Source organism: Dipodomys merriami, unplaced genomic scaffold (genome assembly GCF_024711535.1).
Source record: "Dipodomys merriami isolate MVZ:Mamm:240054 unplaced genomic scaffold, mDipMer1.0.p SCAF_7, whole genome shotgun sequence".
Taxonomy (NCBI): domain Eukaryota; kingdom Metazoa; phylum Chordata; class Mammalia; order Rodentia; family Heteromyidae; genus Dipodomys; species Dipodomys merriami.
The window spans coordinates 33,279,300-33,405,000 of record NW_027206290.1 but is presented as its reverse complement, the minus strand read 5'-3'; the positions used below and the strand labels follow the sequence as shown (position 1 = coordinate 33,405,000).

At 42.2% G+C, this 125,701-nt stretch overlaps 4 protein-coding genes, 1 long non-coding RNA gene and 1 other non-coding gene across 11 annotated transcripts in view; 2 read left to right on the top strand and 4 right to left on the bottom strand.

Annotated features, from left to right (window-relative positions):
* Ovgp1 (oviductal glycoprotein 1) overlaps window positions 1–2,671 on the top strand; it is a 19,866-nt gene extending 17,195 nt beyond the window's left edge. Inside the window, exons 11-12 of the mRNA XM_070007495.1 lie at window positions 1,060–1,557; window positions 2,508–2,671. Coding sequence (XP_069863596.1) covers window positions 1,060–1,557; window positions 2,508–2,671 — 662 coding nt within the window. The remainder of the gene's footprint in view (window positions 1–1,059; window positions 1,558–2,507) is intronic.
* Window positions 2,672–26,063: 23,392 nt separating this feature from the next.
* Window positions 26,064–39,659, bottom strand: Cimap3 (ciliary microtubule associated protein 3). 3 transcript variants are annotated; one of them, XM_070006283.1, is made up of 6 exons: window positions 39,473–39,659; window positions 30,891–31,033; window positions 30,415–30,510; window positions 29,649–29,779; window positions 27,764–27,881; window positions 26,064–26,298 (listed from the first exon to the last, which is right to left on the bottom strand). In XM_070006283.1, the coding sequence occupies exons 1-6, from the start codon at window positions 39,630–39,632 to the stop codon at window positions 26,230–26,232; spliced, it is 717 nt and encodes a 238-aa protein (XP_069862384.1). In that variant the 5' UTR covers window positions 39,633–39,659; the 3' UTR covers window positions 26,064–26,229. The 3 variants fall into 3 exon arrangements, with proteins under 3 accessions (XP_069862384.1, XP_069862385.1, XP_069862386.1); XM_070006284.1 differs by lacking the exon at window positions 39,473–39,659 and adding an exon at window positions 31,184–31,426; XM_070006285.1 differs by lacking the exon at window positions 39,473–39,659 and adding an exon at window positions 31,240–31,426.
* Window positions 31,334–57,073, top strand: LOC138816503 (uncharacterized). Its single transcript, XR_011368675.1, has 3 exons — window positions 31,334–31,463; window positions 53,937–54,023; window positions 56,471–57,073. It is a non-coding gene; the product is annotated as an uncharacterized lncRNA (long non-coding RNA).
* Chia (chitinase acidic) lies at window positions 43,617–72,498 on the bottom strand. Of its 2 annotated transcripts, none has more exons than XM_070006282.1 (11): window positions 72,370–72,498; window positions 55,039–55,068; window positions 53,926–54,127; window positions 51,296–51,352; window positions 50,555–50,720; window positions 46,584–46,708; window positions 46,282–46,405; window positions 45,836–46,021; window positions 45,021–45,140; window positions 44,792–44,933; window positions 43,617–43,955 (listed from the first exon to the last, which is right to left on the bottom strand). In XM_070006282.1, the coding sequence occupies exons 1-11, from the start codon at window positions 72,380–72,382 to the stop codon at window positions 43,711–43,713; spliced, it is 1,410 nt and encodes a 469-aa protein (XP_069862383.1). In that variant the 5' UTR covers window positions 72,383–72,498; the 3' UTR covers window positions 43,617–43,710. The 2 variants fall into 2 exon arrangements, with proteins under 2 accessions (XP_069862383.1, XP_069862382.1); XM_070006281.1 differs by lacking the exon at window positions 72,370–72,498 and adding an exon at window positions 56,670–56,931.
* A 7,454-nt stretch (window positions 72,499–79,952) lies between these two features.
* On the bottom strand, window positions 79,953–80,059 carry LOC138817425 (U6 spliceosomal RNA). The gene has a single exon (XR_011368870.1). It is a non-coding gene; the product is annotated as a U6 spliceosomal RNA (small nuclear RNA).
* Window positions 80,060–88,279: 8,220 nt separating this feature from the next.
* On the bottom strand, window positions 88,280–118,631 carry Chi3l2 (chitinase 3 like 2). Of its 3 annotated transcripts, none has more exons than XM_070007427.1 (11): window positions 118,559–118,631; window positions 99,352–99,381; window positions 98,507–98,708; window positions 98,121–98,177; window positions 95,015–95,165; window positions 94,131–94,255; window positions 93,427–93,556; window positions 91,643–91,825; window positions 90,904–91,020; window positions 89,609–89,791; window positions 88,280–88,402 (listed from the first exon to the last, which is right to left on the bottom strand). In XM_070007427.1, the coding sequence occupies exons 2-10, from the start codon at window positions 99,365–99,367 to the stop codon at window positions 89,633–89,635; spliced, it is 1,140 nt and encodes a 379-aa protein (XP_069863528.1). In that variant the 5' UTR covers window positions 99,368–99,381; window positions 118,559–118,631; the 3' UTR covers window positions 88,280–88,402; window positions 89,609–89,632. The 3 variants fall into 3 exon arrangements, with proteins under 3 accessions (XP_069863528.1, XP_069863529.1, XP_069863527.1); XM_070007428.1 differs by lacking the exon at window positions 118,559–118,631 and adding an exon at window positions 111,641–111,713; XM_070007426.1 differs by lacking the exon at window positions 118,559–118,631 and adding an exon at window positions 100,271–100,338.
* Between the last annotated feature and the right edge of the window lie 7,070 nt (window positions 118,632–125,701).

Sequence of the window (125,701 nt, the reverse complement as noted above, 5' to 3'; positions counted from 1 at the left end):
CCCAGAGTTCAGGCCCCATGACCAGACCCCCCCCCAAAAAATTTATCACGTCCCAGTGTATTTTAGATCTGCATATGAGAGAAAACATGCACTGATTGTCTCTCTAAGCTTGGCTTACTTCATGTAACATGATTTCTTCTCTAATCTTTCTTTTCTTTTTTTTCTTTCTTTTCCCTCCCTCCCTCCCTCCCTCCCTCCCACCCTCCCTCCCTCCCTCCCTCCCTTCCTTCCTTCCTTCCTTCCTTCCTTCCTTCCTTCCTTCCTTCCTTCCTTCCTGTCTTCCTTCCTGTCTTCCTTCCTCTCTTCTATCATGGGCTTGAATTCAGGGCCTGGGGGCTGTCCCTGAGCTTGTATTTTTTTCAAGGCTAGTGCTCTATAACTTTGAGCCACAGCTCCACTTCCAGTTTTCTAGTAGTTAATTGGAGATAAGAGTCTCTCAGAATTTCCTGCCTGGTCTGGTGTTGAACCACAATCCTCAGATCTCAGCCTCTTCAGTAGCAAGGATTACAGAGGTGAGCCACCAGCACCCAGCCTGATAATTTATTTTGATACTAGAGGCCAAACCAGCAGTTAGAAGATGGAAATTAGTGTGTAAGAACTGAAAGATACTTAGATTGTTTATAATCCTCATTTTATACACAGGACTTGAACTCAGCTAGGTAACCTGCCATCTAGAGCCTCCTTGGCCTCAGCTTTGTTCCTGGTGTTTCGAAGAATGTGGAGACACAAGAACCTTCTCCTTGCAATTGGTGGTTCAGTCAGAGAGGTCACAATGAGGGCTTAAGCACAGGATACAGCTCCTTTTGCTGTCACTCACAGGAAATGCAGCAAATCCCTTGAGGACCCATGGCTTGGCACTGCTACTGTGATGGGGTTGGGAAACAGGGCTTCAATGTGCTGGGATTTTTGTCTGTGCTTTCAAGCACATAAACGATGAAAATCTCCAGTTACACAGTATTCGATTAGGTACATCAGCCCCAGAGTGGTTCTAGTCCTGCCAATAGTTAACAAGACAGAGAGAGAAATCTCATCTCTTTTTCTGTTGATTTTTTTTTCTAGACTTGAGCACAACTTCTTTACCACAATTTCAGAACTCATCTGCTATGACTGTTTCAAGATCAAGCTCTGAAAAGCTGGCTGTGACAAAGGCACCAACCACTGACACTATGAAGATTTTGCCTCCAGGAGGAGAGGCTGAGGCTATGGAGGGCCATGGAAAGAACAAAAATACGACTCCAGTCCCTGGGGATAGAAGTGTGACCCCTGGAAGGGATACAACACTCCTTGGAAAGCACACTGTCATGGTCAGAGGGAAGACAGAGACTCCTAGGGCAAAAACTGTGACCCCCGTGGCTCATGTATCCGGGACCAGTGCAGGCACCATGGTGGCCCGTGTGCATCCTCAGACAGAGACCCCTGCTGAGAACAGTTATCAGTCTGTGAGCTCTGGAGGGATGAGTGTAGTTCCTGTGACTCTTCAGGTGAAAACCCGTAGCCAGAAGACAATGGCTCCTAAAACGTCCTTGTCTCCTCCCAGAGAGATGTCAGTCACCCCTGGTGAGCAGAGCACCCTCCAAAGTGGTCATTTTGTCTTTGAAAGTGAAAACTAATGCCAAGGTTGGATGAAATTGGTGTTCAGAAAGAAGCTGAGACAGGAAACTGGACTCCAGCTAGGCCTGTCATCCCACTGCCAGAATGTAGTTCTCTTGCTTCTGAAAATCCCTTTCTCCCCACAGACAACAACTATCTCCATTAACACAACGGCTCTTCCTCAAGTCCTCGTTCTCAAACTAGAAAACCTAGAAGACTCTGTTGTGAATCAAGCAATATGGACCCTGTTGGTGGCAGACTAGGGGAAAGCTCTTGTGTTTGCTTTTATCTGCTAGAATAACAGATGCCTGGTTGATGAGGTAAAGTAGGCATCAAAGCCAATCTGGTCAATTTCCTTTCTGTTGAATAAACTAGATTTAAAAACCATCTGAGCTCTTTGAGATTCTTTTCTGAAAATGCCCTGGGAAGGCCAGGTGCCAATGATTCCCCCTTGTAATCCTTAGCTACACAGAAGACTGAGATCTGATGATCACTGTTTAAAGCCAGCCAGATCAAAAAAGTCTGTGGACTCTAAGTCTCCAATGAGCCAGTAAAAAGTTGGGAAGTGGAAGTGTTGGCTGAGGGGGTACAGCACCAGTCTTAAGCAAAAAATAGCAAGCAAGAGTGAGAGGTCTTGAGTTCAAGCCCCAGTACTGACCACACACACACACACACATACACACACACACAATGCCTGTTTCTTTCAAGGTCATTTCCCCCTTATTTTACTGCTGTTTTTTTTTGTTTTTTTTTGTTTTGTTTATTTGGAAAGGAGTTTGTGTCTAGTATACAGTGATGAATTCCAGTGTAGATTATAAACTTCCTTCTGCCATTAACTTCTCTCTTCATGATTGGTGAAGGAGACCCTTTGGAGAAGCCTATTGTGAGCTATTGGTTTGTTACTCCTCCTGTTAAAGCATTTCCCATAACCCTTAAGGAGATTGAGGAGGAGAAAGAGGAGGAGGAAGAGGAGGAGGAGGAGGAGGAGGAGGAGGAGGGGGAGGAGGAGGAGGAGGGGGAGGAGGAGGAGGGGGAGGAGGAGGAGGAGAAGGAGGAGGAAGAAGAAGAAGAAGTTGAGTGACCAATGATATGCTTGACAGAGTTGTCTCTGAAAAGAAACAACAACAACAAAAACCCTATTTATCCTGTGCTCAGGAAGTGGCTGAAAAGCTAAAATGGTATCTTACTATAATATTACTGGCATACTTCTAGAAAGTCTCCTCCAGAAATACCAGTTTGTATACACTGCACACTGCAATCTACCTGGGCAGCATTTTCCTAGATGTGGTTCACCCTGGCAGTTGCCACAAACACGGATCAGATCCCAGCTTTCTGCTTCTAGGAAGCAGTTTTCACACAGTTTTCACCTCCAAAGCCAAATTCTCTCCTTGTGGAGGCGTATTCTGCCCATTAGGGATGACTAGCATCTCACTAACTTTATGTGTACACCCATTTTCTGTTACTAGTAACACATTAGTGCAGACTGGGTAAGGGGTCAAGAAAAGAGATTTCTTTTGGCTCGTAGTCCTAATCCAAGGCTGAGACATCACATCTGATGATGGCCTTGCTGCTGATAGAGTGCCAGAGTAGAACAGGGCAGGTATTATGACCTAATGTGAGACAGGAAACATTTGTCTGGGTATATGTTTATTCTCAGGTTTCTGTCACTGATAAACCCACCAGTGTTAGGTTCTCAGGGCTTTACTCTGATGAGCTTATCAAATGCTAAGAGGCCCCACCTGTAAACACAAAATCAGACAAAGCTTCCATCCTCTTACTATTTCCCAATGGGGTTTACATTCCAACATCCATTTCAGAGGAGAAAAAAAAACTTTAAAAATATACTTGATAAGAAAATAGAATAACTTGCCCAGAGCAAGTTTAAAACCCAGTAGGGCACTGGGTATCTGCAGGGGATTGAGGTGGGGTAATCAAGGCCTCAAGTAGAAAAACTCCCATCATGCCTGTGGCAGGTGGCAGGTGGTGTGACTGCTCTGTAGTTCCTGTGAAAGACTGGCATGGCCCTTGGATGATGCTTTTCCTTTCCAAGGTCCCTATTGAGGCTTCACTCCCACAGCTCTACTCCTATCATTTTACCAGGAGTTTTCCCAGGAGAGAATCTCTGCAGGGGATCCCATCCTGTGGCACACTTTCACCTGGCTTCCCGGACCAGTGGATCACGGCTCCACAATAGTTGGATTCTGCAAGCCTACAAACCCAGCACCACATGGGCCTAAAGGTAAACTTAAGCATGCACACATTTTCTTCTTTAGGGGTAGCATGCCCACTGTTTGTGCATGACAAGTTACCAGGAAGTATGTGTAGCCCCCAAATTAGGAAAGAGTGGAAGAAATTGAATCTCTCTGGTGAAGGTTTCGTTTCCTGAGCTTCTAGCATTTTAAGAAAAGCAGGAACAGTTGGGCCAGGTCTATTTGGATTCACATCTTTTATTCTCATTGAAAATTGTGGAGCCATCTCCTTATCTTCTTCCTAGATAATGTGAAAAGCTAGTTGTGGATGAGATTGTGGGAACTCTTAATGAATGTGAGCAGGCAAGATATGTGTATTTGAAAAGGAGACACTGCAATCCTACCACCCTCAACTCCCTAATGCTTGGCTCTGCTACTTGCTCGCCCGTTGATGGAGGTCACCAAAAGCTGGAAGATACAATGCAACTTTCAGGACTTAGTCCATATGTTTACTTTGTGTGTATGTGTGCAGATGCTACATGGAAGCCCCTACGATGGACAATGGTGGTCTTTTCAGAACTAGGCTCATTGAAGACTTTAAAAGAGAAGTGAGCGCTAAGGTAAGTACTGAAATGATGCATGTGAAGGGCCTCAGGGTGCTCAGCCCTTTCCATGCATTTGCTTCATTTAATGCCAAGGAAACTGACTTAGAATTTGTGTACTCACACTGCAAAGAACACTTTCAAAGTGCATTGAAAAAGCCCGGAGTAGGAAAAGAGAACAGAGAATAGAGACAAAAGGAGAAAATGTATTTAAAAATACTGGGCAGGGGGTGGGGGGTGGGGGTGGGGGTGTGTGGGGGGGGTGTGGCTGGGAATGTGGCTTAGTGCTGGACTGCTTACCTAGCATACATGAAGCCCTGGGTTCAATTCCTCAGTACCACATAAGCAGAAAAAAGCCAGAAGTGGTGCTGTGGCTCTAGTGGTAGAGAGCTAGCCTTGAGCAAAAGAAGTTCAGGGCCTGGAGTTCAAGCCCCAGGACTGGCAAAAAAAAAAAAAAAAAAGACTGGGAAGGTGATAATTTGATTGTTTCCACATAGATGGGAAGGAGGGCAGGGAATAGGTTTAAACAGATATGAGGAATGATAGATGCAAGTTGTTTCTGCCTAAGAAAGGGTCAAGGAGAGGGTGCTATCATCAACAACTGCATGTTTTTTTTTTTTTTTGCCAGAACAGGGGCTTAACTTGAATTTAGGGTCTGGCGATGTCCCTGAGATTTTTACTCAAGACTAGCTCATAGGTGTGAGCCACCAATGCCAGGCTATTGTCACTTTCTAACTTGAATTTTCAAATGTCTAATAAAAGATTACTCTCAATTTTCAAGAACCTCTTGTTGTAAATTGGGAATTATGCCACGAGGTGGCAGCAGGGGGCAGGGTTACTTTTTTTTTTTTTTTTTGTTTTTTGATAGGCAAGATAACTAGGAGAGTATGACAAAGGCAATAGCGCCCATAAAAAGGAAATCAAATCAAATAGAAATCTGTTTCTTACTACTATTAAATTTGGCCTCTTCATGCACATGGAAACAAAAACAGCACAAAGGAATCACACCAGACTGCGTTAGACAGAGGTTCTGGTTCAGACACATTCCAGTTTGTCCTGTTATCACTGTATGATCTTGGGGAAGGAAAGCTGGGTTCATAAAGGTATTAGTACTCAGCAAGAAAGCTACATATCTTCAGTATGGTTTTTTCTTATGAACTTTTTCTTTAGAAACTTCTTTCATTCACAGGAAGCCAGGACTTTGCAGAGTTTCAGAGAAGATCCATAGCAAAGTTTCATGGCAGCTGCATCTTCACCTGGGAAATCATTTTGGTAGTTGGCCTCTTACTTGAAGCATCTAAAAAGTTCCGATCTAAAAATCTATCTATCTATCTATCTATCTATCTATCTATCTATCTATCTATCTATCTATCTATCTATACATATATATATGATATTTACAAGGATTTGAATGTCATTTGACAGATCATGCCATACGCGCACACACACACACACACACACACACACACACACACACACACACACACACACACACACACACACACACACACACACACACACACCCTTTCATCCCGGTGCCAGTGGCTCACAGCTGTAGTTCTAGCTACTCTTGATGCTGAGATCATACTTTAAAGCCAGCCCTGGCAGGAAAGTCCATGAGACCCTAATCTCTAACTACCAGAAAGTTGGAAGTGGAGCTATGGCTCAAGTAGTACAGTGGCAGCTTTGAGTGAAAAAGCTAAGAGACAGTGCCTAGACTCTGAGTTCAAGCCCTAGTACCAACACACACACACACACACACACACACACACACCACACAAACATACACACACCATACACAAACACACGAACAAAATGCTTCAATGAATATAGAATTAAGTCAATACTAAGAAGCTGGGCACAGAGGGTTATAAGATTATAATGTTATTAGATTATAATAATGTAAATCTTGTTCATGTAGATCTATCCACAACACACTACACTACGCTACACTACACTGCATTTCAATATGCACTATCGTGGTCTCAGGGCTCAATACTCATATACTAGCCTCATATGTCTATCCATAGGGCTTTGTTGAGTTGCAATTGGTGATTAGGCATGTCATAAATCGCTTGATAGAGTAACAGTTAAAATTCTAAATGCGTTGAATGTGTGTCTTTAATATAGTATTGTAGCTTAAGAGTATTCCCATCATAGTATTTTAGGTGCTTTTGTTATTGTCTTGTTTTTTACATTTCAAATGGTTTAAGTAAAAAAACATTTTTCAAGCTTTTGTGCTGGGACTCAACTCTGTAATTCTAGCTACTAAGAAGGATGAAATTTGAGTATTGCAGCCTGGTCAGACAAATTCATGAGACTCTTATCTTCATGTAACCAGCAAAAAGCTGGAAGTAGAGATGTAGATCAGGTGGTAGAGCAGCACCCAGCAGTCAAAAAGCCAAGTGAGAGCATGAGGGTCTGAGTTCAAGCCCAAGTACAGGCACACCCACAACATACTCACACAAACTCCCTGTTGTTCAGAGCTATAATTAGCACAGTGGGAACTGGGCAATTCAATCAAGTCTTTTAGAAGTATTTTGGGCTGGTGAGAAAGCACGCTGGCTTTTGCTCTTCTGGTTATGTTGGCACAGTGTTCCCAAACTCACCACACAACCTGACTCACTTGTGCCATTGCTCAAGTTTTCTTCTACCTCCAATGGCTTTCCAGTTCTCTTCTTCATATAACATCTTAAAAGATGCTACAAGAAAAACTTTTTTAAAAGATCAAAATGGGTGGATTTTTTCTTGGGTCCGGTCATGGGGCCTGAACTCTGGGCCTGGGCGCTGTCCCTCAGCTCTTCAGCTCAAGGCTAGAGCCCTACCACTTGAGCCACAGCGCCACTTCCGGCTTAAAAAATTTTTTTTTTCTGCTTATGTGGTGCTGAGGAATTGAACCCAGGGCCTCATGCATGCAAGGCAAGCACTCTACCACTGAGCCACCTTCCCAGCCCATGGGTAGATTTTTTCTATCCAAGTGGGTTGCTTAAAAGTTCCTGCGTTGGCCTGGTGACTTGGCTCTTGTTGGTTATTCTGTTAAGATCAAATCATCAAGTATAGAAAGGAAAAGAAGAACTGCTTTGGGATAAGGATTTCTGAAATGCAAGGTTGTGTCTTCCCTTGTTTATTTTTTTCTTTCCCAAGATGGAATTAAGACACACCTCAGAAGACATACCTCTTAAACACAAGAACTAGTAGAAGGTGTGGGTATGTTTTGAAATTACATACTGTTAATCTTATTTCAAAGTCCAGTAATGGTCACCTAATGTAAATATGTTTTACCCTATTCAAACTAGCCAGTTGTGACCAGATTGTGAACCTGAACTCTACCAATCTGAGAAGAGGGGCGGGGCCTTCTGCATTAGGGATAAATAGGAGAGCAGCCTGCATGTTCTGTGTGCTTGCTTGCTGGATTTTTGTCTGTTGGCTCATCCTTCTGCAGAAGTAAATTTTGCCTTGCTGAGAGAGTTCTTTATTTTGGTATCTATTGATGATTGATGTGACTCCAGTAGTGTTTGAAGAGCATATTTATAACAATCTTTATGCAAACATTACATCCTCCATGAAGCCTTTTCTATTTCACTCAAAACTGCCCTTCCCTTTATCTGTCTTCTTTATGAATGCTATTGTTATCACTCTCAATCAGCAAACACTGAATGTCCAGATGGACTGCACCCCTGCACAGTTTGTCACTCATTCCCATAGGAATACAAGCATTTGCAGGCAAAGACAATATCTTGGTTATCTTCTCAATTTTACAGCTTAGTGTAGGGGTAAATGCAAAGTCATTTACTAAGTGACAACTAATACATAAACAAAAAAGGAAGAATAAAGAGAAAAGGGTTCCATGGGCTATGCAATTATGTATGGAAGATTGTGATGAGAGGAGAGATTGGAAGAGAGGAGAGAAGAGGAGAGAAGTAGAGAGGAGAGGAGTAGAGAGTAGCCTGTGAATCTCAAAAAAAATTCCTATGGAGAAAAATTTTACTCTAGTCCATCTATAGGCTCAAACATCAGGATCTCTTGTTCCCAAGACATTTCATATTTATTTTCAGACTGTAATTGCTAGTTCCATCAAGAAATGGCTAGTTGCTTTATAAATTTATTACAAAGTGGATATAGAAGTCTTTGATGCTTGCCCATGGTGGTGGCTCTTACCTGTAATCAAGGCTTGCCAGGTGTTGGTGGCTCATGCCTATAATCCTACTCAGGAGCCCAAGATCTAAGGATCGTGGTTCCAAGCCAGCCCGGACAAGAAAAACTGTGAGAACTCATCTCCAATTAACCACCAAAAGCTGCAAATGCAGGTGTGGTTCAACTTATACAGTGTTAGCCTTGAGAAAAAAAAATGCTAAGGGACAGTGCCAAGACATTGATTGCACGCTCCCCCCCAACTCATCTTTGTTGCTTGCCAGAGGGGAAATCAGATTCTATGGGTGTGTAGGGTACAAGTTGGAACAAATGTCAGTAAACTCAAAGTTAGAGACAAAAGTTCAGGTACCTTCAGGATGTAAAAAAGAGAGTCAACCTTCCTCCTTCTATTTGTTTCAACACTTGTGTCTGTTGTCATATCCTGTGTCATGGAGGGTGCTTGACTATCAGTACCATAAAGATCTGGCTTTGCTCCTGATTTGTCTCCAGCTAGCAAAAGGTGCAAAAATGTGAACTGGGATTCAGCTTTGTTGAGAATGCCGGTGCTTGGGAGCCTTACAAGTCAGGAAGAGCAGAACATTCCTTGGTGGGCCGCCTGGATGTAGCATATGTGTGTGTGAGTGTTTGCTTTGAAACTAAAATCAGATGGGGTATTTTGTTAAGAAGGAGAGATGCAGGAGAAAATGAGGGAGAGAATGACACTGTTCAAAAAGAAATGTATTCATTACCTGACTTCTGTAAATGTAGCCCTTCTGTACATCACCTTTACAATAAAATTGTTTTTTAGAAAAAGAAGGAAAGACCACAATCTCTGTCCCATGCTTATACAAGGACTGGGGAAGAAACAGACATTCTCTGGAATCAATGTGTAAACACAAAAATCCAACTAGATGACTATGGAACAAATGCTGAAGTGACTTCAGTGGTCAATACTTACTAAAACCTGGGAAGGTTTCCCAGAAAAGTTTTTTGTCAAATAGAGTATTGAAAAGACAAGGAACACCACACACTCTTTCACAAGTTCACCCTCAGTTTATGATTGGCATATTCACTACCTAACTTATCTGAATAGTATTGTCTCTGTCACAATGAAGGTTAATGGAAGTGGCTTATGATTCTAAACTCTACTGAGGAACACTGATTTTATCCAGATGTATTTGGCCTCCCAAACTCATCAGATTTAGTGTGTTTTGGGGTGCAGTGCTGCTGTAGGTTAGCTTTTCTCATTCCTGCTAATGCATTCACACATACCAGGAACACGAGTTTGCCTTTGCATTCAACAACAAAGAAATCATCATTTGTCTTTTGCTCTTGGAAAGATTGACACTATATACTATACATCAATTTTCCTTGATTGTAGTTGCCATTTGTAGAATGTCACTACACTTTTCTTGTTGATTTTGCTTTATTGTTTTATGGTGCTAGTGCTGAGGCCTTGTTCAAGGTTAGCACTTTACCCTTAAGCTTCACTCCTGGCTTTTTAAAAAAGTGGCTAATTGGAGAGAAGAGTCTCAATAGACTTTCCTGTCTAGGCTGGCTTTGAATGGTGATTCTCAGATCTCAGCCTCCCGAGTGGCCAGGATTACAGGCATGAGCTGCCAGTGCCCAGAAAAGTCTTTAAAAAGTCTTAAAAAGTACGTGACTTGATTATTTTGCATCAATCTATCAGTCTATTCCTACATGTTACATTTGGACTATGTTCAAGGTTTGTATCATTGGCTCTTTGAGGTCTTTTCTGTGTGCTGTAGTTTCTTGCATCTTTATCTGAAATTCAGCTTTGTGAGGATAGTTGGTCATGAATATGTGGATTGAGTTTGGGTTGGAGTCACTCTCTGCCATTACTCAGAAATTGTAACCAAGATTCTGAGGATGATGCCCTTTCTCAGCCTTGGTGCAGTAATTTCAAACCATTGAAGATAAATTGCCTCCAAATGAATGACGCTGATATTCCACATTTGCCTTCTGATCTGTCTACATCCAGTCACAACAGGTTCAACGCCAGCCTGTTCTCAACTTTAAGAAACAATAGACAATCCCATCATCTGTCCCTAGACTCATAGACTGAGTATACTTTGGGTTATAACCTGGGATGAGAATAGTGCTCTCTTGGTCACCGAGGGTTGGTGGTTTTGCCCTGGTTTTTCTGAGCCTCAGGCTGACAGAAGTCTATACTTATTAATTAGGTACAGCTTCCCAGATGTTGAGAGATGAAAGGGACATCAAAGCCTATAATTCAAACTTCTTCACAAGGTTGGCATTGCTTCCCCAGTAGCTTAGTGGAGGGAAGTTTTTATGTTGTGCTTACATTGTGTCTTTTTGTGACTTTAACTCTCTCTGGAACTATACAAAATGAATCTCTTTCTTCCACCACAGACTGATTGTACTTTGACTACCAGAAGACATACCATCTTGCTATTATTTTCCTTTAGGTCAAACACCCAGAGTGCCTATAGTCTTCCACTTCCTATGAAACTGAAAATTATACTTTCATAAATCAGTGTCCTTCCCCTCTCCAAACCCTACACCTTTTATTCTACATATGTGGCTCTGTTGTCCTTTCAACTGTCTGGGCCTGAAATTATTTGAGTCTAAACCTTACTCTTGTTTTACATAGGAATAAACTGAGGCATGGAGAGATACTCATATGGTTAGGGGTAAAATCAGATTCAGATTTAACATAAGAAAGATTTTAATACCTTTCTATGTGACATTTTCACTATGTCATGCAGAAGGCCAAATACAAATGTGGCATATTTTTTTGTTTTTGTTTTGTTTTTTGTTGGTCCAGGCATGACTTTGGTTCTAGAAAGTTTTATTCAAGTAGAATATCTTTTTTTCTTGAGCATTTTCCCTGATTGCAATAGCCCAGTAGTTGAATTTACATTTTTTTGGGGGGGGTCTGGTCGTGGGGCCTGAATGCTGTCCCTCAGCTCTTCAGCTCAAGGCTAGTGCTCTACCACTTGAGCCCCAGTGCCACTTCTGGCTTTTTTCTTTTTGCTTATGTGGTGCTGAGGAATCGAACCCAGGGCCTCAAGCATTCAAGGCAAGCGCTCTACCACTGAGCCACCTTCCCAGCCCCTTGAATTTACATTTTTGTGCTCCATCACCTTGCTCCAAATGCACAAAGCTGCCTCCAGGAAATTACCTTTTGGCATCTGAGGTCTTGGGACCTCAAAACTGCTTCAGTCATGTCCATCCATAGATTAATTACATGTAATTTTGATCAAGCCTGGCAAAAAAGCAATAAATAAGGAAATAGGGAGGGGATGGTAGGGGGAAAACAATGGAGGGGGTAAAAAAAAAATTTATTGTAAAGATATTGAACAGAGGGGTTACAGTTACACGAGTAAGGTAATGAGTACATTTCCTATCAAGCATTGTTACTCTCCTTTGTTTTTTTCCCCCGTACCATCCCTTCCCTCCCCGCGGCCCCCCCCCCCCAAGTTGTAAAGTTCATTTTCAACATAGTGTCTTGTATGTCTCATTGTTACAATGGGTCAGCCTGTATCCTTATTTCATCATTTTGTTATTTCCCTTCCCCTCCCCAAATTAGAAAAATGTATATACAAGGGGCTGGGAAGGTAGCTCAGTGGTAGAGTGCATGCCTTGCAAGCATGAGGCCCTGGGTTCGATTTCTCAGCACCACATAAACAGAAAAAGCTGGAAGTGGCGCTGTGGCTCCAGTGGTAGAGCGCTAGCCTTGAGCTGAAGTGCTGAGGGACAGTGCCCAGACCCAGAGTTCAGGCCCCATGATCAGCAAAACAAACAAACAAACAAACAAACAAAAAACACTCAACTTTCAGGCTGGGAAGGTGGCTCAGAGGTAGAGAGCTTGCCTTGCATGCTCGAGGCCCTGGGTTCGATTCCTCAGCACCACATAAGCAAAAAGAAAAAAGCCGGAAGTGGCGCTGTGGCTCACGTGGTAGAGCGCTAGCCCTGAGCTGAAGAGCTGAGGGACAATGCCCAGGCCTAGAGTTCAGGCCCCACGACTGGACCCCCCCCCCAAAAAAAAAAGAAAAGAAAAATGTATATACAAGATGCAGGGCACTGGAATCAAATACAGTGACAACAGGGGAAACATACAAAAGAAACACAAAAATCACATAGCACATTAAAAACAACAGCAACAAAGATAAAACTTCTTGGTGGGCTGGGAAGGTGGCTCAGTGGTAGAGTACTTGTCTTGCATTCCTCAGCACCACATAAGCAAAAAGAAAAAAGCCGGAAGTGGTGCTGTGGCTCAAGTGATAGAGTGCTAGCCTTGAGCTGAAGAGCTGAGGGACAGCGCCCAGGCCCAGAGTTCAGGCCCATGACCAGACCCCCAAACAAACAAACAAACAAAAAAACTTCTTCGGTCCCTATCTTGGGGTTCATTTTGCTTAGCATCATCTTATATGGTCATATGTACATAGCTTTTGACCGTTTTTGCTTGTCTGATAAGATTATCCTAGATGTATACTAGTCATTGCAAATAAGAGAAACCATGGGACCTATGTTTCTTTGCGTCTGGCTTGCTTACTTAATTTAACTTTTTCCAAGTCTTTCCATTTCCTAACAAATGGGGCAGTGTCATTGTTTCTTATGGAGACATAGAATTCATATAAATGTATATATTTTTGGGGGGGGAATCTGGTCGTAGGGGCTGAACTCTGGGCCTGGGCGCTGTCCCTCAGCTCTTCAGCTCAAGGCTAGCGCTCGACCACTTGAGCCACAGCGCCACTTCCGGCTTTTTTCTTTTTGCTTATGTGGTGCTGAGGAATCGAAAATCGAACCCAGGGCCTTATGCATGCAAGGCAAGCGCTGTACCACTGAGCCACCTTCCCAGCCCATATATATATATATATATATATATATATATATATATATATATATATATATATATATATATATATATATAATATTTTCTTGATCCATTCATCTACTGAGGGGCACCTGGGTTGGTTCCATATCTTAGCTATGGTGAATCATGCTGCAATAAACATAGTTGTGTTGGTAACTTTAGTATGGCTTTGTTTGTGATCGTTTGGGTAAATGCCTAAAAGTGGGCTTGCTGGGTCATAGGGGAGCTCTATGTGTGTTCTTTTGAGGACCCACCATACTGCTTTCCAAAGTGGTTGAACAAGTTTACACTCCCACCAACAATTCAGTAGGGATCCGTTTTGGCCACATCCCCTCCAGCATCTGTTACTAGATTTCTTGATTATAGCCATTCTAACTGAGGTGAGGTGGAATCTCAATGTGGTCTTGATCTGCATTTGTTTTGTGGCTAGAGAAGTTGAGCATTTCTTCATGTGTCTATTGGCCATTCTTATTTCCTCTTCAGAGAAGTCTCTCTTTAAGTCTTTAGCCTTAAAGCCTTAGGTGGTTGTTTCTTTGTTGTTGGGGGATTTAATTTTTTTAGTTCTAAGTGTATTTTAGATATGAGGCCCTTGTCTGTTATATGGCTAGTGAAGATCTTCTCCCAACCCATGGGCTTTCTATTAAAAAAAAGAAAAATTTTAATTCTCAAATAGGTTTTGCAGCCCAGTTGAAGAAGAGAAAATCTCCATCAGTTCATTTAATCATGTTGTGTTTATTCTATGACTTGTTGAGTGTATGAGTAATTTTAAAGTGCTGAATTCTGTATCCTGAGCAGTCACAGTTTTCCCTCCACAACCGTTTCTTTCAAACCATGCCTGTGGATATCAAGGTTCTACTGTAAATATGGTATAATCAGAAAGATGTACTTGGGGCTGGGAAGGTGGCTCAGTGCTTAGAGTGCTTGCCTCACATGCATGAGGCCCTGGGTTTGATTCTTCAGCACCACATAAGTAGAAAAAGCCGGAAGTGACGCTGTGTAGAGTGCTAGTCTTGAGCTGAAGAGCTGAGGGACAGCGCCCAGGCCCAGAGTTTGGGCCCCACGACCCACCAAAAAAAGAGAAAAAGAAGAAAAAAGAAAGATGTACTTTGGGGCAAAAAGGAGACAAAACAGGTTCAGCCAACTTCTGTGGGGGAGCCTAGTGATACAGACATGCGCGTTTCTTGATATTTCATTAGATGACAGTAGTCACATATCGTGGAGTTGATCTTAGTGTTTAGTGTTGTGCTCCTCTTGTAGGATAAATAGATTCGATTTGCCTTCTGAGTTGTGTGTTTCACTTAATATGATGGTCTCTAGTTCTGTTCATTTTCCTGTAAACATGATTCTGTCCTGCTTTATTGCTTAAGTTTTAAATTCATACTCCTAACAATAAACTTTGCTTTTAGAACTGCCTTTGCTGTATCCCAAACATTATGGCAAGTTGAATTTCCATGTCATTTGATTCTAGGAATTTAAATTTTCCCTAATGACTTTTTTGTGGGTACTGAGTTTGAAATCAGGGATTTATGCTTGTTAGGTAGGCACTGTACCACTTTAGCCACACCTCTAGCTCCTTCCCTACTGAATTTTTAAGTAACTCATTGAATATTAAAAAGTTCATTGTCAGCCAGGCACTGGTGGCTCATGACTATAATCCTAGCTACTCAGGAGGCTGAGATCTGAGGATTGCAGTTCAAAGCCAGCCTGGGAAGGAAACTCTGTGAGACTCTATCTCCAAGTGGTGCTGTGGCTCAAGCGGTAGAGTGCTCACCTTGAGCTGAATAGCTCAGGGACAAGACGTAGGCCCAGAGTTCAAGACCCATGACTGACCAAAAAAAAAAAAGTTCATTGTCCAATCTCCATGTTTCTATATTTTCTGTAGTTTCTCTTGATATGTCTCTAATTATATTCCATTAGAGCCTGATAAAATATGAGATTATTTCATTTTTTCATATTTGTTGAGACTGACTTGGTGGCTTATCATGTCATTTGTTTTGGAGAAGTGCCATGAACTACTTAGAAGACTATGTGTTCTGCAACTGTTGGATGGGCTATTCTGTAGCTGTCTGTTGAGTCTATTTGATCTATGGTGCTGTTTAATTCTAAATTTCTTAAAACATCTTTGTGTGGTTGATCTATCTGTTGATAAGAGTGGGATATTAAAGTCACAATTATTATTGTATCTGAATCTGTCCCTTTATGTGAATTAGATTGTGTGTGTGTATGTGTGTGTGTTTAGTTTTAAGTGCATCAACATTTGGTGTATGTGTACTTATATCTTCTTAATGGATTGTTCCTTAATATGCAGTGACCTTGTTTACCTCATGACTAATTTAGACTAAAAGTCATCTTTTATCACATAGGAATAGAGCTACTTTTTCTTGCTTTCACCTTCTGTTTGCTTAGAATACTTTTTTAATTGTGAAAATACTGTACAGAGGGGTTACAATTACATGGGCAAGGTAATGAGTACATTTCTTATCAAGCATTGTTGCCTCCTCCTTTGTTTCCCCTTCCTGTCCCTTCCCATCTCCCCTCCCCAGAATACCTTTTTCAATCCTTTCACTTTGTCTCCATGTGATTTTGACAGTGAGGTTTCTTGCAGCCTGCAAACAGTTGGACCTTATTTTTGTTTTTTAAATGTGTAAAGGCTTATTGATTGTTAATGGTTTTTGATTCTTTCCCATATCTATTTATGTACTCTTCTTGTGAGGTTTATTCTTTCCTGTGCTTTTATGTTTGAGTTTATGTTTCTCCTTCTTCTTTTGTGTGTAGTACTCCTTTGAGTGACCATCTACAATGCCAGCATAGTTGTCATGAATTGCTTTGGTTTACATTTATCATGGAAAATCTTTACTTCTATGAGGGTAATTTTTCTGGATATAGAATATTTGATTGAAAATTATTGTCTTTCAGGCCTTGAAATATATCATTTCATGTTCTTCTGGCCTTTGGGCTTTCTGCTGAGAAATGTACAATCATTCTGATAGGTTTGCCTTAGTAGGTAAAAAAAAAATGTCATGTGGCCTCCTGGCTGAGCTTTTGATTGTGGCCTTAACCACCTTCCCCTCCTCACAGGAGTTGAGGTTAGTGCTTAGAGCTTCGGACAGTTTCATAAGTTTTCTATGCATATTTTTTGTTTATTTCTTTAAAGTTGTCCTGTTATCTCTTACTACCAAATGTTCTTCCTCACCTCAGAACATAGTCTCTTCCTTTATTACTCTGACCCTTTTTATTCTCAAAGTCACATGGATGAAACTTCTAATCTCCCATTTTCCCCTAAAAATAACTAGCCTTTATTATTATTATGTCAGTTATGGGTTTGAACTCAGGGCCTGGGCACTATCCCTGAGCTCTCTTGCTCAAGGCTAGCACTCTACCACTTTGAGCCACAGCTCCACTTCTGGTTTTTGAGTGGTTAATTGGAGATAACAGTCTCAAAGCCTGGACTGGCTTTGAAGAGAGATGATGCTCAGATCTCAGTCTCCCGGGCAGTTAGGATTACAGGCATGAGCCACCAGTGCCTGGCTTATTTTTAAATTTATTTTCTTAGATTTTTTTTTTTTGTCAGTCCTATAGCTTGAACTTAGGGACTAGGATCTGTGCCTGAGCTTTTAATTTTCTCAAGGCTAGAGCTCTACTATTTGAGCCACAGAGCCATATCTGTCTTTTTGTTGGTTAGTTAGAGACAAGACTCTCATTGACTTTTCTGCTTGAGCTGGCTTTGAACCACCAGTTCCCAGCTCACTTTTTAAAAAAAATTTTATGTTGTTGTTTTTGAGAAAGGTTGTTACTACATAGCTCAAGTTGCTCTTGAACTCACTATATAGTTCAGGCTGGCCTAAAACATACAATTTTCCTGTCTTAGTCTTCTTATTTAAAAAATATTGTCGATTCTGAGGGGGGGGGACCAAGATGGCGACAGGGCAGTAGGGAAACGCCACAGCTCTCTCCAACCAAAAAGAGAGTTCGAGTTCCAACGCTTAATCTCCCCAAGAGACCGACAACAACAAAAAGACGAACACTCAGAGAAAAACCAGAGGCGGAAAATAACAAAAAAAGAAAGAGAGGAAAAGAAGAATTTCAGAACAGAGAAAAGCGAAGACCCCTCCCCCAACCTTTACTGGCCGCGCGGCAGTGCGCCAAGCCGCCGGCCAGCTGGCACGGCGGGGGCTGCCGGAGCCCCAGAGACACAGGGGGCCGCTTGCAGATCACCAGGTACCGGTTTGCAGAACAGCGGATCGCCAGGAACAGAGAAACCTACCAGCTGGGAGTCTCTACGAGGATCCCACCCCCACCCCTCACTCTCCACCGGAGCAGAGAGGCTCCATCCTGCCAAAGCTGCTCGGCACCAGCAGCGCGACAAAGGGACCTGTTGGCAGACAAAGGGACCTGTCGGCAGACCACCAGCCCAGGCAAACCACCAGCCCGATCGCGATCGCAACGATCCGGCGGGGCCGCCCCGGCCCCAGAGGCACCGCGAAGAAGCTGCCTGAGCGTGGACACTTTTGACCCGACAGCTTCGACAGAGGCAGAGACAGAAAAGAATCACACAGAGCCACCACCGCCCAACCCAGCCTGCAACCACCCCACTGAACTCGGATTGCAACAACAATTGACGACCTACACCACACAGAAACAACCAGCTCCAGGGTGAGTACCCCACAGGGGACAGTGTATCGCTCAAGGGAGAGCAGAGCTGGAGGGAATCCCCAGACCCTGACCCAGACTCCCTACCCCAACACCCGGACCACAGGACCCACTAAAACTGGGAACTGTTTGAGAGCTCCACCAGCCAGTGGAGCACACTCCGCTGGCCAGGCTAGAGCAAGAGCACCCCTGGAAGGGAGCTTAAATTCCCAAGCCAGGAACAGCGCCCCTGGGTCAAGACTACCAACAGTAGAAGAAATTTGAACTGTGTCCCCCAGGCTGTATAACCTAGGTGGTATACACATCAGCACAGGCCTAACGAGCGTGCTCCAGGCTGCATAACCTAGGTGGTATACACATCAGCACAGGCCTAATGAGCGCGCTCCAGGCTGGGGCCGGAACCAGGCCCGGGGATCCGGCCCCAGAACAACACGACCAACTCCTCCCAACTGAAGTAAAAAGCTGAGCATACACCTCAACAGAGGGGAGAAAACCAGGAAACAGCACTCCCCGGGAAGCACGCCTGTGACAACAAAAGACCTGGAGGCCCAGGACAAGAGAAGCCAAAACCCCACCAAAACTCCACCCATATACCCTAGACTGGGAATTGGGCAACACAGGCTGCCAGCACCTGATAGTAAGCAGGAGCTCAGACTGTTAAGGTGGCTCAGCAATAGAGTGATAGTCTTGGATGTATGAGGCCCTGGATCTGATTCCTCAGCATCACAAAAGCAAAAAGGGTCAGAAGTGGTGCTGTGGCTCAAATGGTAGGGTGCCAGCCTTGAGCTGAAGAGTGGAGGGACAGCACCCATACCTAGAGTTCAAGCCCACAACCAGCCCAAAACAAACAAACAAAAACACATCAGGAGCCCATAGCAGACTCCAGTATTTGGGAGAGTGCATCCAGAGCATCTGTTCTTCACAAGAGCACTCGTAGGAAGAAACACAAGCAGTCTAGGCTGCTCAACCCTTCCAAAGGCGGGAACTGCCAGCAATCTACAGCAGAGAGCTGAGAATCCTAAGTAAGTCAGAATAGCAGCTGGAAATAGGCTCCCAACAGAACCCAGATCAGGCACAGACTCTCTCTACCAATACAGAATCAGCAACCAAGCAAAGACAGACACACCAAAACAAAATTGAAGAGCAGTCTCCTGAACCTCCATGCGAAAATCACAGAGAAAAATCACAAGGTTTACCACCACGCAGGACAGCAAGCTCACCTCAAAAGCCAGGAGCCACGCAGGGGAGAGCCCCAGTGGGAGCAAAGCAGGAATGGAAGACAAAAGCTACATCCAACGGTTGCTGGAGGCAATGACTCAAGAAATAAAGCGAGAAATTGATCAGAAATTGAAAGAGCACAAGGATGAACTATCAAAAGAGATACAGGGTATCAAACAAGAGATGCATGCAAAAATAGAAGCTGCACAAACCTCAGTAAGAAGTGAGATAAATGCCAAATTAGAGATAATGCATACCTCATTGAGAGGTGAGATCAGTACTCTGAGAACCAACATTGAATCCATAAAGGGATCCATTTCCTCCATGCAAACCACAATAGAAGCCACTGTCAACAGAGTGAATGAAATGGAAGGTAGAGTGTCAGATACAGAAGACAGAGTACACCAACTGGACCAAAAAGTGACAGATATGGAAAAATCACTCAAACCAAAGGGAAATTCAAGAGCAAGCAGATAATGCTAAAAAAAATTTAACCTTCGTATAATCGGAGTGGACGAAGGTGAGGAATTCCAGAGCAAGGGAATGCAACACCTATTTAACAAGATAATCAATGAAAATTTTTCCCACCTCAAAAACGACCATCTTAACTACATCACAAAAGCTTATCGAACACCCAACAAGCAAGACCCCAGGAGAAACACTTCTAGACACATTATAGTAAAAATGATAGATCTGAATAATAAGGAAACAATCCTGCATGCAGCAAAAATGAAGAAGGAGCTACAACGGGAAAAAAATTAGAATCACTGCAGATCTCTCCACACAAACAATGAATGCAAGAAAAGCCTGGGAAAGCACCATACGAGCCCTGAGAGCCAATAACTGCCAACCCAGACTAATATACCCGGCAAAGCTAGCATTCATATTCGATGGAGAACTGAAAACTTTCAATAGCAAAGAAAAACTAAATGAATACATAAACATTAAGTCAGCATTACAAAGAATTCTAAGAGGGGGGGACACAACCTGAAGAAAGCAACCAGGAACTGGGGCCTGCCCCAAACAGGCGTTACTCAAAGTCTAACTGAGCAAGCACAGGAGGAAAGGAAAGAAGAAAAACTTAGGAAAACGGAATGGCAGGGACAACAATGCATCTCTCTATACTTTCTCTTAATATAAATGGGCTGAATTCGCCAATTAAAAGAAAATGAACTGAGGACTGGATCAGAAAAGAAGACCCATCCATCTGTTGCCTTCAGGAGACCCACCTCTCAGCCAAACATACAAACAAACTCAGAGTGAAGGGGTGGGAAAGGATCTACTAATCAAACGCCCCCAGTAAGAAAGCAGGTGTAGCTATCCTGATATCTGACAAAATAAACTTTTCATTAAAATCAGTACAGAAAGACAAGGATGGACACTACATATTAATAAAGGGAACAATCCAAGAGGAGAATATAACCATCATCAACTTATATGCCCCAAATATTGGTGCACCCAGATATGTCAAACAAATGCTCTCAAACTTACAGAATAAAATAGATCCCAATACGATAATACTAGGAGACTTTAACACACCACTCTCAACAAAGGACAGGTCTACCAACCAGAGGATTGGCAAAGAAGCTACCGAATTAAGAGAGGCCATACTCCAAGCAGAATTAACTGACATCTACCGAGTATTTCACCCTAAAACAACACAGTACACATTCTTCTCAGCAGCTCACAGAACTTTCTCCAAAATAGACCATATCATAGTTCATGCAAGGAACTTAAGCAAATACAAAGGGATCGACATAATCCCCTGTATCCTATCTGACCACAGTGGAATCAAGCTAGCTCTCAATTACAAAGCATACTGCAGAAATTTCTCTAATACATGGAAATTGAACAGCACACTCCTTAACAATGCCTGGATAACAGAAGAGATCAGAGAAGAAATAAAGCATTTCCTACAACTCAATGAAAATGAAAACACCTCACAAAGAAACTTGTGGGACACAGCAAAAGCAGTCCTGAGGGGCAAATTTATTGCCCTCAGTGCCCACATCAAGAGAATGGAGACAGACCAAGTAAATAATCTCATGTTGCAATTAAAACAGCTAGAAAAACAAGAAAAAATGGGACCTAAAGCTACTAGACGAAGCCAGATAACCAAATTAAAAGCAGAGATTAACCAATTAGAAAATCAGAAAACCATAACCAAAATAAACCAAACAAAAAGCTGGTTCTTTGAAAAAATAAACAAAATTGATGGCCCATTGGCTAGATTAATTAAAAAAAGAAGAGAGGAAACCCATATTAATAGGATTAGGGATGCCATGGGAAACATCACAACCCGTACCCAAGATATCCAAACAATTCTAACAGACTACTTTCAAAAGCTATACTCTCTAAAGGAAGAAAATCGGGCAGAAATGGATGCATTTTTAGAGAAATACAAGTTGCCCAAACTGAGCAAAGAAGAAGTTAACCAATTAAATAAGCCAATATCCTATAATGAGATACAGGAAGCTATCAAAAGTCTTCCAACAAAAAAAAGCCCAGGACCAGATGGATTCACAGCAGAATTCTATAAGACCTTTAAACAAGAACTAATACCCATACTCCTCAAGCTCTTCCGAGAAACAGAGAAGGAGGGAGCTATCCCAAACTCATTCTACGAAGCCAATATCACACTCATCCCCAAACCAGGCAAAGACCCAACCAAAAAGGAGAATTACAGGCCAATCTCCTTGATGAACACAGATGCAAAGATCCTTAACAAGATTCTAGCTAACAGAATCCAGAAACACATAAAAAAGAATAATTCACTATGACCAGGTAGGCTTCAACCCAGAGACACAGGGATGGTTTAACATACGTAAGTCAATAAAAGTAATCCAACATATCAACAGAGCCAAGGTCAAGAATCACATGATTATTGCCACAGATGCAGAAAAGGCCTTTGACAAAATTCAACATTCATTCATGCTAAAAGCTCTGGAGAAAATAGGAATAGAAGGAACATTTCTAAAAACAATAAAAGCCATTTATGACAGACCAATAGCCAATATTATACTTAATGGGGAAAAGCTACAACCAATTCTCCTAAAATCAGGAACAAGGCAAGGATGCCCACTGTCTCCACTCCTCTTCAATATAGTCCTAGAACCCTTAGCCAGGGCAATAAGGCAAGAAAAAGACATTAAAGGGATCCGCATAGGGAAAGAAGAAGGTAATCATGATACTATATCTCCACGATCCCAAAAACTCCATCCCCAAACTCTTAGAAATCATAAATCACTTCGGCAAAATAGCAGGATACAAAATAAACCCACAAAAATCAGTTGCCTTCCTATACACTGATAATTACAGGAAGAGAGGGAAATAAAGGGAGCAACCCCATTCACAATAACCTCCCAAAAAATAAAATATTTAGGAATTAACTTAACCAAAGATGTAAAAGAACTATTTAATGAGAACTATAAAAAGTTAAAGAAAGAAATTGCAGAAGACACTAGGAAATGGAAAGACCTCCCATGCTCCTGGATAGGCCGACTTAATATAGTAAAGATGGTAATACTTCCAAAACTAATATACAAATTCAATGCAATTCCTATTAAAAACCCAATGACGTACATCATGGAAATACAGAAAACAGTCCAAAAATTCATATGGAACAACAAAAGACCTAGAATAACCAAAACAATTCTAGGGGATAAAGACAATATGGGAGGGCTATCCATGCCGAACTTCAAACTCTACTACAGAGCTATAATAACAAAGACAGCATGGTACTGGCACAAAACCAGACCTGAAGACCAATGGAACAGAATAGAAGATCCAGAAGTAAATCCACAGGCCTACAGCCAGCTGATATTCAACAAAGGAGCCAAAGACATACAATGGAAGAAACACAGCCTCTTCAACCGCTGGTGCTGGGAAAACTGGGCAGCCACATGCAGAAAACTAAAAGTGGACCCCAGCCTATCACCATGCACCAACAGCAACTCAAAATGGATTAAAGACCTTAACATTAAACCTGAATCTCTGAAACTACTGCAGGACAGAGTAGGAGAGACATTTGAACTAATAGGCACAGGAAGGAACTTCCTGAACAGAGTCCCAGGGTCACAACAAGTTGGAGAGAGACTTGACAAATGGGACTACCTTAAAATAAAAAGCTTCTGCACAGATAAAGCTATCGCAACCAAGCTAGAAAGACAACCAACTAATTGGGAAAAAATATTACCAGCAATATATCAGACAAGGGGTTGACATCTTGTATATACAGGGAACTCAAGAAACTAATCCCTCCCAAACCTAACAAACCAATTACTAAATGGGCAAGGGAACTAAAGAGGGACTTCTCAAATGAAGAAATAAAAATGGCAAAGAAACACATGAGGAAATGTTCATCATCCCTGGTGGTGAAGGAAATGCAAATAAAGACAACCCTGAGATACCACCTTACCCCAGTCAGAATGTCCCACATCCACAAATCAGCCAACGACAAATGCTGGAGGGGATGTAGAGAATGAGGAATGCTATTACACTGCTGGTGGGAATGTACACTTATACAACCACTTTGGAAAGCAGTCTGGAGGGTCCTTAGAAAGCTAAAGATTGACCTGCCTTACGACCCAGTCATACCACTTCTAGGCATCTACCCTGAACAACAGGAACCAATATACAAGGACACGTGCACCTCCATGTTTATTGCAGCCCTGTTCGCAATAGCTAGGATATGGAAACAACCTAGATGCCCCACCACAGATGAATGGATCCAAAAATTGTGGTATCTATACACAATGGAATATTATGCAGCCATTAGAAATGACAAAATAATGGCATTTACAGGGAAATGGATGGAGGTAGAAAGAATCATGCTGAGCGAGGTAAGCCAAGAACGAAGAGACAAACAGTACATGGTCTCCCTGATAAGTGGCTGCTAAATCCAAAATGTTAGGTGAAATGACAAAACTAACAGGACTTAAGAACCAAAGAACTCCCACTCATCTGGTTGAACCACTACCAAATATCCCCATGCTGCTGATCACATATATGGTATATAACATGTGAGCACCGTTATATATTACAGACTATGATAGACAATTTGCTCCAGGAAAGTTAGAATGAACTTGTGACTTTAAATGAGCATCATTATTCCACAATACTGTGAATTTCCAGAAATTATGTAATCACTTAATCACAATCAAAAAAAAAAAAAAAAAAAAGAACCTCGGGGAAGGGAGGGAGAGAGGGGATGGTAGGGGGAAAACAATGGAGGGGGTAACAATGTTCAAGAGGAAGTGTACTCATTACCTCACTCATGTAACTGTAACCCTCTGTATAGTATCTTTACAATAAAAAAATTTAAAAAAATATTGTCAAGGTGATGTACAGAGGGGTTACAGTTACATAATGTAGTGAGTACAGTTCTTGTCGAAATTGTTACCCTCTCCCTCATTTTTCTCCCACTTCCCCTCCCCTCAACATCCCCCAAGTTGTACAGATCATTTTTAACATATTGTCTTGTGAGTATCACTGTTGCATGGCCTGTCTTAATCTTCTAAGTGCTGAGATTACAGGCAGGCATCACTATGATTAGCTCAATCAAGTCATAGACACTTGATGACAATGGAAGATAATCATGAAATCATCAGCTTAAAAAAAGCCTATATAACTGGGCAAATTTTTAGCTTTGAGTAGCATTATTATTACCTTAATATTCCAAGTTGGTTTCCAATATTTCTCATCATTTTCCAATATGATTTCAGAAAATCAGTTCGTGGGCTGAAGGTGGCTCAGTGGTAGAGTGCTTGCCTTGCATGCATGAGGCCCTGGGTTTGATTCCTCAGCACCACATAAGCAGAAAAAAAAAGCCGGAAGTGGTGCTGTGGCTCAAGTGGTAGGGTGCTAGCCTTGAGCTAAAGAGCTGAGGGACAGTGCCTAGGCCCAGAGTTCAGGCCCCAGGACCGGACCCCCTCCCCCCCAAAAAAAATCAGTTTGCTCCATAAGTCTTATGCAAAGGCTATCTCTGAATGTTCCTTTCAAAGTAAACATTTACCATGTACAGTCCTCTGGATTATGATGGTCTGGAGCTTTTCTATGGCCCTTGGCATTTCCCACTCTTTATCCATTCAGACTTAATACCTTTCACAATTACTAATAGGCCTAAGTGCTCACTAGAGGACCTTCCCACTAAAAGGTAGCCACACGTAATGCTAATCCTACATTATTATGCTTGACTTACTTTAAGTCATGTTGGAAAGAAAGGACCTGACTCCCCAGACCAGACTATCTCTATATATGTGAAATGTGAATGCAGTAGATTCAAATTCTTACACTCATAACACTCATTTCTATGGCTTTGGTGTTCATTCAGATTGAGGGGCAGATACCATCCACTACCTGCCCTGGGAGGTTCTCTGACTTCAGGCCAGACTAAAGCAGATGAGATTATGTTGATCTCCAGTGCTTACCACCTTTCCTGAAACGGAGGCACAAATCATTATATTGATTGACTAAACAGATTATATAATATGAAAGAGCGTCTTTTTGGTTCTTCAAGTTTTGAGGCTATTTGGGAAGATTTCCAAATCAGGGCCTTCACATTCCTGATCAGGGAACTCCAAAGCTTGGAAGAGCTCCTAACACATATGCATTTTAACCTGCTGTTTAATTATCCTCTGTATCTAACAAACCCAAATGCCATTTAAGTCCTTGACATGTATAGGCCAAAAGCCATCTAGTACCAGAGATAGGTACCAGCACCTGGAAATAGAGGTAAAGGGAAGAGATGCACAGATAATTCACACAAAATGAAATCACCCAACGGCAGACCACAAACCAGAAGATGGGCATATAATACTTGACAAGTCTTTTATGTTTGTATACAGTAGGTATGAGACCTTGCTCCTCTCCCTTGGCCCCACCCTGGCAGACAAGAGGGCCACATTAATGAAGAAGTAGAAGAAGGCCTCTCTCCTCAGTCCTGGAGATCCCCTGGTCAAGAAGAGCACATGAAGATAGTGACTACTTCTCAATTGTAATATAGGCTGAAGTAAGCCATACGGTTCCGATGCTCTCTGAAGTCTTTGTCTGTTGACAGCTGCAATGAAACAATATTGTCTAGATCAATATTCTAATGTTAAGCCTCTGTCTGCAGTCTTCCTGACTGTGCATTATAGCAATGTGGCTCAGCAGAACCCCAACTCCATAGCAATCTAACCCTATTGGTTCAATATTTGTGCAAATCTACTCTTCATCTTACTATGGTATACATCATGCAACAAATTATTTACTATTTGGTACACATTCTAGTATTTGATAGGCTCCTTGAAGAGAAGGATTATATATCCTTGAACACTATCACAGGGTAGAGCACAATGGTATTAATACATTAGGCATTTAACACATATTTCTGGAGTTAATTCTAAATTCCACTAGGAAAATACTGCTAAAATTATAGTAGCTAACCAATCAAAGATATGTTATTTGATCAGGTACTGTGTGAAATACTTTTCTATATTATTTTAATAGTTAAATTTAGCAGGGTGCCAGTAGCTCATATCTGTAATCCTAGCCATTCAGGACACTGAGATCTAGATCTCAGTTCAAAGCCAGTCTGGGCAGGAAAGTCTGTGAGACTCTTATCTCCAATTAACCACCAAAAAGAAGTGGAACTATAGCTCAAGTGGTAGAGGGATAGCCCTGAGTAAAAAGCTTAGGGACAGTACACTGGCCCTAGGTCTTGAGCTCAGGGACAGTGTACTGTCTCTGAGTTCAAGACCTAGGACTGCACACACACACAAAATTTAAGATTAATTGTGTCATTAGATCAATTGTATTATCATACTCATTTTATAAATAAGAAAATTAGAGCTTAGAAATTAAAGGATTTGCTTAACATCATACAGCAAGTCAATACTAGAGCTAGTATTGGAACCCAGGTAATATTTTTCCTAGAATTGTGCTCTTATCTACAGCTCTCTAATGATGTAACATGCAAGTGATATATTGGAAGAAGTACTTCATTAGGAGTCATAAGATCTGGATTCCAGCTGTACAATCTGTACAAATCATGCTATTCCCAGTATCTATCCCTATCTGTCATCCTAGGGATTACTTGAAGATCATATATGTAAGTATGAGTTTTGGTTATACATATATACACATTTCAAAATTGTATGAAGTTATGTATGTCTCTAAAAATTCCTTATTCTTTTTTTGGGGGGGGGGTCTGGTCGTGGAGCCTGAACTCTGGGTTTGGGTGCTGTCCCTCAGCTCTTCAGCTCAAGGCTAGCGCTCTACCACTTGAGCCACATTCCACTTCGGCTTTTTTTTCTTTTTGCTTATGTGGTGCTGAGGAATCGAACTCAGGGCTTCAGGCATGCAAGGCAAGCCCTCTACCACTGAGCCACCTTCCCAGCCCAAAATTCCTTATTCTTATATACACACAACCTTGTGCACATAATTTCAGGGAACCATGAACTCCCTGAAGTTTTATTCTTTACAGACACCTGGTTTATGACATAACTAGACAGAGCAGCTCACAGAAGTTCAAATCCTATTACCTCAGTTTTAAGGGTTCTTTTCTCTAGACAAGGAACCTGATCCCAGTCTGGAGCTCCAAATACCATTGGCCAAGTAACTTTGAAGGGTGGCTTTTTCTCTGGGTTGTATGTGCCAGGACTAGAAATAAAAATACAAACATGTATAATGAGTTAGTTACCACACATGAACTCTATCAGTAGCACATCCACCCCTGAACTCCTTGGGGAAAGATAACAGACTGACTAACCTCTTGATGTCAGGCACATACACTTGTTAATGTATTTCTAATTAGATATCTGTGTTAGAGATAGTCACTCCCAACACATAGTTAGGGTAAAGATTAAAAAGCTTAAAAAGTATTTCTACAGGGGGCTGGGAAGGTGGCTCAGTGGTAGAGTGCTTGCCTTGCATGCATGAGGCCCTGGGTTCGATTCCTCAGCACCACATAAGCAAAAAGGAAAAAAAAGCCAGAAGTGGCGCTGTGGCTCAAGTGGTAGAGCACTAGCCTTGAGCTGAAGAGCTGAGGTACAGCGCCCAGGCTCAGAGTTCAGGCCCCATGACTGGACCCGAAAAAAAAAAAGTATTTCTGCAGCTGCACTGGACATAGAAGAAAAAGAACTAAGCAACCCAAAGAGCGATGGGAAGGGAGGGGTGAGAGGGAGAGAGGGAACAGTCTACACTAAACAAAAGGAAAGAAATGTAAACATCACCTGATGTGGAAGAAATAATTTGTATTGCCAAAGCTCATAGAATTCACAAACTTTATAGACCATGATAATGACAATTTGCCTTGTGAAGGTTAAAATGTTTTTGTGACTTTAACTAAGTGTCACTATTCCACAATACTGTGAAATATGTGAAATTTATGTAATCACCTAATCTCAATTTTTAAAAAAAAGTGAGAGAAGGGATGGGTTAGGAGCGATGGGTGACAATGTTGTCAGACACCTTGTACTCATATTGTACTCATATACTGTTTTGTAGAATGGAAACTTCTTTGTACAACTACTTAAAGATATAATAATAAAATTGGAAATAAATATATATGCATAAAATGCCAAGTCCAAAAAAAAAGTATTTCTGCCACTCAATGTCCTTAGTTAAGAGATAGAAGATCCCTGGAAAGGTGAGTGATGAGCTGGTACTGCCCACAATTTGAAGTTGATGATTAACATGCACCGACAATCTTTTTGTAATCTAGGGACAGCAGAGCAGCATCAATTACATTTTCTTAACTGTTGTATTTTTTCAGAACACTTTACATCTTGATATAGACTTTATTGTGTGGAAATGATAATTAGGGTAGACATGGCAGGGTGGAGGGGGGTATCAAGATTCAATTCCTAAACCTAAATGCAATCTTGGAAAGTTGCTCTTTGATCCTTGGATTTCTCATGACTAAACACCTGGAGCATTTACTCATATATTCTGAGTTCCTAAAGCATTTAGAATAAGCCTCTTAACTCACAAAGCCTTTGTAAACCCTAGACCACCCCTCTCATTCTCTTTTCTCTTTATATCCTTGTTCACTATACTCTAGTTTTTTTTTTAACTCCACCACCAATTCTTTCCCAACTATACTGAATATTAGACCTAGAAAACCAAGATTACGGGTATTTGATTCTTACCTGTGTGGACTCCAACATGTAAGCTCCAAGAAATATCAGGAACATTGTGTGATGGGTACACTGCAAGATATGTGGAACCTATAAAACTACCTGGCACAAAATACAGGCTATTTCATGAATAACAGATTCTATAGTGCCAGGGATCTGAAGGGCAAGAGGTTAAACATTTAAAGGTAAGTTGTTTCTTTAACTGGGATGGTTTGTATGTAATCCTGATTCAAGGACTGCTTTTCCTACTTGATATTCCCTTAAGAGCACCCAAAAAGAGGAGACATACCCAGGATAAGAAGGTTCCTTTGAATAGCTCCCAAATTGAGGCATCAAGGTATTAAATGGAGCAAAATTTTGCTTGACTTTCTTTTCACCAGTGTTTACTTTCTGGTACATGCCTGGGTAAGGTGTTATATCCTGTTACCAAGAAAAAGACCAATGTGTTAGAGAATCATGTGTGTGTATGTGTGTGTGTGTTGTGTGCATGTGTGCACATGCATCTGTGTGTGCATCTATCATCTATCTCCTTATGGTTAAAAAAAGAGTCATTTTTTCTTTCTATAAATCAACTATGTTTCAGTCATTTTAAGACATAGAAATAGGCCTTTCTGGATGCCAAAAAAATCAAGATATGGGAGTAGATTGTCTAAGGACAAATAATACAGAGGTTGTAAACATAAACAAGGATGGGTAGAAAACCAAGGTCATTTGTCACAGTCCATAACCTCATCATTTGAACCCAATCCCACAAAAGGCTGGAAAATTCAGAATCTGTTTTTTTAAACTGGCAAGATAATATATATAATACATTAATAAATATCACACATACACACACACACACACACACACACATACACACACACACACATACACACACACACCTTCCCGTATTTCAACAGTAGGCACCTCAGCATTGAAGCCCATGTCTGGGGATCATTTATTTTCAGTGGATTGTTTCCTATTCTCTCCAGGACCCTTACACACATTTGCAATGAGAATGCTCAAGTGTTTGATGGAACAACTTAGATCATCCTGCAACCCCAGCACATTACCTTGATTGTCTTAAATCTTGCAGCTGTTCTGGCTCCGAGAGTATATCCTTTTGCACTGGTGGGAATCTTAGATAGGTTGTATGCTAAGCTATTCCACTTTGAGTGGGAGAGGGAATGCGAGAGAAAGGAAATGTCAGTAACACAGAGAACATCTTTCAAAATGCTGTGAACTTAGAATGTTCCTCTCTGAACCTTCTTTGCAAAACATTTCTCTTTCTTACTTGATTTGACTCCTTTGAGGTCAACACCATCTAAACAATTATATACATAACACGTATGGTTTTTTACCAAGGGGTATGGCTGGATAGGTCAGATAAACGACATTTTTGAATTCCCGCAAGAGCTGAACTCACTCTTAATACAACAGTTACCCTGAGGACTGAACTAAAGGGAGAGAAACTGGTATAAGATACCTTAAAGTTTATCCTTCCATAGCCAGGGAACCGAGACCCACCTAAAGGCAGGCGAATACTCACATCTGTGTCTGTGTACCGTCCAGGCCCACGGTGGGGCGCCCCCCTAATAGGGAGAAACTTGTTCCCCAATCTGTTTGGGGGATGGTAGTAAGGAAAGAGCTTCCTTGATTGACATGTTCCAAAGAAGTAGTTATCAGGCAAACCTAAAGATCAACAAAGAGGCGAAACTCCAGGTGAGGGAAGGCTCCTTGCTCTGTGGCAGCCTACTGACAGCCTAGTGGAAGGAGGGAAAGGTCGAGAGGACCCGGCTCTTACAAAAACCAAACACAGCTCGGTGGAGAGAGGGAACTGACCTTCCTCCCACTTAACCTTTCTTGGCTTCCCCATGTTCTCTTGCTCTCTGATCTACCTGCCGCAGATCTGGATCTGCTTAAGCACATCTCCAGCGTGCTCAGTCTCTCAATGTGTACTGCGTTGCCAAGGAAACGGAGGCGGGTCACTAAGCTAGAGGGACGCTCCCAACGCGACTGCGCAGCAGGGGGTAGGCCTCTTTCCAGCTACTACTATTCGGGTGGGAACCGGCAGGAGGGAGCCTACAGCCCAGGCAACCGTGAAGTCAGCTGATCAGATCAGGTGAGAGGGTCTGCTAGATTCGCGGCTGGAGGAGCTGCGCGGGTGAGGGGGTGGCAAAGGTCCACAAGCTGTGCACGATTGCAGAGGCGTCGTGAAAGTAGACAATCATCACCACAGCTGCAAAGTTGGCATAGAAGGGTGAGCACCCTAGGCAACAACCAGAGCGGAGAAGTGGGACGGGCTGCTACTCTAGTAGGTCTCTCGGTGACCTGTGGTTTTACTTTTCTTTTTCCTTAAGTCCTTCCAATCTGGTTGCCCCACACTATCTTAGAGGGATAGAGACAGGATCAGGGACAGGCTTGAAGCTTTAATAGACACATGGCTTTGAGTGGCCCAGTCTAGTGGAATCATAGATGTGTTTTAATATTTGGTAAATATCTTTAGTTGTAAAAAGGGGTTTCAATTCAACATGATCAATTTTGTTTTGTTTTGGTTCCAGTACTGGGGCTTGAACTGAGGGCCTAGACACCATCTCTTAGTTTTCTTTTGCTCAGGACTGGCTCTGTACCACTTGAGCCATACCTCTACATTCTGCTTTTTGGTGAGTCATTGGAGGTTAAGATGTTTGCAGACTTTTCTGCCTGGGCTGACCTTGAACTGTGACCTATAGACCTCAGCCTCCTGAGTAACAAGAATTACAAGTGTGACCCACTGGTGCCCAGCTTAACATGTCAGCTTTTTTAGTACAGTGCATCTTGATTAATATTTTTAAAAAATGACAATCCTTTAATTTTAAGTCTGTTTCCTTGTCTCTAAATTGGATATAGTCATTCCTGTTTATAAAGAATCTGAGAGGACTAGGAGATAAAGTCAAAACCATGCAGTGTCTGCATTAGGTTTGAATATGGTTTTAGAAATTGTCCAGGTATGAAAGGTTAAAAAGACATACTGTAACTGACCTGTACTGTCCTATTCTTAAAGATCACTCTGGGAATGGCACTATCCTGAGTTAATACTGTCTTCAGTGATGATCTTATAGATTTAACAGAAGTTGTCCAAAAGGTGATAATTGAATCCTTACATAGAGGATATTTTGTGGTAACTTGTGGATGTATATTTTTGCCTTCAAAATTGTTTTTATGTTTATCCGGGCACTGGTGGCTCATGCTTGTGATCAGAGCTACTGACAAGGCTGGAATCTGAGGGTCACAGTTGGATTGGCTGCCAGATCAGGCAAGAAAGTCCATTTAGACACCAAAAACCCCAAAGTGAAGCTGTGGCTCAAGTGGCAGAGCACCAACCTCAAGTGAAAAAGCTAAGGATTCCTGCCCAGGTGATGTGTTCAAGCTCCAGTGCTAGGGAAAAAAATCTTTAATTGTACACAACTGTATCTATTTATGGGGTACTATTTAATGTTTCACCACATGTGTATATTGTGTAATAGTCAAACAAAGGTAAAATAAGACTGTGTGTCTCCTCAAACATCACCTCTTTGTGATGAGAACATTCACATTCCCTCTTTTTAGTGGGGAAAAGCTTCTTTTCTTTCTTTTTTTTTTAAAATTATGATGATGCTTCTGGTCAATAGTCTAGAAAGACTAAATACACCTTGCAGTATGCTCTGTTTAGCAACACAGTGAATACCCAATGTTCCACAGGGCATTCAAATGTCTTGATGTAGTGTGCAAAGATAGCTAGCTGGTAGTGCCTAATGTTGTATATTAGCACTGAAGTATTTTTTTTCCACATGTGATAATATAGAAAGCTCAGTAATCAAAAAGGCCCCTATGAGAAGTCAAGCTTGGATGGAATGAAAATAGGGATTCAAAGTGTAATTTACTCTAAGTATTTTGGCTATACAATATGATCTTGGTAATACGGTGGAAAAGAAAATGTTAAGAGGTGTTGGTACTATTTTGATAATTTTATTTCTCTTTGTATTCTTAAGTAATATTAGTATTTATAGGTTCTGGGTATTTTTTGAAAATAATACACACTATCAGTATAGCAGACACATGTCACAAAGTACCTTGAAAATATGGTAACTATTCCTACATTGGTAGGCTTGTTTGCTTCAGACTACTCCTCTGAGAATAGGTAGAAGAGCTAGACTAAATAAAATATTATGTTTGGGGATGGCAAGCAAGAAAGAAAACACTGGACCAAAATTCCAGAAAGAAGAGAAGCCTAAAGTGTTGAAGCCAACTGTTGCTTTTGCTGTTCTCTTTGGACACTGGTTAACGAAAAAGTTGGTTCAGAAATAGACAATTTGAGCACAGATTTGAACAGACAGTCTGAGAATTGGAGGGAAAAGTAGGCTGCCCATGAAAAAGAGGAAGCTGGAAAATACCTTGGAATTTTGTTTGGGAATCTGAAAAGATAAAATTGAAGAATTAAGGATAAACTCAAAATAGATCAGCTCTTAAAACCCCCTGAAATCCAGCTTTGCACCAGTCAACCTCCAATTGCATTAAGGCCATCTGCTTCTACTCATTTTCTGCAAAAGGCAAAAATAAATCATCTTTGAAGGGAACAACATCCAGACCCTCAGCTGCATTTTTTTCATAGAAAATATTTGACATAAAAAGTATTTCTCTTCTTTGTTGCTTTGTATGTCCCTCCCCCACGGTATAACCCCTGCTTTCACTGTATTTGATGTTGGTATAATTTGTGGAGGGGAAGAGAAAAACAAATCATTTAAATAGGGATACAGGTAGACCCATTGCAACAATGAGACATACAAGTCATTATGTCAAAAACGAACTTTACAACTTTGGGGGGGGGGGGAGGTTGGGCCGGGGGTAGGGGGAGGATGGGATGGGAAGGGGAAACAAAGGAGGAGGCTACAATGCTTGATAAGAAATGTACTTATTATCTTGCTCATGTAATTGTAACCCCTCTGTACAGTATTTTCACAATAAAAAAAATAGAAAAAAAAGTATTTCTCAGCTGGGCGCGCCGGTAGCTCATGCCTGTAATCCTAGCTACTCAGGAGGCTGAGATCTGAGGATCGTGGTTCAAAGCCATCCTGGGCAGGAAAGTCCGTGAGACTCTTATCTCCAATAAACCACTTGAAAACCAAAAGTGACGCTGTGGCTCAAGTGGTATAGCGCTTGCCTTGAGCTGAAAAGCACAGGGACAGCTCCCAAGCCTAGAGTTCAAGCCCTACGACCGACCCCCCCCAAAAAAAAAAAGTATTTCTCATACTGAGAAGGAAAAAAAAAAGAAACATAGAGATCCCAAGGAATCCAGAGACTGTGGTCATCAAACATGGGCCTTAAGGTAACAACACTTGGCTTGAGATTTTAGAGGATGCTTCAGGATATCAGAATGGTAACGGGAAGAAGCAAGTACCTATGTCTCCCCAAAGCAAAGGCATGACTTCTAAAGAGGCTAATAGAGGAATATTATACCCAGCAAGGAGCCATGGCTCACTCCTAGCTACTCAGGAGGCTGAGACCTGGAAGATTGCTATTCTAAGCCAGCCTGTATAGAAAAGCCTGTGAGACTCTGTCTCCAATTAAGCCGCAACATGCTAGGATGAAAACATATCTCTAACGATAGAGCAACAGCTGAGCAAGCAAACCAAGCAACTGTGGAGCCCTAAGTTCAAACTTCATACTGCAGGGAAAGGAAAGCAAAAGAAAAGGTGAGATCCTAAAAACAAAATAAAGCCAGTAAAGATTTCAATATACTCAAGAAAGGAGAAATACAAATATAATATGGTATTGGGCCCACTTATATCCAGACTGTTGCCAAATTCATTTAGTTAATTATTTTGATGGTACTGGGGATTGAACTAAGGGCCTGTGATTTCTAGACAGGCATTCCACTTGCCACATCTCCAGCCCACTTTTGCATTAGTTATTTTCATGTTGGCTTATTCCCAGGGCTGTCCTGGGCTGAAATTTTTGTGGTTGTGCTTTTTTACTGCAAATGATAGTCATGTGTCATTGTGCCCAGCCATGGTGCTTTTCCCAGATCTGGGAGAACAACAGGTAGTCCCGCCAAGTTCAGCCAATGGTTGAGATGAACTCTCAAGAGCTTCTATTTTCCTAGGCAGGCCTGATACCATGATCCTCCAATCTCTGTCTCCTAAGTAGTTTAAGATTACAGGCTTGAGCAACTATATCCAGATTGGAATTTATTAATTGTTCATTAAAAGCAACCTAAACATAGATAGTATAGTCAAAAATGGTCTGTCTATATGCTCTGTGTGTCCCCAATAGTATAATAGTGCATTTAAGAAGCTAAGGTCAATACCCTGATCAGACCTGATGGAGAGAAGGCGGCATATGTTCGACTGGCTCCTGATTACGATGCTTTAGATGTTGCCAACAAAATTGGAATCATCTAAACTGAATCAAGCTGGCAAATTATAAATATACATTTTTTTCCCACCAAAAATAAAAAAGAAGCTAATACTGCTGGGCACCGGTGGCTCACGCCTGTAATCCTAGCTACCCAGGAGGCTGAGATCTGAGGATCGCGGTTCAATGACAGCCCGGGCAGGAAAGTCCATGAGACTCTTATCTCCAATAAACCACTAGAAAACAGGAAGTGGCGCTATGGCTCAAGCAGTAGAGCGCTCGCCTTGAGCTGAAGAGTGCAGGGACAGCACCCAAGCCCATAGTTCAAACCCCACGACCGACCAAAAAAAAAAAAAATACAGAATTTTAAGTATTGTTAAGGAATGTTGAGTATCTATAGTTAGAATAATGACTGCTCACAAAGAATCAATGCAGAAAACTACTTGATATATATATATATAGACAATGCTTTATGTTGTAGCTACTTTTGATGATGACTTTAGTAAGTTAGCAGTTCTAATCACAAATGCTTTTTTTTTTTTGCCTGTGGGATTTGAACTCAGGGTCTGAATGCTGTCCCTGAGCTCCTATGCTTAAGGCTAGTTAGTACTCTACCACTTTGAACCACTGCTTCACTTCTGGTTTTCTGGTGGTTAACTGGAGATCAGAAGCTCATGGACTTTCTTGCCCAGGCTGGATTTGAGCTCAGCCTCCTGAGTAGCTAGGATTACAGGTATGAGTCACCAGTGAAGGCTTCATGTTAGTTTTTTTTTGGGGGGGGGGTCCGGTTGTGGGGCCTGAACTCTGGGCCTGGGTGCTGTCCCTCAGCTCTTCAGCTCAAGGCTAGCACTCTACCACTTGAGCCACAGTGCCACTTCCTGCTTTTTTTTCTTTTTGCTTATGTGGTGCTGAGGAATCGAACCCAGGGCCTCATGCATGCAAGGCAAGCGCTCTACCACTGAGACACCTTCCCAGCCCTTCATGTTAGTTTTAAAGAAGCAACAGTTAGATTGATAGCTGTCTTTCTGACAGAAACAACAGAAGTCAGGAGACAGTGAAGTGGTATCTGCAAAGGTTGAAATAAATGACAGTAAAAGGATGAATGGAGTATAGATTCCACAAGAAGATTAACATAAAGTCAATGTATGTATATCAATATCAGACAAAAAGAAGGAAGAAAAATAAACATTTTATTTTTATTAGCATATATTAGCTATACAAGGGTTACATTATAACATACACATACAATATTTCCTAATCAACCTCAACCCCTTTTATCATGTTTCTCATCCCAACTCCCCCTTCTTAAAAAAATTATGACATACTTCACTACTTTAAAAGACATTGTTTTAAATTAATATGTAAATGCAAAGTCAACATCTCTAGATTCTATAACATTTCTAGCAACATAGCCTCAGACTATGCAAAGCAAAAAATTATTGAAGAAAGCATATACTTTTTTGGTCCTTGGAAACATTTACCCAAACTATTTGTGTGGGTTATAAAGATTTTTACAAATTTCTATGTGTTCTCTAACCATATTTAAAACAACTCAACAAACAAAAGCTAAGATAGTACTTTGGCAGAACAGTAAAGAAAATATGGTGTATATAAGTTAGTTCTGCAACCAAAGAAATACCTAAATGGACAATGGTAGCATCATAAAAATAAATAAAAATATTTATCTCAAGACCTTATATTAAATTCAGCCTAGGGATGGGAAGGTGGCTCAGTGGTAGAGCACTTGCTTGCATGCATGAGGCCCTAGATTCGATTCCTCAGCACCACATAAGCAGAAAAAAGAAAAAGCCAGAAGTGGTGCTGTGGCTCAAGTGGTAGAGCACTAGCCTTAAGCTAAAGAGCTGAGGGACAGCACCCAGGCTCAGAGTTCAGGCCCCATGACCGGACCCTCCCCAAAAAAATTCAGCCTAAAAGTAGCAAAAGAAAGGTAATAAAAAACAAGTGCAGGGGATGGAAGTGTAGCTCAGTTGGTAGAGCATTAGCCAATGAGCGAAAGCATCAGGTACCAAGTTCATATCCCAGTCTCAAAAAAAAAAAAAAGCAAGTACAGATGCTTATGAAAGAAAAAATCAATATAAGCTGGGTGCTGGTGGCTCACACCTATAATCCCAGTTACTCAGGAGGCTAAGATCTAAGGATTGCAGGTCAAAGCCAGCCTGGGCAGAAAAGTCAGTGAGACTCTTATGTCTAATTAATTGCTGAAAAGCTGGAAGTGGTACCCTGGCTCAAGTGGTAGAGCGATAGCTTTGAGCAAAAAGGAGCAGCAACAGGGCCCATGCCCAGAGTTTGATCCCAAAACCAGCAAACAAATAAGCAAGCAAACAAACAAATAAGTAGTGAAAAATTATCAAAATTAAAAATTGAGCTGGGTATAATAGCATGTGCCTATAATCTCAGCTACTAGGAATTCAGTTAGGCTGGGAACATAGTATGACCTCCATCTCAAAAAAGAAGTAAAAATGAAAAAAAGTTTAAAATTTTGATTAAGAACACACATGAGCCAGGCTCAAAAACCAGGGTGATCCGGAATGAAAATCCTGCTGGGGGATTGGTGTCTTTCAAGAAAGTTACAAAGGGGCTGGGAAGGTGGCTCAGTGGTAGAGCGCTTGCCTTGCATGCTCAAGGCCCTGGGTTCGATTCCTCAGCACCACATAAGCAAAAAGAAAAAAGCCGGAAGTGGTGCTGTGGCTCAAGTTGTAGAGCGCTAGCCTTGAACTGAAGAGCTGAGGGACAGCGCCCAGGCCCAGAGTTCAGGCCCCACGACCGGACCCCCCCCCAAAAAAAAAGAAGAAGAAGAAAGTTACAAAGGAGAGGAAAGTAGGCTTGTAAAGCCTACTTCTCAGACCTTCTTAAAGATTCTTAGAAGAATGGATATAGGTTTGAAATTCCTCAAACTGTGTTTTGTTTTGCTTTGTTTTGGTGCCAGTCCTTGGGCTTGAATTCAGGACCTGAATGATGTCTTTGAGCTCTTTTTGCTCAAGGATAGCACTCTATCTCTTGAGCCCCAGCTCTACTTTTGGCTTTTTGGTGGTTAAACTGGAGATAAGAGTCATGGACTTGGGCTGGGTATGTGGCTTAGGGATAGAGTACTTGCCTAGCATTCACAAGGCCTTGGGTTCAATTCTTTGGTACCACATAAACAAAAATAAATAAAACAATTAAACAATTAAAAATAAAACCTTTCATTGGCTCTTTTCTTCTTATAAAAAAAAATAAAATAAAAAGAAGAGTCATGGACTTTTCTGCCCGGGCTGGCTTTGAACTACAATCCCCAGATCTCAGCCTCCTGAATAGCTAGGATTACAGGCGAGAGCCACTAGCACCTGGCTTCAAACTGATTTTCAGTAAGCATGGGTTGGTGTTGGCTGCTCATTAGCTAAGCTTTGGCATATCTATCAAAAGACACACATCATTCCTTTCCTCCTAGCATTGCCATGGGAATGCAGGCATTGACAAGAAATGCTCATCAAGAGATGAACTTGCAACTGACATTTAACCACTATCTACCACTTCTGTGCCAAAGACTATAGACAGCTGTAAGGGAACCTCTGTGCAAATACAAAAAAGATGATCATTTGTATAACTGAATGGGAGCTGCTTCTTGCCAAGTCTTAAGACATGGTGAGCATGTCAGGCTCATCATGTAATCCTCACAGTAATCCCACCTCTTTCTGTGTAGACTCCAACACTATAGAGATGCATTTTCATACATGCACTACAGTCTAAGAAAATGATTACCACGAGTAGTCTTCCAATTCCATTGCAGGTGTCTGTTGATTACCATGTCCTGGGGTATTTCATAGAACCTGCCCTTTGAGAATGATTGAAAAGCGTTGGACCAGAACCACTCCTGATGAGGATTTTCAAGAATCACTGTTTTCTCATATACGGTCTCCATAATTCAGTACCTTCCTGCAGTAAAATAAAGAGGATGTCCAAGTCTGCTGCTAAGTGACATCCTCACCCCAGTTTATCTTCAAGTCATTGTGACAGTGCTCTTTGCAAAGCAGTGTGATGTTACAAAGGGAATCAGACTAAATTTGAAAATTAGCTTGACTAGTTACCAACTGCATGATCCTGGACAAGTTATTTGTGCATGGTCTCACTTTCCATACCTGTAGCACAAGGACAATATTTACCATTCAGAGATGGAGAAATAAGAAATCTAAGGATATTTTCTGCCAGGGGCTATTTAAATATTTAAAATATAATTCATAGGAACCAGGCATTGGTGGCTTATGCTTATAATCTGAGCCACTCAGGAGGCTGAGATTTGAGGATCCTAGTTTGAAGCTATCCATGGCAGATAAATGTGAAAAGCACTTATCTCCAATTAGTGAGCAAAAAGCTGGGAATGGGGATGTGGTTTGAGTGGTAGAGCTCTAACCTTGAGCACAAAAGCAAACTGAGTGTCAGGCCATGAGTTCAAGCCCTAGTACCAGCAGAAACAAGACAAAACAAAACACTTTTCACAGGCCACATAGAATTGTCATACAGGCCAACAAGAAGCACACAAGGAGCATATATGTCTGTCTGGCTTGTCGTGTACCATGTCTATAGTATTCTTTAACCCAGAATAGGCAATAATCTGCATAAACTAACTTATTTAATGCTTGAAATGCTTAACTTCTTAATTCTTATCTCCATATCCTTTTATTTATTCTTTCATTAAGTACTTCTTACCCTCAATATATTGGACATTCTTTTAGGCAGTAGGAATATGCCATTGAAGAACAATCCTTGTCCCCTTAGAGGTTAATTGCAGTGGAGATATAGAAAAAGGTAAATGCATAAAACACATGCTATGTCAGGTAACAGTAAGTATCCAGGAAAAAGGAAGAACATCAGAGAAAAGCAGATAAAGGCAAATTCAATCTTTTTTTTTAATTTAATTTTATTTTATTTGTGAACATACTGTACAGAGGGGTTACAATTACATGGGCAGGATAATGCATACATTTCTTACCAAGCATTGCAGCCTCCTCCTTTGGTTTACCCTTCACATCCCTTCCCAGCCTCCCCCCTACCCCCCAATCCCAATCCTTCTCCTTCCCCCCTCCCCCCCCCCAAATTCAATCTTTGATAGAAAGGGAAGGCCTGATGGAAGTCAGAGAGTCAAATAAATAGTCAAGTAGAAAGCTGAAGGGAGAATATTTTATTTTGTGCAAAGTCTCCTCAGTGGTAAGATGCCTTGAATACTTAAGAAACAGCAAGATGACATAGCTGAAATTGAGAGAATTGTAGGAAGTGATGTCAGTGTAATCACAGGGTTTAGATCATACCTGTTGCTTGCACATAGCAGGCATATAGAAAACATTTAAGACTAATTAATATGTGGCTGGGCACCAATGGCTCATGCCTGTAATCCTAGCTTCTCAGGAGGCTGAGATCTAAGGATCAGGGTTCAAAGCCTACCCAAGCAGGAAATCCCTTGAGACTCTTTCTGTCCAATTAATGCACTCCCCCACCCCCAGCCAAAAAATAAGCCAGAAGTAGTAGAATGCTAGCCTGGAACAACAAAATAATCATGGACAGTGCCCAGGCTTTGAGCTCAAAACTCTGGACCAGCACATTTATACACAAAAAGACATTAATATATAAAAGAGAAAGAAAAATTGAGTTGGGGGTTCTACATTTAGTTTTTGTAATTTCTGCATCCTATTAATGGTGGTACAACTCATTTTTATGAGGAAATAGTAGCACTGGAATAGGTTTTAGTTTGGAAACACCTGGCCACTCTGTTTTATAAAGATGCTGGTTCTCAAAGCCAGCAGCCGCTTCCATGTCCTTTCTCCATTAAGTCCACAGCCCTTCATCCTCATGGACTCTTGTAGTACAATATGGCTCCCCCACATTCCCAAGCTCTCTTTTTGCCACAGGCTTCATTTTCTAATAGAAATGCAATCATTTTTAATAACTATCCAATTTTATGGGCTTTTCCCCCTTTACTTGATCATTGAGGACACATTAAATCCTGAGCATAAGTCACACAAGTGCTCAGGATTTAATCCATTGGCTTTGTCACCGTGAATGTTGCTTCCTGTGTCCTGAATTCCTATCCCAACTCCATGTCAACAGTGTTGAACTGAAACCATGTCACACCGTCTCTACCATAACCCTTGCTCATAGAAGAACCAAAGAAAACTACACAATCTCAGCCCTGTTCACACAACCTCCAACAATTCTGGTCTTCATATGTTTCATACTCCATGTTCTGCTTGAGTGACCCTATATCCACTTCACCTCTAATGGATGGCTCCTCTCCTTGACTGTCAAGGCCCAAGTAGGGCCTCAAATAGGTTCTCCCCATGTAGGCCATCTGGATAGTCAAAACCAAAATAGAATTCTGTTGGGTACAATGGCTTATGCCTGTAATCCTAGCTACTTGGACCTAAAAGCAGTGTCCTCCCCTGAGCACATTCTTACACTATTTCTCATTTCCTTATTTATTGTGCCACAAGCACAATATCATCTCATGAAAGAGAAATTTTTGTCTTATTTACCACTGTGTCTTCAGTGCTTAGGGTGCCACTTGGTAGAGGATTAAGTGTTGTGGGTCCACAAATGAGTGGGCATTCCCCAGAGTGCTGCCATGGACCTTAGCAGTCACAAGATTTAGTGTCTCTCACAGAAACACAGCACTTGGTGTCTTGGGAAACAGTAGACCACAGTAGGGTCTAACTTTGGATTTGGCTCTGCAGCTAACTAAGCTGTGTGATGTTGGGCAGTTTACTGGAGTTCCTCTGTGCCTGTTTCCTGGGATTAATAGTATCTGTCTCCTAAGCTTTCTCAGAGAACTAAATTAGAAAATACATAGAAACCCCCCCAAAACAGAGTTTGAACAGGGCATGGTGGCACATGCTGTTAGTCCCAGCTACTCAAAAGGCTGAGAATGGTGGATCAAGTGTTTGAGATCAGCCTAAGCTACACAGTAAAACTTGTTCTCAACAAATACTGAATTTGACAGATGGTAAGCATACCCGCCACCCCCCAAATCAGCCATTGCATTCTTACTACTTTAGGTAGGTAAGGCTACTTTCAGTTGTAAACTTTACTGCTTAAGTAGTAAAGAGGAATTGCACAGTTAACATACATATCATCCATCCTTCTTCCCCTATTACAGAATTCAAAGGCAGAAATTTATCTGGGCCTTCCAAAGGAGTTAGAATCAAGGGCTAGAAAACCAGCAGAAAGTGTGCTCTGTGCTTGCTCCATCTCATATACTCCCTGACTCTTCCTGGTTGCTCTGTTCTTGCTCTGTATCCAGGGCAACTTTCCCTTCCCCTCAGTTGCTCTTGACAGCTCTTGAGATTGCATATTACTGACAGGCCAGAAGCCCTGTTTGCATTGCAAATTCCAAGAGATCTGATTGGCCCTCTTGTCAGATGTGCATCCCAGCCAATCAAAGAGAGGGGTGACAATAGCTAGGGCCACTACCACCTCTATCAGAATGGGGCAACCTCTTGGAAAAGGAAGCCTTTGAGCCCATGTGCTGGACAAGCACTCCAGGAGGAATCCACTACTGAGATTTCCCCAAATCTACCAACCCTGGAGTTACTAGACTAGCACTGCATCTTCAGCAAAAGTGATCCATGGCCTTCTACTCCTGAGAAAGCCAAGCAGCACATCCATGCCCTTGAATCTGGAAGTCTATTCTCTTCAGGTCCTCAACCCACTCTTGCACTAAATATTCTACATTTCCTTCTCGCAGACTCCAATTTCCATGCAGATGAACATGGGCAGGCAGAAATTCGGTTGGTTAGTCCCAACACTTCCTCACACATGCTCTTCCACCCCCAGGCGTAGCTGGCATTTTCTTATCCAGGAGAAATTCCTACCCCAGTCACTGAAAACCACAGACATTCATGCTTAGACTGCTGATTTTATTGCAGAACTTTTAAGTAGGAGCAAGATTTCTCTTGCAAGAAGCAAAGGAGGCTGTTCAGGAGGCTGAGCAATACAGACACTGGTCATGTTCATGGCCAGTTACAGCAACTGCAGCTGGTGTCAAAGACAAGCCCAGCCTGGCAGTTCTGCTGGTATGAAACTCCATTTACGCAGTGCCAGAAGGCATTTTTGTTATCTGCCACTGGGTAGAGGCCGTCGGCTTTGTCTGCACAGAATCCACTGCCCCCAGAGCCCCCACTGCCACTGCCACTGCCACTGCCACTGCCGGGAGCATCAGTGACAGGCTTACTGGGCTGGATAGGAGCCGTGCAACCTGAAATATATACCACAAAGGGCAGACATACAGAAGCACAAAAGGGTTAAGGTTAGGGCTGGGGATGGGTTTAGGATTAGGTCTAGGGTTAGGATTGGAGTGGGGTTAGTGTTAGTTCTAGGGCTTGGGATAAGGATAGGGTTAAGGCTAGGCTACAGTGGGTCTGGGTGAGGTTTCAGGCTTCTCTAGAGTTGATGAGCACTGTAGGTGTAGAGGTCTGCAGGTGGGGTGCAGTTAACCCTGGAGTCCCACAATTTGAGGACATCTGAAGATAATGCTATAACTTAGGAAGTAAACCAGCCTCCCTTTCAATAAAAGGTTCTTTTTTTTGGATGATGTGTAAGTCATTCAAAATGTCCCTGCTGAGCACACAATGTGTACAAAACACTTTTGTATCACTTGGGTATAAGTAGGGAATAAATATACACTGAGAAAGAATATGCAGACGATCTAGGAAATTCGGTTCCTGGAATGACAGATTAGACAAGAGAATCTCAGTAAGGGCGGATGGAAAAAGGCTCATAAAGAAGTTGATTTCTATAGGAGAGCCAACATAATTTCTACATTCTCTTATATGCCCTGAAGACTTAGCAGACCCAAAGAAAACCTACCAAGTGGGCCTGGTTTCCCACCAGAGCATAAAATTCTGGTTTGGAAGTTGGCGGGAGCTTGAGAAATAGGGAAAGAAGAGGACCTGTGTCTAATCTGAGAAAAAATAGTGTGATAAAATAGAGTAATTTTCTTACACCAACGGGGTGAGTGGATGCTGAGGTTGCCTGTTTTTGCTGGGGAAGGGACAGTTGTGCACTCTGGCATCCCCCCCAGATGTCACTTACTTTCATTCTGCAGGCCGAGGGCTTTCTTCAGAGTGGAGATCAGGGGGAACTTGCCCTGGTTACAGAAAGTGCCAGTGAAGTCATCCAGATCAATTGCCCACACCATGGAGCCTCCAAAGTTGTTCTGCTTAAGCCACTGGGTCTATTGAAGGAGAGAGGACAACAGGAGTCATTTAGGTTCCTGGAGTTCCAGGCTAGATCGTTGGCATTTCCAAGGCGCTGATCTTACCTTGATGTCGAAGCTCTTGACATTGTCATAGCCAACCCACACATTCCCCTGGTAGGCATAGGGCACCTCCTGAGGCCCATCCCATGCCTCTGTGGCTCCGTCTTTCAGGAAGGTACAAATCTTTTTAAAAAAACAAAAATCAAGAAAAGTAGAGATGTGACTCAAGCAGTAGAAAGCTAGTTGTGAGTGTAGAAAGCTAAGCAAGAGTGCACATCCTAGGGTTCCAACCCAGTACCAGTACCAAAATTAAAATAATAATAATAATAATAATAATAATAATAATAATAATAATAATAACTTTAAAAATCAAGATATCTAAAATCCTGTAACTATTACTTCCATGAAAGAAAACACATATGCTCAGCTCTAATAATTCTTTTTCCTTTCATGTTTCTAGTTAAGGCTTTACTCAATTTTCTTGTAATTAAAAAAAACTTGTAGTTAGATAAATTGTACTTGTTTTTATTTGTGGGGAAGAAAAAGTTTTTTTCTTCAAGAGCTTATGTTTTGTTCATAAGTGTTTGATTTAGGGAACCCATAGTAACATGGGAAATGTATTATGCTTTTGTGTTCTACTATAAATGACCTTAAGGATACAGTCTGTTGCTTGAAGGCATATAGGTGTTGTTAAGGGCTCCTCATTTGGATTAATTATGTAAGTACGTTAGCAGAAGGCTTTAAGCATTCAGAACAATACTGGTATAGAGCAGGTAGGTAATATTCAGAATGAACATTTGCAATTTCAGTCGATTCTAGCCTAAAGGCCTAGACAGTGCATGAAATTCACAGAGCACTGTACACCCCAATCTACTCACCTCATAGTAGGCCCAGAACCCAGACTCCCTGGTATATGGCCCAGCAGGGCCAGCACCAGAGGCAGGGGCACCAATTCCAGTGTTAGAAGGGTTGCTCAGGGTGAAGGTGTGTCCATAGGCTGGGAATCCAACAATGAGCTTCTCAACTGGGGCCCCATTATCCTTCCAGTACTTCATGGCAGAATCCTGCAATGATAGTGGTTAGCTACAAGCTCTAAACAGTGGTGGATCCATTGCTTAACATGCAAAAGGAGATGATGTTAGTGACAGGTAGATTAGTATTTTGTTTCAAAATATTTTGATGGAATCACATTTAATGAAATAGAGGCAGAGACTTGGACCACTGTCTAAGTGAGAGAGTTGCAGAGCTTAGGTTTCTTTTGTGCTTAATCTCCACATGATATGCATCATATCTGGTCTGCATTCACCTCTGGGGAGCGCCTTACCACATTCAGATAGGCGTTACTGCCCGTCTCAGTTGGGTATTTGTAGAGGGGGCTATTCTCTCCAGTGTAGCTCTCCCAAGAGCCATGGAAGTCATATGTCATAACATGGATGAAGTCCAGGTACCTGCAGTGGAGTACATGGCTTAAAGCACTGCTGATCATCCTTTTCCCCACCTCTGCAGGCAAATGATACTACTTTCAAACCTCCCAAACAAGGTTTCTGAGTAGCAAGACGGCCTCCAGATAAGTATAGTATGCCTAATGATACAAATGAGAGTTTGAGGATAAGGTGTTTCACTCACTGGGACAGCTGAGGGATCTCATAGCCAGACTCGATTGTGGAGATGCCAGCAGCTACTGCAGCAGTGATCATCAACCTGGGTTTGCCAGTCTGCTTGGCCTCCTCTTCAAAAGCTTCACGAATTTCCTGAAAAATAAAAGGCAGGATAGGGCATATTCAAAGCTGATTTCAGCTCTTTAAACTTTATACATATATACACATAATATTTTTCCTTTTCAACAGTTTTCAACATCTCAATAAAATTAATAGGATAGAGGATATTATTACACCTAATTGATCTATATGAGGACTAGAAAATTCCACCAGAATCACCCAGCAAGTTAGTGGTCAGGTCACAATCAGAACCCAGGCCCCTGAAGAGAGGGCAGAGCTCCAACTGCCTCACAATGCTCTGAAGCCCCTCGTGGTGCAGAATCTTGCATTTAGCTTTTAGTAGTGTAGAAACTTGTTTCCATTTGCTTCGTGGAATAAATACTTTATTGGAGTCACATCCCACCACGTGAAATGCTGGATTGGCTAATGAGAAAGGTGGTAATGCTTAGGTGACAGGTTCTCATTCATTGTCAGAGGTCAGTCCACCTGTGTTTTGTGTGGCTCTAATCTTATTTGGATTTAGTACTTATCATTGGATCTTTTGGTCCACAGTGTGTTCCAGTCTCTGAAGAGTGTCATGGGACATTTAACTGGAAAAAGAATCCAGTATGGTCTTACTCTCCGTTGCTTCAATAGCAGAACTAGAACCAATGGGTAGAAAGTATAATTTATAACTGGAGACATGGGCTGGGAAGGTGGCTCAGTGGTAGAGCGGTTGCCTTGCATGCATGAGGCCCTGGGTTCCATTCCTCAGCACCACATAAGCAAAAAGAAAAAAAGCCAGAAGTGGCGCTGTGGCTCAAGTGGTAGAGTGCTAGCCTTGAGATGAAGAGCTGAGGGACAGCGCCCAGGCCCAGAGTTCAGGCTCCACGACCGGACCCAAAAATAAATAAATAAATAAATAACTGGAGACATGTTTCTGCTTAGGATAGAGTTGCTGTTCTTTCTGATAGTTATGGCAGTTCGATTTTCTCCTAGGGATGTCCTTACTATGGAAACTATCCAGAGGCTGGAAGAATCCTTGTCTTGGGAGAGGAAATCTGAAACCTATATTTAAAACTCTGACCTTTACCATTCCATCCATTTTTCCTTGGTGATCTTCTACCTTTGCCGATACCCAGTCAAATTTGTTATCATGAATGCTAGGTTGTTATTCATCCAATACCAGTTAGGCAATGCAGATACCTCTCACTCATCATGATCAAAACTAAATTAATCAGTCATTATTTCTTCAAATCTATTCTTCTTCCTGTATTTACTGTACTCGTAAATAGCACCACAATCAAATCAGCCCTCAAAGTCAGAACACTGAAAAGCCATCTCTTTTCTACTTCTAATCAATCCCCAGATCCGTTGACTTTTACCCTCTTTATGTCCCTGTGTATGTCTCCTTTCCCTCTCATTGTTAGAACTGTTGCTGGGGCCTTGATTATCTTGTTTGGATCCTCAAATATCTCTTTATCCTTACCTTTAATTTATTCTCATAGTTAAAGCCAGAGACATCTATAAGCTTTGTCATAATTCTCTACTATATAAACATCCTTCAAAGCTGCCCCATGGTCTTAAAGGTAAATTCCATATTATTTTTTTTTGTCAGTTGTGGGACTTAAACTCTGGGCCTAGGTGCTGTCCCTGAGCTCTTCAGCTCAAGGCTAGTGTTCTACCATTTGAGCCACAGCACTACTTCCTGTTTTATGAGTAGTTTATTGGAGATAAGAGTCTCACGGACTTTTCTGCCTGGGCTGGCTTTGAACCATGATCCTCAGATCTGAGCCTCCTGAGTAGTTTTTTTTGTTGTTGTTGTTTTTTTTGTTGTTGTTGGTTGTGGGGCTTGAACTCTGGGCCTGGGCGCTGTCCCTCAGCTCTTCAGCTCAAGGCAAGCACTCTACCACTTGAGCTACAGCGCCACTTCCGGTTTTCTGGTGGTTTATTGGAGATAGGAGTCTCACAGTCTCTCCTGCCCGGGCTGGCTTTGAACCGCGATCCTCAGATCTGAGTAGTTAGTTTTCAGGCATAAGCCACTGGTGCCTGGCTCTAAATTCCATATTCTTTAACCTAATATACAGTTCTCATATATATGTCCTGATTCTTGCTACCTATGTAGCCTCTCAGGCCAGCACTCACTTTCTTGTTCACATATATCTGTCTGTCCATATGTATGTATATATGTATGTATATAAATATATATATATATATATATATGTGTGTGTGTGTGTGTGTATGTATGTATATATGTAAGTAATATATGTCTTCTATTTGTGTCATTCTTATCCTCCAATAGTTAACACAAGGTTTTCTCAACACTGAGACAAAGCCTTGGTTTATGTATAAAATGTGTGTGTGTGTGTGTGTGTGTGTGTGTGTGTGTGTGTGTGTGTGAGTTCTGAGGCTTGAACTCAGGACTTGGGAGCTATCCCTGAGCTCTTTTGCTCAAGGCTAGGACTCTACCACTTAAGCCACAGATCTATTTCTGGTTTCTTGATGGTTAATTAGATGTAAGAGTCTCACAGGAGCTAGGCACTGGTGGCTCATGCTTTTAATCCTAGCACTCAGGAGGCTGAGATTTAAGGATCACAGTTCAAATCCAGCCCAGGGAGGAAAAGTCTGTGAGACACTTATCTCCATTAACCACCAGAAAACTGGAAGTGGTGCTGTGGCTCAAAGTGGTGTAACGCTAGCCTTGAGCAAAAGAGCTTAGGGACAGAGTCCAAGCCCTGAATTCAAGTCCCACAACTGACAAAACACATACACACACACACACACACACACACACACACACACACACACACACACACACACACACACACACACGAAAATAATAAAAACAAACAGTCTCACAGGCTTTCCTGTCCAGGCTGGTTTCAAACCACAATCCTCACATCTCAGCCTTCTCAGTAGCTAGGATTACAGATATAAGCCACTGACATGTGGCTCCAAAATGCTTTCTGATCCTTTCTCAAGAGTCCCCTTTTGTTTTTGCTCCTTTAGTATTTCATAGACCTTTATCATGGAACTTATCAAAATGTACTGCAATTTTGGTTGTTTCAGTCTTCTACCTCTTACTGTGCATTCTTTATGTATTATCTTTGTCTTCAGCCTGACATCTAACACAATATCTGGTACACATTGTGTTTGTGCTCAGTAACAGTATGGTGTCTCGTATAATTTCTGGAAGCAATAAACTTAGAAACCAATACCACAAGTAGTGAAGAAAATGGCTATGTGGTTTGACTCAAGTTACTTATACCCTTTATATACCTAAATTACTAATCTATAAAAAAAATGTAAAATGTATAGTACCAATAGCATAGAGTAAAGGTGAAGATGAAATGAATTGCAGGTATTTATTTTTCCTCCTTGAGTAGCTAGGATTACAGGTATGAGCTACCAGCACCTGGCTTGAGCTACACTTTGTGAGTAAGGCATAGAGTATCTGACATATGGTGCACATTTTTCTTTTTGGGGTGTGTGTGTGTGTGTGTGTGTGTGCACGCGCACTTGTGCACACATGCACACACTAGTACTGGGGCTTGAATTCAGGGCCTCACATTCTTACTTAGCTTTTTTGCTCAAGGCTGGCATTCTACCACTGAGCCATACTTTCACTTCTAGCTTTTTGCTGGTCAACTGGAAATAAGAATCTCTTGGATTTTGTCTGTCCAGGCTGGCTTTGAACCTTGATCCTTCCATCTTGACTTCCTGAATAGCTAGGATTATAGGGGTGAGCCACCAGTCCCTGGTCACATATTGTTTTTAAATGCTTACTAGATATGACACCCAAGAATTTTGCAGTGCTAAGATTCTGTAACTTCTAAATTCTCCTTTAGAAGAAGTACATTTGAATCTTGTTGAGCTACTAAATCTTAGTCTTTTACTCACCTGTACCAAGACAGTGAAGAGATGCTTGTCTTGAGGCGGACTCCCACGAGAACCAGGGTACTCCCAGTCAAGATCTAACCCATCAAAGTCATACTGGCGCAGGAACTTGATGACGGAGGCTATGAAAGTCTTGCGGTTCTCCTCAGTGGAAACCATAGTGGTGAAACTGAGAGAGACTCAAAGATGGCAGGTGTAAGCAGTGGTCCCAAAACACCGGAGTAACAAACACTGTACTTCTTTTGTTGTCTCCGAGCTTTCTCTAGCACTCGTACCACAGATGTTTTTGGTTTTGTCCTGGCTGTCCTTTATACTCACTCTTCTTACCAGCTATACTATCTTAGGGTTCCTTAATTTTGTTATTTACCCAATCTTTCCCTCAGACTGCTCTTGCTTTGAATACTTCACCTCAAGTAGCCCCTCAAGTTTATGTCCCTAAAAGAGTCTTCTTATGTACATGATTTCTCCTTCTTTCTCCTAGAAGACAAGCTATGTAAGACCCTCCCCAGGGCTTGTCTTCTTTATTGTTTTGGAAGCAGATAAATTTCTGTGATAGAATCCCAGAATATGCACTGAAATTTAAACATAAAATATGTTCAATGTGGAAGCTTTGGTCTAGTACTTTACTGAATCATAGTACATCTGTAATACTCTATCTTAAATTGGTGACTCTAAAAGGACACAGATTACTTTGGGCTAACTTGCTTTCAACAACACATAACAGTCTCTCCAAAGAGGACTTACGGGGCAGTTCCAAAGTTCCAGCCTCCAATGGCCAGGAGAGTTTTCAGCTGGCTGTTCCTTTAAAGCAACAGATGAAAAAGAGAAATTTCAGATCAATTGTGTTGCAATGTCCTGTGCATATCATTCATTGTTTCCTTAATGTGATATGATATAATATGGAATAATTTTCTTCAGAAAACTTTCTTTACAAAAATACATATATTCTATCTATCTGTCTATCTATCTATCTATCTATCTATCTATCTATCTATCTATCTATCTATCTATATATGTTACAATTACTATTTAAGTGGTATACGAAGGAGTTGCCATTCAACAACAAAACTGTTTGGGAATACAGTGCATCTTGATCAGAAAACCTTTCTTGTTTATTAAATTCAATGAAATCTCATACCCTCCACTTGTTTTTTCCAGATACAAATAGCTAAAATAGTATGAGTTTCCTGGGTCATAAAACAGGCAGAAATAGAGCCAGTAATTTTTAGACCCCTATCTCACACCATGTACAAAATCAGCTCAAATAAATTAAAGATCTAAACATAAAACTTCAAACTATAAAACTACTAGAAGAAAACATGGGGATACCTCTATGACAATGGCTAAATAACGATTTTTTATATGACCCCCCCCTCCCAAGAACAGGAAACAAAAGCATAGACAAATGAGATTACATCAAACTAAAGATTCTGCACAACAGAAGAAACAGCCATTAAAAAGATAGCATGCTGAAGTCTGGGAAGGTGGCTCAGTGATAAGAGTGCTTGCCTTGCATGCATGAGGCCCTGAGTTTGATTCCTCACCACCACATAAGCAGAAAAAGCTGGAAGTGGCACTGTGGCTCAAGTGGTAGAGCCCTAGTCTTGAGCTGAAGAGCTCAGCTGAAGAGCGCCCAGAGTTCAGGCCCCACAACCGGCAAAAAAAAAGAAAAAAGAAAAAAGATATATCTGATATGAAGTTAAGGGGCTGGGAAGGTGGCTCAGTGGTAGAGTGCTTGCCTTGCATGCGTGAGGCCCTGGGTTTAATTCCTCAGCACCACATAAGCAAAAAGAAAAAAGCCAGAAGTGGCGCTGTGGCTCAAGTGGTAGAGCACTGGCCTTGAGCTGAAGAGCTGAGGGACAGCACACAGGCCCCGAGTTCAGGCCCCACGACCAGACCCCCCCCCCCAGAAAAGAAAGAAAACTGATATGAAGTTAATATGCAGAATACAGAAGAAATGTAAACAACTCAATAGCAGGAAACAAATAATATGATTAAAATGGACAAAAATATCTGAACAGATAATTTTTAAAAGAAGACAAAAGCTAATAGGTGTATGGAAAGATATTAAAATGCAAAAAGATATTAAATGATACTAAATGCAAAAAGATGCTAAATGATACTAAATGCAAATTTAAACCACAGATATCATCTCCAACCTGCTAGAATTGCTATTATCAAAGACATATAAGATATCTAGTGTGGTCAAGGATTTGAATACAAAGCACATTTGTACATTATTGGAAATGTAAATTACTATATTTATGGAAAACAGAATGGAGATTCCTTAAAGATTAAAAACAATTTCACATCCAAAGGAAGTAAAATAACTATCTTGAAGAGAGATCAGCACTTCTGTAATCATGGTAGAATTATGCACAACAGCTAAGATGTGAAGTCAACCCGTGTCCATTCATCAGTGAATAAATGGAGAAAAATGATATGCTATTTAAATACGATATAATCCTGGAGGTATGGCAGAAATTGTAGAGTGCTTGGAGTGGTGTTGGCCAAAGGATATAAAAATTCAGTGAGGCTTGCACCGGTGGCTTATGCCTGTAATCCTAGCTACTCAGGAGGCTGAGATCTGAGGATCACAGTTTGAAGCTAGTTGGGGCAGAAAAGTCCATGAGACTTTTATCTCCAAAAATCTACTCAGAAAAAGCTGGAAGTGGGGCTGGGAAGGTGGCTCAGTGGTAGAGCGCTTGCCTTGCATGCCTGAGGCCCTGGGTTCGATTCCTCAGCACCACATAAGCAAAAAGAAAAAAGCCGGAAGTGGCGCTGTGGCTCAAGTGGTAGAGCGCTAGCCTTGAGCTGAAGAGCTGAGGGACAGTGCCCAGGCCCAGAGTTCAGGCCCCACGACCGGACCAAAAAAAAAAAGAAAAAGCTGGAAGTGGTGCTGTGGCTCAAGTGGTAGAACACTAGCACAAAGAGGCTCAGGGACAGCGTCCAAGCCCAGATTTCAAGACACAGGACTGGCAAAAAAAGAAAAAAAAAGAAAAAAAGATTCTGGGAGACAGAAAGGATAAGTTTAAGAGATTATCATTGTGTAACAGGGTGCCTATAATTGATAGCAATGACAAGTATTGTTTTTAGCTGCCAGGAAAGTAGATTTTAAGTGATCTCACCATAAAGTAAGTTTGTAACACATCTGTTAATTAGCTCAACTGAATAATTCCATGATGCATACTATTTCGAACACAGTGTTGTATATAAAATAATGTATGCCTTTTGAGACCCTGTGTCATTTTTTAAAAAAAGAAAGAAAATGCAGGAAATGATCTTATTCTTCACTCCAAACCATTGATTCTGAACTACAGTTAAGAAGCATTGATGTTTGGAGAACTAAATATCCCCTTCTGCCCCTTTCTTACTTCTTTTTCAGTCCATTGAAAGCTTGGTAGAGAGTCACGTCATTCCACTCAATGGTAGTGATCTCATTGTTCCGCATCCCAGCAAAGGCATAGATGAGGTGAGTGCACAGGCAGGGGTCGATGTCATCGGGCTTGAAACTCCCCAGGCCTGGCCGGTACTGGGCCCAGTTGGTGAAGTAACATATCAGCTGGTAGGCAGATCCTGAGGGTGATGAGAAGTAAGAATAGTAGGTCATTTAGATGTCATTAAAATGTGCTGTCAGCTTTGACTCTGTTTCTGTTTCCTTTCTTGTACCCCAGATGCTTAAAGGGAGTAATTTGTATGAACACTCTTGCAGATGAGTCCAGACACTTGGAGGTTGTGTTGATGGTGTGTGTGTATGTGTGCACATGCTCACGTGCACGCACACACACACACATGAACACATGCATGCTGGTACTGGAGCTTGAACTCAGGGCCTGGGTACTATCCTGTTGCTTTTTTGTCCAAGCTGGCAATACAGGCTGGCACTCTACCACTTGAGCCACAGCTCCACTTTCAGCTTTTTGCTGGTTAACTGGACATAAGAGTCTCATAAACATTCCTACTGTGGCTGGCTCCAAACTGCAATCCTCAGATCTCAGTATCTGAGTAGCCAGGATTACAGTCATGAGCTTGTAATCTTTTGTAGTCTCATGAGCCTGTAATCTCCTATCAGAATTTGTTATTTTTAACTTTGCTCCAAAATAAATCTGACATAAGCCTTCTGAAGGAAAGTAATAGAGGAAGTGAATATGATTGAAGCACTTTAGATATATGTATGGAACTATCGCAATGAAACCACTTAGCTTGTATAATTAATATACCATAATTTTTAAAACAATAGAAAAGATGCCCAGTAGTCTCATGTAGCCCACAGTGTGCCACCAGTTCATGGCTCTTAGGAGGTCAAGCTGTGAAAGACAGCAATGTTTTATCTCTTGATACCTTTTTTCATATAAAGTAATACTGGAATGTATTTTGCTATCAAATATATTAAATAAGTAATTACTTTGGGAATCATTCCTGGTAATTTTGAACTTGATGGCTGAGAAAGATTTTGTGACTAAGAAAACCTGGAGCCAACAACTTACCCAACTGAGCATTCAACAGTAAGGCCAGAGCTGGAAAGAAAGAGAAAACATTTACTCTGAGTCTATTCTCTATGTCTTGTAGTATCTAATTCTGAGGCCTTCAGTCCCATCCTTTCTGTCACCAGTTGTTACAGCCCAAGGGAAACTTTGCAACTGTGCAAAATCTACTCTTCCACTCATTAATCCAAAATCGCCGCAATGTCCTCTTATTCCGCCTTTCATGTAAGAAATAAGTGTTACTGAATATGAAGCCTACTACCTAGAAAATAGTACTGACCGAAATTACCCCAAATTCCCTCTCCCTGGTGACCACCCATCCGTATGTGCATCACTTCCCAAGCTTGGATGAGCACAGTCTTCCAATAGACAAAGACTCCCCTAAAACGGAGAATTCAGACTCACTTGGAGACTGAGGACATTGGGTTTTTGTGGGGTTTCTTTTGAGCCCTTGTAAGAGAAGAGAAGTATTCAGAATCTCCAGATGCCTCTGCCTGGCTTTACTGGAGGAATTTTGATTTTTGAGATAGGATTTCAGTATGTGGTGGAAGATGGCCCCAGAGTCACATCCTCAACCTCTTGAATGCAGAGATTAGAGGTCTTCGCCACTAACCAAGACACTTAAACTCTGCTTTACGAATTGGAAAAGATTCTGATGCTTGAAAAGGATTGCAAATCACAGTTTGTAGTAACTAAAAAGTTGTGGATGATATGACTTGACTCTAAACAACTGACTCTCTTTGCATGACTGAATTTCTAAGAGTGACATTTTAATTTTTTTAATCCTCTTTCAAAAAATGTTACCCTTTTCATCATTCTCCTCCATCATTCCCAACCTCACCATCCCCTCAGTTTACCGGGTTCCATTTTCATATATACACATTGGATATTATGACTGCATTCACCCACCTTTCCTCTCTTCATTTGTCTACCCCCTTCTACCATCACCTTACCCCACCAGCTTCCTGGTATTCATTTTGTTAAGCTGTAAATTAGTTGCTCAAATGCATCATTGGAATCCTCCTGTGCATACCACACTTCAGTTAATATGTTTGTGTAAATATGCATATAACCCTGCGTATGCTTCTGTATATGTTTATAACTTAGATCTAATACCTACATATGAAAGAAAATAAACACATCTTGTTTCTCTGAGCCCGACTTACTTCTAGGGTGACTTTTTTTATAATATACACTCAGCAGGACTCTACAGAATAAGTGAGAAATAATTCTGAAAATAGTGGAGTGAAAACAACTTGTATAGTCCTATTCCAATTCATACTGAAGCAGCTAGTCTCAGGACATGAGCATGGAAACATAATGCCAATCAAAGGTATGTGGTTCCGAAAAATGAATGGAGAAAAAGGTAAGGCATAAGCTACAGATGAAAGAATGAGACAAGCATTGGGGGAAACCAAGTGAGCTTTTCTTTTAGGACCATGTTTGTGGCATCAACAAAGGCACAGATATCACCAGAGCTAATGAAGTTACAAGAACAAGAAGCAGAATGATTTGCATAAGAAGAAACAAGGCTTGAGAATGCTGAAAGAAAAATGGAAATGCATGGAGGCTTAGTGCACCATGGCTTAAAGGTATTAGAGCCTACAAGAGGCTATAACTGAATACGAACTCACCTGTGAGGAGAATGAGCTTTGCCATCATTGCCGTAGGTACTGTTCCTGCAGAGCCAAGATTTGCTTTTTATACTATTTGAATTACTGGTTATCACATTTGGGTTCCCAAATAGAAAGCATTTAACCAGGATGTGTATGTAGCTAATCAATAAATCAACAGATCTCCTCCTTTGCTGAAGCGGCTTTTTGAACCTCCCACCAACACTGCTATCACCTTCCTGATCCAGTATGGCCAAAAATAATGCCTTGACTCTTAGCAGGGTGTGGGGCACCATCACCACAGAAAGCACTCACCAGCTTAATAGTGTTTGTGGCAGGTTTCCAAGGTAGATAAGCATCTGTTCAGATTATTGTGGTTAAATTGCATTCTGTGAATATTTTGTGCCCAGGATCAGAGCATATGCTTATTGACAAGACAGTAAAATCACTTCTAAGTTATTAGCTGTTTTTAAATCCTTTTTCTTCATGAAATTATTTATGTGTAATTTGTATTATAACTGCCTCAGGAAGTTTTCCTTTTCTGAACTTCTTATTTATACTTGTTCTTTGAAATAACTTCAAGTCATAATTACATAATTAAGATAATTTTATCTTAAGAATATATTTGTGGGGCTGGGAAGGTGGCTCAGTGGTAGAGTGCTTGCCTTGGATGCATAAGGCCCTGGGTTTGATTCCTCAGCACCACATAAACAGAAAAAGCTGAAAGAGGCACTGTGGCTCAAATGGTTAAGCGCTAGCCTTGAGCTGAAGAGCTGAGGGACAGTGCCCAGGCCCAGAGTTCAAGCCCCACGACCGGCAAAAAAAAAGGAAGGAAGAAAGAAAGAATTGTGGAACTATTTGCAACTTGTTCCCTTCTAGAATTGTATTTAAAAGGAATTCCAATCTAACCTTTCAAAACATTATATGCTAATGTAGAGAAGTACAAACACCCTTCTGTAGTTATCCTTTGATGTATATTTATTGGTAATAAATTCCTACTTCAGCTTTAGCTCTCTTCTCAGCCTCTCTGGTTCTGGCATCAGGAACATGCCTCTGCTAAAGCTATCACCATCTTGCCTGAAATATCCCCTGCTCTTCTCTACTTATTCTAATCTTAGCAATTCTTCAGTCCAGTCCAAATCCTTTCTTTACATTTCAGTTGTCTCCTCTTCCTCTTTATATACTCTAGTACATATTTTCTATACTTCTTATATAGTAGTCTTACAAGGCGTCCATCATAGAATGTTAGAATTATTTCAAGTCTGGACTGCTGGTTTCTTTATTACACATGGAAATTAAGTTGTATCCAATCATTTTATGATAAATAGGCCTGTGTGTTTGGTTCCCATTTACTGGACCAGAGGAAGTCCATAGAAATATTGTCATGGAAGATTTCAATTACAAAAACAAGGCAAATGAATTATATCTACTATGCTGTAGTGATTGTACTTACTGCTTATATCACTTAAATTATGTCATAATTTTGCAAGTGACTAAAAGCAACTCCAACCAAAGTAAATCAATGTACTGGGAAGACATGAGGAAACTCAGATAAAGATAACTCATTATGGTGTGGAGTCCTGCAGATGTCCCTGACAGCTGTGTGGCTATCATCTGGCAATAAAAGCCTTTGGTTTTGCTGCAGAAAAGATTTAAAAAATGAGTAAAATGTGAGATTTAAGCAGATTTATTAACAAGCCACAGTACACACTCAGTTTGAGTTTGAGTATGCAAGAGAAACTCCATTTTATCTCTAGTAAGATATACTTGTTTTAGGCTACAGTCTTGAGATTCAGATTAGGATATTTTTATACAAACCATTTGGTTAATCGATTAGTTTAATTGTACTATTTGATTAATCAGTCACTTTATTTGTTCTTTTTTTTTTTTTTTTTTTTTTTTTGGTCATCGGGCTTAAACTCTGGGCCTGGGTGCTGTCCCTCAGCTCTTGGGCTCAAGGCTAGTGCTCTACCACTGAGCCACAGTGCCACTTCAGGTTTTCTGGAGGTTCGTTGGAGATAAGAGTCTCATGAGGATTTTGCTGCCTGGGCTGGCTTTGAACCGCAATCCTCAGATCTCAGCCTTCTGAGGAGCTAGGATTACAGATGTGAGCCATTAGTGCCCAGCTTCACTTTATTTTTTTCTATGTATTAATTTTGAGATTGGCTTGTTCGGGTTTTCCTTTGGGCTTGAAGTACGTTGTTATTTGAGATCTCTGATATTTTAAAGTAGAAACTCATAGCATTAAGCTTCCATCTTAGCATTTTCTGAGTCCCTAGCTTTCCAATGCCATTCCAGTTACTAGCTAGTTAGAAACAATACCCAGAACAGCACTATCTTTTTGCTTTTTTTGCTCAAGGCTAGTGCTCTACCACTTGAGCCACTTATGGATTTTGATGGCTAATTAGAGATGAGTCCTTTGGACTTTCCTGCCCCAGATGGCTTTGAACCAGGATCCTCAGACCTCAGTCTCCAGAGTAGCTAGGATTATTGGCATGAGCCACTGGCATCTAGCAATGAATCTAGGAGTTTAAAATTTTTCTCTTATTTCTTTGATTACCCATTCATATTTAATATTATTTAGTCTTAATATGTTTGAATATTTTGTGTGTGTGTGGGTGTGTGTGTGTGTTAGTACTAGGGTTTGGACTCAGGGCCTCATGCTTTCCCTTAGCTTTTTTGCTCAGATAGCACATTACCACTTGAGCCACATCTTTACCCTGGCTTTTTGCTGGTTAATTGGAGACAAGAGTCTCTTGCATTTTTCTGCTTAGGATAGCTTCAAATCTTGATCCTCATATCTCAGCCTCCTGAATAGCTATGATCTATTGTGTCATTTAATTCCGAAGTTCACTTGTGGATTTTTTTTGTCTGATGATATATGGATAAGAATGAAGTATTAAAATCAGTCCTTCATTATCATGTTGGATTCTATGCTTTCATATCTACTAGTATTTGTTTTATGAAACTAGATATACCAACATTCAGTGTATGTGTTTAAATTTGTTATATCTTCTTTTTTTTGTTTTTGTTTTTGTTTTTTTTTTTTTGCCAGTCCTGGGGCTTGAACTCAGGGCCTGGACATTGTCCCTGAGCTGCTTTTTTTTCCCTCAAGGCCAGTACTCTACCTCTTGAGCCACAGCACCACTTCTGGCTTTTTCTGTTTATGTGGTACTGAGGAATGGAACCCAGGGTTTCATGCATGCTAGGTGAGCACTCTACCACTGAGCCACCTTCCCAGCCCCAAATTTGTTATATCTTCTTGATGTATTCTTCCCTTTATCAATATAAAGTGATCCTGTTTGTCTTTTTTCACCAATTTTCTTTGAAAGTCAGCTCTGGAAAATAAGAATATAGATATTCCAGTTTTGGCTTTGCTTGGAAATTTTATCTCATCTTTTCACTTTAAGCCAGTGTTTGTCCTACAATGAGACATGTTTTTATAAGTAGCCTGGAGGACTCTCCCTGAAAAGACTTGAGTAATCAGAACAGCCAGAGCTTCATTGTAGGTAAATCTCCTAACACTTTTATACTGTTTTTCCTTGGGTACAAAAGATTTGTGACCTTCCTCCCTTGCCCACAACCCATTTTCATTTAGTTGATGTTCCCTTTTGTTTATCCACTCTTCATTTGTTTCTAAGCAGAATAGTTTTGCAGGTAATCACAATCAAAGTCATCCCTGAGATACCTTAGAGCACTGCACATGTAGCATTCCGGTCTGCCACAGCATTTCTCTGATTTATGGAGGAATATTGAGTAGCTTCTAAAGGATTAGGATCAGTCTTTCTACAGTTTTTTTTTTCCTGATTTGCAAGAAGTCAAAAATTTTGTGAGCCAGAGTGAAGGGGATATAAAAGAAGGGATTATTGAGATAATGGTATCTGAGTTCAGATAGTGTGTGAGTAAGGGGCTATTGGGTGGAGTTACAGCTTCCTTAATTTCCCACAAGGTCTGGATTAATCAATATTTTTGGTCTGACTTTAATCCAGGGAGGATGGAGGAATTTCACAGGAATTAGCAGCAGATGAAAAGATGATATTTTGAGGGATTTAGATTTGAGAAGTTGTTGGCCTTGGCAGGCTCCAGGTTTAATAGAATACTTCCACTTGTGGGAACAGGGCTCTGGGTCATTTTTTAAAGAAACAGAAATATCTCAGGCTACAGAGATTTCAATATCCCAAACTACAGGTTCTACTTAATATAAAACTATTTTTGGTATATTTTTGGTGCTATGGTAGTTGGTTCTATTAATACCTCCAAGAAGGAAGATGTATGTCTAGCGATGAAGTGAAATGTGTGTCCAAAATAAGCAATATAATAATGGGGTAGGGTATTCTAGGAACACCAAAAATATTTAAGGAAAAACACGAATTCACCAAGTTTGCAAGTTGAGAGTTTAGTAAATCTTTAGGTCTTTATAGAGTTTTATCAATACCAATTACTATACAAAATTTATTAGGGGAAAACAAAGATTCTAAGAATTCAGTTAAGGTAAGGATTTGAACCCCTATACCTAAGAGAATTTATCATTTTACCTGCCTCAGAGAGTTTACCTGAGGCTGTGCTGCGCACAATGGTGGTACACACCTATAATCTCAATTACTCAGGAGGTAGGGATAGGAAGATTGAGGTTGAGTCCAGCCCAGAGTCTGTCTCAAAAAACAAGCCAGGCATGGTGGTACACACTTATAATACCGGCTACTTGGGAGGCAAATGTAAGAGGCTCACAGTCCAGGCTGACCTGGACATAAGCATGAGGCACTTTGTGAAAAGTAACTAAAAGCAGAAAGGACTAGAGGTGTGGCTCAAGTAGTAGAGCATCTGCTAGGCAAATGCAAGGCTCTGAGTTAAAAAAAAAAGTTAACTGAGGAACTTTTTTTGGGGGGGGGGTCCTTTCGTGGGGCCTGAACTCTGTGCCTGGGCGCTGTCCCTCAGCTCTTCAGCTCAAGGCTAGCGCTCTACCACTTGAGCCACAGCGCCACTTCTGGCTTTTTTTCTTTTTGCTTATGTGGTGCTGAGGAATGGAACCCAGGGCCTCAGGCATGCAAGGCAAACGCTCTACCACTGAGCCACCTTCCCAGCCCCTAACTGAGGAACTTTCTATGTTAATGTCAATTGGCTGTTTAGGTATCCACAAAGGAAGGAAAATCTGGTTATCCTCAGCCCCTAAGGTAGCTAGATAGAGGATCTGGTCTTTCTTTGCCTTTGGAATCAAGGACATTCTTTCCTTCAATGATGTCTCTTTTTATACAACTGGTATTTGGGTCCTTTCATAAGGCAGTCCCAGTGTCTACACTGGTAACATTCATTAGGCTTCTTGCAGTCAGCCTCTTAATCAAACAGCTCAGGTCTTTCCACTGAGGTGGCATATTTTTATTCAAGAGAGGTAAAGCATGCTCCTCTCGAGTAAAGCACGCTCCTCTCCGCCCCTCCCCCCCCCCTCACTGCCATAGCTATTAATCAAGCAAGCCAGCTCCTGTGCCTGGAACTGTTCTCCCAGGACTTGTTGAACTTTTCTTCTCTTATCTCAATTGTTGAAAATGCAAATGCCAATTGGATAATGGGATTTGTGGGCTCTATTGTTTGTCTTTGAGTCTTTTGGGCTGATACTTGAGGAGACTAATGATGAAAGTTCTCAATAGTACTTGCCCTTCAGGTGGCTCAGGATTCATGTTGCTATACTTTCTCAGGTCTGTCAGATGACTTCAAAACTGGGCAAGATTTTCATCTTCTTCCATAATGTGTCTGATTTTTTTCTTGGATAGGTTTGCTCACAGACTGTTGCATCCCCCAATTCAACAGTTGGTCATATGACTTCAGAATCTTCACTCCCATCTAAGGTCCTCATTTGAAACAGCTGTGGTCTCAGACTTGGTGGGATCCCTTGCATGGATTTTATCCCCAGAAACCTGTGCTGTTCAAATTTGGCTTTTCTCCCCAGGAATACAACAATTTGGAAGACTAATATACAAGGCTGGGAGAAATTAAATCGAAGGCAATGTTCAGGAACCTATCAGGATCTTCTGAAAACAGGTCCAATGTTAGTATAGTCCAGTTAGTGCTCTAACTGGCCAATGAGAAGGAGCATGCTTGCACAGAATTCTGTCTTCTCCTCCTGCCATTTTCCTTAAAGGGCAGAGATTATTACTCTCAGGAACATCTGGATGGTATGAGGTCCCACTTTGAGTTACATTCATGGGAATAAGTCTCTGTTCTCATGGGAGTGAATAAGTTTCAAAGGGAACTGAAGTTGATTGAAGTACCCATTGTTTCAAAAAGCTGTGGTGGGTTGACTTGGTTCCACTTTGCTAGAAAGAAGAAAAAGAAGAAAGAAATCTAGGCTCTTTTAATTGGGTGGACGGGAAGAAGAGAAGGGAGTTGGGGTTGTGGGGAGTTGGGGTTGTAGGTGATTGGAGAAGATGGTTATGATGATTCTATAGGTTCTGAACTACTTCTTGTCCTGTCGTTGTCTGTCTTTACTTTCGTTTTCCTTTGTGAGCACGGCTGCTCCGATTCGTATTGTGTAAAGGGTTGTCGAAGCAGACGCGCTTGCACAACAACCCTGGAGGAACTGGGAGATGTCCCAGATCCTCTTGTGGGGGGATCCTTGGAACCCCGCCATGTGAATTGTGGGGCAATGGTCCTTGGAACCCTGCTGTGAGAATTGTGGGGCGTGGGTTGGTTCGGTGTTGGGCTGGAACTGACCAAGAGGGCCTCCTAACCAAGGCCCAACTCGCCCAGTCCGCTCCTTCTGCTGTGGGGCGTGGATCAGTGTGGAACCCCACCGTGACAGGAGTCAGCGGACCAATTCGGGAGATCTCCACTTCATAACTGTCAGGCCTGCGTGTGTTTTGTTTGTACCGTTTATTGTTTTGGACTGTACGACTGACAGGACTGGAAACCATGGGCACCACTCCATCTAGCCCCCTAGACTTACAAAAAGAAACTGAGAAAGAGGAAAAGAAATTGTACCCCCCAGTTTTTCAGGGAGATAACTTGGAAGAAGAAATGTTTCCTCTCCCACACTCCCCTTCCCAGGTTCCTTTTGTAGAAGCTGAGAATGATCAAGAGGAGGAGGGAGCTCTAGAACCAGCAGCCGAACCCTCAGCACCTGCCCTTAAAGTTTCTGAGGGGCCAGTCACTCGACACCACCATAGGATCAACCCCCCTTCTAATGCAGCTGTTTTTCCCTTACGCGCCGTAGGTCCTGTGGATGCGGATGGTCAACAGCAACTCCAATATTGGCCATTTTCTACCAGTGATCTATACAATTGGTGCACCCAAAATGCCCCCTTTTATAAGAAACCCCAGGATTTAAGTTGTTTGCTTGAAACTATTCTCTTTACTCATCAGCCCACTTGGGATGATTGTAGTCAGCTTTTACAGGTCCTTTTTACCACTGAAGAGAGAGATGGTATCTGAGAGGCGGCCCGGAAACATATCCCTACCACTGAAGAGAAAGACCGTATCTGAGAGGCGGCCTGTAAACATATCCCTGGCCCCACAGGAGCGCCCATCACGGATTCTGCCCTGATTGCTGCCTATTTTCCTGAGATCCAACCAACATGGGACTACAATAGGTTGAAGGTAGGGAGTGGGGCTGCTGGCAGGTCTCAAGGCGGTGGCTCGCCGACCTACTAATATGGCCAAAGTTTATGATGTTAGACAGGGAGGAAGTAAAAGTCCACAGCGTATCTTGAGCAGCTCATGGAAGCTTTTAGTCAATATCTTGAGATCCAGGAGTCGGCTCAGATGATTATGTTTGCCTATATAAATCAAGCTGCACCAGACATAAAGTGAAAGTTGCAGGCTCTAGACAGACTTGGTGAAAAGTCTATTAGGGATCTAGTAGCCGCAGCAGAAAAGGTTTACAATAAGAGAGAGACAGAGGAGCAAAGACAGAAAAGGAAGGGCAGAGAACGTGATATTGAGCATGAAAAGAGAGACCAGGCCAAGGAAAAGAGGCCAGATGTGTTGGACTCGCCACTATCGCATGCCGAGCATACCTGGTTCACAGACAGCAGCAGTTTCATTAGAGATGGAAAAAGGTACGCGGGTGCAGCAGTCACCACGGACACTGAGATAGTGTGGGCAGAAGCACTTCCCCAGGGAACGTCTGCACAAAGAGCTGAACTAGTGGCATTAACGAAAGCCCTACAGATGGGAAAAGGGAAGAGACTAAACATTTACACGGACAGTCAGTATGCTTTTGCCACCGTGCATGTCCATGGAGCCATTTACCAAGAGAGGGGGCTGCTGACAGCTGAGGGAAAGGCTATTAAAAACAAACAAGAAATTTTAAGCATCATCCGGGCCTTATGGGAACCAGCAAATATTATGCACTGTGCTAGCCATCAAGCCAAAGGAAATAACTTGGCCGATCAGGCAGCTAAGGAGGCGGCCCTCCAGCCCAGAGCGGAAGTACTGACTCTAGTAGACCCAGGGCCATGAGCTTTGCCTCCTGAGCCTCAGTACTCCCAAGAAGACTTGGAGTGGATAAAGAAAATTCCCATGGCCTATAAACCCCCAGACAGAGAAGAAAACAAAGACTGGTGGAAAACTGGTGAGGGGAAACTTATCTTGCCACAAAGATTGGGCAAGGGGATTGTTAAGAGAATCCATCGGGTCTCTCACATGGGAACCCAAAGAATGCAGGACTTGCTTTGACACTTAAAAGTAAAAATTAGGCAAGGAAATCAACTCATTGAGGACACTGTTAAAAATTGTAAAGCCTGTCAGCTCACCAATGCCCCCCAATCAACTGGTTACAAAAGGAGCTCGCCTCCGTGGAGATAGGCCAGGTGTGTATTGGGAAGTAGACTTCACAGAAATGAAAACTGGAAAATTTGGATATAAATATTTGCTAGTTTTTGTAGACACCTTTTCAGGATGGGCCGAAGCCTACCCAACAAAGCATGAGACCACGAACGTCGTGGCTAAGAATATCCTGGAAGAAATCCTACCCAGGTATGGCTTCCCATCCACCATTGGGTCGGACAATGGTCCGGCCTTCATCTCAAAAGTAAGTCAAGGAATAGCTGCAGCACTGGGGATGGATTGGAAACTGCACTGTGCTTATAGACCCCAGAGTTCAGGGCAGGTAGAAAAAATGAATTGGACTCTAAAAGAGACCTTAACTAAATTGGCCTTGGAGACTGGTGCAGACTGGGTATCACTCCTTCCTTTTGCCCTGTTTAGAGTAAGAAATTCACCCTATCAGCTTGGCTTTACTCCTTTTGAAATAATGTATGGACACCCTCCACCCATTATCCCTAGCCTTCAGACTGAATTGCTTGCTACTGAATTGCTTGACTATCTACAGCTTGTCCACAAAAGTGTGTGGCCCCAGCTTAGAGCATTATATGATTCTGCTTCTATTTCTACCCCCCATTTGTTTAAACCAGGGGACAGGGTGTTTGTTCGAAGGCACAACTTGAGATCTCTGGAACCACGGTGGAAGGGACCTTACATGGTGATACTGGCTACACCCACTGCCCTTAAGGTGGACGGCATTGCTGCTTGGATCCACTGCTCCCATGCCAGACCGGCTGACCCCGTTGCCCTAGACGATTGTGGGGAAACATGGGAAGTCTCCAAGCATCCTACCCAACCACTCTGTGTACGCCTCAAGAAAAGAAAAGACTGATTGTTATTGGTATTGTTATTTATGGCTAAGGTCAGAGAGAAACTAGAAAAGAAAAGAATCCATTCAAGATCGAGAGCTGTTGTTGGAGTTTAGTTTTGGGCCGGAGCCACAAGATTGTGTCTCAGGACCATAAGTCAAGGGGGGGGGGGAATGAAGGATTAAAGTACTTGAGGCAGTGACCATTTGGTGCTTGTTTCAGAGCAGAGGAACACGTGGTGCTAAAACACCTGGTTGTGTGACTTTATAAGCCCTGCAAATCCTTAACTCGGGGCTCTCCTCCTAGGCTCCGCTGTGTTGGAGTGTAGGACGAGGCCCGAGCTGCAGCCTGTCTAAATAAAACCTTAAAACAGCTGTAAAGTCTGACTCTTGGTGGTGGTCTTGGTGGGGGTCCTGCGACCTGGGCACAACCCTTCTCTGGTGGTCATCATGCATCATCAGAAACCTCAACAATGCATCCTCTAAAGGATCCTCTAGATACAAGGGACTCCCAGGGCAGTGAGCATATAGCACAATTTAGAGAGGCTCCTCCATTTGGAGTCCATGAAAGCTTGCCCATAGAGAATCTCTATTTTTCCTCTCTTTTCAAGAACAGAGCCATAGCCAGGTGCTAGTGGCTCATGCCTATACTCCTAGCTACTCAGGAGGCTGAGATCTGAGGATTATGGTTCAAAGCCAGCAAGCATGAAAGTCCGTGAGACTCTTATCTCCAATAAACCACTCAGAAAACAGGAAGTTATGCTGTGGCTCAAGTGGTAGAGCACTAGCCTTGAGCTAAAGAGCTGAGGGACAGCGCCCAGGTCCAGTGTTCAAGCCCCACAACCAACAAAAAGGCAAGTTGTCAAATTTATATATTTAGGCAAAATTTCCCCATTTTTCAGTTTATATTTTGATCATTCAGTATTGCAAAAAATATATATATAAAGGAAATAACCTTTCTCTTTTTAATTCTTCCCCTTTAAAATTATTCCAAATCTTTTAGTATAAAACTTCAAAGGGAAAGCAGGTCTGGTGGCTCATTCCTATAATAATAGCTACTGAGGAGGCTGAGATCTGAAGATCTCAGTATGAAGTTAGCTCAGGCAGGAAAACCCATGAGACACTGCTCTCCAATTAACTACTAAAAAAGCTGGAAGTGGAGCTGTGACTTAAGTGGTGGAGCTCTAGTCATGGGCAAAAAAAATTAGGGACAGTGCCCACACTCTGAGTTCAAGCCCCAGAACCAGAACACACACACACACACACACACACACACACACACACACACACACACACACACACACACACACACACACACACACACACACACACACACACACAGAGCTTCAAAGGGAAGTTGAATTACCAATTGTTTCAAAAAGTTGAAATGGGTAGATTTGGTTCTGCTTTGTTAGAAAAAAGATAAAAAAGAGAGAAATCTAGCATCTTCCTGAGTTCCTTTGTCTCCTTGACTAGCTTGTAATAACCTATCCTATTTCACCATTTCCCAGAGAGTAGGTATCCTTTGTTTCCAGTAGGAGACCTTTCCCTTGGTATCCTTGGGGGATTTGGGGTACACAGAGAAAATTCTGCCCCTTTGCAGTAAGCTTCAAAGACTGTGTGATACAAAGTGATGGGTCAGGTTTGCAATCCATTTTGGTTAAGTTCTTTCCCAATACCTATTCTCAACACGTTGTGTGGTGTTTTAGGTTTTGGTTTTTTTAGTATGCTCTTGAAGGGCAGAGTTTATTCTAAGACTCTGTAAACATCAGCATTATATCTGACACTATTTTGCAAATAAATAATCTGAGGATCAGATCCAATTAATAGCTCAATAGAGATAGTAGTTTCCTCAAAATGAACCCCTTGAAGTCTATTTAAACATCTAGCTTAGTGAAACATAGGAGAAATTCAGTGAATATTCCTGGTAGAAATGAATGATTAACATGGTAATTCTTGTATTTCAAATCAGATTTTTTTCATTACATTTTTTTCTGTTGTTTCCTTTTTCTGTTTGCATTTCATGAAAAAAATAGTAGCCAAAATATAGCAGATGTAGCTACACTACTATCAAATAAAAGAGGTTTCAATTTAAAATGTCATAACAAAGAGTATAATATACTACAAAAACAACAACAATAAACAATAAAACAAGAATATACCAGGTGTGAATAGCTGCATATGAAATGACAGCCCACTCAAATATGTAGAATAAACAATAAAACAAGAATATACCAAGTGTGAATAGCTGCATACGAAATGACAGCCCACTCAAATATGTAGAAAGCAAACAGGAGAAATAGTTCTTCAGCACTCAACTCTCTACAACAGATTGAAAATACATAAGTACAAAAATGGAGGACACAAACAACACAATAAACAAATTAGATCTTACAGACATAGACAGGACACTCAAACCAAAGAACCAAACACCCAAATAAAAACAATCAAAACCCAGTATTTAATTTCTTTTCAATTGCACATGGGGAAATTTTCAAGATAGAGCATCTATTAAAACACAAATTAAGGTTCAACAGATTTCAAAGTATAGAGATAATATAGTTTCTTATCTGGCCATAAACAGGTGAAGTTAGAAATGAACAGCAGATGTAGAAGAATTTGTGTTTGTGGAAATTAACAAAACATTGTTTTAAAAAACAATGAATCCAAGAAAAGGAAACAACAAAATAAAGAATGAAAATGAAAACACATACATAAAAATTTTAAGACACTGTGAAAGCAGCAGCAATAGGAAAATTATAACTGTAAACACAATGAAAAAATGATCACAAATCAACAGTTTATAACTTAAGAAAACAGAAAAAGATAAACACAGCCACACAGCAGTCATTGTTTTCCTAGCTATTCAGGAGGATGAGAGCCAGCAAATCATGAATTGAAGCCAGTCTGGACATAAAGTCTGTGATACATCATCTCCAAAAACCAGCAAAAATCCCAGCTAGACAAAGTGGCTCAAGTGCTAGAGCACCAGTTGAACAAATAAGCAAGTGCAAATACCAACCTTGTTACATGAGTGCAAACCTTGGTACCAGAAAAAACAACAACAAATGAGACCTGAAACTAGCAGAAGAAAAGAAATAAAAAAAAATGAAAACAAGGGCTGGAAAGGTGGCTCAGTGGTAGAGCGCTTGCCTTGCATGCCTGAGGCCCTGGGTTCGATTCCTCAGCACCACATAAGCAAAAAGAAAAAAGCCGGAAGTGGCGCTGTGGCTCAACTGGTAGAGCGCTAGACTTGAGCTGAAGAGCTGAGGGGCAGTGCCCAGGCCCAGAGTTCAGGCCCCACAACCTGACACCCCCCCAAAAAAATGAAAACAAACCCAGTCACAGGTGGCTCATACCTGTCATCCTAGCTACACTCAGGAGGCTGAGACCTGAGGTTCATGGTTCAAAGCTAGCCTGGGCAGGAAAGTCTATGACACTCTTTATCTCCAATTAACCACCAGAACACCAAAAGTAGTGCTGTGACTCAAAGTGGTAGAGTGCTAGCCTTGAGCAAAAGAGCTCAGGGATGTAAGGTCCATTCCTGGATGGTGAGCAGACTTCGCCCACTACCTGCATTACCTAGGCATCTGGAACACCTGGAAGAGGTCACACCTGGATCTGATGTGGCCACACCTTTCTCCCACCTGGTCGCACCTCCTTTGACCTGTCCCATTTCCCTTTACCTGGACATACCTTTGCCCGCCCCTACCCTATATAAGGCCTAACCCAGGGCCAGACACCCTCTTTGCCAGCCTCATGGAGGGCTAACATGGCCTGGTGCCAGCCAGAATGATGAATAAACCTACCCCTTACCTGAATACCACATGCATGGTGCTGTTCTTATTCAGCTACCTCTTTTTAAAAACCTAACAAGGGATAGCACCCAGGTTCCGAATTCAACCCCATATTGGACCCCAACAACAACAACAAACAACAACAAACCCAGAAACAAAATAAGAATTAGAAAAAGAACAATCAGTGAAACAAAAATCTCATTTTAAAAGCATAAAAATGGACAAACCCTTAGCTAGACACATACAAACACATACACACACATACACACAGAGGAAACTCAATTTACTAAAAAAATAAATAAAAATGGGAACATTACCAATTTTACAGAAAAAAGTACACATCGTGTACCAACAAATTGGATAATCTAGATGAATCAGATCAATTTGTAAAATATATATCTTACCTAGGCTAAATGACAACTAGGAAATATGAAATAGGTAATGGAATCAGTAATCAAACATGTCCCAATAAAGAAAAGCCCTGGACTCAATGGCTTCACGGGTAAAATTAAAACTAATCCTCATGTTTAAAAAATAAGTATTTAAGCCCGGCACTGGTAGCTCACGCCTGTAATCCTAGCTACGATGAAGGCTGAGATCTGAGGATCGTGGTTCAAAGCCAGCCTGGACAGGAAACTCCCTGAGACTCTTATCTCCAATAAACCACTAGAAAACCGGAAGTGACACTGTGGCTCAAGTGCTAGAGTGCTTGCCTTGAGCTGAAGAGCACAGGGACTGAGCCCAAGCTCAGAGTTCAAGCCCACGACCAAACCAAAAAAAAAAAAAAAAAGTATTTAGAAGGGATACTTGCTAGCTCATTTTATAAAAAGCATTTCTGTGATACTCAAATCAGACAAATATACTACAAGAAAACTACACAGCAGCATTTCTTCTGAACACTGATAGAAATATCTTCAGCCAAATATTAGCAAATTTGGGGCTAGGGATGTAACTTCGTCGTGGAGTACTTGCCTTGCATGTGTGAGACCTCTAGTACCCAACAGCTACAACACACAAAAAATAAAACAAAAAAGTTTTAGCAAACTGAATTCAGGAGTATGTTAAAGGGGCACTGTAACTAAATAAGATTTACCCTTGGGAGGATGACTTTTTGTCAAATTAATGTAAACAAAGCATTTGAAAGAAGTTTCATCCTTTCCTGATAAAGAGCATTCAAAAACCTAGTAATGAGGAAACTACCTCAAGATAAAATCATATATAACAAACTCACAGCAAATCTATACTCAGTGATAAAAGACATAGAACTTTTCCTTTAAAATGAAGAATGACTTTGATCAGGTGTTAAGAGCTCACTTGCGATCTTACTACTCAGGGCTCATGAGTGAGACCTTGTCTCAAAAATGGAATACACAAGGCCTGGTGCCATGGATCAAGTAATAAAACATACTTTCCTAGTATGCTTTCCATGGACAAGGTCCTAGGTTCGATCCCTAGTACAGGTAACAATTTGTGCGTGTGTGTGTGTGTGTGTGTGTAGGTGCATGGCATGGGTGGTGTTAATTTGCTTTTTCCCTCAAGGCTGACACTGCTGAGACACAACTCCCCTTCTGGTCTTTTGGTGATTAATTGAAGAGTCTCAAGGATTTTTCCTTGCCTGGGCTGGCTTCAAACAACAATCATTAGATCTCAGTCTCCTGAGTAGTTAGGATGATAAGCATCAGCCATTGATATCCAGAAGGAATTTTTGTTTTTTTTAGATCAGTAATGAAACAAAGATGCCTGCTTTTTCCACCATGAAGGGGAATAAGGTTTGGGTAGAAATGGTCTGAATCTGTGATTGGAATGAAAGGGAGAAGAAGAGAACATGACTGGTGCTAAGAATTCTAAGGAAAAGAAAGCATGAGCCCATAGTGGTAGTGATTACTGCCAAGTGTAATATCCTGGAGTGTACTTTTCAGGGAGACTGGGAACAATGCAACATTTGCACCTATGGAAACACTCAAGGACTCAAGGGACAACTGGATGGACTACTTAAGAATATGATCACCCACCTGCACCCCTCCCCAACAAAAGCCATACAAATACATTTAAAATAGAAAATAATTAGTTCAATAGTAAATGCTAGGATTGTAAGGAGTAATACAACGACTGGAGAAAAAGAGTAAGCCGAAAGAGTTCTTCATCAAGTAGAAAGGCAGCAGGTATTCTCACACATACAAGAAAATGGAAGGCAAAAACTACAAGCCCTAGCTGTCAACACAAAGGAGGTAAATTAAAGGGACGAAGCCAATAATTCGTTTAACTATAAGACGCTAATCCTATAATGTATAATATGTTTTACCCAGGAAAATCATCCTATAAAAATCAGGAAGCAAGACCTGACTGGATCCCTGCAGCAGCAGCCCTGGCTACTGCGGCCTCTCCGCGCCCTCCTCGCCATTTCCTTCGCTTCCGAGAACTCGGCCTAAGACGTGGCCGCCTCTGATGATGTCATCAAGGCGTTCCTTGACATGCCGGTGTTGGCCGCCTCTGATGACGTCATCAAGGCGTTCCTTGATGTGCCGGTGCTGGCCGCCTCTGATGATGTCATCGAGGTGTTCCATGACATGCCGGTGCGTGAGCCGTGGTGCCAGAGGAACTAACAGGTGCTGAGAGGTGGTGCTGCACTTCCGGAGGAAGGAAGGGAAGAGCCTGATAATGTAATGTGGGCAACACTATGGATGAGTCCTGTGCCCCTTTTGACAAAGATTGCCCACAGGCCGGGCTCTGGTGGCGCACGCCTGTAATCCTGGCAACTCAGGAGGCTGAGATCTGAGAATCATCAGTTGAAGCCAGCCTGGGCAGGAGAGCCTTTATCTCCAATAAAATACTCAGAAGAAGTCTGAAGTGGTGCTGTGGGTCAAGTGGTAATTCAGAGACAGTGCCAAGGCTGAGTTCACGCCCAGGACTGGCAAAAAACAAAACAAAGTGCCAATAGGTCCTCTACTATGGATGATACTAGCACAAGGAGGAGGATATGGTGTTTATCCTCTGGGTCCCCGAGTGTGCACCACTAAAGAGTAAAATGATTGATTCCACCTCCCAAGTCCCCATCAAGGAGAAACTAGAAGATGGGATCGAACTTGAATTATAAGCGAAGCACTAGGAGAAAGTCAAGGATCTTCTTGCACCCCACTGAGAAGCTGGAGTGCATCTGTACCATTTCCCTAAAAGGCAAGGCTGTAGGAACATCTGCTCCAGAACTACTCTGCTTTAGGGGATTTCAGACTGCCTCTTTTCTGAGGGCCTGGGGAAATCATTCAGACTAGTTACCAATCTTCCATACTCAAAAAATCCTTGGATTTTCCTCCTCCCTCCATGACAAAAACACTGTTTAAAAAAATTACAGAACAAGTTGTTCAGCAGCCTGGCAAAATATCTGCCTGGCAGACCAGCAGACAAAAACACTGTTTAAAAAAATTACAGAACAAGTTGTTCAGCAGCCTGGCAAAATATCTGCCTGGCAGACCAGCAGGTATATTGTGTCATTTTGTTCATTCCATATTTATTGAGAAGTTGAAGGGATTGCCACAGCACCAACAACCCCAGCACCACACCCCCTAAAAATACCAAATTGAAGTCTAGGACATAAAAAAAAATAGTGTTGAAAGCCTCTCCAGCGCAATAGGAAAATAGAACGTGGAATTTCAGGAACTGGAGATAGTTTAGACATATTAGAAAAAACTAGGAGAAAGTACTGGGGGGAAAAAGGATAAAAATTGTTTGAAATTCAAGCAGTTGCTACCGAGATCATACAGCTCACAAATGTTAAATATTTAATGTTGGGTCCTGTGTGTGTGTCTGAGAGAGAGAGAGAGACACACACACACACATACACACAGAGAGAGAGAGAGAGAGAGAGAGAGAGACTAGAGATTAAAGTGAGAGCATCACACTTTTGCTTAGCTTTTCTTGCTGAAGGTGTTGCTCTACCACTCTTATCACAACTGCACTTCCAGCCTTTTACTGGTTAATTGAAGAATCTTGTATTTGTTTGCTCAGGCTGGCTTTGAACCATGATCTTCAGACCTAAGCCTCTGGAGTAACAAGGATTACAGGCACAAGCCACCAGTGATTAGCATTACTTTATTCTTATATTAAATTTTTAAAAATTAGACATACATTTTGGTAAAAAGAATGTTTTTATTATAACTACCAAACTATTTTCCTGACTGTTCTTTCCCTCATATTTCCATCTGATTCCATCCTTTCAGAAACGAAGAGATCAGAATGCTCCTTGAATCCCCCTGTTTCTGCTACACAAGACCCAAGAAAGAGCACTGCATGCTGTAAGGCTAGCCATAGGGAAGGTGTGGTTGCTGGACATGGTGGTAGGTACCTGTAATCCCACCTGGTCAGGAAATAGAGCTAGAAGGACTGAAGTTGGGAAGCAGCCCATGCAGGAAGTCAGGAAGACCTTGTCTCAAAAATAGGTGGGCATGATGACTCATGCCTGGAATCCCAGTCAGTTAGGAGGTGAGGATAGGTGGATCACAGATGGAAGCCAGCCCTAGGCAAAAACTTGAAACCCTGTACCTAAAATTAAGCTGAAGAGCTAAAGGACTGAAGGTGTAGCTCAAAGGGTGAGTGTTTGCTAGTAAGTATGAAGGTCTGAGTTTAAAAAAAAATGGTGTGGTGGAGTAATAGCATCTGGATGGGAGATTGGGATTAATTACCTCAAAGATCTTTTAGTAAAGAAGCAAAGGCCATTAGAGTAAAATGATGGGGAGCAATGTGGCATCAGCATACATTATCATTACTTACAACAGGAGCAGTAGATGTCAAATGAGGCCCATTTGTACCAAATGGAGGTCTGTCCACTCAAGCAATGGGAGAAGTCATTCTTGTCTGTGGGCTCAGGGTCCAGGCCACTGGCACTATCGCTAAAGAATCTGTTGACACTGTGCTGTGTAAAGCTGTTGCCAGAACTGCCACTGTCACTGCCCCTACCTGAGCTAAGAGCCACCATGAAGGAAGCAATGGGCTGGCTGGGGCATTGCAAGAGAAAAATGTCAGTCTGAGTGTCTTCCTGCTTTTAGCCAGGATTGCCTCACATATGAAAGCTGATACCATGGATTCTGTTTGTGATTCTGCCTTCCATACCCACTTACCTGTCTCCAAACCTGGTGCACTCTATCCCCTGCCCTCTTCTTGGCTCATTGACCCTCTCATCCTTGGAGGCACAGTTCATTTTCTCTTCCTTAGATCATATCAGTGTCTTCTTAGTGTCATAAACTCACAAGGAAGTTACCAAAAAAAGCAATAGTAATAGTGGAAAAGAGATGTCATTTCAACATTGAGATGTCATAGGAAAGGAGAAGCCAGAAGAATGCTCATACAACCTCTCATGACTTATCTCTGTTTTTTACTTATCTCTATTTCCATCCTCATTTGTCTCATTCTGAATGGAGTAGGTGATTCAGGATGATTCACTTTAGTGTCCCTACAGTTAGAGTTATTCTACCAAGAGCAAAGCCCAAGTTCTTTATCAATGCCAAAACTGGGTTATGGGTGGATAGAAGACTATCTTCATTGTAGTCTACCAGTAGTTAGTTGGTCTTCCCCAAATTGCCTTTGGATCTTGGGCTGGACATCATTTGGTTCAGGCCTGGCCAGTACTGGGTTGGTTGGTGAAAGATCATGTCTGCTGCTAGCCAGAATCTGGTACCCAGAAGAGGGTAAGCAACTATTAGAGAAAATTTGGTGGGGGAGAGGAAGTCTAGACTTCTTAAGAAACCATAGATTTACCAATACCTTTCCTGTTTTAAGTCTCAAAGGCAGGAGGAATATTAAGACAAAAACTTGTTGTCCTGCATTGAATCCAGAATTAGTAAGCACCTCAGTGATAATGACGTTTTTAGGCATATGTCTGTCCTTCCAGGAGAAAAGTAAAGAAATTTAAAAGTTAGTGCCTGATTTTGATATGTTGTAGCCTTCTCTCCATGCTAATAACAGCAATGACTACTGCTTACTGAGCACTTATTTACCAAGCATTGTTCTGGGAAAATTACATTTATTCTGTGATCATCATTGGTGCTACTATCTTCTCATTTTCCCAGCTTGGAAAGTGAAACAGAGAAAAGATGATTGGATATTCTTTTCTTTTCTTTTTGTCAGTCATGGGGCTTGAACTCTGGTCCTGAATGCTGTCCCTCAGTGCTTCAACAAGGCAAGCAATCTACCACTTGGGCCACTGGGCCACTTCCAGTTTTGTGAGTGGTTTATTGGAGATAAGACTCTCATGGACTTTCCTGCTCAGGCTGGCTGGGAACCACAATCCTCAGATCTCAGCTTCCTGAGTAGCTAGGATTACAGGACACTAGAGCCACTGGTGCCCGGCTTAAACTTTACTTCCTGGATATTCTTGATTAGCAAGTGTACTTGTGTAGTTGTGTTTTCCCCTTTTGAGGAAATAAGCTGTCCCCCTCCCACCAGGAAGCAAACAGTCCATGTTTACTTTAGATTTGGTGGATCCCTTGTATGATCTAGAATGAGTTATATAGCTCCTCCGTGCCTTGGTTAACAGCTTTGTAAGATGGAGTGATGATGCCTCTCTTGTGAACCCTCAGAGAATATTTAGTAAAGGAAAGATGTGATCCTGCTTTCACAGAGAAGAAATATATTGTCTATGTCTCTCACCTTGTTAATTTCTTATTATGAGCATTTTTAAAGATTACAATCTGTTGGTTTCAGTGTTAGGACTTTTAGTCCAATGACCTCAAACCTTTAAATTTAGAAAATTTTCAACTTTTTTTTTAAACGAATGAGCCAGGTGCTGGTAGTTCATGCCTGTTAATTCTAACTACTCAGAAGACTGAGATCTGAGAGTCACAGTTCATAGCCAGCCTGAGCAAGAGGGTCCATGAGATTGTTATCTCCAATAAAAAAACAGAAGTGGACGTGTAGTTCAAGTGATAGTGTGCCAGCCTTGAATGAAAGGGCTAAAAGACAGTGCCAACACTCTTAATTCAAGCCCCAGTGCCAACATTCATTCCCCAGTTCCAATCAACACAAAGTAATGAACACTCCTTTTTTGGAGTGGTAGGATTATGTTGGTTCCAAACTATGAAGAACTAGGCAACCACAATATGGTATTCTACCCCCCACCCCCCAAAAAAAAATTCATCCCTATCTCAGCTGTGAGCATGAGGAGCAGCAAGGATGATGACCTGGAGGGAGGCATTAGTGGTGGAACAGCCATTGTAAGCCAAGGACCACACTTTTGCTGAAGCTTTCCCTGTGTTTGATTCTTTGGGAATACTTCAGAACCTCTGCAGAGCAGATGCTAGTGGCTTACACCTATAACCCTAGGTATTAGGAGGCTTAGATCAGAGGGTCACTTTAGAAGTCAGGCTGAGTAGACAAATTCCAGAGGATTATCTCTAATGAATCAGTAGAAAGCTGGAATTGGAGGGATGGCTTAAGTAGTAGATGACACGCCCTGACCAGAAAAAACAAGCAAGAGTGCCAAGTCTTGCATTCAAGCTCCAGTACAGGAACACAAACTGAAAAGCCTATAGGCTTCCAACCCACTGAGGCTGACAAAGCTTTGGGGTCTCTTCCAAAAGCCTCCTGCCCTCCACTCCCAGTCATAAGATCATTGAAGTCCACCAGACTTCTGGGAGAAGCTACTGAGGAATGGGAGGCTTAGCACCAGGGAATTAATGTTGTCCCTATATTTTGGTCAGGATCAGAAATCTCAGTGTATTGCTTTGAATTTGAAGGTAAAAAGAAATTAGTAGAGCAACAAAAATAGCAAGAGGTAATCTGTGTGTCCAGGTACAGTTGAAAAGGTTCTTTAGCAGTAGGGAGGATCAATTTGGCACCTTGCCTAGGTGGAAAGTTGTGCTTTCTCTAAATCTCCATTTACACTTTCTTCCTCCTCTCCTCTGTCTTATCAGATTCTCCTTTACCCTGTTGCCTCTAAAATGTTGGTGTTGGCAGTGCTCACAAACCTCAAACCCATTATTGATAAGTAAATGTTATTTTGATTTTGTTTTATAAGAAGAAAAGATTAGACTCAAGGCCAAGAACTAGACCAATAAGCTCCATTATCAAATAGGTTATAAGAATTCACAATGGTTTATGAACAGTGGGATATATTATCTATTTGGATGATGAGAGCAACTATTGGCTATTTTGCTCATTTGTTTTTCAGGCAGAAACATTAACTTTGCATTCATTCATTCTTTTCTTTTCTTTCATGGTAAGAACACAGGACCTTCCTTGGGAAAAGATGTAGAGGATTGTGGCCTATTGTTCTTGCTTCAAAATTCATGATCACCCTTCTATCAGTTTTACTTTTCCTATTCCTTCAACTCTTCTTGGCATATTACCCTTAATGTGGGATTTGCTTATTTCCTCTTTATTCAGAAAGCCCCTTCCCGTAGCGATACTTTCCTAAGTTTATTTGGTCTTGGTATCTAACAACAATGGTCAACAGATGCTGAATTGACACTTTCTAGTTGGCTCATTCATCTAGGCTAGTACCTCTTGCTTATACCCATATTTCCATGAAGGCTCCAAATTTATCCTGACCCCTGAAGATTTCACCATGTAACTATGATCTTATCTAATGAGTCTTCTTGACCCATCCCTTTCAATAATGTCTACCACTAAGTTCTACACAGGTTCTTCTTACTGGTTCTGGAGTCCCCTCTCCTCCAGACCCTCATTCACTTCCTATAAACACCATTCCAGAGCCATCATGATGATAGTTAGCTGAAATACCTTCCTTTTCTTTCTAAATCTAGTCAGTAAACAGCCACAATTCCTTGGGGAGCATGGGGGCTGCATGAGGTTTAATGACTCTGTTACCTCATGAAAAGAGCTCTTTCTCATTTGCCTGTCATAAAGATTCCAGAACCTGCTTACCTCCTGTGAGTCCCTCAGTATAAATCTCATATTAAATCTGTATGCTCAAAAGCAGTCTCATTTCAGTCCCTCAGCTGAGACTGTCTATAGAATGGAGAATGTCTTCATTCTGAATTTACCTCTCAAATGTTTTCCACCATTGCTTACCCGATCATGACAAGAAGAAGTGATCATCTTCTTCCTCCCTGCTTCTCTAGCATTTTGTTAGTACCATTTGAGATAACTCCTCACTTATTTTTATTGACTGTTTGAATCAATCACATCATTGGAATGGTTATATAGATGGAGGTTCAAATACTTTCACAGGCCTGGGAATCTGGAAAAATTGTTTATTCTCAATGTCTCAGCAAAAGAAGATACTAATGCCAACTTTTCAGGCAATTTTTCAGTGGTAAATCAAGTATGTAATAAACTCTGCACAGATCATAATTACAATGTCAGAATATTTGCACATATACCTCATCCCCCAGAGAAACTACTTCAGAATTCCACATGATACAATGCTGGTTTCCAGACTACATCTAAAATCTATTTCTGTGCAAAATAAGATTCTCAAATACACATTTATTGAGCATCAAAGTAATTAATTTATTTTTGGCAGTACTGGGATATGAACTAAGGGCTTCATGTTTACTAGGCAGGTGCTCTATCGTGAGCCATGTCCCCAGCCCTAAATGAACTACTTTTTGTGGGAGTAACTTCTGGGAGTGTTTCATACACAGGAAAACAGGCTTGTGCAAGACATCTTAGGGAGTAGAAATCTTCTGCTGTCTTTTTTGTTAAATTTTTTTATTTATTTTTTATTGTGAAAATACTGTACAGAGGGGTTACAAATACATGGGCAAGATAATGAGTACATTTCTTATCAAGCATTGTAGCCTCCTCCTTTGTTTCCCCTTCCCATCCCTTCCCATCCTTCCCCCCCACCTCCCCACCTAAACCTCCCCTCCCCCTACCAAAGTTGTAAAGTTCATTTTTGACATAATGACTTGTACATCTCATTGTTGCAAAAAAAATATGGAACCCTTCACGAATTTGCGTGTCATCCTTGCACGGGGGCCATGCTAATCTTCACTGTATTGTTCCAATTGTAGTATGTGTGTTGCTGAAGCGAACACTGCTATGGATCTTATAGATGGAGCCTTTAACTTCTAATGATGTTAGCTGAAAGTGGGTTTTGGGAGATCTTTGGATTTAGAGAAGCTCCTATGATAACAATAGAATCTTTAGATAAGGACATAGCTCTGAGTCTTGTTTTCTTGGTCCTGTGAGAATCAAAAACAACAACAGTTTAACATGTTAGAAAGAAGGCCCTTACTGAGAACCAAGTCTGCTGGTACCATGTCTTGTGCTCCCAAGCTTCCAGAGTTGTTAGAAATAAATGTCTGTTTCCTAAGCCTCTTCCAAGAGAGGCATAGCAAAAAGTAGTCAGAGATCATCGGGGCTGCCTGTCAGTCCAAAGGGTAGAGGACATTGTTGCCATTTCAACACAGTGGCTACCCAGGGCCACTGGAGGCAGAGGACCACCCTGCAGAATATCAAGGGTCACCTCAGTTATGCTCTAAAGGTAGAACATCCAAACAAAGAGCATCCTATAGACTTAAGATTAGTGGCCCTACTCTTGCTAGGTTTTGGACTTAGCTGCAACCTATCATCCCTTTCCTCCTTTCCATTTCTCCCTTTTGGAATGAAAGTCTTAATCCTATGATTGTACCACCACTCTGTTGGAATTGTGTCTTTTGTAGTTTCACAAGATTATAGCTGGGGAAGAATTTGCCTTAAGATGAATTGTACATGTCATCACACCTATATCTGGCTTAGATGAGGTTTAAATGAGACTTTAGACCCTAGAATTAATGGCGGAATTGGTTAAGACTTTAAGGCCAGTTGGAATGGAATGAATGTGTTTTCCATGCAAGAAAAATATGGATTTTGGAATGTCAGAATTGGAGACAGAAGGTTGTAGACTGAATGTTTGTGTCCACACAAAATTTGTATTTAAAGTCATACCCTCCAATGTGGTATAATTTGGAAGTAGCGCCTCTGAGAAGTTATTAAATTAGTTGGGTCTTGAGATGGGACTTCCATGATAAGAATAGTGTCCTTAAGTCAGTGATGGTAGTTCATACCTATAATCCTAGTTATATAAGAGGCTGAGATCTGAGGATCTCAATTTGAAGCTAGCAAAGGCAAAAATGTCCATGAGACTCTTATCTTCAGTTAACTATTAAAAAACAAGAACAAAAGTAAAGGAGAAACTCAACTGCTAGAGTGATGGCCTTGAGGAAAACAGCTCAGAGATAGCACCCAGACTCTGAGTTTAAGCCACTGTATAAGCACACAGTAAGAGAGAGACAGACAGACAGACAGACACAGACACAGAGACACAGAGAGAGAGAGGGAAGGAGAGAGAGAAGAAATGTAGAAAAAGGCAGATGTAGAAAGAGAAAAATACCTGTCCACAATCATAATAGATTTTCTAAGTACTTCTTACATCAATAGAACAAAGCAAAAGGTAATAGGAGACAAGCATAGGTGGCTCGTGCCTATAATCTTGGCTACTCAGGAGGCTGAGGTCTATGGATTACAGTTTGAAGCCTATCTCCAACTAACCAGAAAAAAAAAAAACCTGGAAGTAGAGCTGTGGCTTTAATGGTGGAGCATGAGCCTTAAGCAAAACATAAAACAAACAAACAAAAATCTCAGAGACAGTGCTCAGCCCTGTATTCAAGCCCTAGGACTGACACAAGCAAACAGAGATAGATATCTAGATATGAGTACATTATTAATAAATTTGGTTTAATTGACATACGTATAACCATATATGTAGCTTCATAATTGCATTTTTTTTTCAAGTGCACATGGAGTGAATGGGGAAAGGGTTCTTGCTTCCAGAGAGCTCACATCACTTAAAGCATATAGCGAGGAGGCATACATACTCTGATGGAGAGAGTCTAGTGTGGAGTATTTTTGCATATGAGAGATCAGATGGGAGAAATTATAAGAAGCTACCCTTCCAGTAAAAGGAGAGTCACAACTTAAAATGAGTAAGGCAAGGGAGGGAGGAAAGGAACAAGGGAGAAAGGAAAGAGGGGAGAAAAAAGAGAAAGAGAAGGGAGAGGAGGGTATGGAAGGGAAAGGGAGAAATTGGAGGGAAGGAGAAAAGGGAGAAGGTGCAGTCTATAGCCTCTATATTCTTATCATCAAATGCTTCAGTTTACTGTAAACACTATAAGATATTCATGTTCATTCATTGTAAAAATAGATTTAGTACTTTCTTAATCAGTGTATCAGGAGCTGGATTTGCTTTACACCTCCTTTCTGTCCCTAAAGCTGAGTTTGCCTTATGATCTGCTCTGATTAATAGATTACAACTAGAGTGACCCTGTGTGAGTTCTGGGTCTGGTCCTAAAGAGGCTGTGTAGCTTTTGCCCACACACTTTTGGCAAACAGAGACAGCCATGTAAGCAGGGCTAGCCTGAGGAATAATGAAAAACATGTGGCTAGTCACTCCCAGTGGTCCCAGCTGACAGACAAGAAACATCCAGAACTATTTAGTGAACTACTAATTGAACATAGATGCATAAGACATCCCAGCAAAGACCAGAAGTGCCCAGCTCATCCCAGCCCAAACTGCTGGTCTGGAGAATTTTGAGCTAAGTACATTGTGGTAGATACATTTTAAAGTTTTAAATGAGATTTCAACCGAATACATACTAGAAAAACATTTTTAGGGCTGGGAAGGTAGTAGAGTGCTTGCCATTCATGCATGAAGCCCTGGGTTCGATTCCTTAGCACCACATAAACAGAAAAATCCAGAAATGGTGCTGTGGCTCAAGTGGTAGGAGCACTAGCCTGGAGCAAAAGCAGCTCAGGGACAGTTCAAGCCCCTGGACTCAAGCCTCCTGAGTTCAAGCCCCAAGGCTGGCAAAAGAAAATTAGCATCAATTAATTATACAAGGTGTTTTCTGCACAGAAGTGTTCATTACAGTCACGTGGCCATGTAACAATTCTCTAGAACTAGTTCATCTAGCAAATGGAAAGTATATTATCCACTAAAACCCAACTTCCCATTCTTCTTCACCCCCAACCTTGGTAACCACTTTTCTACTTTCTGTTTTCATGGCTTTGCTCTTGACAGACATTTCATCAAATGGGACCTTTTGTCTTTTTGCATCTGACTTATTTCACTCAGAATAATGTCTTCAAAGAGTTCCATATTATAGTATTAGAATTTGTCTTAAACCATTTTGCAAAAGCTCATACAAAGGAATAAGTTACAAAGTCTTCAAAATCTGGCAATATTAATAGAGACAACATCTCTCAGTTTGGCATCTCAGGGGCTCAGTTGCAACATTATGGGCAGCCATGTTGGACAGTCATTGGGCAGACACATGCCATATTGGGAGTACCACTATAAAGAGAGGAGTGGAGGGCTAAACCTGCCTTTACTAACTTGTTTAATTAAATTTGTTTTTGCAGTGCTGGGTATCAGACCCAGGACCTTATGTGGGGGAAATCTGTGGGGAACACAGGTAGCAAAGATGGCCCTGAGAGGAAGTTGAGTGGGCAGAGCTGGATTTGTTTAGGTTCAGTGTGTGAACATCTTATGGAAGCTTGGGTGCATGATAAGGTATGGCCTTTCAGTGATTGGTTGATCCCATTTCCTCTGCTCCCACGCAGTCTTTTGCTTTAAAAAGGGGATGCTCCCTGTTAATAAACAAGTTCCTGCTTGACTTGACTCCCTGCTGCGTCTGATTGTCTCCTGGGCTAAGGGAGGCTGGGGAATGGGCCAGTGGCTGCACTTACCTCTCCTCGGACCCCATCCGTCCAAAGACAGATGAAGACCCAACAACATTATGCATGGTGGACAAGTGCTCTACTATTGATCTATACCCCAGCTTCCTACCTTTTATTTTCTTAGCTCCCTATAGGTTTACTTTGACGGAATGAATTTGAGGCTTATGCCCTCCCTTCCTTTTGAGGGATGCTATAGGTGACATCCTCTGTGTAAAGATGTCAGTCTTCACATTAAACAGTGGTCTGGTTATAAAAGTTCTTAAAGAAGTATATTTCTGGTCTTAAAAGCTAAAATAGTAAGGCTGGGAATGTGGCTTACTGGTAGAGGGCTTGCCTAGCATGCACAAAGCCCTGAGTTTGATTCCTCAGTTCAGAAACAAACAAACAAAAAGAGCAGAAGTGGTTCTGTGGCTCAAGTGGTACAGTGTAGCCTTGAGCAAAAGAAGCTCAGGGACAATGCCCATGCCCTGAGCTCAAGCCCTAGGAGTGGCAACACACACACACACACCAAACTAAAATAGTTATATGTGTATTATTAGCATATTCTGATTTTCTGGACACTAACAATTGTGTAACTAATTTTATTTTCCCATTTTCATTGGCTATCAAAAACATAGAAGCTAATTGTAGCTTAACATAGCATGAGTACAGGATAGAATTTCCTAAATGTGTTAAGTTTATTTCTGCTTCTTATTAAATAGTAAACACAAGCTAAGCATCGATGGTTTACATTTGTAATCCTAGTTACTCAGGAGGTTGATATCTGAGGATTGTGGTTGCTGAGGATTGCTATTCAAAGACAGCCTAGATAGGAAAAGTCCATGAGGTTCTTTTTTTTTTGGGGGGGGGGTCCAGTCGTGGGGCCTGAACTCTGGGCCTGGGTGCTATCCCTCAGCTCTTCAGCTCAAGGCTAGCACTCTACCACTTGAGCCACAGTGCCACTTCTGGCTTTTTTCTTTTTGCTTATGTGGTGCTGAGGAATCGAACCCAGGGCCTCTGGCATGCAAGGCAAGCACTCTACCACTGAGCCACCTTCCCAGCCCTCCATGAGGTTCTTATCTCAAAAAGCTAGAAGTGAAGCTGTGTTCAAGTGGTAGAGCACCAGCCTTGAGTGAAAAAAGTTTTGGAACAATACCACAAGTACCTGAACTGTCAAAGGCTACACTGAGAAGTAGCAGAACTGTGATTTAGGCAGAGATAGCCTGACCCGTTGCTTCTTCCTTTTGGATCTTGTTTAGTATATTACATTTAGCTTTCAAAGAACTACTCAAGGGGCAGTCTGAGGGTTGGGGAGGGCCAAAGACAAAGGGGAAAAATATAAGAAGGTCAGAAAGAAAAATAGAAATGAAAGATTGGCCAGTGTCTTTTTCCAACCCCAGCCATGCCCTGCTCGCTTCAGTCTTCTCTCAGATGTTTGCAAATGAAATTCTCTGCTCACAGCAAGTATGAGAGACTTGCATGGAGTTCAGGGCTTAAGGCCAAGTCGGAGATCTTTAATGGACACTTAGGCTTCAGACAAAGTCTAAACTAATGTGTTTGGTAGCTTTCCACACTCCATTGTGTGCTCATTACACCTGGATAATAGAATTCCATTAAATTTGATCTGATCTTGTCTCTATATCTTGAATTCTTACATAATGAACTGCAATGCAAACTAGCTTAGTATAGAAATAAACTAAAACCTACTTTAGGAATTTTTTAAAATAATAGCCAGATCTCAGCCATTGCTAAATAAGGCAAACTTCTAACTGTAACCAGTTGACCTATTTCTGCCGTTCACACCCTTGATCTGTATATAATTATCATCCATACTGCAGAGCAGAGCTCTCTGAACCTTTTCTAGCTCGGAGCGCTGCCTGATTCATAAAACATTCTTTAGTCACATAAACTTTTACATTTATTGTGTCTAAAGTTTTGCTTTTAATGGAAGTAATAGCAAACACGAATAATACCCTTAATGTCTAAACACAATGCTTTGATATAACTTACTTGGCCATATCACTGGAAAATAGCTACTCTTACTACCTCCATTTTCCAGAGGAGACACTGTGACATGAAAAGGCCAGAGAGAGTTTTTCCAGAGTCACAAAGACATCCTAAAATTAAAATTATCCAACCTCAGAAATAGCCTTGGGCTTGGGCAAGAGGAATCCATATACCATGCTTTAGAAACTTCTCCATAAAGGGCCAGGCAAGAGGCTTTAACTGTCTTTGTGTAAACTTCTAAACTCTGTTGTCATAGGGAGAAATCAGCCAGAAAGTCTGTAAATAAAGTAGGCATGGTTGTGTGCCAATAAGATTTTATTCACAAGCCGAGCACAGTGGCTCATGTCTACTCAGTGGCTCATAGCTACTCAGGAAACTGAGATCTGAGGATCACAGTTCAAAGCCCGGTTAGGCAGAGCAATCCCAGTAGACACATCCAATTAACCAGCAAAAAGCTGGAAGTGGAGGTATGCCTTAAGTGGTAGAATGCCAGCCTTGAGCAGAAAAAGCCAAGCAAGAACACAAAGCTCTGAGTTCAAGCTCCAGTACTGGAACTGTTAAGGAAAGATCAAGTGTATGATCTTTGGTCTGCTGAGGTCAGCAGACCAAAACAGGTTTTAAACATGGCAGCAAAGGGACCCATGAAACACTAAGCAGGATTGGAGAAATAAGTGGAGTGGAGGGGGTGGGGTTTTTATGTATTCAAGTGTAAGATCTTCTCTGGAATGTCTTTGTTCTGTCCTGTTTGTGATTTACGGTGCAAACTGTCCTGTATGGAATTTATGGTAGGGTTCCCCTTCTGATGCCAACAGTCCTGCACTTTCAGACAAGGCCGGTCCTCTACTTTCAGATAAGGTCAGGGGTGAAGTTTTCCTGAGAACCAGGAGTGGTCCGTGGGGGAGGGAGGCAAGTGAGCTGTGGGAGCAACATGGAGTTATGAGAACAAAGCAGATTCCCATCAGGCAATGCAATGCAAACTAGTTTAGTACAGAAAAAACTAAAACCTAACAAGAATATTTAAAAAAATAATAGCCAGGTCTCAGCTATTCTTAAGAAGGCCACTGATTAAACAATGGCCCAAGAAGGCAAACACACACACACACACACACACACACACACACACACACACACACACACACACACACACCACACACACACACACACCACACACACACACACACACACACACACACGATTTACAAAATGGATGGTAGATCGTTTAACCATCCCACTGTTTATCTTCCAGCTGCTTCCCTCCCTGTGGGTGAGTACCCTGCAGGACTGTGGCACATCTACCTGGTGCTCAAATGCACCCCCTTCTAAACCCTGACCCAGGTGCCAGAATCCCTGCCTCAGCATCCCTTGCCTTCTTATAGGACCAACACAGGCCAGTTCCCTGGCCCCATCATCATGGAGGATGGAGCTCACACTGCTGTGCCCATACCTAGCTCAGGGCTATTTGTGTGTATGAAGGGGTGAGGTATACACAGATGTCAAGTTTGAGATGTCCACAGGTGTGTGCATGCGGCTGAGGCCCCTGTTCTGTGAGTCAGGGGCAAATGTGGAAAGAAGAGAACTGGAGAGAGCCGGCCATCAGTGGCTCACGCCTGTAATCCTAGCTACTAAGGAGGCTGAGATCTGAGGATCATCGTTCAAAGCCAGTCTGGGCAGGAAAGTCTGTGAGACTTTTATCTCCAATAAATCACTAGGAAACCGGAAGTGGCACTGTAGCTCAAGTGGTAGAGTGCTCGCCTTGAGCTGAAGAGCATAGGGATAGCGCCCAACCCAGAGTTCAAGCCCCATGACCGACCAAAAAAAAAAGAGAGAGAGAGAGAACTGGAGAGAGCTGGAAGTATGGTTCAAGTGGTAGAATTTGAATCTTGGGCAAAGAATGCAAGTAAAAACATGAAGTCCTGAGTTCAACCCCAAAACGGGCAAAAATAAAATAAAATAAAATTGTACCTTTTGCCAGGCCCCAGTGTCTCATGCCTGTAATTTTGGTTATTCTGGAGGCTGAGGACTGAGAATATGAAGTTCAAAACCAGCCAAGGCAAACAAGTCCATAAGACTCTTAACTCCAATTAACCAACAAAAGGTCAGAAATGGAGGTATGGCTCAATAGCAAGAATGCCAGTCTTGATTGAAAAGCTAAGCAAGAGTACAAGGCCCTGAGCTACAGCCCCAGTATCAGCACAAAAACAAAAGAGGACTGGGGGCTGGAAAGCACACTGAAGTCACATTCTGATACAGAATCCCTTGGAGTTTGAGAATTTTGAACTCAAATTTAATTCTCTAGATTGTTATAAAGTCTGTTTGTTCATTTAGAGACATAAGTTGTATTTTAATAGTATGCTAGCTCTCTGTAGCATTTAATCATATGATAGAGAGTTTTCCATCTATATATTAGTCCTAGGCCCCACAAGAAGTAGGGATAAGACAGATCGATTGACAGCATCAAAAACTATACAAATGAGGCCACATTTATTGGAGTAAAAGACTTTTTAATTTTGTTTAATTGTGCTGCAAAAAACAAACACAAATCAACAACTGCAAGGAAAATGTCTGAGGATGTTTGGAAGAAAGGTGTGGAGGCCAGCTTGCCAAGGGGACTCTCACAGGGAACTCATGTGGAGCAGCAGACAGCAAGAGCTCATCGGTTCAGCTTTAAGTTCAGCCTAGAATGGAAAGAATATTTCAAAGTTCAATTCAGTAAATGGAAGCCAAGCTACTAAAACTACAGATGCTCATAGCTAGAAGGTTCCTGCTCATTGTCTAACCAGGATTTTCTTTTCTTTTCTTTTTTTTAGGTCTGAGACTAGGACTTGAACTTAGTACCTGACACTTTTGCTTATTGGCTAGCCCTCTATCTACTGAGCTATAACTCCAACCCCTATCCAGGATTTTCTAAGCTGTTCTAGATGTTTCTTCTAGGATAATAGTGTTGGCCCTCCTCACTTGTCAGTTGGTGGTGTGCCCCAGGCCCATGATCCTCACCCCCTTTCCCTGGAACCAATGGATCTCTCCAGGGCTGGGTGGTTAGCAACAGCTTTCACCTGTCAACAGGACATATAATTCATCTAGGGAGCCTGGGGCCTAGGGATGAAGTAGCAGGGGACATTTGGCCTTCAAGGTAACAGGTAGAATCCAGCAAAAGCATGTTGATAATGAGACCCCACCCCCAACTGTCTTAAATAAGCAGGATCATTTAGGGGTGGGAGGAGAGCACATTGGGAAATGGAATGACTGATCATAAATTTCTCAGCAGTCTGAAAACTGTCAGAGGTTTTTATAACTAATAATTATTGTGGGATCAGTATTTAACCCTACCATGTGTGTAAAGAAAACCTACCCTGATTACTAAGTAGTAGTCCAACTTATTATTAGAACCTCTGGACAGGCGGCCTCACCTGTAAGAATATATAGCACCCAGGCACTGTGGCTCACACCTGTAATCCTCAGGAGGCTGAGACCTGAGGATTGTGGTTTGAAGCCAGTCCCTGAGGGCAGACAAGCCCAAGAGGCTCTCATCTCAAATGAACCAGCAAAAGGCCACAAGTGGAGGTGAAGCTTAAGTGGTAGAGTGCCAGCTTTGAGCAAAAGAACAAGCAAGAGTCAAAGGCACTGAGTTCAGATCTCAATACTGGTGACGAAGAGAGAGAGAGAGAGAGAGAGACAGAGACAGAGACAGAGACAGAGACAGAGAGAGAGAGGGAGGGAGGGAGGGAGGAGGGAGGGCACACAACAGACTCAAAGGAATATGAGAAAAGATCCATCCAGATCTGTAAATATGATTCCCTCCCCCTCCTTTCCCTTATCTCCTGTGCTCTATTCTGTCTAGCAATCTACCCAGCCCCAGTACCTGCCTCAAACTGTTTTGTTACCTTCATAGGTTTCCACACTTGATCTTAGCCAAAAGGCTGAGAAGCGATGAGGTTTCCAAGGCTTTTCTTGACAGCTTGAACAAGGGGATAGGGGCCCTGGCGGCAGGATTTTCCTGTGAAGTCATCCAGGTCAACAGACCAGATCATGGCTCCTCCAAGGTTTAAATTCTTTAGAAACTCAACCTGTGGGATGCAAGAGAGGGACGTGCAGAGATTCGAAGAGGCCTTTAAATGCCCATGACCAAGTCCACTTCAGATGAGAATTTGAGCTCAGAATACAGACACAGACTTTCTGGTTTCATGAAATTGGAGAGTCCCTGAAGGAAAGGTGACTCGAGGAGGAAGAGAAGACTACTCACTACCAGAGAGTCCCCACTCTTCTCTGGCCCACATTGTGTCTATACCCCAGGCCCAGCATTCTCAGAGGCTATGAATGTTCTCTAGATAAGGGTAGAAATCAAGCTCTTGGCAAGAGAAATGTCCTAGAGTTGTCTATTACATTCTTGCATCTTCCCACTGGCCCTGAGGACTGGTAGGCTCTCATCTGGGCCCTTGTAGACAGGTAATCCATGAGATAGACTGAGGGGCTTCTGTGAGTCAACAAATTACATAACCAATTATTCTCTGTAGGTACCAATGTCTCCCTGCCCTCATACCTTACGTCTCTCCTCACTTTTCCACTTATTCTCAATTCTGTGTATGGGGTAAGGGGTATGGGAAGATGTACTTCACCCCTCCTTCTGTTTTTTTGAGTTATATAGTTAGTTCTTATTTTCCTAGTTTCTTAAAGTGGAAGGTTATCAACTTTTTGGCGGGGGGTGGTCGTGGGGCTTGAACTCTGGGCCTGGGCGCTGTCCCTCAGCTCAAGGCGAGCACTCTATCGCTTGAGCCACAGCACCACTTCCAAGGGAAGATGTACTTGTACCAGGGCTTAAGCTCAAGTACTCTTCCACTGGTGCTCTACCTCCACTTCCAGTTGTTCTTTTTTCCTGGTTGATTGGAGATTAGAATTGGGACAGAAATAAGTCTTCTCCAAACTGGGAGAAGTGGGATCCTCAGATCTCAGTCTCCAAAGTAGCTGGGAATATAAACATGAGCCACCTGACATCCAGCTTACTCCTAATACTTTTGTGTATCCTTTCCACATCTCCCTCCTGTATTACAGGTGCTCACAAGTGTGGCTTAGAATCACTATTAGATATGGGCTGCTAGGACACAGGATTCAATCCTAGACTCTAAGACCTCAAAAACATTTGACCACATCTGTACATCCCCTGTTCCCCCCTCTTGCCTACCTTAGTCTTCATACTCTCCACATCATCGTAACCCACCCACTGGTTCCCCTTGACTGCATAGGGGACCTGCTGATCCTGAAGCCTGGTGATCTTGGCTCCTTGCAGGAACTGGCAGATCTGGGGGGGGGGCGAGAGAGATCAAGAAGGTCAGTAATGGGCTCTTTTTGGAACATAATGAGGAAGATAGAGATGATTAGTTAGTGAAGCCTTGGGGAAATGACCCAATTCATTGTACAGAATCGATGGTCCAAGGTGATGGTTCACCTTCCAGTTTCAGCTTGTGTGTGTGTGTGTGTGTGTGTGTGTGTGTGTGTGTGTGTGTGTGTGTGTGTGTGTGTGTGTGTGTGTGTGTGTGTGTGTGTGTCTTGGGGCTTGAACTTAGGGCTTGGATGGTATCCCTGAGATTTTGTACTCAAGCCTAATGCTCTACCACTTGAGCCACTGTCCCACCTTTGGCTTTTTGGTAAATTAGAGATAAGAATCTCACAGAATTTCCTGCCCCGGCTGACTTTGAACCATGATCCTCAGATCTCAGGCTTCTGATTGTCTAGGATCACAGGTATGAACCACAAGTACTCGGCTCAGCTTATTTTTCAAAGTCAGAGTTAGAGCTCCTCTTAGATGTCCCATTAGTCCTGTGTAGTTCCTTCTCCACCGTTTAACATGCATTTCTCTTTACTGTCAGACTAGACTTCCCAGACATGACAGGCAGATGAGGCCACATGGAAATTCCAGCTACCTCATAATAGGCCAGGATGCCTGAAGACTTGGTGAAGGGACCAGCAGTTCCAGGACCAGAGGCACGGGCCCCCAGGTCAGTGTTCGCAGATGCCAGTGTGAAGGAGTGTCCATACGTGGGGATTCCCATGATCACCTTTTCTGCAGGCATTCCCTTATGTATCCAGTACCCCACAGCATACTCCTAGAAAGAGATGGAAGATGGTGGTCCAGGATGTGTAGGGTAGGGGAAGATGTCAGGTTTTGCTTAGCTTCCATCCTAAACTTCACATAGGTGACTTTGTGATGGCGTTTTCTACATCCAAGTGTAGATAGCCCCACGAGCACCAGAATATTTATTGTAATTATTATTTCTGTCCAGCCAAACTCACAGTGTGATTTGGGAAATCAACTTCTGTGTTTGTATGTTTGTGCCAGTAAAAGGACTTGAACTCGGGGCCTTATGCTTTCACTTTGGCTTTTTCATTCAAGGCTGGTGCTATACTACTTGAATCACACCTCCACTTCTTTTCTGGCTAGTTGGAGATAAAGAATCTCATGAATTTATCTGTTTGGAATGGCTTTGACCCACAATCCTCAAATTTTAGCCACCTAACTAACTAGGATTATAGATGTGAGCCATCAGTACCCAGTTCTGGAAGATCAACTCAAAGAAGAAATATGTCTGGGTGCCAGTGGCTCACACCTGCAATCAGGAGGCTGAGATATGAGGATCATGGTTCAAAGCCAACCCAGGCAGGAAAGTCCATGAGACTCTTATCTCCAGTAAACCACTCAGAAAACTGGAAGTGGCACTGTGGCTCAAGTGGTAGACTACTTGCCTTGAGCTGAAGAGCTCAGGGACAACACCTAGGCCCAGAATTCAAACCCCATGACCAACAAAAAAGAAGAAGAGGAGGAGGAGAAGGAGAAGAAGAGGAGGAGAAGGAGGAGGAGGAGAAAGCAGAAGAAGGAGGAGGAGGAAGAAGAAAAAGGAAGAAGAAGAAGGAAGAAGGAAGAAGAAGAAGAAGAAGAAGAGGAGGAGGAAGAAGAAGAAAAAGAAGAGGAAGAAGAGGAAGAGGAAGAGGAAGAGGAAGAGGAAGAAGAAGAAGAAGAAGAAGAAGAAGAAGAAGAAGAAGAAGAAGAAGAAGAAGAAGAAGAAGAAGAAGAAGAAGAAGAAGAAGAAGAAGAAGAAGAAGAAGAAGAAGAAGAAGAAGAAGAAAGAAATATGGAGGGACACAGGAGTGCAGAAGAAGAAGAAATATGGAGGGACACAGGAGGGCAGATTCTAATTATCTGTGTAGGTATTAAGAAATGTATGGAGAAGTTTGGGGTGGTGACATGTTGGACAAGGTATTAAGCTTAGAGTCAATAACTAGATCTTCTGACATTTTTCAGGTGATATGTTATTGCTCTGTGAGCAAAGCATTTCCACTGTATTCTCTGGCTGCTAGGATTACCTGAGATTCTACTGGGCACATTGTTGTTCCTTGGTTCAAGACAGAAGTAGTTCTTGTTTTTTTTTTGTTTTTGTTTTTTTTTTTTGGGGGGTCCGGTCATGGGGCCTGAACTCTGGGTCTGGGCGCTGTCCCTCAGCTCTTCACCTCAAGGCTAACACTCTACCACTTGAGCCACAGCGCCACTTCCGGCTTTTTTCTTTTTGCTTATGTGGTGCTGAGGAATTGAACCCAGGGCCTCTGGCATGCAAGGCAAGCACTCTACCACTGAGCCACCTTCCCAGCCACAGAAGTAGTTCTTGATGCTGGGTTCTCCTCAGCCCCTCCCAATAGCCACTGTGCCACTCACCACATTATAGTAAGAGCCTGACCCTTTGTCCAGCTGCCCCTTTCTTAGAGGACTATTGTGTCCAGTGACGAGGGGCTTTTCCCAATGTCCATGGAAGTCAAAAGACAGGAGATTGATGAAATCCACGTCTCTAAAATGCCAAAAACCGAGAAAGGCTGAATAGGGTTTGGTCAGTGACCCTTCTTCTTTGCTTCCTTCTGCCATGCTGGCATGTCATTTGTGTTACCATGTCCTCTTCCATTTGGGGCTTGACAGTCTCCATCCTAGGCCCTCAGTATGTATCTCTAGGCCCTCAGCTGCATCAACAGAACACCCACTATCCAGAACTGAACTCTACTCTGCCCTTCACAAAGAAAAGAGAACTCTCCTGGGGGCTCCCACCGGTTTCTCTGGACTAGAGGATGTTATGGTTCCCTGCCCAGACATAAACTCCACCCCAGCCAAGCACCATCTTCTGTGACCAGTGGTGCACTAGATTACCTCACACCTCTAGTCTCCTGACTGTTTAAAGATGCCCCGAACAAAGACAGGCACCATTCCTCCCTCTCCTGAGAGAGAATTGGCCTTGTCAGCCCTGCTGACAATAAACTCCCTTTGTTCTATGCAACTGTGTCCATGTGGTCTTCTGGGATGGGTTCTTTCATTTTAATTTGCATGGATCAAAATTGAGGAAAAGACTTGGAAAGACCTCTTGAAATACTCACTCTGCCAGTTTCTGGATCTGATAGCTATTATCAATCATCTGCCTTCCAGCAGACACGCCAGCAGTCAAGAGAAGCCTTGTTTTGGTGGATTTTACAGAGTCATTCTGAAAGGCTTCTGCTAACTCCTACCAAACAATAAAACAAGATGTCAGATCCTTCCTTCCATAATTTAACACTAAGCTTCTAACCTGGAAACATGAAGTTTCTAGAGCCACATCTGATGAGAGAGATTGACTTGTTCCTCCCTGTCCCACAAGAGGATGTGTTGTGCCTATATCTGTTTAGGATAGCTCCATGTTAAACAGGACTCCAGCCTCACTGCACCTAGGATGGAACTACTTGAGTTTCTTTCTGCTAGATTTTCTGATCTATCTGATCTATCTTCTAAGAAGCTATCTAAAAACTCGGGACAGTCTATGGCCCATGTTCTCTTATGTGGACATTGCTCTATTTTGGAGTTCTGCTTACTGGGTCAGGGGGCCCTGTCATTTGGTGCTGTTTGTGCTCTAAACTAGAAACAGGAACTTCTTCACCAACAGTAGGAAGTTCTAAAAGGCAAGAGCTTTGTCTTCTAAGCAGTCCCAATCTCTTCCATTTTCCCTCCCAATGTACCATTAAAAGCTATGCATATTAGAAGTTGTGAGGCTGGACACAGGTGGCTCATGCCTGTGATCCTAACTACTCAAGAGGCTGAGATCTGAGGATCATGGTTTAAAGCCAGCCTGGGCAGGAAAATCTGTTAGACTTCACACACACACACACACACACACACACACACACACACACACACACACACACACACACACACACACACACACACACACACACACACACACACACACACACACACACACACACACACACACACACACTCTCTGGCTTACATGAATGAGCCCAGTGAATTGAGCGTTGTCTTTCCTATCTGGATAGATCCAGCTTATATCTAATCCATCAAAATTATGGTTCCTCAGAAACGGGATTACAGAGTTAATAAATTCCAAGCGTGATGTAGAAGAATCAACCATGGGGTGGAACCTGGGTAAAATCAATACAGATGTTTTAATGAAAGAATAAGCCATAGTCTGAGTACAACTTTTTTTTTTTTACTGAAATCCCAAAGCAGTTTTCCTTTCCAAAAAATATGGGGAAAAAATGGAAAAAGTTACATTGGACAAGAAGCACTGTACTCGTAGTCTAATTTATGAATTGTAACCTCTTTGTACAACTACTGAATAAAAAAATCACTCACTCTTTGTCTATATCAATCTCTTCTCTTATGGAAGTGATGAGGAGAAATATTGTTAAGCCAGATCAGGTCAGATAAAGGAGGACTTGTTCTCTGCTAGGGAATGGAGCTGCCTTTGACAAAGACTATCTCCTTGACCAAACCACTAGAGAGGTACATCAGAGCCTTCTTCTCAACTAGACCTTGGCCTTGGGCTTCTAGGTCCATTTTTTCAGAATCTAGTTCTAGTAAGAATTCTGCCAGGTGCCAATGGCTTATGCCTATAATCCTAGTTAATTGGGAGGCTGAGATCTGAGGATCATGGTTCAAAGCCAGCCCACACAGGAAAGTTTCTGAGACTCTTATCTCCAATTAATCACAGAAAAAGCCAGAAGGGGTACTGTGGCTCGACTGGTAGAGTGTTAGCCTTAAGTGAAAAAAACTAAGCAAGAGTAAGAGGCCCTGAGAGCAGAGTCTTGAATTAATTTTGTTTTAGTTAATAGTATATTCAGATTTTTGTATGATCTTAGCTTCTGAGTGAATGAGACAACAGTAAATTGGATTGACAGAAACTTATGGTAGAAATCAGTTCTTATCTTTTTGCTTGCATTCAAAGTGGTTATAATGTCTGGAAAGACACCTCCAAGTTTAGGAAAGATGAACATATAATAGAAATTGATGAGCAGGGACCCAGTGGCTCAGGTTTGTAAAACTAGCTATTCAGGAGGCTAAGAATTGAAGAATCACAAAGCCAGTCCCAGCATACAAATACAAGAGACTCTTTATCTCTAATTAACCAACAAAAAGCTGGAAGTGGGGGTGTGTGGCTCCAGCCATACTGGCAGAGTACCAATTCTGAGTGAGCAAGAGCATAAGGTCCTAAGTTCTAGCCCTAGTTCCAGCACAAAAAGAGAGAGAAAGAAAAAGTTGATGTGTTTGCTCCTCAGAGGCAAGTATGTACATTGCATATATTTAAATATTTGGGGCAACATCTAGCCCAAAATATGGCACTTACCTAATAACCATAAGAATATTGATATAATAGTGATTATTAGCTCTTTATTGCACATGGGCACTACCCAATTGTTTGCATTGGCCACCCTCACATAAGTCTGAAGTAGAGTTAGTATAGTTACAAAAACCCTTGAGACTTATAGCTGTTGAAGAACTTATCTGAAACTATGCATCTTAAACACAATTTTAATTTGGTTAAGGAGAATTGAAACCATCATCATTTAACCCCAGTATCCTACTTAGCACCACCACACCAGTACCTAATAAGCACTGGATAAATAATTTATTGAATGAATGAATGCATATAAGAATGAATGAGAACATTTCTAACTGAATCAGAATTTAAGCAATTAGGTAAAAAGAGAATTGTAGAAAAGCAGATGCCTTGGAACCCCATTCATAATTGAAGGATAATTATGGTTGAGTTAATTAATTTAGGCAGTTTATTCTATATATAGAAGTCTATAAGTCTCACATCTACTTTTTTCCCCCTCTAGTACTGGGTCTTCTACTCAAGGCCTTGTGTTCTTGATCAGCTCTCTTACTAATGGCTGGTGCCACTTGACTTCCAGATTGGCATTTTGCTGGTTAATTGGAGATGGAGTCCCACAGACTTTTTTGCCTATCAGAAACTTCCCTAAACAAAGCAACAAAGTCACTGAGGCAACTGAGATCTCCTTACCCAGATCTCAGCCTTCTAAGTAGAATTACAGGTGCAAGTTACTGACCCTAGCATGACTGCCACTTTTTTTTTCTGCCTCGTCTAGAACTGAAGAATGACAGGCTGCAGGAGGAAGTTGTACCATCAGATTTCCTTAGCAACTGAAACTCTACTGGCTCAGTTTAAGACATTCAGACTTAAAAAATGCCAGCACTTGGCAAGGAAAACCAAGGGGAATAAAATGAAACAAGGACACTGTTGGAGATGCTGTTGGGGAGGGGGCAGAGAGTGTGAGAGAGGGGGTGGAATTGATTGGAATACAGTGTAAACATGTATGGAGACAAATTCCACCTCCAGGAATAATATAAGCTAATATAAAAAATAAAATTGAAAAAATAGTCAATATTTTAACAAATCAGCGCATAAGAAATTCAAAAGTAATTTAACTGTCGTTGACAAGTGAAAAAAAGGGATCTTTATCCTTTCATAGTTGTACTTCTTTAACTCTTGCTATAAATAAATGAAATATCACTGTTATGTGACTAGAAAATATGATTTACTATACTGTATGATTTGAAACATTAACTTTTTGTTTTAAAGCAAAGCAGACTATTTCCTCTGCCTGCTTGATCTCACAGCCTCTAGCTTCACGGCCCTGACCCAGGGCACTGTGTAGCACCACAGCTGTGGGTCAGGATTGGGTTTTTGAGTGGAAATAACCACTAAACCTACTCCATAGTATAAAATCCCAGTGATTAAAAAGTTGCATTTCCCAATAAACCCATGTCTCTATAATCCACATATGAAATATGTAAAAACCCATTACATAAATAATTGAGTTACTGACTATAGCTCATGCTCCAGTTTACTCAGGCATCAAGTATGTGGGTTCAAAGTTCCAAAACACATAAAACCTAGCGCTCTGACATTATTTGTGACAAAATCCTGGTCCATTTTGCCACCTGGGAACCTCCCCCCCACCCTCGCCCACCACCACAATGCCTAGTTCAAGGTCTCTGGAACAAGAAAGAAAAGTTACAATGCTTATAGAAATTAAAAGAATAAGCAAAATAAAGGATTGTGATCTTACCCTTTGGAGCCAAACAGGTATCCTCCAATGGACAAGAGAATTTTCAGTTTGGGATTCCTAGAATAGAAAAATAAACTTTGTTTCTTTTCTGTTCCCAGAGAAACCTTTGCCTATAAGGTAGAATTTCTGATGTGAAAGATCTAGACAAACGACCTGGTTGCTCAGTTATGGCTTCAAAGCAAGGAAGGAAGGAAGGAAGGAAGGAAGGAAGGAAGGAAGGAAGGTAGGAAGGAAGGAAGGAAGGATTGAAAAGAACAGATAAGATCTGAATTATAGAAAAAGAAATACAGATGAATGAATGCATAAAGGAATGAGACAGCTTATGAGCGGTTTGATATGTACTTGCCCCAAACCTGACTGGCAAGTTCCCACACCATCCTACTGACTTGGTTTTGAGATTGTTGATGGTCTGATAAAGCATTGCAGCATTCTTGTCATTGACGATGACCTTATGGTTACTGATGCCGGCAAAGGCGTAGATGAGATGAGAGCAGAGGAAAGGGTCAATATCCTCATAGGTGAATTTTCCTGGTTCCTGTCTTTCATGGGACCAGTTGGTAAAATAGCAAACAAGTTTGTAGGCCGATCCTGGAATAGAGTATAGCCAATTAGATTCTAGTTCTATTGCCTTAGAATCCAAAAAACTACACTAAAAGATGCTCCCCCAAGATAGCAATTGAATTCTTCGCTAATTCAACCAGAGCCTTTGAGTCATCCTAATGGGCCCGCTGGCTTTTGTGTACCCAGACTGTGGTTAAGAATTACATTAAAGGACAGACATATCACCAGTATATAAAATGCCCACCAAGCACTGAGATTCAATATATGCATAGATAAAGGACACAAGTAAATAAACATGATATATGTATAGCACTGAGATTAAGTTTATGCATAGATGAACGAATGACATAGGTAAATAAATGTGTGTGTATATTGTATACATGTGTCCGAGTTTCAACCTCAGTATTGGCACAGAAGAGGAGAGGAGAAGAGAGGAGAGAAGATTGTTTAAGAGAGGGAGAGGAAAAGAGAGGGAGGGAGAAGGGGAGAAAGAGAGGGAGGAGAGAGAGAAAGACAAACACATAAATACACAAAACAAAATCTCAGAATCATAAATACATTAGTGTCTGAATGTGAGAAAGTAATCAATAGAAAAATGGACCCGAGACAGAAACATCAGAATTTTAGGCACCAACCCCAGGACACTTATGCAGTAATTACACCTACTTACCTCCCTGGAGGAGCATCAAGATCACTAGACCTGTAATGGACGGAAAGAGAAAACCAGTTGAGCCAAACCAGGTTTATTTTCCCCAGATGATGGCCGTGAGGACATGAGTGTATCAACATTCAACATGTGGCCACACTTCTGGGTTCTCTAGCCACAGATACCTAGTCTCCATAGGGATTTGAAGTCCCCAGTAATGGAGTGTCTTGATCGCTGTAAGTCCTAGGCAGAATCATTTTCCAAAGCAGGAATTCATTTGCTCATTCATTGATCAGCAAAGTTTCATTGAATCACCTGCTCTCTACCAAAAGGTTTTCAGGATAGTGAGGAAGCTAAAATGAATTTGATACTTTCCCTGCACTCAGTGGGCCCATAGTCTAGTCCAGTGTTACATTGTGGGCAGGATCACTGTGTAACTAGATTGTCCTTGGGGCCCTTTGAAAAGAACAAAAGCTCATTATTCATCCTTTCCCTGGGATGATGCAGGACCAGCACTGCCACAAGTTGAAATGAAACTCACCCTATGGAAAAGGAACTCACTTGTAAAGCAAGGTAAAGTTAACAAAGGGCATGAATGAGTGTGGGAGATCTCAGCCTCCTGAGGAGCTAGGATTACAAGCGTGAGTCACCAGCCCCCAGCAATCGTACCCTAAAGGTAACTTTCAGCTCAAAACACCTACTAGAATATTTTCACCTTCTCTCCTTATGGTCTCAATGCCATTATTATCACAAACTTCTACATTTGTTATTAGTTCCACCGCTGTAAAACACCTGGCTTAACTTGATATTTCTGACACTGAGCTGAACGGAGAAACAGAAGACAGAAGCGCCAGGCAAGGAGCCATGTCACTTCTTCCAGAGGCCTGTATCATTCATTTTCCCTTCACTAACTGCCCTGTGGAATTATCACTACTATACTCACCTGCCCAGAGACACTTCTGATCCATGGTAGTGGCAAGCTTGTGCTGAGATGAAGGCACCTGCTCTCCTCTTTTTATTCTGAGGTATCAATAGCCTAGTTACTGGAAGGAAAGAAGCAATACGAAATCCAGGAGATTCCAAGAACTTGCCCTGACAAGTCTACCTTGTGAAATTTCCAAGCAGTGAGCCCAACTTAAGCAACACCACCATTTTCTGTTAGGAAAGAGTGACTATAAATAGAACCTCTGATGGGACTTTCTCATCTAGTCTCAACTTAAAGGAATTTGTCCTTGGAAAGAGAAGGGGACACTTTGTCTCCTCCTCTCTGTATTGCCCTTCGCTTCCTAGTCCCCCTTCTCCATCCAGAGTCTTTTTCCTCATCTAAATCTGCATACATGTCACCACTGATCTGCTTGGTTTTGGTTAATTAAACCGTACTTGCCAGGTATCCATGACTCACACCTGTAATCCTAGCTATTCAGCAGCTGAGATCTGAGGGTCAGGGTTGGTAACCAGCTTGGGTAGAAAAGCTCATGGGACTCTTATCTCCAATTAAGCACCAAAAAGCCAGAAGTGGAACTGTGGCACAAGTAGTAGAGCACTAGCCTTGAGCAAAACAGGTCAGGGACAGCAATCCAGGCCCTGAGTTCAAGCATCCGTACCAGCACAAAAGAACATTAGACTTCCCTCTCAGCTGGTTCCACCAGAAGCTCTGCTTCTCAGGGCACCCCCAAATAATACTACAGGGGTGGCCTTGGCTCCTTTTCCACTAGCTGAGTACAGCTGTCTCCTCTATTCATAGCATAATCTAGTTACTTTCTCATCTCCACATTGTATTATAATATATTGATGCACAAGTCTGTCAACCCAACTTGATTGTGCAGTTCTAAGTACAAGAACTTGTATGAAACAAAATAAAACACTTAACGTATTAATTGTGGATCCCCTATTAATTTGTGAGAACAGAATTGTGTCACAGATTCAAAGATCAGATCCTCACAGCAGAGCATATACGGGCCCTCACCTTTCTCTCCGGTCTCTATGGAACCTTTCTGCTCTCTTTCTCTATCATTGTGTCTCTTGTCTTTTCTGTCTCTGTCCTCACGCTAACATTAGTTCCAAGAACCTTCTTGCATCCTGTGAACTTCAGGCATGTCATTTCCCAATTATGAGGTATGAGCCACATAAGAAGGAAAAATAGCTGAGATTCATCTTTCAATAATTGTATTGTTATTATTATTTATTGTTGTACAGAGGGGTTGCCATTTCTTAAGTCAGGTCATGAGTACAATTCTTTTTTTACAATGTTACTACATATGGTGTCACCCCTTCCTTCACCTTCCCTCAGTTTCTCCCTTCCATCCCTGCCCACGAGTTACATAGTTCATTTTCTTTATAGTGTATACTGCATAGCATGACTGCATTTGTTTATCTTTCCTCCCTCCATTTATGTGACCCTCCTTTCTGCTCCCAAGAAAACCCAAAGCAGAAATAAATGCTACCACCATCACGGCCAACAATAATGACAAAATACCCGTGTTTTCACTTCCTATAATTAATTTGATAAATAGTATTTTAAATGTTCAGAGAAGTTACACATCTGTGTTCCTCCCCTAAGCATGCCTCCTTTACTCTGACTGTGTGTGACTGCCTGGAATCCTGCACAGGACAACATCATGTCCAATATCATGTCATGTTTTAGAACTAGCTTCCACACATGAGAGAAAACATCTATCATTTGTCTCTTTGAGCTTGGATTACCTCACTTAGCATGTCCATCCATTTCCCTGCAAATGATATAATAATATTATTCTTTTCAATGAATGAGGAAAACTCCATTGTTGTACACATAACATATTTCATCTCTCCAGTCATCTGCTGTAGGTCATCCAGGCCGTTTCCATAACTTGGCTATGTGAATAGTGCAGCATTAAACAGGGATGTGCAGGTGTCTTTACCATATCCCAGCTTGTAATGATCTGGGTAGATGCTCAAGAGTGATCTGGCTGACTTGTAGGGAAGTTCCATGTGTAGTTTTTTGAGGAACCTCCAAATCACCTGCCAGAGCAGTTATACTAGTTTACATTCACACCAACAGTGAGATAGAATTCCTTTTCCTTTGTAGCCAAGCCAGCATTTGTTGTTGTTCAAATTCTTGGTGTTGGCCAATCTAACTGGGGTGAGATGGAATCCCCAAGTTGCATTTCTTTTATGGATGTTGAGCATTTCCTCATGTGTCTATTGGCCATTCTTACTTCTTCTGAGAAGTCTCTCCTAAGTTCCTTGGCCCATTTATTTACTAGTTTATTAGTTATAGAGGGGATTGTTAATTTATTGAGCTCACCCTCTTTCTACTCTTCTTCTCCCCCATTCTCCTCCACCTCTTTCTCCCTTTCTCTTCTGGTAGTAGTGAGATTTGAACTCAGGCCTTGCACTTGCTAGATAGGCACTTTACCTCTTGAGCCATGCTTCCAAACCTTGTTTGGTTTTCCTTAGCTTGCTGTTCATCTCCAATAGGATCTCACACATTTTGTCCAGGGTTGCCTCTGGATTATGATCCTTCTAACTATGCTTACTGCATGACTAGGAATACAACTATGTGACTTGCTGAATTAGGGTCTCACTAATGTTTTATCCAAGCTGGTCTTGAATCAGTCCTCTCAATCTAAAAAAAAAATCTCACAAGTAGCTGGAATTACATGCATCAACTATTTTGCCCAGCAACCTCCAGCTTCTTAACCTCAATTTAATATTCTTTGTTAGTCTGAAATGGGGTCTTTCCATCTTACAGTAGATATTTCCTTCTCTTCTTCTTTTTTTTTGCCAGTCCTGGGCTTGAACTGAGGGCCTGGGCACTGTCCCTGAGCTTCTATTGCTCAAGGCTAGTGTTCTACCACTTGACCCATAACACCACTTCTGGCCTTTTCTGTGTATGTGATACTAAGGAATTGAACCCAGGGCTTCATGCAGGCTAGGCAAGCACTCTAACAGTCAGCCACATTCCCAGTCCCTCTCTTCTTTTTTTAATTGCTAAACATTTTTATTGTCATTGTCATGGTGATGTACAAAAGGGTTACTATTTCATAAGTCAGGTAGTGAGCACATTTATTTCTGGACAATGTCATCCCTTCCCTCTCTGTCCCCCAGTTTTTCCTTCTTGTCCCTGTCCACACATTGCAGAGTTCATTTTCAACATAGTGTCTAGTGAGTACCACCGCTACATTTATTCACCCTTAGTCCCTCCACTTCTGTGCCTCCCTTACCCCTCCAAATCAGATACATGAACAACCAAGACAAAAAGAAAAGGAAAAGAAAGTGGCGCTGTAGCTCAAGTGGTAGAGCACTCGCCTTGAGCTGAAGAGCTGAGGGACAGCGCCCAGGCCCAGAGTTCAAGCCCCACGACCGACAAAAAAAAAAAAAAAAAAAAAAGAAAAGGAAAAGAAAAACCTCTTGTTTCCATTTCTTGGAATTCATTCAACAAATATAATTTTATATGCTCAGAAGCACAGAGAGATTGTGTCTTTGTCTTCCTCCCCTAAGAGTCTCTTCCCTTGGTCTCACTGTGTGTGAATGCCTACAGTCCTGTATAACATCATATCCCCAAGTATTTTAGATTTATCTTTACATATGAGAGAAAACATGCACCATGTGTTTCTCTGAATCTCTGTCTCTTGACTTGTCTCACTTAACACAATTTGTTCTAGGTCCACCCATTTCCCAGCAAGTGACATGATGTCATTCTTTCTAATGGCTATGTAAAATTCCATTGTATATAGGTGCTACATTTTTTTGATCCATGCATCTGGGCTGTTTCCATCACTTGGGTGTTGTGAATATTGCAGCAATGCACATAGATGGGCAAATGTCCCTACGGTATCCTGGCTTGTGATGTTCTGGGAAGATGCTTAGGAGTGGCATGACTGGGTTGTAGCACAGTGCTGTGTTTTGTTTTTAAGGAACCTCCAGATTGCTGTCCAGAGTGGTAGTACTGGTTTAAATTCCACCAATGGGGCAATAGGATTCCTTTTCCCACATCCCTGCCAACATGTGTTGTTCAAATTCATGACCATGACCATTGGCCAATCTAACTGAGGTGAGATGGAATCTTACAGCTGTTGGATTTGCATTTCCTTTACGACCAGGGATGTTGCACATTTCCTCATATGTTTCTTTGCCCTTCTTACCTTTCTTATCTTTCTTTCGAGAAGACTCTCCTTAGCTCCACTGCCCATTTCATCACTGGTTTACTGGCTTTGGGAGGGGTTAATTTCTTGAGCCCTTGTATATTTTGGATATTAGGTCTTTGTTAGAAGTATTTTTGTTAAAGATCTTGTCCTAGGGACTGGGAAGGTGGCTCAGTGGTACAGTGCTTGCCTTGTGTGTATGAAGCCTTGGGTTCGATCCTTCAGCACCACAGAAGCAGAAAAAGCTGGAAATGGCACTGTGGCTCAAGGGGTAGAGTACTAGTCTTGAGCTGAAGAGTTCAGGGACAGCACCCAGCCCAGAGTTCAGGCCCCACAACCAACAACAACAACAAAAAAGATCTTGTCCTAGGATGTCCTAGGATGTGGTCCTAGCTTGGGAACTATGTCCTTTGTTGTGCAGAAACTTTTTATTTTGATGAAATCCCATTTGTCAAGTTTCTCTCCTATCTGTTGTGCCCCCTGGGACTCTTTGTAAAAAGTTTCTGCTTATGTCTGTAAGTTCTAGTGTTTTCCTGCTTCCTCTTCTAATAATTTCCAAGTCTCAGGTTTGACGTTGAGGTTTTTGAGCCACTTTGTCTTTCCCTTATAAAAAGGATAACTCAATCATTTCTCAAATGTGCTTGTTAATTGAAAACTTGTTTGCCTTTCTTTGCAGGTATCCATCTCAGTATTTTAACAGGTGACAATGTCCACTGACAATACACCATCAAAAATCATTAAGGATTTTATCTCCCCTTTCCTGAAAATTATGTCTCATTATATCAGTGGACGAAGTGATGTGTCTTTTCTCTTTCAGCGGTGCCCAGGTGACAGAGGGAAACCACCAATCAGATTTAGAATTCCATTTGTCAACATCAGGACCATTGTATATAAACCTCTTTCTTAAATAAGTCTCCCTCAAGGAATAAGTTGTGGATTGTTTTTTCTTTTTCTTTGTATACTTTTTACTTTTTTATTGTTATTGTACAGGTGATGTACAGAGGGGTCTCAGTTATATGTCAGGTAAAGAGTACATTTCTGTTTGGACAATGTCACCCCTTCCCTCACTCTTTTCCAGTTTTTCCCTTCCACCCCGAAGTTGTAGAATTCATTTTCAACACAGTGTCTAGTGAGTACCACTGCTGCATTTGTTCACCCTTTGACGCTCCATTTCTGTGCCCCATCCTTATTCTCCCAAAGACACATAACCAAGACAAAAAGAAAAGAAATCAAAAATAGCAATGAAGAAGAAACCTTTGTTTCCATTTCCTGGTGTTCATTTAAATAAATATCACTACTACTATTTTCTTTTTTGTTGGTTTTAGGTATTGAACTCACAGTCTGTGTGCTGTCCTTGAGCTTTTCTGCTCAGAGCTAGTGCTCTATCACTTTGTGTCATAGCACCACTTCTGGTTTTCTGTTGGTTAATTGGACATAGAGTGTTAGAGACTTTCTTGTCCCTGTGGCTTCCAACTGTGATCCTCAGATCTCAGCCTCCTGAGTAGCTAGGATTACAGGCATGTACCACCTCTGCATGGCAATAAATATTACTCTATATGATCAGATACACATAGGCATTGCTCCCTTGTGTTCCTCCCCTAAGAGCATCCTCCTTTGGTCTCGCTGTGGGTCTCACCAAGTTGTGGATTGGTTCCTAAGCAAGATTTTCCCCTGCACCATTACCTATTTCAACTCAAACCTAACCTTGACATTGCTTACGATACTCATGCTCTTTCCCAGTCACAATGCAGTCACTAATATAGCCTGGCACCAGTGGTTCACTCCTATAATCCTTGCTACTAAGGAGACAGATCCAAAGATCGCAGTTTAAAGCCACCCCAGGCAGGAAAATCCATGAGACTCTTATCTCCAATTAATCAACAGAAAACCAGAAGTGGTGCTGTGGCTCAAGGTACTAGCCTTGAATGGAAAGTACAGGGACAGTACCCAGGCCCTGAGTTCAAGCCTTACAAATGACAAAAAAAAAGTCAGTAATGCATTTTAAACTAAAAGCTCCATTGGTAAAAAGGTAGAGAACATGAATGAATGCAAGTATTAGAGCCCAAGAAGGAAGTATGGCTTTCAGTCATCCAGCATTCAAGTCCAATGAACATTTCAGGAAAATGTAAAGTATGTGATGTGCTCCTAAGGGTCTACAGAGGATGCATGTGATGTGCATCAAGGCAGAAGGATTTGTAAGTATACCTAAATATAATACTGTCAGGAATATAGGACATGCAAAATGAAGCACCTGCCTGGTCAAACAGAAAATCAATTAAATTAAATAATAAATTGAATAAATAATAATTAAATTAATGGCACGTTTACCCTATGTTGCCTGCTATATAAAACAGTAAAGCAAATAGGATCTCAACGTTATTTGATCTCAGCTTTCCAGTAATTTATGCTTTGAATGGAGAAATAACTGTATAAATAGTTTTGTTTCCCTTCCAAATGAAGATTTTTAAAGTATAATTGTACAAATGTGTGTTATTGCCAAATCCTAAAGGAGATATAAGTATAGAAAGCAAGCCTGGTGCCGGTGGCTCACGCCTGTAATCCTAGCTACTCAGGAGGCTGAAATCTGAGGATCACGGTTCAAAGCCAGCCCAGGCAGGAAAGTCCCTGAGACTCTTATCTCCAATAAATAGTCAGAAAATAGGAAGTGGCGCTGTGGCTCAAGTGGTAGACCACTAGCCTTGAGCTGAAGAGCTGAGGGACAGCACCCAGGCCCAGAGTTCAAGTCCCATGACTGTCAAAAAAAGAAGGAAGAGGAGGAGGAGGAAGAGGAGGAGAAGGAGGAGGAGGAGGAGGAAGAGGAGGAGGAGGAGGAGGAAGAGGAGAATGGACAGCAGAAAATGAAAGTACCCATTCTCTTAAAAATATAAATACATAAAAAATAAAAACACTATTGCCTTGTGATGGTTAAAATGTGTGTGTGTGTTGGGCTGGGAAGGTAGCTCAGTGGTACAGTGCTTGCCTTGCATGCATGAGGCCCTGGGTTTGATTTCTCAGCACCACATAAGCAGAAAAAGCCAGAAGTGGTACTGTGGTTCAAGTGGTAGAGCGCTAGCCTTGGGCTGAAGAGCTGAGGGACAGCACCCAGGCCCAGAGTTCAGGCCCCATATCCAACAACAACAACAACAACAAAAAGTGTGTGTGAGACTTAAACTAAGTACCACTGTCCCACAATACTATGAAATTTGTGAGATTTATGTAATCACTCAATCTTAATAAATGAATTATTTTTTTTTAAATACAATACTATTGCCAGGTGCCAGTGGCTTACACCTGTAATCATAGCCAATCAGAAGGCTAAGATCTGAGGATCCTGGTTTGAAGCCAGCCCAATCAGAAAAGTCTATGAAACTCTCATCTCCAACTAACCAAAATGCCAGAAGTAGAGGTGTGGCCCAACTGGTAGAGTGCCAGCATTGAGTGAAAAAGCCAAGAAAGGCCCTACGTTCAAGCCCCAGTTCTGGCAAGAAGAAAGGGTTGGTGGGGGCTGGGGGGGGGCAGACGAAGGAATGAAGGAAGGGGGAGGGAGGAAGGAAGGAAAAGAAACTACTCTTAAGCCTGATATGTAGTATTCCTAGCTCTCTTTTCTTCTCTCCTCTGTCCCCTCTCCTCCCTCCCTCCCCCCTCTCTTTCCATGCACTTTGTCTTTTCCTCACACTCAAACATTTACACTGAACCTTCCTTTCATGTGACCACAATACAGATACAGCCAGACGCACATGGCCCAGCTCTGTAATCCTAGGTACTCCGGAGGCTGAGACCTGAGGATTGAGTTCTGAAACCTGCCCAGGCAGAAAAATTCAAGGGATTCTTATCTCTGGTCAACCAGCAAAAAGCCAAAAGTAGAGCTCTGGTTCAAGTGATAGAATGCCAATCTTCAATCAAAAAGCTAACAGACAGCACCCAGGCCCATTCAAGCCCAGTACCAGTGTGTATGTGCACACACACACTCACACACATACAGATACACACACCAAAATACAATAAACACAAAGACACAAATTTAAAACAAAACACAAATAATACAGTGTTCTCATAAGACTATGTTGCCCAGAGATGTAGCTAACTTGATTTGCCTAAGTATATGCTTTGATGTGCACACAATAACAAAATCACCTACCAATGCATTTCCCATCATTAAGTGATGCATGACAACAGATACATAATTTATATGCTTGTATGCTTGCTTTTCCCTCTTTCCCTCTGTCCCTCCTTCCCTCTCTCTCTTTTTCTCTCTCTCACTTTTTATCTGTCTTTCTCTCTCTCTTTCTTTCTATCTTTGGTACTGAAGTGTGAACAAAGGCTCTTGCCCTTTTTAGGGTGGTGCTCTGCCACTTGAACCATGTCCTCAGTCCTTTTTGTTTTTGTTCTTGTTGGAATAGGGTCTTTTTTTGCCTGAGCCAGCCTGGGCCATGATTCTGCTATTTATAGTTCCTGCATAACTGGGATGACAGGTGAACACCACTAAGTCTAGCTATTAGAGTATTGCTAACTTTTTACATAGGATGACTTCAAATTTCAAACCTCCAACTACCCTTCCGCCAGAGTAGTTGGCTCTCTATATACTTTTCAATAGGCACATCTGTCTGGTTGGATATTACAACAGTTCCTAATGTCACAGTCACACACACACACACACACACACACACACACACACACACACACACACACACACACACACACACACACACACACACACACACACACACACACACACACACACAAAGGCTCCTATGAGCTTGGTTAATTACCAGCCATTTCTATCCAATTTCTCAACATGAGCTACAGTGTACTCTCTCTCAGTTACCTGGATGGAATACCTATTACTCCTCCCTAATAAATGCTGATGTTATCAGCATTCTTTCTTTATTTTTATTTTTGGCTGTGGGGCTTAAGCTCAGGGCCTAGGTGCTGTCCTTAAGCTCTTTTTGCTCAAAGCTAATGGTCTACCACCTTTGAGCCACAGTGCCACTTCTGGTTTTTGAGTAGCTAATTGGAGATAAGATTGGGGACTTTTGCTGCCCGGGGTTGGCTTTGAACCGTGATCCTCAGATGCCAGCCTTCTGAGTAGCTAAGATTATAGGCATGAGCCACCAGTGCCTGACAATATCGTTTTTTTGAATATCTAATTTTTTATTGTTATTATAAAGTGATGTACAAAGAGGTTACAGTTACATAAGTCAGAGAAAGAGTACATTTCTTTTGTTTGTTTGTTTGTTTTTTCACTCTTGGGGCCTGAACTCTGGGCCTGAGCTCTGTCTCTGAGCTTCTTTTGTTCAAGGCTAGAGCTCTACCACTTGAGGCATGCAGCCAGTTCCAGCTTTTTCTGAATAGTTTATTGGGAGTAAGATTCCCACAGACTTCCCTGAACAGGCTGGCTTCAAACCATGATCCTCGGATCTCAGCCTCCTGGGTATCTAGGATTACAGGTATGAGCCACCAGTGCCCGACTAAGCATACATTTCTTTTTGAACAATGTCACCCCTTTCTTCAATCTTTCCCAGTTTTTCCCTCTCATCCCCACCCACATGTTGTATAATTTGTTTTCAACATAGTGTCTAGTGAGTAGCACTGCTGCATCTGTTCACCCTTTGTTCAGCATTGTTTCATATTAAAAATGATGTTTGGGGCTGAGATGTTGTTCACATGACAGAGTATTTGCCTACCAAGTGCAAGGCCCGGAATCCAAACCCCAGTACTACCAAAAAATAAAAATCAAGATAAAATGATGCCTTATTTTAACTTCTTCCCTTTTCTCTCTTTCTTTTTTTCTTTCTCTCCTCTTTCTTTCTCAGATCTTCATGCTTGCTGCGCAGGTGCTCATAAGTTGCAGTTCTGTTTTGTTGTTGTTGTTTCAGTCATAGGGCTTGAACTCTGGGCCTGGGCGTTATTCCTCAGCTCTTCAGATCAAAGTGAGTGCTCTACCACTTGAGCCATAGTTCCACTTCTGGTTTTCTGATGGTTAATTTGAGATAAGATTCTCAGGGACTTTCCTGCCTGGGCTGGTTTTGAACCGTGATCCCTAGATCTCAGCCTCCTGAGTAACTAGGATTACAGGCTTGAGCCAGCAGTGCCCAGTTGTTTTATTGTTTTGATTTTTTGTTTTTGTTGCCTGGGCCAGCTTTGGATCATGATCCTCCTGCCTCTGCCTCCTGAATAGCCAGGATTATAGGCATGCACCAGCATTCTCGACCACCTCGTTTTAATTTCTACTAAAATTAAAAGCAGCACAACTATTTTCATATATTTATAGTCAATATTATTTATTCCTTTGAGTTGCTTGTTCATTTCTATTGGATAATCCATTTTTAATCTCATTATCCATTTACCTGTTTACTTATTTGCTGATTTATTTTTGAAACAGGATCTTGCTATGTAGCAAACACTTCTTCTGTCTCAGCCTCCAGAATCCCAAGATTACAGGCATCACAACTGATTTATCCATTATCTTACTATTGCTTTTTAGGAGTTTTCTATGTATTATGTAAATGAATATTTTATATTTCTGTGATTTGTCCCCATTTAAAAACTTTACAATTAAGTTAGAGATAACTGTAACCCCTCTGTACATCAACTTTACAATAAAACACACACACACACACACACACACATACAAAGAAAAAAAAGTAGAGTGAGGGGAGAGATGGGTGGGGAGGGATGGGTGAGAATGTTGAAAGGGGTGACATTAATCATGATAGTATATTCATAATGACAACTCCTTTGTACAACTTCTTAAAGGTAATTTAAAAAGAAAAATAAAAAATATTTGTATTTTGTTTATAGTATTTGGGGGGCAATTAAAAAATTATAATGTACTCCAATCAGTATATCTTGATTTACAGCTCCAGCTTGTAACCTGGGAAAGAGATTGCACGACAGTGCTATATGCAAGGAAAAATGGAGGAGAGAATTAAAGGCAAATACCAATGCTGGAAAAGAGGATTGTGGGAAATTCTGTACTGCTGTGTATGAACCAGGCTGGCTTTCTCCAGAAAGCAGGCTTTGAGCTGGGTGGTGGGATCAGGCTCAGAGAGTGGAAGAAGGAGTAGAGACATACTGAGCTAAGTCCTTCGAGAGGTCTCCAGTATGAATCAGGTTCCCTATGGCAGACAGGAACAATTGGGGATGATGAATGAGAGTTTAGGAGCACCATGGGAACTGAGACTTACCAGACAGGTATGAGGATGTTTATTTCTTGCCATATAAATGCAAAGCTGAGGCACTGTCGCCTATTCCAGATCTTGGCTGCAGGGAGAGCTCTTCTCTACTTCTGAGCTACCTCCAGCAGCAGATGACCAAAAGAAACATCGCCCTCTTGTGGCAGTTGCCAGGTAACACAACAGTTGTATGGCTCAGTGCTAAGTGTCCAGAGAAGGTACTGTATCTGCCCATGCAGGCTATGTTCAAACCATGATCCTCGCATCTCAGCCTCCTGAGTAGCTAGGATTACAGGTGTGAGCACTGGCACCCGGCTCAATAAATATTGTATTATATGATCAGACACACATAGGCATTGCACCATTGTGTTCCACTCCCAAGAGTATCGTCCTTTGGTCTCACTTGAATTTTTGAGGCTTCACCTTTCTCTCCTTACTTTGGGGCCTGGTTTAGGCCTAAACTTGCTGTAATTTTTGTTACTGTTGTCCAAGTCTGAGGAAGAGATTAATTGTTTTTAGCACATCTCAGCACCAGTGGGATATCCAGTAAGAGGACACAGGAGAGAAGTTTCAAGTCTTAGGACTCAGAGAGGGAGTAGAGCCGTAAAGGAGAGGGGCATTTGCCCTCTTCTGAGCGCTATGAGCCTGTGCAGCACGCACGGAGCCTAAATAAACTCAGGCGAGTGAAAAAGCAGGGAGGAAGAAAATAAACACCAAAGGCCCCGCCCCTATCCCCAACACCCACCTTGTACGGAAATGTCACTGAGAAGTTATGAGACACATGAGAAATTACTGTCAAACCTGAGCTAAGAATCTCATGCATACATTCTTCTGGACTTTGTGTGCTGGACTGATAGAAACAATAACTTCAATAAAGGGCTTTAATCCTTCTTCCTTCCATGAAATGGGATGTGAGCTCCAGGCTGTTTCTTGCCCATCTCTCATATATCTTGGAACTTTTGTTTTAAACAAAACAGTACTTCAGAGCCTGATTTAGCAGTGAACAACTATAATTCCAGCCCTTGGAAGGCAAAGGCAAGAAGATGGAGTGTCTGAGACTAACCTAGGCTTTTGTTCCCCCAAAATGAACAAACAAACCAAAAAAGGGGTGCTCCACAAGTCACTGTTAAATGAGCAAGTGTGGAATGGATGAGTGAGCCAGGCAGCAATGGCTCACACCTGTAATCCTAGCTACTCAGGAGGCTGAGATCTGAGGATCACCCAAAGCCAGCCCTGGCTGGAAAGTCCCTAAAACTCTTATCTCCAAACAACCAGCCGAAAGCCAGAAGTGGAGCGGTGGCTCAAGTGGTGGAGAGCCAGCCTTGGGTGAAAAAAGCTAATGGAGAGCAGCCAGGCCTTGAGTTCAATCCCCAGGACTTACACACACACACACACACACACACACACACACACACACACACACACACACACACACACACACACACACACACACACACACACGCTAATAATAATAATTAATGCATCATTCATATCATTCATTTGTACACACAGCAGGTCCGTTCTTGTGGATGATAATGAACAGGTGATCTCTTGGGCGCCCAGCGTCGTAGTGACTAAGTTTGCTAGGAACTGAAAGATGTTGCATCAGTTTTTTTGCCTGCTTGACCCACCTGTGGGAACTTCACTTAAAAGCAGGATGTGGGCTAAGAGTTTCTCCCCTTCCTATTTCTGAGGGTGAGGGGAGAGCACAGACAGTGCCTCTGATCTGTTAGTGGGGCCTCCGTAGGCGTGGCCACATCTGCAGGGCTGAGAGCTGAGTGGGAAGGGAAATAAAGAGGATGTCAGCAGCAGCCAGTCACGGGAAACAAGCCACCCACAGGCACTCATGCTGTGGAAATGGAGCCGGGACACTCAAGGCACTGAGCTGATCATTCCTCATCCGCCTTGGATCTGTCCTCACCTCTGCAAGGCAGTGTCTAGTAAGGTTGGATAACATAGAGATAAGACACCTCCAACTGGACGCCTGGGGAAATGAACCAGGACAATGCATGGGAACTACGCAATGCATACTATCAAATAGTAGTTTCTAGTTATTTATAGATGTTCAAATCTTCATCACAATGAAAAAGAAGAGAAGCCAGGGCTGGGAAGGTGGCTCAGTGGTAGAGCGCTTGCCTTGCATGCCTGAGGCCCTGGGTTCGATTCCCCAGCACCACATAAGCAAAAAGAAAAAAGTCAGAAGTGGAGCTATGGCTCAAGTGGTAGAGTGCCAGCCTTGAGCTGAAGTGCTGAGGGACAGTGCCCAGGCCCAGAGTTCAGGCCCCATGACCAGACCCCCCCCCAAAAAAAAAGAGAAAAAGAAAAAGAAGAGAAGCCAGGTGCTGGTGGCTCGTGCTTATAATCCCGACTACTCAGGATTGTCGTTCAAAGCCAGTCCAGGAAGGAAAGTTCATGAAACTCTTATCTCCAATTAACTATCCCTTCCCTTCCCCCCCCCAAAAAAAGCCAAAAATGGAGCTGTGGTTCAAGCGGTAGAGTGCTAGCCTTGAGCAAGAAAGCTCAGGGACAGCACCCAGGCCTTGAGTTTAAGTCCCTGACAGACAAAACAAAACCAGACAGGTCTGAATAAGTAGGCATGCCATTTGTTGTGTTTTGGTGATACTGGAAGTGGAACCTGAAACCTCATGCTTGCTAGACACATTCTCTACAACCTGAGCCACAGCTCCAACCCCACAATGGGGTTTTTATGAGAGGAGTGACTCTTAGATTTTAATGCAATAGTTCTGGATGCTATGTGAGAATAAATGGAAAGGGGAAAGGTTGATCAAAGTGGTTCCGTTAAAAGAGTATTGCATTATTATAAGTTCATGATGGGGCTGGGAAGGTGGCTCAGTGGTAGAGTGCTTGCCTTGCATGCATGAGACCCTGGGTTCGATTCCTCAGCACCACATAAGCAAAAAGAAAAACGCTGGAATTGGTGCTGTGGCTCAAGTGGTAGAGCGCTAGCCTTGAGCTGAAGAGCTGAGGGACAGTGCCCAGGCCCAGAGTTCAGGCCCCACAACCGGGCCCCCCCTGCAAAAAAATAAATAAGTTCATGAGACTCTTATCTAAATTAGCCAGCAAAAAGCCAGACGTGGAGTTGTGGATCAAGTGGTATACCAGTCAGCCTTGAGTAAAAGAAAGCTAAGTGAGAGTGTGAAGCCCTGAGTTCAAGTGCCAGTTCTGGCACAAAGAGAAGGGGGGGGGGAGTTGGTGTTGGTAATCAGGAGAGAAAGAGACAACAGGAAAAATTCTCAAACAGGCTAAAGTTAGGGGCTGGGAATGTGGCTTAGTAGTAAAGTGATTGTCCAGCATTCATGAAGCCCTGGGTTCCATTCCTCAGCACATAAACAGAAAAAGCCGGAAGTGGCACTGTGGCTCAAATGGTAGAGTGTTAGCCTTAAGCAAAAGAAGCTCAAGGACAGTGCCCAGGCCCTGAGTTCAAGTACCAGAACTGGCAAAAAAAAAAAAAACAGGCTAGTGTTAGTTGGCACTGTAGTGATGTTTCTTCTGCATTAATCCTTCTACACAAATCTTATCCCAAGATAACTGAAAGATAACTAATCAATGGACCTTACAAGGAAATTAACTTTAAAATGGCCAAGCTGTTTTTTTGTTCTTTGTTTTTGTCTTTCTCTGTCTATAAAACCAATCTCTTTGGTCCAGCAAATTTCTTACCTGTGCACGCGTGTGTGTGCGTGTGTATGTGTGTGTATGTGTGTGTGTGTACTGGTATTGGGACTTGAACTCAGGGCTTAGGTATTATCCCTTAGCCTTTTGGGGGTAGACAGGGCCATAGCAATGTAAGGAAATATCTTCTACAGAATTCAGATATTACCGCATTTCTAGATTTTGAGTTGATGCAAGTGAGAGGTTGGTCAAACTTTAGTGATACAACATTCCTATACTCTCTTTAGTGATACAACATTCCTATACTCTCATCTAGTAGCCATGTGGATCTCAGGTAAGCTACCAGATTCTTAGGAAATGATTATTAAAAGTCACCAAAGATAGTCTTTTTGCTTTTGAACAAATCATGTTCTCATCAGCCAAAGCCAAAGCAGGCTTTTCAATATGGATGTGGCTTCTTCATACTCATAGACCTTTAAATTGTTGTGTAATTTAGTCCTTTGGCAATTATGTTACCACCTAGGCCTTGGGTTCATTGTTTCAATTCAGTAAATGATTGACAGAAAGGACTGAGAAAGATAGAATAAGAATTTGAGAGTTTAGCAAGGAGCAATAAAAAGAAGAATCCCAGACCATTTACCTGTTGGTAACTGGTAAGTAGGTATAACCCCCTGACCAGAGAGAGCCACCTTACCCCATAGGACGCCTGAAAGGCCAAAAGGGCCAAGAGACAGAGTGTAAGAGTGAATGATTTATTACAGGAGCTAAGTTAGTGGGAAGCAAATGTAATAGATTTCTCCAAAGAGGAGTCCCAGGGCAGGAAGAGCAATGACGTCTTCCTGGATTTCTCCTGGTATCTTTATTATCCCCTCCCCGACCCTTATGTCAAGCATAGTCCTGTCTTTCCCTACTTGGCAAGTGTAATGTTCATGGTTTCCTGTGAACATCTTCATTGGACCTTTGCTTTAGAGCACATATTCAGAAGGCTCAGAGCACTGACAGGCCGGCTCTGATCCAGGGGCCTCAGGCCTCTCCCTTCTGGAGTGGATCCTGATTCTCTTCTTCTCTGTGCTGCCTGCATAGTTCTAAATCTCCCTCACCTGAACTCCACATCTCCTTTCTTTGAAGGGAAGGATTTCAGAAGGGCGAGGTAGAGCAGGACTATAATCCCAGGACACAGGAAGTAGAAAAAGGAGGATTGTGAGTAGGATCTGGGCTAGCTTGGGCTGTTGTCTGAAAACAAATAAACAAATGAACAAAACCACAATAAAGGTGTGTCAAAGGATTTTGATGAGTTTCTAGCGGACAAGAATCCTATTAGTAGGAAGAAGTGATACAAGACCAAGACAGAAGATGTTGAATTGATAATGGACAATTTCTGCTATTGATTTCTTTTGGTGGTACTTGGGTGTGAACTCAAGGCTTCACACTCCCTTGGCTTGCTTCTCAGCTGACACTTTACCACTTGAGTCACACCTTCTAGCCCTGCTTTTTCTTGATTATTTTGAAGAGTTTCACAAACTTTTCTGCCCAGGTGGCCTCAAACCTTATAGATCCTCCAGATCTCAGCCTCCTAGAAGCTAGAATAACAGATGCCAAGACAGCTCTATCACTGATTTTTGCAATTTGGTATGAAATATCCCCTCCTTGCTCAGGTTTGGCAGGTATATATTTTAATCATGTTGATAGGGTGTTGGCGTATCATGATTATGAAGAGTTGTTAAGTACATACATTTTGGTACTGGAGATTGCTTACACAAGCAATCAGGAGGGCCTGGGAGGAGAGCATCATTTCAGATGATAAGGCTGAAGGAAAGCACTCCATTTTGTCCCTTTGGCTCCTTCAACCTTTACTTCCTCTGAGCCCATCTGCGAATTCCAGTACGGAAAGGAACAATGGATAAACATCTTGGGACAAAAGTCAAGAAGATAAGAACAAAAAAGGAAAAGAGGAAAGAAGGAAGGAAATAAAGAAAATAAATCGCATAATAAGCAGAATGTTCAGCTTGTGCTGACAGTACAAGAGGAGGGATAAAGAAATCTTGGAGGGGCTGGGAAGGTGGCTCAGTGGTGGAGCACTTGCCTTGCATGCCTGAGGCCCTGGGTTTGATTCCTCAGCACCACATAAGCAAAAAGAAAAAAGCCGGAAGTGGCGCTGTGGCTCAAGTGGTAGAGCGCTAGCCTTGAGCTGAAGAGCTGAGGGACAGCGCCCAGGCCCAGAGTTCAGGCCCCACGACCGGACCCAAACCACCCCCCCCCCAAAAAAAAGAAATCTTGGAAACTAAGGAAGAGAAGGAAATCATTAAAATGGATGGGACACTGGATGCCGGTGGCTCTCAGCCTGTAATCCTAGCTACTCAAGAGGCTGAGTTCTGAGTATTATAATTCAAAACTAGCCCAGGCAAGAAAACTAGCCCAGGCAAGAAAGTCTCTGAGACTCTTTTTTTTTTTGGGGGGGGGGGGTCCGGTCATGGGGTCTGAACTGGGCCTGGGCGCTGTCCCTCAGCTCTTCAGCTCAAGGCTAGTGTTCTACCACTTGAGCCACAGCGCCACTTCTGGCTTTTTTCTTTTTGCTTATGTGGTTCTGAGGAATCGAACCCAGGGCCTCATGCAAGCAAGGCAAGCGCTCTACCACTGAGCCACCTTCCCAGTCCCTCTCTGAGACTCTTGTCTCTACTTAACCAAGCCAGAGTGGAGGTATAGCTCAAGTGGGAAGGTGCCAACCTTGGGCAAAAATAAAAACAACCTAAGCAAGAACACTCAGCCTCTGAGTTCAAGATCTAGTACCGGCTCAAAATAAAATTAACGGGAGACAATATTCTAGAAACTTCACTGCCAGTGGGTGTTAGTCTTTCCCTCATGTTACAGAGGGAAAGAGTTTCCTGAGCAACTTCCAAATGACAGACCAGAATCTCAGGGCAGGAATTCCTGCCTCCATCCCTAGAGTTCTTCCTGCCTGAGGTCCGTGAGTTCAAATCTTTCCTGGGAGGCCATGGTTGGCCCTTCACATTTTTCACCTTTGTGAGGGGTGGATTCTCCCCCATCATGAACTGTCCTGGCACGTGTGTGGCAGGAAGTCCCACAGCAACCTTGAGGGAGCAGGCAGCTTCCGCTGGTTGGCCTGTGGGTGTGACCCCACCTCCTCCCCTGGCACCAGCTGGTAAACAGCCTTTGGCACGGGCTCTGTGGCTACCACTGAGCTTCCTGATAAGCAGGGGACTGGCAGCTCGGCTCTATACAACCTGTACAATTTGCATTTGGTTTCCCTTGAGTGAGAAACAAAGTCGTTTTTATACTCACCCAGGCAGGTTCACCCTGGGAACTGGATGTTCATGGTTTCTCAAGCGACCTACAGCTTCCTTGCTGTTCCAACCTCACATCCCACTTGCAGCCCCACAGATGCTTCTGGTACTGTCGTCTGATTCGCTGATACTGTCGTCTGATTCGCTGATACTTGAGCACTGTTAGACAAACCATTGGTGTAAATGGCTCAAACACTCTTAATCCTTTTTTTTTTTCTTCCTTGCCAGTCCTGGGGCTTGAACTCAGAGCCTGGGCTCTATCCCTGAGCTTCTTTCGCTCAAGGTTAGTGCTTTACCACTTGAGCCACAGCACCACTTCTGGCTTTTTCTGAGTAGTTTATTAGAGATAAGAATCTCACAGAGAGGTCAGGAAAATGAACCCTTAGATATGTATTTTAATGTTTTTTTATTTCATGCATGTGTTTCTAACGCATTTATAAGATTATCTCTTTGTTGCTTTGTATGTCCCTCCCCCACAGTATAACCCCTGCTTTCACTATATTTGATGTCAGTATAACTTGTGGAGGAGATGGGGAAAACCCAGTTGTTTAAGGATACAGGTGGACCTGTTGCAACAATGAGAAGTACAAGTTGTCATGTCCAAAACGAGCTTTACAACATCGGTGCGGGGGGGGGGGGGAAGGGGGGGAAGGAGAAGGATTGGGATTGGGGGGCAGGGGGGAGGCTGGGAAGGGATGTGAAGGGTAAACCAAAGGAGGAGGGTGCAATGCTTGGTAAGAAATGTACGCATTATCCTGCCCATGTAATTGTAACCCCTCTGTACAGTATGTTCACAAATAAAATTAAATTAAATTAAAAATAAAAGAATCTCACAGACTATTTTGCCTTAGTTGGCTTTGAACTACGATCCTCAGATCTCAGCCTTTTGAGTAGCTAGGATTATAGGCATGAGCTACCAGCACCCATATCACTCTTAATTTTTTAAAGCCTTTTCCTAGTTAAAAATTACCCATGGCCTTTGCAATAATTCAGGAAGGTATATTGGATGGAAAATGTCCTTGGACAGGCTAGACTGATATCTCCTTGGAACTGAGTTTGACTCAGTATGACTTAGCCCCAAGCACTCAGCAGCCTGATGCTTAAGAGGTGGCGGCTGTCTGTGTGGAGATGACTCAGAATAAAATCTACAGGTGCACAGAGAAGTAGGGAAGGGATAAAAAAGGTTGGCTCTTTGGGTCTTATTTTGTTTTTTTATTATTATTTTTATTTGTTTTTATTTAACTTAGGGCCTCATGCTCTCCCTTGGCTATTTTGCCCAAGGCTAGTACTCTACCACTTGAGCCATACCACCCCTTCCAGCTTTTTGCTGGTTAATTGGAGACAAGAGTCTCTTAGATTTGTCTTCCCACGCTGGCTTCAAGCCAAGATCTTCAATAATTACAATTATAATCTCTTTTGGTTGCTAAGATAAAAATATATCTTGAAGCTAGAGCTGGACCTTTTGCCCTATGAAATTCCAAGTGCACAAGTCAGGATACTCAGTTGGAGGGGATACATTCACCAATTTCAAGATAGATGCTTACTTGGTGTACACACACACACACACACACACACACACAGACCATATGTATCTATCTTCTTTTCAGTTTCCTGGAGTTCATTTAGATTAATATTGTTTAATATGATCAGAGGCTCATAGGCATTGGGCCTTTGTATTCCTCCCTAAATATATCCTCCTCCTTTGGTCTCACTATGTGTGGATGCCTAGAGTCTTGCTAATTTATCATGTCCTGGTATTATTATCGTGTGTGTGTGTGTGTGTGTGTGTGTGTGTGTGTGTGTGTGTGTGTGTGTGTGTGTGTGTGTGTGTGTGTGTGTGTGTGTGTGTGTGTGTGTTGGGAAAGCAAGGTGAAAGGAGAAGAGAGGAGAGGAAAGGAGGCATGATTCTCTCTGTAGAAGCCCACAAGGAAAGAAGACAGAGTCCTTGCTGAGTTCCCCATATGTGGTATGGTTGGGAGCCAAAGCCCCTCTGCTGCCCACCCCCATAGCAACCCTAGCCATGATCTCTTCCGTCCAGCCTTCTCCCACTGTGGCTCTCCCTCTTGCTTCTGGTTATCTTCCCATGCCTTTTGTCATTGCCTTAGCTTCCCCACATGGCATGGTCACTTATCAGCTAGTCCTTCTGTATTATGCTCTTCCTGATTTGGTCACAGGGGAGGGGAGAGGAAGAAAATTGTTGGGACACTGGTGTCATGCTTTCTTTAGCTTTGTTATTGGGGTGAGCCAGAAAAATGGGGTAAGGAGTTCATCAATTAATACATATTTAATATTTGTTATGTTCTAAACTGTGCTAAGGGCTTACTCTCTCTGTTATTTGTTTCTGTTCCTTAAGGAAAAAAAAAAAAAAGAAGACAGTTGTCCATCAAAGAAGACAGGGCCAGGACAGAGAGCCCCTGTTGGACTCTGGTTCTGACAGCCTCTCACTGCCCTGATGTCCCCACTGCCAAAACTGTGCCCAGCAGAATTTCTAGCTCCCTGAATGCCTTTCATATTGTCTTTTCTATTGACACTTCAAATTCTAAATTCTAGCTGGGTGCCAGTGGCCTATAATCCTAGCTACTCAGGAGGCTGAGAGCTGAAGATTGTGGTTCAAAGCCAGCCCTAGCAGAAAAGTCTATGAGACTCTTATATCCAATAAACTACTCAGAAAAAGCCGGAAGTGGTGCTGTGGCTCAAGCGGTAGAGCATTAACCTTGAGCACAAAGAGGCTCAAGGACAGCATCTAGACCCTGAGTTCAAGTCCAAGGACTGGTAAAAAATAAAATAAAATTGGAAGTGGTGCTGTGGCTCAAGTGGTAGAGCACTCACCTTGAGCTGAAGAGCACAGGGACAGTGCCCAGGCCCAGAGTTCAAGCCCCACAACTAACAATAACCAACAACAACAACAAAAAGTCTAGCCTGTGGACTGAATGCATCCTTGCCTAGGATGCATGCATGGATAAGATCCTGGGTTCCATTCCTATACTGCAAAAGAAAGAGAAGAGAAAAGAGAAGAGAAGGGAGGGAAGAAGGGTACAGAAGAGGGCAAGACTAGAGGGGAAAAGAGAGCAAAGGAGGAGTGGAGAAGGAGAGGGAGAGGAGAAAAGAGGAGACAGTGTGATCTGAAGTTGCAACAGGAAATTCTGGCCTAAATTAGAGCAGAAATCAAAGAAGTCTTCTCATGATAGGCATTTAAGTAAGATATAAAAGATGAATCAAAAGCCAGGTATGGTGACTTAATGCCTATAATTCCAGCTACCAGGAGGGACACATTGGAGACCAGCCTGGGCAAAAAACAAGTGAGACTGTCCCAAGTCAACAGGTAGTCCAGATATAATGATGCTTATTTGCTGTCTCAGCTACCTGGAAGGCATAAATTGGATTGGCTCCAAAGCAAAATCACCAGATCCTATCTGAAAAATAACACAAAACTGAGCCAGGGACATTGCTCAAGAATACCTGATAGGGGCTGGGAAGGTGGCTCAGTGGTAGAGCACTTGCCTTGCATGCACGAGGTCCTGGGTTCAATTCCTCAGCACCACATATGCAGGAAAAAAAAGCCGGAGGTGGCGCTGTGGTTCAAGTGGTAGAGCACTAGCCTTGAGCTGAAGAGCTGAGGGACAGTGCCCAGGCCCAGAGTTCAGGCTCACGACTGGACCCCTCCCCCCCAAAAAAGAATACCTGATCGCAATGAACAGAGTTCAAAACCTGAGCACCACTACAAAAAAAATGTGAATAGAAGGCAATGGGATGAGAGGCAGAGGTAGCTGCATGTACAAGATGCTGGGACAGAAGCCAGGCACCCGTGGCTCAGGATGCTGAGATCTGAGGATCGAAGTTCAAAGTGAGCTGGACAGGAAAGTCTGTGAGACTCTTATCTCCAATAACTACTCAGAAAAAGCAGGAAATGGTGCTGTGACTCAAGTAGTAGAGCACTAGCCTTGAGCAAAAGAAGCTCAGGGACAGTGCTGAGGCTTTGCATTTAAGCCCTAGGACAGGCATAAAATAAAATGCTGGCACAGGGCATTGGTGGTTCATGCCTGTAATCTTAGCTACTTAGGAGGCTGAGATTTGAGCAGAAAAGTCTAAGAGACTCTTAACTCTAATTAACCAGCAAAAAGTCAGGAATAGACATGTGGTTCAAGTGGTAGAGCACCAGCCCTAAGTGAAAAAGGCAAACGAGAGCACAAGACCCTGAGTTCAAGCCTCCGTTGTGGAATACACACACACACACACACACACACACACACACACACACACACACACACACTGTTAGGAACAAAAGGAAATTGGCACTTTGGAAGAATGGGAAGAGGAAGAAGGATGTTTAAGGAGGGAGGGACAAAATATCAAGATGAGACCAGCAAACACAAAGACATATGGGTACTGCCCTCCCCCAAAAAATCAACCAAGAACTTATTGGCTAACAAATATAGTGGGGAAGAGAGAAAGAGAGAGAGACAGAGACAGAGACAGGGAAAGAGAGAGGGAAGGAAGGAGAAGGGAAAGAGAGAATGGTAGGAAAGGGAGGGGGAGGAGGGAGATTTGCACCATGGCTCCAGGAGTTCTGTGTAGTAATGCAAAAGGTCATCTTTGTCTCCAATATTGAAATGTCCTTCCCTAGTCCTGAATGTCATTGCTTGTTCTTAGTACAAGCATAGCTTATTGTTCACATTGATTCTCACAGGAAATCAGAAGCCAAGAAGTATAGCCTAGGCCTCTCATCCTCTCAACAGGAAGAGGAGCAGCATCGAGCTATTGATGCTGTGATTGCACTGATGGACTTGTTGCTTTCGTTGCTAATATTCAGGTGTCACTGCCAGAAAAATATAAGTCCATGATGTTAACTTGAACATAATGAACATCATGTGACTACTGAGGCAGGGCTGGGCTTGATGGTATTTCCATTCAAGTCAGGTCAGGTGGGCATTGCTGCATAGGGGCTTATAAATCTCCAAGACAGGACCCTGCACAGCCCCCAAGATGCAGTAAAACTGTACTGCAAGTTATCTCTCCACTCCCTTCCCTTTCTTCTTCCCCTTCCCTCCCCCTCTCCTCTCTTCTCTCCTTTTTTCCTCTACTCTCCTCTTTCTTTCTCTTATCTTCCATATACTGAGCAAGTTCTCTAATAGTTACATCCTTATCCCTTTAAAAATATTTTTATTCAAATTTTGAGACAGGGTCTCACCAAGTTGGCCAGTCTGTCCTCAAACTCACTAAATACTCACTAAATACAGTAAATACAAACTTTTGCTTCTTTTACCTCAGTTTCCCCAGTAGCTGGAATTATAGGTGTAACTACCATACCTGGATTGAGTTCTCCTAACATACTTCTTCCATCACAAAGCAAAGACTTAATTCCTCAGCGTCTTAACAAACCTTATCCCTGATCTCAGCTATCATCGTGGAGTTGAAAATAGGATCAATGTCCAAGTTAGGCATAATGGTGCAGAGAACAGGAGCTATAAGGGAAACAAATGTGTATAACTGCAAAAAAAAAATAGTTTGGGTTCCCATGGACTCTAATGGTGAGTACCATGACTCATCTGACTCTATTATTGATTGATTGATTGGTTGGTTGATTGATTAAGGGGTCCCCAGGGTTTTATGCATGCCAGGAAAATGCTTTACTACTGAGCTTCATCCCTGCTCTTCTTCATTTGAAAGGATGAAAGTAATTTGGTTGGGAGAACCATAAAATATGTGGACAATTACAACCCATAGTGGTCTACCACTTAGAGAAATCTTTCATGCTGGTACACCATTATACATGGGGCATGGGTCTCAATAAGGGAAGGCTCTTGAGGAAGTGCTGTGTCCGTCCTTATGTGCAGTAATCCTGAGAACAGGGAACTGAAACAAACTTGCAGCCAGGCTCTGGTGGCTCATGCTTGTAATTCTAGCTACTCAGGAGGCTGAGCTCTGAGGATTATGCATCAAAGCCAGCCTCGGCTGGAAAGTCTTTGAAACTCTTATCTCCAATTAACCACCAAAATGCCATAAGTGGAGCTGTGGCTTGAGTGGTAGAGTGTCAGCCTTGAGCAAAAAATGCTAAGGGACAGCAGCCAGGCCCTGAGTTCAGGCCTGAGTACTGGCATAAAAAGCAGAAATAAACAAAAAAAAGCTGTATAATTAAGTAAAAATTGCCTACGCCCAGTGTAAAGGCAATTTTTAGAACCTCTAGGCTAAGAGTAGACAGTTTAATACTAGGGCTGTCTTCCCAACTTCTGGGCACCCCTTCAGTCTGTGGTTGTGGGGAGAAGAAAAAGGGCTGTGGGTCTGAGGGTCATTACCACAGCTCCCAGAAGTTTTTCTGCCAGAGTTTCATCTTCCCACTGACTCCCATGCCTGAAATGGAGACTAAGACTAGTGAATAGTGACGTTTCAGGTGACTCTTTCCACCCATCCCTTACAGAGCCTGTCCTGGGAGGGAGAGGATTTGTCAGCAGAGGATTCTCCTGGAGCAAGTGGTGCTTGGCCCCATATCTTGGTGGATCTGGAGTTTGAAGTCGGAATGGGTTTAGGTGGTCAGGGAAGGTGAGCGTGGGAAGAGAGACTGCAAGTCAGCTTTGGTACTGGATAGTAGAGCTTAGTTTTGCTATAAGTCCCTTAAATTCGTTTGGTAACAGCAACCAGAAAGTTTTCCACAACCTGAGGTGCACATCCAGCTCAGGGTAGGGAGATTACCATCTGTTTATTTTATTTCCTTTTTGCAATACGGGGGTTTGAACAGAGCCTGGATGCTGTCTTTTAGCTTTGTTCGTTCTCTACCACTTGAGCTATATAGCTCCATTTCCAATTGGTTGTATGTGTATGTGTGTGTGTGTGTGAGAGAGAGAGAGAGAGACAGAGACAGAGACAGAGACAGAGACAGACAGAGACAGACAGACAGACAGAGAGGCAGAGAGAGACAGAGACAGAGACAGAGAGACAGAGAGAGATGAGTGATTAACTGGTGATAAGAATCTCAGGGACTTTCCTGTCCCTGCTGGCTTCCAACCTCAAACCTCCAATCTCAAGCCTCCAGAGCAGCTGCAAGCATGCGTCACCAGGGTTAGAGCTTATTGAGCTGTCAAAGAACAACGGCTGAATGAAAGGCAAGGTGAAGGCCTTGGTCCACATCTTAATGCACCTTTAGTGG

Coding starts and splice junctions, on each gene's coding strand:
- Cimap3 (XM_070006283.1), bottom strand. CDS start 39,632: ATGGAGACCGTATATGAGAAAACAGTGATTCTTGAAAATCCTCATCAG. Junction 31,034..39,472: donor GAATTGGAAGACTACTCGTG/GTAATCATTTTC, acceptor GTTGATCTTTAG/GTTTGCCTGATAACTACTTC. Junction 27,882..29,648: donor AAGGAACCTTCTTATCCTGG/GTATGTCTCCTC, acceptor TTTTATTTCTAG/TCCTGGCACATACAACCCAG.
- Chia (XM_070006281.1), bottom strand. CDS start 56,697: ATGATGGCAAAGCTCATTCTCCTCACAG. Junction 50,721..51,295: donor TGGAACTTTGGAACTGCCCC/GTAAGTCCTCTT, acceptor AGTCTCTCTCAG/TTTCACCACTATGGTTTCCA. Junction 46,022..46,281: donor GTAACGCCTATCTGAATGTG/GTAAGGCGCTCC, acceptor CTATCATTGCAG/GATTCTGCCATGAAGTACTG.
- Chi3l2 (XM_070007426.1), bottom strand. CDS start 100,295: ATGGATCAGAAGTGTCTCTGGGCAG. Junction 98,709..99,351: donor CTTGATGCTCCTCCAGGGAG/GTAAGTAGGTGT, acceptor ACTCTATTCCAG/GATCGGCCTACAAACTTGTT. Junction 91,826..93,426: donor CAGGCTCTTACTATAATGTG/GTGAGTGGCACA, acceptor ATCTCTTTCTAG/GAGTATGCTGTGGGGTACTG.